Genomic DNA, 144,179 nt, shown 5'->3' on the forward strand with positions numbered 1-144,179 from the left:
ATTGAATCAATTAAATTATTTTATCAATACCATATATATATATATATATATATATATAGATTATTTTTAGTTTTTATCATTTGATCAACTTGACAATTTCTTATTTTATTCATTTATTTCAAAATTTTCTAATCTCAATTTATCATTGTTTTAATTTTCAATTTAATAAAAAATTATTTCTTTTCTTTCTCTAATCGTATAATTTCTATTTCAAAATTAATTTTTATTTTTATTTATTCTATTTTAGTTTTTGTCATTATAAATTATTTTAAATTTTACTCTTTATTTCTATTTGACTACATTATTGATTTTTATTTATTCTATTTTAATTTTTATCATTATAAATTATTTTAAATTTTACTCTTTCTTTCTGTTTGACTACATTATTAGTTATTCTCTTTGAATATTATTAATAATTATTTTTCAGTTAATTCTTAATTTTTAATTCTTATTTTTCACTCATTCTCAATGTTTCAATTCTAAATTAATTTTTTATATTAATTTTCCACCAATTTCTTATTTCATATATTAAATTATTTAATTTTTAATAGATTTGGTCAAATTTTAATTATTATTTCTAAATAATTGTATTTAACTTTGACCTTTATCCCAACGAATAATAGTTCCTTTCTCCTATAAAAAGGTTTTTCAGCCCTGGTTCCTTTCTCCTATAAAAAGGTTTTTTAGCCCTGCTTCCTTTCTCTTATAAAAAGGTTTTTCAACCTTAGTTTAAAGTTTACACAGTTTTCCTCAGGAAATCCTAACCCAGTTCTCCTAACCAAGAGGAGGAGGATTGACCCTATGTCCTCCCATTAACAATGTGCTTTAGCAAAGGAGAACTTAAACAATTGAGCTAACTCTCTAGACTACCTAATATTAAATCGTATTGTTATAAACCCAATATTATAAAATCAATATTAAACCCAATATTATAGATGTTACATATTAAAACATATATGTTAAACATTAATATAAACCATAAAATAAAACCCTATATATTAAATACTATATATTAAACACTCTATATTATAAACTTTAATATAAAATTCAATATTATAGAACCAATAATATAACTCTTATATTTAATATTAGGATTTTTAAATTCCTACCATACACTTAATAATTAATAATGTGATTAACATATACTTAAAATCCCTACATATTAAATATGTTATATTATAAATATTAATATAAAACTTAATATTATAACCATATATTTAAAATTAGGATTTTTAAATAAATCTCTACTATACACCTAATAATTAATTACTAATGTTGTTAATATATAACTACCGTATTCTGATTGATCATGCTAATTATATTATTTTAACACTTTATATACTTACATGATGCTATAACATAAACATAGATGCAAAGGAAGATAGTAAAAGGTAGGAAGTGGATGTTTCCTACTATAACATGAACATAGATGCCAAAGGAAGATAGGAAGTGGATGTTGTAGGCCAGATGAGTCCGCATCTCAGAGGTGCCCAAAACATCGTGTATTCTAATTACTCCACCCAAATTTTAGCGAATATTAGCTAATTCATGGTAGACCATTCCCTTCTGAACAGGATTAAATGTGGCATAACGGCTTTTTCCATCCTTATACGTTATGAAAATTCTTAAATGCCATGCACTAAGCCAATCATTCGCTTAGTGCATGCCCATGTTGATGTATATGATGGTGAGTCTGTATATTTTCTCAGTGTTTTCTGGTGATGTGAATAGCCTACTCCCGTATGTTATAGCATGATACATATCACAAAGGAGTTGTCTAACAAGGCTGAGGAATTGCCCGGACGACCAAAAGTAGCCAGAATCCAAGCAAAAAAAAATTCAAAAAATCTTGCAGAGACAGTTTTTGAATCATGTTTTTGATGGTGGAAATGGATTCAGCACCATCAAAAATGTTTAGGACACCTAAAATTTTGAAATTTAGCAACTATAACTTGGATTTACAAAAATCCTTGCAGGATTTTTTCTAAATATGACAGGAATTTCCATAACTTTTTGAGCAACTCCTCTGCCTTGTTAGACTACGCGTATCACAAATATCCATGGGAATCATTCTAATAGGTAGACGTCAACCTTTATGCATTCAATGTCTCTTATCCCCCAACATTTCAAATTACGAGTCCTGCCCAAAATTTTCGAAAATTTTAAAATTAAATGCCCGCCCTTTGCTATTGGTTCATGGTAGTGGCTAAGCTACCGGTTCATCAAACGCAAGAAGTAGAGCAGTGATGAAGGTCACAAGGTCTAACGGTCACAAGAAGCGTATTGAGAGAGAAAGCCTGGGCTTCCTGACACTTCCAACCTTGAGTTACTGCCTAAGATTTCTTAGCAAGACATGGAAATTATAAAGAGGATCTGGCCGTGGAATTCTAGGAAAAGGAAAGGGTAACAGGTCGGGCGGTGTGTTTGGAAGGATGTCGTGGCCGGGAATTACAGGCGACAGTGGAGGTGGAAGTTTCAGCCATTACATCGTCATTAAGTTCTGAGAAGTTGGACCCATCTCATTGGGCATGAACTCTTATTTAAGTCATATTCTAGAAAGTCACATATAAATGGCCGATTCTAACCCTTATTAACTCTTGTAGAAAAGATAAAACTTAGTAGACTTTGTAACATTAAAGAATGATGGATTTCTGTGGTCGATTAATATCCATGCTTGACATCTTGTAAATCCATGTCAAGCGTGTTGTTTGCATTGGAAATAGGATCTCCGCCCATAAAAGTTGTCATGTAGCTGTAATGTATTCGTTTTGAACGTTTCTTAGCATTTTTTGAGGTTTTTGTGCCATATTTTTCAAGGGATTTAAATTCTAGAGAATGTGCATTTTACATAAGAATTTATAGTAAAGTCATAATCTTGGGACAAGTTTATTGCAAAAACCAAAAGCGAGTAAGCCCAATGATGTGTTTGTTGGATAGGCATAGAGACAAAACATAATTTCACACACAAAACATGCAAGCTGCAGCTCCTCTATTGATCACACAAAACTTGATTCTTACAATGAACCTGGTGAAGGTTATTTAACCTTTTCCAACTAGCTACTTGCCTAAAATATCTTGACATCCACCCACATGCAACCACACACTACAAGTCATCTATCACTTAACTCAACACTCAAACACTCAACCCTCAATCACTCAATTACTCAGTTAACTGACTCTCTAAGTTTAGATAACTCCACATGTGGGAGTAATTACAATTTCTAACACTCCCCCTTATTTATGACCGTATGACTCAACATAACTCAACATGACTCAACTATCACTCAAACATGCCTACTAGTTTATGTCTCAGCTAGGGTTATAATGACTCAAGAAATTTTCTTTTTATTTTTCTCTGCTTCCAGATTCTATATCCTCGAAATTGCTTCATTATTTGTTGAACTTTCTTGCTGTAGGCTTTATTCACTTGGTGCTACTGCAATTTTTCTTTGACTTGTCTTGAACTTGTTCTGAAAAACAATTGGATCATGTCTTCTACAACTTCCTCTTCAAATATTCATTCAACCACAGACTGCTGCCAAAACATTGCATCTTCAAACTGTCTTCTTTGCTTTGCTTCTTGTGCTTTATATTCATGAGTTTGACTCGCTTCAATTTGTCCTATTGGTTTCTGAATCCATTCTTCAATGAGCTGCATGAAACTGATTAACAACCCTAATTTCAACTTCTTTGCCCATGCTATTCTGAACACCTACATATTACAAACAATGTTAAAAACATATTTAATATGACTCTCTTCAATGAGAGCTTCCTTCTCTACATCTGCCTTCTTTTCAACTGCATGGAGGTTGTCTTCCATTGTTACGCTGTTAGTGGATATTTTCATCAAAAAATCTTCAATCACTTTATCCTCTTCTTGATCATCAACTGCTGCTAGATGACATACTGCTTCATATCTTGCTGCTACAGTGGCAACTTCACCCTTCAATGTTTCATCAAACATTGTGCTTACCATATTGTCACAATCAATCCCTGTTTCAAAAAAGAAACCACACATATCATTAACATAATGTTCATCCACACTATGGTGGGATATCCGAGCATGCATGTGCTCATTGTCAATTTCATTGACAATTTCAACTTCACCAAATCCATCAGCTGCGGCTGGATTCACCAATTTACATATCACTTTGTAGTCATCATCCACATATGTCTAATCACAATGGGATTCACAATCATCTGCATCATCCACCTTACAGTAGAGTCCTTGAGCATTTATTTGCTTCTGCTTCGTTTCACACACAGAGGCTTCAACTTCTCTCTATGTAATCTTTGGCGCATCTTCTTCATCTATATGCATGCTTGCATAATGGGTTTCAATTTTATGGTCTTGACAACCATCATCCACTTTTGAGTGGGATTCTCCAAGCTCTATTTTCCTCTCAGACCCTTGCTCATATACTCTCAGATTTGTGGCTGACTTCTTTGCTTGTGACATAACCTGATGTTTCATGTCACTCCCCCTTGCACCAAACTCTGCTTCCAAAAACTTCCATGCTTCCTTGGAAGTTGTAGCTTTTGCTACCTTGCACAAACACTTCTCATCCAATGCTTGTTTTATAAAATTCAATGCTAAAACATCACACACTGCATCATATGGGTTATTAGATTTGTACTAAATTAACTCTCTATCTTGAAGAAAATTTAACATCTTGATAACCCAATGATCAAAATATTCACTTGTAAACATAGGAGGTGGTAGCAAATCAAAGCTACACCAATCACCCTTGATTTCTTCTTTGTCTTCTGCTAGACTTCTTAGTTCCTCGGTTATGGCCTGAACCTCTCTAACCATGGCAATGATCTTTGCCTCTTCTTTTTTATTTCTTTTCTTAATATGCTTCAGTTGCGCTTTGCGACCCATGACTGCAGTCTTTCCTCTGTCTTATAGTTTCTTTCATGATTTCATGTGACTATCTTCCATATCGCCCCTGAAAAAAAATATGATTTTGAATATACGCCCCCGTAAGGCACAATCTTCATCGAAAAGAAATTGTCATGCTAAACAAAATATTTTTGTAAACAAGACTTGCAAAATCCTAAACACACTTCCAATAAAAAAATACCTTTTATTAAATGAAAAACCCAACTTCATAGAAATCTCAAAAATATATTTGAAATTACTCTTTATTCAACCTTTAAAGCACCCTTTGTAACCTTTTCACAAATCCTTTTATTTAAGAAAAAATCATTTTAATAAGTTTAATAAGCCCTTTTATCTAATCTCTTTTTTTGCTAATGCAAGAGTCGGACCTTCTATTTCATTAATAAAATACAAAATTTACATCAATCCACAAGGAGTTATGGACTAAGGAAGAGACCCAAAAACCAAACAGAGCACAGGCCCGAGGCAGAAGCTTCTACCCCTATAAACCTAACCTCTAAATTCGTATAAGCCAAAATAAAGTTGAAGTTTGCATCAGAACTTAAGCAATGGTATAATCGTATATCATATTCGTAAGACCCACCATAACATTAAGTATCCCGCCTGGAACCATTTTCATCCCGCCAAGAAAAGAGCGCATTAACGCTTCCTGCCATCTAGACCACCAACCTGCTCGATCAATCCCAGCCGTCGATCTGCTTCGTTTGATCCGACGGTTGAGGATCAAATTGCACCAGCCAATATCACCGAACATTAGCGTGCGATGAGGGTGGTATTCTAGCCGACCCCACTGCCACGTGTAGCCCGCTGTATGGAATCGCTTCAAAATCAAAAATACCATTTCTCGCTTGCTAGGCCCACGATCGTCAGAAAACCGCCCCCATCCCTGTAAAACAGTCACAGATGGGAAATCCCTGGTATTGAGGCCGTCGAGAGTGCTCGGGTACCAACCTTTCGAAGCTTCTTCCCTATTAGAATCAAGGAGAGATGAAACTCCCGCCAACCTGCCTTTCTTCAAAGAACTAGAGCCACCTGATTAGATATCACCTAGATTCGCTAAAACATTGGTAACCCGGGTTACGATAGTCGAAAATGGCCCGCAGCCCACTGAATACCTGAAAGTGGAAAAAATGAGAAACATAAAGCCCCTGAATCAACTGGACTCCGACTCCATAGCCCTACTCCAAAGCACGACCCTGTCTTCATCTACCTGGTCATGACAGTTCACATTTAACCTACTTTGAGGCAACTTTTTCTAGCTCAACACAACATTGTTCTCTGTGTTGATCACACCTTGATTGGCCAGAAGATTCGCCAATTTATTGGCCGATCTTCGTACATGTTTAAAGCTAACTATACGAAGGCTCTGGAGGTGATGCTGAATCCATTGCAAGCCCTGGATCAGCCACCAGTTCCTAGAGACTTTTTCTGGTCTTGTTCCCCAGCTGATCCTCTTAACTGATTTGATGATTAACTTAGAATCAGCTTCAACAATCACATTTTGTCGGTTATCCTGTTCCAGGAAATCTAAACACTGCTCCATAGCCATCAATTCCACCATGTTATTGGTGGCTCTTCCTAAATGACAGTAGAAGATGAAAAGGACGCTTCCATTCTCATCCCTTAACACACCTCCATAACCCGCGGTGCCCGGGTTGCCTTTTGAAGCCCCATCAATGTTGAATTTCAAAAAGCCCTTGGGGGGAGGATGCCAGAAATCTTGCTCAGAATCCAGGGAGATTACTTTCCTATCCAGTCCCTGAGGAATAAGTCCCTGCAAACCCAACTCACTGAGAATTCTCAAATCAGCTACTGAAGGTGGGTTCTTAGGGAGATTTCACACAATAGTGCCGACCGTTTCCTTGAGTTGTTTTAAGATCTACTCAAAAAGGCATTGGGATGGCCTCTTTTCATTCTTGAAGATTCTATTGTTCCTTTCTTTCCAGACATTCCAAATAATGAAGCTTGGCATGATGTCCCATGCTGAGCTAAGAACTTCATTATCTGAAAAGTTTCTTCTCCATTTGTTTAGGGTATTGATGATACTCCCTTTGTCCCTATCAGTCTGTTGGAAAATGGTGGCAAAAGAATCCCACAAACTGGCGGTGAAAATGCAATTCTTGAGAAGGTGCTTCATAGTTTCCTCTTGGGCTTCACAGAGCTGACATTTGGAAGGCCCCAGGATACCCTTCTTCCTAATATTATCTCAAGTTAGGATTTTCTTATGCTGAACCAGCCACATGAAGAGTTTAATTTTCATCCAGCCTTGATGTCTCCATAGGTCTTGCCAAATCTTATCCAGAGCTTGCGAGTTAAGGTCAAGGAGAATGAGTTTTTCTTCCTTAAGATTAAAGGCACCCTCATTATTGTTGCCCCATCTTAGCTGGTCTTGCCCCTTGTTGTGGCCAGCAACACCCCCCCCCCTTTTTCAATTTAGTATCAACCATGATACTGAATGAATGGGGACCCTTAGTTAATTTTTAGGAAAAGCGAGACTTTCTTTTTGAAGTTACAATCATGCACTTGGAAAAAGCCTCTTGGATATTTTAAGCCCAAGTCTATGATAGAGAGCAAATCTTTAAGGTCGCATTACAAAAGGATAGGAAACACCTTCATTTCCCTTCTAAAAATCGATATGCGCACCACCCTCGTGTTAATAATGACATTGCATCGCAGCATAGTAGTGTACATAAGGAAAAACTTGAAAATTCGCCGATCTGCGATAACGCCGATCGCTAGATCGCATATCGCAGAAATGAGCCAGGCAAGGTTTGGCAAGCATCAAATTTCTGCGATCTGCGATATTGCGATCGTTGCGATGCCACATCCATGCGATTTGCGATCATGCGATTTGCGATGGTGCGATTTGCGATTGCGCGACATGCGAGGTTACGTCAGCAAATCATAAATCACCTCAGTACGAATCCTTCGGGCGCGCCATTCAAAGAAAAGCCACTTACTATAACCTGACCTGAAATCATGCGCTTTTAATGATAGTAAATGAATTAGTTGTCAGTTATTAAATGGATTAAAGACGCGTGCCTTGGTAGAGATTTGCTTCACGTAAGGTGGCATATTTGATTTATCTCTTGCATTTAAAACTCTCCCATCACCTTTCTGGATCAGTCATTTCCATTTCACTCATAATCTGCAGAAACAAAGTGCTAAGGCGACTGTAACAGAAACGCAAAGCGAAATGGGAAAGAAGAATAAAGCTCAAAGCTCCGAAGCGAGAGAGAAGACCAAGGAGATGGCGCCCCTGTACACAGATACAGCCTATAACAGAGACGTAGGGATCTCAACATAGGAAGGCATGTACAGGCTGCTAGAAGAGGAGAAGCCTAGAATAATGAAGGTGACTGCTGTCGCAGGTGCACCACGCTCTTCTGAGGCGTCCCTAGAGGACCTAGCATGTTCATTCCTTCACAGAATAGCGGCAAGGCCTAAAATTCTACCATACACAGATATGATAAAGTGGATTCTGGATGATGCAGAATTAAGAAACAGACAATTCAAAGTTCATGGACATGAGCTCGTGGGATCGTTTGCTGCGTAAGACCTGAAGCTTATGTATCATCTTCCTGAACCGCAAGCGACCTATAACGCTCAATTTGTTAAGAAGTTCGTGGTAGAGAATCCAGATCTATCAGACACCACTAAAGAATGGTCTAGAAGAGACGAGCCGCTAAAAAAGGATAAAAACGGTATGTACAGCACTGGTTCCCTCACCTCTCCATATTGTTTTGCTGCGGCCATGCTTTGTAGGTTATTTGGTATGCCTGATATCAACAATTTTTCATCTGAGTGGCTGCCATTAATTGATGCTGCCACAAACGCCGATATAGTAGATTGGGCCAAAATCCTTTCTGATACTCTATACACGGTTGTTATCAATTACCGGTCCAAAAGATCCTTTTCTGAAAGGGTCTACTCTCCTTTCTATTTGGCTGCCTATGTTATGGATTCTGCTTGTCTTGTATCTAATTTTCCCACCGTGGGTTGGAAATGGACTACCCAAGACCCATTGCCCATCCATGTTTATCATAAAGTCTTATGGGATTCCCAGTTTGCCCCCCATTTTTACCAGATTTTCCATGGCCTTATCTTGCCCATATATAGAATGATATATGATAAGGACCCCCCAAGGTGCTCTCCCGAGGCCCAAATTGACATCATCCCCATCGCGAGATGGTTTGGGGAAGAATGGTTTACTTACATTCGAGTTTTTGGAAGCACTGTACCTCCACATGTCCTACCCTTATATGTCCCTGATAAACTTTTGGCCCGGGAAATCGCTTATCAAACCTGTTCTGAAGGTGGCCTAACCAAGGACCTAAAGGACAAGAAGAAGGCCATTTGGCCTCAATTTCCCGTCACTTGTGGGGCCTTCTCTTTGTTCGATGTAGGACACGCTTTTGGCGAGGTGGAGAATGTGACGTGTCTTCAATTATTTAAGTTCCCAGCGAGGCCATTCGACCCAAATGACGTGGCCCAAGAATTCACAACGAACGTCAAGATAAGAGTGTTCTCTGGAAAGAAAGATCTGTTTGATGATCTCTTTCAGAGTAAGAGCTCGCTCAAAGAAATTTTGCGGGAAGCTCAGTCAAGGTTGTCTCCAGGTGACCTCCAGAAATTCATGTTATACAGAGAAAGAAGGTTGGCCAGTATTCCACTAGAGAGGCTGTGAATACCTACTAGAGAACCGACTCCGAGCATCAGCCTCAGTGAAAACTCCTTCACTTCCAGATCTAAGTCCAACGCCACGCAAGAAGTATCTGAACATCCTGAAGAGTCTGTTCACGACAAAGGTAAAAACGAAGAAACAACCAAAGATACAGCTCAGTCAAGTGCAATGTCTCAGCAGCAAGTTATCGCCTCACCACCAAGAGATGCCCCCCCTCCTGTCATCGAAGCACCTCTTGTCACAACAGAGCTAGATAAAGAGTGGGAAACCTTTAATGAATTGATTAATCTTGAAGGGCAAGTCTCGAAGACACCTATGAATAATACACAGGTGGTGCAAGAAGTCGTTTCGACCATAGTCAGTAGTACCGCAGAAGCAGAACACCTTCCTATCGCTCCATCCTCAGAGCTTCTACTTAACGTGGAAGAAATTCCCCCACTGGATGTATTCTACAGTCCCCAACACAAAGCAGTTGTAAGGAGACAGAGAAAGCTTGAGAATACATTGTCTCAAGATGTTGAGCATTTGGACGTCTTATGGAAAGACCCCAATAATAATCCTACTGAAAACCTCACGAAGCTGTCTCAGATTGCAGGAGCATATGCTTCTGCAACTATCGACAAGGCCTCTGAAGTTCAGCAACTTTTAAAGGAACAAGAAAATCATATACAATTGCTACAACAACAGTTGCAACAAGCCAACGCGAACACTGAAGCTTCCAGGCAGCTCGAGAAGCTACAGGAAGACTTTCAACAGATGCAGATAGGCTATCAAATGAGTCTTGAAGAAAAGGAAAAACAACTGTAGACGGTGCGAGAAATGCATAAAGATGAGCATAAGCTGGCAGAGTTTATTTCAGAGTCCATCGGCTTGAACGAGCAACTACTGCAGCAACAGGAAGAGTTGGGACGTAAAATATCACAGTGGAGGCACTTTTGTGAGCTGAGCGACAAAATCACCAGTCAAGTGGTGGACTTACGGAGCGACTATGATCAGAACGACAAGAGGGTGACAGAATATTTCACTTGGCAAGATGATGATGAAGGGAAAGGAGCAGGCGCACCCAGGATTAATGAAAATCATAAGGAGTTGCTCTTTAATAAATGGGACGAACAAATCACGGAGGCGGAGCAAGCAGCAGAGACAGCGGCGACACAGGCAAGCATTCTTATCGACTGTGTAAATGAGAATTTACACAGGGCAAATTTAATTGCAGAGACCACCCCGGGGTACCTACCAAACAAGTTGCAACTGGAAACAGAATGGAGGCAGAAAGCGCAGGAAAAAGGGAAAGCAATCCAAGCATTGGCTAGGCTGAATTGGGAATGTTACTGGACGTATTTGGTTAAACTGCACAGCCAATGGATGACGGTGAAGTGCATTACGAACGCAGCCGAGAAGGTAGCGCCAGCTCTCATAGATTCCGTTTTCGCAGCCCAGCTCAGCGTAGAAATCAGCCAACCGACTCTTCTCAAGCCTATGCTGGACACTTGCAACTTTAAAGACCAAGTTCATTAGTGATTTCATTTGGAATGTTGTTTTTCTTCTTTTAACTAGATTAGAAAAAGGACGGTCATTTGAAAACCGTATCCTAAATTTTTTTAATAATACTATTATTAGAATTAGGAAGTAGTATTTTAACCCTTCTCGTTGCATTGGAGAAGGGTCCAGAAATTTGTCAAAAACTTGTCCTCGGAACATGCACTTCTGCACCCTCAGAGGAGGTTTTGATGAATGGAAGGATCGAGATTTATTTATGTTTTCATTTTAATGTCTGCTACTGATGTTGCACTTCTGTGCTCTTAGTAGACGTTAGAAGTAAGTAGAGATAAATCGTTATTGCTTGAAGTTTGTGAGTAAAAATCAGTCATAAATGGTACTTTTATCTCTTGACGAATTTCTGCTTATATTCTTAGAGTAATATACAACTGATGTTGTTTATATGTTAATGTATGAATGTGTGGGTTACCATTTGGCACTTTTGTACGGTGGAGTCATTTATTTGTGCTTGACATGCAAATAACTTATTATGCGATATGCTGTTCACAACTGTTTCGCTTAACTTCTTATGCAGAATGGTTTATCTTAATTGGTCTATATTCTTATGATAGCTGAATGATCTTTATTACCAGTTATTATATGAAATCTTTTTAGATCGCATAATGGAAAAGATATATCCCGGGTTAGCGTAGATTAGATATGTTGTTTTCATTAAATTACAGTAGCTTAGAATCTGTTTACAAGTTAGATTTAAATTAGCTTTAAAATGCTTCTAGAATCAGCATAATCAAACTCTACACACACACACACCCCCTTGCATTGGGAAACTGGTCCCATTATCCCCAGTCGGACCTGCTACACCAAACGGGCAAGGAGCCGCCAACCAGGTTCCGGACCGGGTGGGTATCCCCCTTGTTGTTGACCCGATTTCAGGGCCCTCAACATATTTGGCGCTAGAAGGAGGGCCTGAGCATAGTGTCTGTTGGAATGATTTCCAAATTGTAAAATTTGAATCAGGATGGCTGCTCATAGAATTCCTATTTGGAGTTGCATCCATGTTCCTACCTCTTCCAACACTCCACCAGATGTGGTAAGGCTCTTGTCTCAGGTAAAATTCAACGGTAAGAACAATTCTTCTGCATTTAATCATGCCCTTCAGTTCATTCAAAAAGTTTCAAGTTCTGATATTCAGAGAATTGATGAAGGCGTTTTGTGTAGGATTTTTACTCTTACATTCACAGCGGAAGCTAGAAAATGGTGCAGAACCCTCCCAGTTGCATCAATCCACAGCTAGGACCAATTCGTCAAGACTTTCATCTTGGAATTTGATCGTTATGATTACGACCAGGTATATGATGAAATTGACTATCTACAGAAACAAGATGAACCCGTAAGGGATTTCAATATGCGATTTCATCTTAAATGTCTACAGTATGATCTCGAGAGTGAGCTCACGGATGGAGAATCTTCAGATTGTGATGAGTATTTCCTACCTCCTATGCATGAACAAGCAGAAATTAGTTCAACCTTTGTTTCATTTTCTTCTAATATGAATGAGCATTTCAAGTCAAATACACAAATCATCCATAATGAAGAAAATCTGCAAAGCCTAGGAGTCATGCATGCTCTAATACCAGAAAATAAAGACGAAAATGCTGAAAGGGAAACTACCTTGGAACCAGAAGATGACTCTGACACAAAGTCAGACAATATCATTTCAAATCAACGAATGCAGATGCCAAGGTTAGATCAACGAACTGTTTCTCTTTCAAAAAGTATCAGCGCACAAAGGTATGATCTAAAGCCCGATGTTTATGATGAATCTGATGAACAAAGTTTTTTTCATGATGTTTTTAAATGCATTATTCCAGATTCACATTTTTCTCTTTATCCCGATGTTTTTAGTGATGACAATTTTTCCCCTCTCAATATTAAAGATATCTCAAAAAACACAGAGGGTTATTCAAACGACTCATCATTAGGTTTTCAAGATAAAGAGACCGCTTTAGCACAGCCTTTGATCAATGTCAAACAAGAGCTGCTTGACCTCCCTTGTCTGAAAATATATAATGAAAAAGAGGAACCTAGGGAAATCTGTAGAGTCTTTTGTGATAGTTACTTTGACAATGATAATGTTGTTGAGTTATCCCAAGTAACTCAACTAGGGTCAGATAATAAGGAGCATCTTAAATCAGAAATCATATCAGTCGACCCTTATCTCAAAGTAAAAGATCATTTGAATAATTTTACTATCCAAGACAATACCCCGATCTATGATTCATATCATGAGGAAAGCTCCATCCCTGTTCGCAATCATAACTTAGTTCCTGATTCACAAAACCTGGCCAGTTCTTGTGAGGAGCAAGATGTTACAAGTAAATCCCAGTTGTGCTGTAACACTATTTGTATAAATACCCAATCATTTCTTTCTCACTTGCACTCATTTTGTACAAAATCGGATTTCTTTTTAATTTTTCAAACTGACGATAGATTATGTTTTAGCGATTTATATATGAGAACTTTCATTTCAAACGAAATCGCTAAAAGCTCAGTGTTAACAAACAACAGGTTACAAGCCATTGAAACTAAAAAATCATTTTCACAATTTGACTTGTTATCCTTCCTATTGCGAGATCATCAATTCATAACAGAAATTCATCCTAATTTTTATGATCCAATAGGTACCCAGTTGGAAAGAACTTCTCATGAGAAAGGAAAATCAGACAGAATTCCAATTGAGGTTATATGTTCTTATTCCATAGCCAACAATTACGATCCAAGGGAAATTCGGTTCTTTTTACTGATGCTTGGAAGATTCATACGGCTAGGAATAATAATGAATAGATGGTTCCATTGGAAATATCATTTCACATAGTTATTTCCTGTATATAGTTAGAATAGGAGTAGGAGTAATTTAGCTAGGTTATTAGGTTTGCTTTTAATAATTAGGCAAGGTTATTTATACTCTGTACGTAACCCTAGGAAAATGTTTGCCTATCATTGCGTGAAATATTTTTCTCCATAATAATGTTTGTTTTGGTTAAACGGCATTTGACATTTACTAAAGACACCTTGTCTCTGTTAAAGATTTTGAACTTCTGCTTCTATGAACAGCAAATCTTTTAGGAATTTGATCTTTATTATCAATAGAACTTTAACCCAGATATGATGATAGTTTCAACTCCAAAAAATTAAAAGAAAGCTATCTCAGTGAAGGATTTGTTTTAGGTCAGCACAATGAAAGGTATCAATATTAAAATAAAGATTCTCTGTGAAAGCAGCCATTACCAAAAACAGCCCTATCATTGTCGTCCAGAACTTTCTTAAGGAAAGAAAATTTGACTTCCTCCCTGCTAAAGGAAAACGCAGCATTCAGAGGAATAATCTAAAAAGACGCTATATCTCAAAGAATAAGAGGTCTCATCACGAGCCGACTTATCATGATCACAGATATTATAACTTGCTGACTTTGCCAAAACTGTCTACCAAAACAGGGCAATGACTCAAGATTGTTGCAATCAAAAGACAAGGGGTCTCATCACGAGCCAGCTTGTTTAGCAAAAGTGTAAATCAAGTGAATGACTGTGTCATAATTTGGCCACCAAACCAAGACATTGTTCTTTAGAGAATAAAAAAGGAAAAAGTGTCAAAAAAGGGATTTTCTCTGAAAAAGTTGTAAATAACCTTAAGCAGGATAAAGGATCATCGCTGGATAATAGGTAACCCTGTCGAGGCTATGGACGCCTGCTGGCAGCAGAGGCTCTACCTGTGACAAAGGAGCATATTTAAAAAGGGCTGATACATAGGGAAGACTTTATTTTATGTTTTACAAGACCAAGTAATGACTGATTTAAATGCAAAGACGAACTGGGGATGCAAGTAATTGAAATAGAAAGAGGTTGAAACGAAACATCATTGACAGTTTGAAGTATCATTTGCTTTATCTTTTTATAATAAAGTTCAAGTTTTTTTTTAGAAAATTTTTGTCAGGAGTTTTGAAAGCGTCAATAGAAAAACAGAGATAACTGGTTCTCCCAAGTGAATCGCCAATTGTTGTGGCCAGCAACACCCCCCCCTTTATCAATTTAGTATCAACCATGATACTGAATGAATGGGGACCCTTAGTTAATTTTTAGAAAAAGCGAGACTTTCTTTTTGAAGTTACAATAATGCGCTTGGAAAAAGCCTCTTGGATATTTTAAGCCCAAGTCTATGATAGAGAGCAAATCTTTAAGGTCGCATTACAAAAGGATAGGAAACATCTTCATTTCCCTTCTAAAAAAATCGATATGCGCACCACCCTCATGTTAATAATGACATCGCATCGCAGCATAGTAGTGTACATAAGGAAAAACTTGAAAATTCGCCGATCTGCGATAACGCCAATCGCTAGATCGCATATCGCAGAAATGAACCAGGCAAGGTTTGGCAAGCATCAAATTTCTGCGATCTGCGATATTGCGATCGTTGCGATGCCACATCCATACGATTTGCGATCACTGCGATTTGCGATGGTGCGATTTGCGATTGCGCGACATGCGAGGTTACGTCATCAAATCATAAATCACCTCAGTACGAATCCTTCGGGCGCGCCATTCAAAGAAAAGCCACTTACTATAACCTGACCTGAAATCATGCGCTTTTAATTATAGTAAATGAATTAGTTGTCAGTTATTAAATGGATTAAAGACGCGTGCCTTGGTAGAGATTTGCTTCACGTAAGGTGGCATATTTGATTTATCTCTTGCATTTAAAACTCTCCCATCACCTTTCTGGATCAGTCATTTCCATTTCACTCGTAATCTGCAAAAACAAAGTGCTAAGGCGACTGTAACAGAAACGCAAAGCGAAATGGGAAAGAAGAATAAAGCTCAAAGCTCCGAAGCGAGAGAGAAGACCAAGGAGATGGCGCCCCTGTACACAGATACAGCCTGTAACAGAGACGCAGGGATCTCAACATGGGAAGGCATGTACAGGCTGCTAGAAGAGGAGAAGCCTAGAATAATGAAGGTGACTGCTGTCGCGGGTGCACCACGCTCTTCTGAGGCGTCCCTAGAGGACCTAGCATGTTCATTCCTTCACAGAATAGCGGCAAGGCCTAAAATTCTACCATACACAGATATGATAAAGTGGATTCTGGATGATGCAGAATTAAGAAACAGACAATTCAAAGTTCATGGACATGGGCTCGTGGGATCGTTTGCTGCGCAAGACCTGAAGCTTATGTATCATCTTCCTGAACCGCAAGCGACCTATAACGCTCAATTTGTTAAGAAGTTCGCGGTAGAGAATCCAGATCTATCAGACACCACTAAAGAATGGTCTAGAAGAGACGAGCCGCTAAAAAAGGATAAAAATGGTATGTACAGCACTGGTTCCCTCACATCTCCATATTGTTTTGTTGCGGCCATGCTCTGTAGGTTATTTGGTATGCCCGATATCAACAAGTTTTCATCTGAATGGCTGCCATTAATTGATGCTGCCACAAACGCCGATATAGTAGATTGGGCCAAAATCCTTTCTGATACTCTATACACGGCTGTTATCAATTACCGGTCCAAAAGATCCTTTTCTGAAAGGGTCTACCCTCCTTTTTATTTGGCTGCCTATGTTATGGATTCTGTTTGTCTTGTATCTAATTTTCCTACCATGGGTTGGAAATGGACTACCCAAGACCCATTGCCCATCCATGTTTATCATAAACTCTTATGGGATTCCTAGTTGCCCCCCATTTTTACCAGATTTGCCATGGGCTTATCTTGCCCATATATAGAATGATATATGATAAGGACCCCCCAAGGTGCTCTCCCGAGGCCCAAATTGACATCATCCCCATCGCGAGATGGTTTGGGGAAGAATGGTTTACTTACATTCGAGTTTTTGGAAGCACTATACCTCCACATGTCCTACCCTTATATGTCCCTGATAAACTTTTGGCCCGGGAAATCGCTTATCAAACCTGTTCTGAAGGCGGCCTGACCAAGGACCTAAAGGACAAGAAGAAGGCCATTTGGCCTCAATTTCCCGTCACTTGTGGGGCCTTCTCTTTGTTCGATGTAGGACACGCTTTTGGCGAGGTGGAGAATGTGACGTGTCTTCAATTATTTAAGTTCCCAGCGAGGCCATTCGACCCAAATGATGTGGCCCAAGAATTCACAACGAACGTCAAGATAAGAGTGTTCTCTGGAAAGAAAGATCTGTTTGATGATCTCTTTCAGAGTAAGAGCTCGCTCAAAGAAATTTTGCGGGAAGCTCAGTCGAGGTTGTCTCCAGGTGACCTCCAGAAATTCACGTTATACAGAGAAAGAAGGCTGGCCAGTATTCCACTAGAGAGGCTGCGAATACCTACTAGAGAACCGACTCCGAGCATCAGCCTCAGTGAAAACTCCAGCACTTCCAGATCTAAGTCCAACGCCGCGCAAGAAGTATCTGAACATCCTGAAGAGTCTGTTCACGACAAAGGAAAAAACGAAGAAACAACCAAAGATACAGCTCAGTCAAGTGCAATGTCTCAGCAGCAAGTTATCGCCTCACCACCAAGAGATGTCCCCCCTCTTGTCATCGAAGCACCTATTGTCACAACAGAGCTAGATAAAGAGTGGGAAACCTTCAATGAATTGATTAATCTTGAAGGGCAAGTCCCGAAGACACCTGTGAATAATACACAGGTGGTGCAAGAAGTCGTTTCGACCATAGTCAGTAGTACAGCAGAAGCAGAACACCTTCCTATCGCTCCATCCTCAGAGCTTCTACTTAACGTGGAAGAAATTCCCCCACTGGATGTATTCTACAGTACCCAACACAAAGCAGTTGTAAGGAGACAGAGAAAGAAGAGAAAGCTTGAGAATACACTGTCTCAAGATGCTGAGCATTTGGACATCTTATGGAAAGACCCCAATAATAATCCTACTGAAAACCTCACGAAGCTGTCTCAGATTGCAGGAGCATATGCTTCTGCAACTATCGACAAGGCCTCTGAAGTTCAACAACTTTTAAAGGAACAAGAAAATCATATACAATTGCTACAACAACAGTTGCAACAGGCCAACGCGAACATTGAAGCTTCCAGGCAGCTCGAGAAGCTACAGGAAGACTTTCAACAGATGCAGATAGGCTATCAAAGGAGTTTTGAAGAAAAGGAAAAACAACTACAGACGGTGCGAGAAATGCATAAAGATGAGCCTAAGCTGGCAGAGTTTATTTCAGAGTCCATCGGCTTGAACGAGCAACTACTGCAGCAACAGGAAGAGTTGGGACGTAAAATATCACAGTGGAGGCACTTTTGTGAGCTGAGCGACAAAATCACCAGTCAAGTGGTGGACTTACGGAGCGACTATGATCAGAACGACAAGAGGGTGACAGAATATTTGACTTGGCAAGATGATGATGAAGGGAAAGGAGCAGACGCACCCAGGATTAATGAAAATCATAAGGAGTTGCTCTTTAATAAATGGGACGAACAAATCACGCAGGCGGAGCAAGCAGCAGACACAACGGCGACACAGGCAAGCATTCTTATCGATTGTGTAAATGAGAATTTACACAGGGCAAATTTAATTGCAGAGACCACCCCGGGGTACCTACCAAACAAGTTGCAACTGGAAACAGAATGGAGGCAGAAAGCGCAGGCAAAAGGGAAAGCAATCCAAGCATTGGCTAGGCTGAATTGGGAATGTTACTGGACGTATTTGGTTAAACCGCACAACCAATGGATGACGGTGAAGTGCATTATGAACGCAGCCGAGAAGGTAGCGCCAGCTCTCATAGATGTCGTTTTCGCAGCCCAGCTCAGCGCAGAAATCAGCCAACCGACTCTTCTCAAGCCTATGCTGGACACTTGCAACTTTAAAGACCAAGTTCATTAGTGATTTCATTTGGAATGTTGTTTTTTTTCTTTTAACTAGATTAGAAAAAGGACGGTCATTTGAAAACCGTATCCTAAAATTTTTTAATGATACTATTATTAGAATTAGGAAGTAGTATTTTAACCCTTCTCGTTGCATTGGAGAAGGGTCCAGAAATTTGTCAAAAACTTGTCCTCAGAACATGCACTTCTGCACCCTCAGAGGAGTTTTTGATGAATGGAAGGATCGAGATTTATTTATGTTTTCATTTTAATGTCTGCTACTGATGTTGCACTTCTGTGCTCTTAGTAGACGTTAGAAGTAAGTAGAGATAAATCGTTATTGCTTGAAGTTTGTGAGTAAAAATCAGTCATAAATGGTACTTTTATCTCTTGACGAATTTCTACTTATATTCTTAGAGTAATATACAGCTGATGTTGTTTATATGTTAATGTATGAATGTGTGGGTTACCATTTGGCACTTTTGTACGGTGGAGTCATTTATTTGTGCTTGACATGCAAATAACTTATTATGCGATACGCTGTTCACAACTGTTTTGCTTAACTTCTTATGCAGAATGGTTTATCTTAATTGGTCTATATTCTTATGATAGCTGAATGATCTTTATTACCAGTTATTGTATGAAATCTTTTTAGATCGCATAATGGAAAAGATATATCCCGGGTTAGCGTAGATTAGATATGTTGTTTTCGTTAAATTACAGTAGCTTAGAATCTGTTTACAAGTTAGCTTTAAATTAGCTTTAAAATGCTTCTAGAATCAGCATAATCAAACTCTACACACACACACACCCCCTTGCATTGGGAAACTGGTCCCATTATCCCCAGTCGGACCCGCTACACCAAACGGGCAAGGAGCCACCAATCAGGTTCCGGACCGGGTGGGTATCCCCCTTGTTGTTGACCCCATTTCAGGGCCATCAACACCCCTCTAACATCAAAATCTTCCTTCGTTCCAACCTTTTTTTTAGAGTCTCTACTTTAGCCTTCAGGGGGCTATCATCCCTAAAATCAAAGTTCCTCCAGGTTCTCCATTTTCCAATACTGTTGGTTTGATCCCAAAAGTATTTTACTTTAGATAACCCTCTGGTGTCTGTATCTTTCTTGAGATCCCTCAAGTCTTCTTTTAACAATATAGGTTCTTGTTGTCATCTATCCTTCCAGAATAGGGCAAGGTTTCTTTCTCTGATTTCCCAGAAGCTGTTTCCTTGGACTAAGCCCCGGTTATCCCGGGACTTATTCCAAACATGAGAGCCCTTTCTATATCCTGACAATATTATTAGATCATTGTTTTTCCAAGTGCTGGCATATTTTTCTTTCCATATCCTTGCCCACTAAGCCTCTGGGTCTTTTACCCATCACCACCATAATTTAGCTCCTAAAACCTTGCTTAGAATCTCAGGATCATCCAAACCAAGCCCTCCATAGTTTTTACGTTTGCATATTTTTTCCCATGCTACCAAGGCCCATTTCTTTCTTTCCTCCCTCTTGCCCCAAATAAAGTCTCTTTGCATGTTTCTGAATTGTTGTTGGACTCCTTTAGGAGCTGGGAGAGCTGATAGCATGAAGATTGGGATCGATTGTAGGACAGCCTTGGTTAGCACCAACCTATTACCTAAATTTAAAGATCTAATAGTCCATTTCTTTATTTTATCTTGCAATTTGTTACAGGAACTCCCAAATATTTTGAAGGGAGGATCTCCCTTTGAAAGCCCAAAATCCTGGAAATATTTCTCTGAATAGCAATGTGAGTATTAAAGAAAAAAATCTTAGATTTGGAGAGATTAACTTCCATACCTAAAGCCATGGCAAAGTCTCTCAGGATTTGCTTATAAGCTAGCGCTTCTTTGACCGTGGGGATACCTTGTAGCATGGTATCATCAACAAATTGTTGATGTGTTAAGGCCTGACCATTTTTAGAAAGTTGGAGACCTTTGACTTTACCAACTACTTTTGCATGCTTGATAGATCGACCTAGCCCTTCCATCATGAGAATAAAGAGAAAAGGAGAGAGTGGATCTCCCTGCCTGAGGCCTCTAGAAGGAATAAAAGTCTCCGAGGGAGATCCATTAACAAGGATTGGAAAACTAGGAGATGTAACTAGGGTCATTACCCATCTGATCCAATTGTGATCAAACCCAAAAGCCATGATAACTTTTTTGATATAGGTCCAATTCAACTTATCATAAGCTTTGGCTATATCCAATTGCATGATCATTCCAGCTTTCCTATTGTTTGTTAGTGAGTGTACCACCTCATGAGCTTGAATGATGTTGTCGAGGATTTTCCTACCTTCCACATATCCAGATTGTTCAACCGACACCAGGGTAGGAAGAAGAGGCTTGAGTCTATTGGCCACAACTTTGGATATTATCTTGTAGACAACATTGCACAAGGCAATGGGTCTAAACCTATCAGGAGTTTGAGCCAATTCCTGTTTAGGGATTAGGGAGATAAAGGTGGTATTAAGTGCCTTCAGAATGGTTTTGTCCCTCCTGGAGTCTTCCACTACATTCAGAACATCCTGTTTTACTATATTCCAACAAGCTTTAAAGAAATCAACATTGAATCCATCCGGACCTGGTGCCTTACCATTTTGCATTTCTTTTAGGACCTCACTAACCTCCTCTTCTGACACTGGTCTATTAAGGTTGAAATTGTCCTCTCTGGTAACCAGCTTGGGAATATGTTTTGATATAACTCTAATGGATTGTTCTCTATCTGAATAGGTTTCCTGTGCAATATCACAAAAGTGCTGAACCAGCACTGCTTCTATTTCTTCATGAGAATTGAGAAGATTACCTCCCTCGTCCTTGATAGAAGAAATCCTGTTGTGAGCTCTGTTCGCCATAGTGGATCTATGGAAAAATCTAGTATTATGTTCTCCTTCTTTTAGCCATTGCACTCTAGATTTTTGCCTCCAAAAAATCTCCTCTTGTTTACATAAGCTCTCCCATTCTTGATGGTATTTGGTTGCCATATCACTTCTGTCTTTATCAAAACCCTCCATGATAAGGGTTTGGTTGAGTTCCTATATTTTTCCCTCAACATATTTTTTGCTTCAAAAATATTTCCATACTCCTTCTTGTTCCACTCCTTGAGCCTAAGTTTGATATGTTTTAGTCTTTTTTGAAGTAGGAACATTCTTGTGCCCTGAATATTCAACTCTTCTACCCACCAGATGGCTATGTTGTTGATGAAATCTGGGTGGGAGAGCCAGATGTTTTCAAATCTGAAAGGTCTATTCCTGGGGGTACCAATGCCCTGAATTTCCAGTTGCACTAGCCAGTGATCTGAGCCTCCAAAGGGGAGCACTCTTACAACTATGTCCTTTTCCTTGAGCCTAAGATCCTTTGAGATTATGAATCTATCTAATCTGGAGGCCACCTGAGACTCTTCTCTTCTTTTATTGTTCCAAGTAAAGGAACCATTACTCATAAATTGTCCACTAGCTTCATATTGTCTATGAAGGTTTGGAAAGCACAAGAGTCTTTATTTAGAGTTCTAGTACCCTTTTTTCTCCAACAATGATTTGATCATATTGAAATCACCCCCCAAGATCCAACGGAGTCTTGCATGTCTTTCCCTGAGATCCTGCAGGGAATCTAGAAGCTTGAGTTTACCATCCATCCTTTGGGGACCATACACATTCATGACCAGGTAGACTTCCTTATCTCCCACTAGTTGTATGACCACTGAAAGATAATCCCTAGCTGCCTCTGCATCTATAATGTCAATTTTTTGGGGGTTCCAAAGTGTGAGAATGCCTCCTGCTGTATTCTCTGCTTTGACTTCTAGAAACTCAAATCTATTGAGCCATTTGTTGTGAATCTCTTTTATTTTTTGAATGGAACATTTAGTTTCCTAGATGAAGATCACATCCGGTGCTACTTGTTTCATCCTATTACTAAGTAATCTTTGTTTTCTTTTACTACCTAGACCTCTGATATTCCAAGATGTAAACTTCATTATTAAAGATTTGTAAAGGAGTAGCTAGTTAGATCTTTCATCTTACCCGAATCTATCATTAGCTTTCCACACTCCATCAAGAGCTCATTCTGCTTTTTTATGCCCCTCTTCTTTCCTAGATTTTTAGTAGCTAAACCTGGAGTTGATTTCATTGTTTTCACACCTTTGTGTTCCTGCTTGTCAATGGTTTTTCCTTTATCCAACCCCCTCTCCTGAGTTTTCCATAAAAACAACTGTTGTATTCTGTTGCATTCTTCTTGAGGCAATGAATCTATCCCTCCCGTGGTTCCCTGCATCAAGAACCCTTCCAGATCTAAGTTTTCCTTTTCAAGGATCTCTTGTAGCTCATGGTCCTCCAGATCTATTTCACTCTGGATCATTTCCTGATCCATCTCCATGTCTACTTCACTCATCATAGTCTCTTTCTGATTGCCAATATCTTGTGTTTGTTTGTTGTCTTCTTCTTTCTCCTTTTCATTAGGACCTTCATAGATTGGTCTTCTTTTATGATTTCTTCATTCTCTTCCAGTACTTGAAACTTGTTCTGACTGCTCTTTTGCCCCTCATTATGTTGTTGCTTTGGCCCTTTTTTACCGCCTTTTCCTCTACTTACCACTTTTTGAAAGCTTTCTGTGTCCTTCATCATATTAGCCTTGCTCTTGTTGTCTGCTTTACTGAGAGGGCAGTCTCTGAATAAGTGTCCATGTTTGTGGAATCTACGACATCTGAATGGGATATGCTCGTAGTCTATTGTTTGCACCCATTCCTCATCAAAAACTTCCAAGATAACTTCATCTGGGAGAGCTCCTGATAGATCCATTTCCACACATATTCTTGCAAAGGAAGTATATTTCCCCCTTCTTGTGGCTTCAGAAGCTTTGACAAAACGACCTAGTTTATTTCCTATGGCAGCTAGTGATTCAGTTTGCCAGTAATCAAGAGGTAGGGAGTAGAGTCTTACCCAGACTGGTACCGAAGTGAAAGTTTCCCACTCTGGAACAAAGTTCATCTTCGAAGGCCACATATAGAGGTCGGCTGCTGCATAAAAGTAGGGTCCTGCTTCGAATATTTTGTCTTTGTCTTTGATGTTTGTGAACACCACGGTAAAGAATCCCTTTGACCCAAGATGTAGGTCGATGCTTCCTTTGGGTTTCTGGTGATATTTGATCCACATCTGTAAAGCTTTTTCAGTGGGCCATAGTCCCATGAATTTACAGATGATAGTGTAAGTCCCCATATGTTCCTTGTGTGCCAGCAGAGCAGGATCATTTAAAACTACTCTAGGAGTGATCTCTACTTTGGGTTTGCAAGGTCCCTTTTGTTTTTTGTCTCCCTGACTTTTGTCTTCTTCCTCCTTGTCTTTTTGCTACCGTTTTTCTTGGTCTTGGTCCCATCTGTTTCTTTTTCAGTATTCCCATTCCCTTCCTCCACAAATCCTCTGACATTTTTTTCCGGAGATGACTTACCTCTGCTGGCTATGGCGTCCTTATAGGAGGGAGTGGAGCTCCCTCCTCTGCGACCCTCCTCTCTAAATAAGTGTCCATGTTTGTGGAATCTACGACATCTGAATGGGATATGCTCGTAGTCTATTGTTTGCACCCATTCCTCATCAAAAACTTCCAAGATAACTTCATCCGGGAGAGCTCCTGATAGATCCATTTCCACACATATTCTTACAAAGGAAGTATATTTCCCCCTTCTTGTGGCTTCAGAAGCTTTGAAAAAATGACCTAGTTTATTGCCTATGGCAGCTAGTGATTCATTTTGCCAGTAATCAAGAGGTAGGGAGTAGAGTCTTACCCAGACTGGTACCGAAGTGAAAATTTCCCACTCTGGAACAAAGTTCATCTTCGAAGGCCACATATAGAGGTCGGCTGCTGCATAAAAGTAGGGTCCTGCTTCGAATATTTTGTCTTTGTCTTTGATATTTTTGAACACCACGGTAAAGAATCCCTTTGACCCAAGATGTAGGTCGATGCTTCCTTTGGGTTTCTAGTGATATTTGATCCACATCTGTAAATCTTTTTCAGTGGGCCATAGTCCCATGAATTTACAGATGATAGTGTAAGTCCCCATATGTTCCTTGTGTGCCAGCAGAGCAAGATCATTTAAAACTACTATAGGAGTGATCTCTACTTTGGGTTTGCAAGGTCCCTTTTGTTTTTTGTCTCCCTGACTTTTGTCTTCTTCCTCCTTGTCTTTTCTGCTATCGTTTTTCTTGGTCTTGGTCCCATCTGTTTCTTTTTCAGTATTCCCGTTCCCTTCCTCCACAAATCCTCTGACATTTTTTTTCCGGAGATGACTTATCTCTACTGGCTACGGCGTCCTTATAGGAGGGAGTGGAGCTCCCTCCTCTGCGACCCTCCATTAAGATCAACCTCTGTAACTTGTTGAAACCCTTGCTGTTCTGCAACTTGGAAGATATCCAATTCTTACAATTTTAACCAATTGGTCAAATATGTTCTAAATTCACTCCTAAGCCCTTTTATCTAATCATTCATGGCTAACAATAAAAAAAACTTTTAATAAAAAATATTTTCCATAAAAATACCCACCTGACTCCTTCACTTTGGATTATGTAAATAGATTTTGACTTAACATGGCCCAGGTTACCATCAAATAGCATGACCACCAATAAAAACAGAGACTTTCAAACACGTTGACTCCGTATTGAGTTGCGGCAAACATTAACATCTCGACTAAGGTGGCTTGCTTGTTGACTACTCAATTTCTCCGGCGATGGGTGTTCATGGCAGCTACGGTTGCTTCTTCAAGAAACTCTATCTATGTTGTTTACAAACCAAACGAGCTCGGCTATAACGCCGGAGAAACTTCTGACTATCTTATTACTCGCACATGCATGATGCATCTGTAGAATTTCTCCGTCTCAAACTTTTTATGATACCAATTTGTTGGATAGGCAGAGAGGAAAAACATAATTTCACACACAAAACATATGAGCCGTGACTCTTATATTGATCACACAAAACTTGATTCTTACAATGAACCCGGTGAAGGGTATTTAACCTTTTCCAACTAGCTACTTGCCTAAAATATCTTGAAATGAACCCACATGCAACCACACACTAGAAGTCATATATCACTTAACTCAATACTCAAACACTCAACCCTCAATCACTTAATTACTCAGTTAAGTGACTCTCTAAGTTTAGGTAACTCCACATGTGGGAGTAATTACAATTTCTAACAGTGTTTACATCAAATGAGAACATCCCTCTATTTGCGTTCTTCATGGAGTTTACAGTAGAGGAAAACCTCTCTTTGTTTATAATCTTCATCCACTGATAAATGCCACATAGAAATAAGGCGCATCAGTTATATGTTTTTTCAGCATAGCATGTCACAAGGAATAATGTTAATTCTAAGATTGAAATAATAATGATTGTCTCAGGGAAGAATGTTAATTCCAAGATTGAAATAGCAATGATTGTTTCAAGGAGTTGATGTTTACAAATAAAGTGGAATCATTCCATGAACTAAAAGAGAAAGTGACCTGCCACCACTTTCTTCTTCAATTTGGTGACCTGTTGAGCACGAGAATAAAGGAATTGAACTCTTGGAACACATTGTAATATCATCAAAGAATAAATAAGGTTATTACCACACTCATAATTTGTACCATCTTAACTTAGGTTCTTCTAATTACCATTGTATTCACCTTTTCTTTGAATTTAACCATAAATTACATTTGTGGTTTCTTTCTTAATATTGTTTTCACCTTTAACGCGTTGGGAAATGCATTGATATAAATTGTTAGAGTTTTGACCGTAATGTTTAATTTATATTATCCTAATTTCAATTCTTGAATTACCTATATATGTGCATTTTATTTGAAATTTAGTTTTAAGTTTCATGTCAATATCCCACTGGCAAATTAAAGTATTAATAATGTTGGGAAAACGACAGTTTTCATAATATTACTTTAAAATATTTGAATTTCTCATAATATTACTTTAGAATATTTGAATTTTAGTTTTTCAAGTTACTCTTGATATTTGTTTCTATAGACTTAAACTATGTTTTTCTTTTCTACTCTGGTACAAAATGGCTAATTAATTACTAAAAAAATGACTAAAATTTGCATATAAACGACTATTTTTCAGTCAGTGACTAATAGTAGCTAATTTACAGTATCTTATAACACTACCAATTTTTAGTCATTTTTAGCTTAGTCATTAATTAGTTGTCTCAATTTTATTTTCTAGTAGTATATTTAGTTATTAATTTAGACATTGATTTAGTCAATGAATTGGTCATTGATTTGGTCATTGATTTAGTTATTGATTTAATCATTGATTTGGTCATTAATTGTCACAATTAATGACCAAATATACAACAAAATATATTACTAAAAGATCACCGAGAAAACCAATTAATAACCAAAGAAATATGACCAAAATGTTGGTCATGTTATAAGATACTGTAAACTAGCTACTAATAGTCATATATATGTATATTTTTATCTTTGTCGCAAGAGTTATAAGGGTTTGAATCGACCTTTATATGTGACTTTCTAGAACATGACTTAAATAAGAGTCCATGCCAAGTGAGATGGTTCCAACTTCAAACATTAATGACGGCGTAAGGCCTTAAACTTCCACCTCCACTGTTGTCGATAATTCCACTAAACAACACCCTTCCAAACACACCACCCCACCCGTTACCCATCCGTGTTCCTAGAATTCCAGAGCCAATTCCTCTTTATAATTTCCATGTCTCACTGAGAAATCTTCGGTCGTAACTTGGGGGCTAGAAACATCAGGAAACCAAATCTTTCTCTCTCGATACCCTTCTGCTTCTGGACAAAATAGACAACTTTCAGATTGATCTTGCGACCTTCATCACTGCTTTTCTTCCTATGTTTGATGAACCTATAGCTTAGACACTACCCTCACCTGAACCAATAGAAAGTGCAAGAATTTAATTTCAAAATTTCTGAAACTTTTGGGCGAGACTAGTGAATTTGAAATGTGAGGTGATGAGAGACATTGAATGCATAAAGGATGACATCTACTTGTCATAATGATGGCCATGCCTAAGTGTGATATGTATCATGCTATATCATGCAGATGTAGGAAATTCGCGTTACTGGAAAACACTGAGAAAATGTAGTGGCTCATTATCGTATACATCAACATGGACATGCACTAAGCCAATGATTAGCTTAGTGCATGGTCATTAAGAATTTCCTATACATTATACCCCACCTCGAAGAAGCACGGTATGAGATCATGTTAAAATAAAAAACCAACCTAGATCTCTACACCCAAATAACGTCAAAAGACTGCAAGAGACAAAAACAACACAAAATAAAAATTAATAAAGGCTAGTACCGATCAACAAAAATGTTAAATAATAGATAGAAAAACCTCGAAGATCTACTGTAACTAATGGTGTTGTCTAACATTTGAAGTTTTTAGTTAGAGAGAGAAAATGGTTAAAGAAATATAAATTCAAAGTTTAGTTAGAGAGAGAAAAAGGTTAAAGAAACATGTTAGAGGAAAGAAAAATTCAAAATCATGTTTTTTCAATGTTTTTTTTTTCCCTTCCGACTAGGAATAATCGTAAAAAATAGTACAAAATACATACTTACACTCATTTTAATTTTGGTTTTTTATATATTAATGAGAAGGATTTTTATTAAAATTTGTGTTGGATGCAACAGTTATTTAGGAAATTAGTTACAATATCTATATATATATATATATATATATATATACTTCTAATGACATTTTTACAGAGAAAATTTTAAAAACCCGCTTCCTTCCAATAAGAACTAGCCTAGATCCATATTAACTCTGGATCTATCAAACACTGAGAGGGATTAAATTTCTCGAGGTGCAAACCTATTTTTTGAGTGCAAAACTTGACGAAAGGTTTTCACCTCCAGAGATTTGATCCCTCTTGGTGCTTGATACATCTGGAGTTAAGATGGATCTAGGTTAGTTTCAGTCATGTGCGACCAAAGAAAATTTAACGAACATATAATTCATTTTATCAATAATATGTAAATTCATCTAATATTAATATAATCATTTTAAATATGCTAAATATGTCTCATATTAATCTGGTCATTTTAATTTTAAATTTTCTTAGTTACCTCAGCTTGTTGAGATGATAAATATTGTTAACTTTAATGATGAAAATTAATGAAATAATTTTTTTTTAATGTAAAGTGACAATGTTATATTGTTGAATGATATAAAACGTGAATAATAAGAATATAGTCAATTACACATAGTCTTCATTGTGATAATCTCAAACTATTTTATTCTATTATTCTTATTTTCACCCTTGTTACTTTGTCATCTTTTTATATCGATTATATGAAAATGATAGGTTAAATCGTAAACCATTTAAATCTTTAGCTCGAGCTATTGTACTAAACATCATACCTTGTCTCTCTTTCTCTACAATATTAATAGTTGAATTCTGTCACACAAAAATCAATGTACATTGTTAATATTTTTTTGTGCTTACATTTAAATCAATACACAATTTAATCCAATCACTTTAAAATTAATGTACCATCATAAATCCAATTATCTCAATTCAAAAATCAACATCTCCACTGAAATTAATGCATCTAATGCAAATAATCAAATAAGATTAGAAAAAAATATTTACACTGAAATCAATGCATATAATGCAGGCAATCAAATAGGATTAGAAATCAACATTTACACTCAAATCAATGCATTTGGTGTAGGTAAGAAAATGGGATTATAAACCAACATCTACATTGAAATCAATGCATCTAGTGCAAGTAAGCAAATAGGATTATAAAGCAACAAGTACACTAAAATCAATGCATTTGTGGGAACAATCAAATAGGATTAGAAATCACCATCTACACTAAAATCAATGTATTTAGTGCAAGAAATCAAATAGGATTAGAATTCATCTACATTGAAATCAATGGATCTAGTGCAAGAAATCAAATATTATTAGAAATCAACATCTACATTGAAATCAATGCATCTAGAGCAAGCAATTAAATAGAATTAAAAATCACCATCTACACTAAAATCAATGTAATTAGTGCAAGCAATCAAATAGGATTAGAAATCATCTACATTGAAATGAATGCATCTAGTGAAAGCAATCAAATATCATTAGAAGTCCCTCCCTCTCTCCTTCTCTCTCTCTTCTCTCCATCTCTCCTTCTTTGCATCTTTATCTCACCCCTAAACATACACTCTCTCTCTCCATCTCTCCCTTGTCACTCCCTCTCTCTCTCTCTCCACTTCTCACTCTCTATGTCTTTCTTCTTCCCTCCCTCTCTTCCCCTCCAACTCCATCTCTCTACCCCTCCCTCTCTCCTCCTCTCTCCTCCTCTCTCTCTCTTTCTCTCTGACCTTCCTCTCTATTCCCCCATCTCTCTCTTTGCCCTCCAATCCTCTCACTATCTCCCTCTCTCTCCCCTTCCATCTCTCCCCCCTCCATCTTTGTGTCTCCCTCTCCCTATCTTACCCTTCTCTACCTCTCTCACTCCTCTCGCTCTTTCTCTCTTCATTCCTCCTCTCCCCTCTCCTTCAGTTTATCTCCATCTCTCCCTCGTCACTCCACATATCTCTCCACCTCTATCGCTCTATGTCTTTGTTCTTCCCTCCCATATATATATCTAGAGTTAATATATATCATGATATATTAATATATATTATAATATAATAAATTTAATATTGTATTAATCCAAAGTTATTAAATGTAATAATATTAATATTATAATATACTAATATGAATATTAGATTTACTCATAATAATAATGATAATAATCCTTTAATATTAATATTAGAGTTATTAATATTTTTTTGCATGATATTAATAATTATTTGGCCCATAGGCTTGGTATATAATTAGATGTTGATTTCTAATCCTATTTGATATATTTTTATTTATTTACCATACCTCTTTTATAAATATGGTATTTGGCCCATAGACCTAAATAAAACCTCTTTTTTTATCTTCTTTAAATATAAATAGGTTTATGAAGTAAATATAAAAAGAGGTTTTATTTATTTAACATACCTCTAGTTTATTTAAATTTTTGTTTATTTACCATACCTCTCCAGTAAATATAAAAAAATGTTTTCTTTATTTACCATACCTATAGTTTATTTATATTTTTATTTATTTACCATACCTCTTTTGAGTGTTTGTAAACCTTTTTATATTTTAAATTTATATTGTGTTTATACATAATTATTGATTTTTAAATAGGGCCTACATTAAATTAAAAAATTTAAATGTTAAATGTTAAACATTGCATTTTCGATTACATGATTACGGATTTACTTTTTTATGTGAGAGCATTTACATTTTTACGTGAGATCTACCCCCTGTAGAGGGCCTCCCTACGCAATAAAGAAGCAAAGTTCTAAAACCAAGCCATCTGATTTTATTCTTAATCGTAATGCAGAAGAGCAAAAGTATATTTTAACAAATTATGTGGATAAAAAAATACATAAACATAATATTTTATAAATGGCTACAAGATGGTACACTACTTAGAGTAAGGATCAAAGTTCCTTTTACTATGATCTTTCGACTTACTAACACTTTATTACATTATACATGTCACATTATTGAAATTTTAAAACTCATAAAAACTCTTTTAATTATAATTTATTTTAAATTATTATTATTAATAAAAGACAATAAAAATAATTCATATAAAAGTTGATTATTTATACATTTAAAAAAATATGAAAGAAAATCATTTATATTTAATCTTACTTTATAATAAAGATTTTTAATTTTTAAATAAGCCTTGTTATAATACTATGAACCAATATCATAGCTTATGGATACCACTTACCAAAACCAACCATAACTCACTTTATATAAAATTTCTTTTAATTATTCAATTTTATTAAAATGACCAAAAAATAATAATAACTATTTTGAGAAGAAATCTCTTCAACCATCAATGCAAATTATTAATGCTTAAATTAAATTTATGAAAACCTTATTTCAAAATAAACCCACCCATCAACATAAAACATTAACCTATTATATAAATAAAACTTGACCCATATGCATATTAAAAAAACATTTGTGAAAACATTAGTATAAAATAAACATACCATCAACATAAAAATATTAACCTATTATATAAATAAAAACCTCACACGGCAAAAAAACATTTGTGACCATCCTTGACGGATACCTGCAATCGACTTAAGCTGCTCACCGAGGGATAAATAGGGTTGAGAAGCCCCAAAAAACACTAATAAATAGGGGTGAGGGGCAAAACGGGTTGGCCGAAATTTGGCTGGATACGCAAAAGCTGCTCACCGAGGGATAAAATTTGGCTGGATGCGCAAAAGCTGCTCCTGCTCAAAGCAGAAATTTGGCTGGGTACGGAAAAGCTGCTCCTGCTCAAAGCGGAAATTTGGCTGGGTACGGAAAAGCTGCTCCTGCTCAAAGCGGAAATTTGACATGCAAAAGCTGCTGACCGAGCGATAAATAGGGGTGAGAAGCCCAAAAAACACTAATAAATAGGGGTGAGGATAACTGACAATAGCGACAATAATGATGGTGCGCAGGATAAGGGAGCGATTGATACAGCAATCATTCGAGGTGAGTCGGATCCTGGTTTCATTCATTCTTGTCCCTTAAAATAGTTGCAATACGCTCAAGGTTTTCATAGTACACAACATTATGAACAAACGGCATCATTTCTTGCCCGCCCTTCCACACAACAACAATCTAATCCCGGTTTCATTCATTCTTCTCCCTTAAAATAGTTGCAATCCGCTCAAGGTTTTCGTATTGCACAACTTTATGAACAAACGGCATCATTTCTTGCCCGCCCTTCCACACAACAACAATCTGAACAAACGGCATCATTTGTAACCCGCCTTTCCGAGCCTTCCTCCAAACCCATAATCAGGATTTTCAGTTCTCATACATCCTAACCAAATTAAATATATCTTTTATAATTTTACACTGAACATAATACAGTGATATGAGCTTCAACGATAAGTTTTTGGGGGTGTAATCCTCGAGATCAGGGTTCAAATCTCATTGAGTATATATATGACCTGTTGTGTCTTGGCTAGAAGAGTAGGCGACCCTATAGTGGACGTCTCGGCTCTTGTTGAGGCATAAGTGGCGACCCATAGCGGACGGCTCTTGTTGAGGCATAAGTTCCCTGCTATTGTGCGGCTTGCAGGCGGTTGCACGTAGCCTAGGTTTATAGTGGCAACCAGTTAAATTTGATCCTGAGTCACGTAGCCTAGGTTTATAGTGGCACCCAGTTAGATTTGATCTTGAGTCTGTTTAAGATAACTCTCACGAGTTACCAATTATCCTAGAACATACAATTTCAATCTATAGAGAATCAAGATCAGGTTACCAAGTTATATTTTGGTGCATCTTAGGGATGTTTTTGTGGGTTGGGTTAATGTTCTACTGTTTGCAGCCAAAGCTTGTGTTAGACTTTATACTATCAAAGGAATGATAGCCAAGGATAAAAGTTATATTTTGGTGCATCTTAGGGATGTTTTTGTGGGTTGGGTTAATGTTCTACTGTTTGCAGCCAAAGCTTGTGTTAGACTTTATACTATCAAAGGAATCATAGCCAAGGATAATTGGTAGCCATGGTCTTGATTCAAACATAGCTATTTCTATTTATTTATACATTCTTCAATGTATTTATGTAGATTTATTTATTTATACCTGCTTCAAAGTATTTAGTAGCCGACACAATTCTGAAACATATTAGATATATGAGTTTTGTTTGTATTTGATTGAAGGTCTAATTATATTAGACATTGTAATTGATTGAATTCTTATATTCTAATAGCTGCACCTCTCTGTTTACTCCTGCTAGTTGAGGAGCATGTCCACTATTATAATAACTACGAATATTATGCTTGATGCATCAGATGTTGAAATATAATTTCAACGCAGCCGTACGCTCCCCAAAACCGCCAGCAAAAACCACAAACCGGTTTAAAGATTTCTCGGACCGCCTACCTGCAGAGAATGGTTTTCGTACACAAGGGCCCGAGAAAATATGGAGCTGACGCGTGGTTGACCCCTGACGTAACGCAACGTAAGAATCTCGGAGGTTAACTTTCAGCACTTGTTGGTCTTCTGATATTGTTCTCCACCGTTGGATTTGCTCCCGTGTTCTCCGCCGTTGATCACCTGGAGCTGCATACGAACCCACATCAATTCAATGTTTTGCGTGGAGTAAAAGGTTTATGGTTGACCGCCGTAGGTAAAAGAATTTAATGATTGGTACAAGATTTTGGTGAGGCTCTTTTAATATGAGCATGGGCATGTTATAATATATGTTTTTATATATATTTATATACGGCATGTATTAAATAGGAAATCGTATGTAATAAGTTTAATGTTTTTTGTTTTGACTTTTAAAAAAAATGTTATGTATTGCACACGGGAGGAACAAAAAAATTTATTCTTCACAGCAGTGAAAAAGAATGATGGAGCAGTAAAAGAAAATCACACAGCAGTGTGTAAAATGAGAAGAACCAGGTGATGTAATTTTTGGAATAGCAAAAACCATGTGTGGTTTTGCACAGCAGTGCATAAGGAAAATGGTGGAGCGAATTTTGTAAGCCTGTGTAAGTTTTGCTTTTACAGCAGTATGTAAAATTGTTTTACACCAGTAAATGTGAATGGAGGTTTTACAGCAGTAAATGTTAATGGGAATTTTTCCAGCAGTGTAAATTCTCATATGGAGACACAGTGAATGTTTTTTTTGTTTTAATGAATAGAAATATTTTATGGTGAAATCCTCTGTTCCTCAGTGAATTTTTTTTAAGTCTTCTGTGTGCACAAAAGATCCTGGAGCAAAAGAAACAGAGCATTGCCTCTGTGTGTTTGAATATTTGGTTTTTGGTATTTTCCCCATTAAAAATACCCAACAGTGGTATCAGAGCAGGCTTAGGCTCTTTAAAAAAAAGTTAAAGAAGCTGAAGGGAGAAGGTTGTTGCTGCAGCAAAACTTCTCAGGCAGACAGAAGACTCAGACAACAAAAGATTCAGGTATTCTTCATAGCTATCTTGTTTGTTATTGGAGAGACAGTCAGTGTTTTAAATACACAGTCAAGGAATGGCCAGCACAAGCACTGGTATGGGTTTGTTTAACACCCAGCTCCCACAGTTTAATGGGAAGAACTATGACTACTGGTCAATAACTATGACAGCTCTGCTTGCTTCCCAAGATTTATGGGAAATAGTTGAAGAAGGCTTTGAAGAACCAGCAGATGAAACTGAGTTCAATGCATTAACTCAAGGAGAGAAGGATCTGCTGAAGAACAATAGGAAGAAAGATTCAAAAGCCCGTGTGTTGTTGTATCTAGCAGTAGACCAGAGTATGTTTCCAAGGTTAGCAGCAGCTAAGACAGCCAATGAAGCATGGCAAACCCTCAAGACAGCCTATCAAGGCATGGAGAGAGTGAAGACAGCAAAACTACAATTGCTGAGAAAGGACTTTGAGAATCTGTGCATGAAGGAGTCAGATAACATTGACTCATTCTTCACTCATGTGATTGGTGTAATCACACAAATGAGAACTCATGGAGAAACCATTGAAGATAGAAGAATTGTGGAGAAAATATTGAGGGTCTTGCCCTCAAGGTTTGATGCCATAGTCACCACCATTGAAGAGACAAAGGATCTCTCAAGCTATTCAGTTGATGAGCTGCATGCATCACTGATAACACATGAGCAGAGGTTGAGTAGGAATGAAAACTCATCTCTTGAGCAAGCCTTCAAGACCCAGATGTCCTTTGGAAGAGGCAGAGGTCAAGGCAGAGGAAACCGAAGAGGAAGAGGCAGAAGCCAGAACAGAGGTGGAAGGAACAGCTCATCAAATGCACAAGGAAGAGGCAACAATCCAAATCAGAACCAAGGCCAAGGCAGCAGCCAACAAGGAGGACAACATCATGCTCAAGGACAAAGGTATGATAAATCTAATGTTCAATGCTATTATTGCAAAAAGTATGGACATTATGCAAGTGATTGTAGAAAGAAACAACATGATATGAACAGTAGACAAAATGCAAATGTTACAAGAGAAAACAGCAGTCAAGACAATGTCCTGCTAGCTTGTAACATGGCTGAAACACATAGTGAGGACATATGGTTTTTAGACTCAGGTTGCAGCAACCATATGACCGGAAACATAGCCTTCTTTTCTGCCCTAGATAAAAATGTGAAATCAGAAGTCACACTAGGAACTGATAGTAAAGTGTCTGTTATGGGAAAAGGAGAAATAAAAATACTTTCAAAGCAAGGAGAAAGGAAAACCATAGCAGATGTATACTATGTCCCCGGAATGAGATGTAATCTCTTGAGTATTGGACAGCTTGTCCATAAGGGCTACAATGTTTTCTTTAAAAATGATGTGTGCACCATCATGGACATACCACCCAGCAAAAGATGCATTGCTGAAGTAAAGATGACAAGGAACAGGATGTTCCCTCTCAGGATCAGGGCAGATTTGAAAAACAAAGGTGAAATTGCAGCAGTCACCCAAGAGGCTTTCCAAAGCGTGCCAAAGGATGAAAATTGGTTGTGGCACTTGAGATTTGGGCATCTCAATTTTGGAGGTCTAAATTTGTTGAGTAGGAAAGGAATGGTAAGAGGATTACCATTGATAGAGAAACCGGACAGCCTATGTGAAGGCTGCATTTTGGGAAAACAACATAGAGAAAGTTTTCCATCAGGGAAGAGTATAAGGGCAAAGACACCCTTAGAGATTATCCACTCAGATTTGTGTGGACCAATGCAAGCTCCATCATTAGCAGGCAGCCTATATTTCTTGACATTCATTGATGATTTTACAAGAAAGACTTGGATATATTTCCTCAAGAACAAAAGTGAAGTCTTTGAGAAATTCCAAAACTTCAAAGCATTTGTTGAAAACCAAAGCGGGATGCACATTAAAGTTTTGAGAACTGATAGAGGAGGTGAATATATCTCCAAGGAATTCCTAAGATTTTGTAGAGAAAATGGAATACATAAACAATTTACAGCAAGGTACACTCCACAGCAAAATGGAGTTGCTGAAAGGAAGAACAGAACCATCATGGAGATGGCAAGGAGCATGTTGAAGGCAAAGCATTTGCCAAATGAGTATTGGGCTGAAGCTGTACATTGTGCAGTTTATATATTGAACAGGTGTCCTACAAAAGCAGTCATGAACAAAGTGCCAGAAGAGGCATGGAGTGGGAGAAAGCAAGGAGTCACCCACATGAGAGTTTTTGGGTGTGTGGGCTATGCACACATACCAGATCAGCTAAGGAGGAAGTTGGACAGCAAAGGGGAGAAATGCATCTTCATTGGATACAGTGATGAATCCAAAGCCTACAGGCTGTACATTCCATCTACCAAGAAGTTCTTTGTCAGCAGGGATGTTCAATTCATTGAAGAGGAAGCTTGGGATGGAAGCATAGAGAAGACAGTTAATGTTAAACACTGTTTGTCTCATGATGAAGATGAAGAGGAGGTGGCTGAAATGAATCCCCAAACAGCAGCACCAGCACAAGGACAGCAAGGGACACCATTGAGGATCAATGAGAGTGCTTCTCCAAGCACACCACAAGGAGGAAATTCAAGTGCATCTTCAAGCACTTGCACACCAAGTGAACGAGGTAAGAAGTTTAGAAATCTAAGTGAAATTTATGAAGAAGGAATGAATTCCTTATTTGCCTTGTATTGTCATGTTGATGATCCTATTCATTTTGAAGAAGCTATTAAAGATAAGAAATGGATAGAAGCTATGGATGAGGAGATGAATGCCATAGAGAGAAACAAAACATGGGATTTGGTTGAGTTACCAAAAGGCAAAGAAGTCATTGGTGTGAAATGGGTCTACAAGACCAAGAGCAATGCTGAAGGCAAGATTGAAAGGCACAAGGCAAGGCTGGTTGTCAAAGGCTACAAGCAGCAGTATGGGAGAGATTATGAGGAGACTTTCGCCCCGGTTGCAAGAATGGAAACCGTGAGAGCAGTGCTGTCCATAGCAGCTCAAAACAAATGGAAAGTCTACCAAATGGACGTGAAGTCAGCATTCCTAAATGGAGTGTTAATGGAAGAGGTCTATGTGGAACAGCCTCTTGGATATGAGAAGAAAGGTGAAGAGCACAAAGTGTGCAAATTGAAGAAAGCTCTTTATGGGCTGAAGCAAGCGCCAAGAGCATGGTACAGCAGGATAGATTCATATCTATTGGATAATGAATTTGACAAGTGTGAAGGAGAACCCACAGTCTACATCAAAGAAAAGGATGGTAAGATTTTGATTGTGGTCTTATATGTTGATGATGTTATTTTCACAGGTAATGATGATCAGCTCATTAAGAATTTTAAATCAGTCATGAAGGATGAATTTGAAATGACTGACATGGGTTTCTTGAGATACTTCTTAGGCATAGAAGTAGATCAAAATGAAAAAGGAATTTTTATATCTCAAGCAAGATATGTAAATCAAATTTTGAGCAGATTTAAGATGGAAGAATGCAAGGCAGCCATCACTCCCACAGTAATGGGATTAAAGCTCAGCAGAGAGGACAGCAGCAAGGATTTTGATCCTAGTTTGTATAAAAGTATTGTGGGTAGCCTTATGTATTTAACAGCTACTAGGCCTGATTTAATGTATGCTGTTAGTTTAATTTCCAGGTTCATGGAGAGGCCAAAGGAGGCACATTGGCAGGCAGCAAAGAGAATTTTGAGGTATGTCAAAGGCACCAAAATGTTTGGAATTTTATATCATGCCTCAGAACATTCAGATTTGGTTGGATACACAGACAGCGATTGGGCTGGAAGTGTAGATGATCGGAAGAGCACTTCCGGTTATGTTTTTAATATGGGTTCAGGAGCCATTTCATGGGCTTCTAAGAAGCAGTCCATTGTAGCATTGTCTACAGCAGAGGCTGAATATGTGGCAGCTACAGCAGCAGCATGTCAAGCAGTGTGGATGAGAAGAATGTTGAGAAGCTTAGGCCAAGAGCAGGCAAAAGCGACAGTGATTTTTTGTGACAATAGCTCAGCTATTTCTTTGTCAAAGAATTCTGTGTTTCATAAGAGAACGAAACACATTGATACAAGGTTTCACTACATCAGAGAATTAGTGAACAATGGAGAAATTGTCCTAGAACATTGCAGGACTCAAGAACAGGTAGCAGACATCTTGACAAAGCCACTTGATCAGAAGAGCTTTGAATTTTTGAGAAAGTGTCTCGGTATGACCGAATGCCCAGCTGTTGAAATTAAAGGGGAGTGTTGAAATATAATTTCAACGCAGCCGTACGCTCCCCAAAACCGCCAGCAAAAACCACAAACCGGTTTAAAGATTTCTCGGACCGCCTACCTGCAGAGAATGGTTTTCGTACACAAGGGCCCGAGAAAATATGGAGCTGACGCGTGGTTGACCCCTGACGTAACGCAACGTAAGAATCTCGGAGGTTAACTTTCAGCACTTGTTGGTCTTCTGATATTGTTCTCCACCGTTGGATTTGCTCCCGTGTTCTCCGCCGTTGATCACCTGGAGCTGCATACGAACCCACATCAATTCAATGTTTTGCGTGGAGTAAAAGGTTTATGGTTGACCGCCGTAGGTAAAAGAATTTAATGATTGGTACAAGATTTTGGTGAGGCTCTTTTAATATGAGCATGGGCATGTCATAATATATGTTTTTTATATATATTTATATACGGCATGTATTAAATAGGAAATCGTATGTAATAAGTTTAATGTTTTTTGTTTTGACTTTTAAAAAAAATGTTATGTATTGCACACGGGAGGAACAAAAAAATTTATTATTCACAGCAGTGAAAAAGAATGATGGAGCAGTAAAAGAAAATCACACAGCAGTGTGTAAAATGAGAAGAACCAGGTGATGTAATTTTTGGAATAGCAAAAACCATGTGTGGTTTTGCACAGCAGTGCATAAGGAAAATGGTGGATCGAATTTTGTAAGCCTGTGTAAGTTTTGCTTTTACAGCAGTATGTAAAATTGTTTTACACCAGTAAATGTGAATGGAGGTTTTACAGTAGTAAATGTTAATGAGAATTTTTCCAGCAGTGTAAATTCTCATATGGAGACACAGTGAATGTTTTTTTTGTTTTAATGAATAGAAATATTTTATGGTGAAATCCTCTGTTCCTCAGTGAATTTTTTTTAAGTCTTCTGTGTGCACAAAAGATCCTGGAGCAAAAGAAACAGAGCATTGCCTCTGTGTGTTTGAATATTTGGTTTTTGGTATTTTCCCCATTAAAAATACCCAACATCAGAAAAGCTTCGCTTAGTGAGACAATAAGGGATCAGAAAAGCTTCTCTTATTGGGAAGATAAGGGATCGCGTACATCAGGCATTCGAGGCGAGTCGAATCCTGGTTTCATTCCTTCTTCTCCGTTAAAATAGTTGCAATCCACCCATGCTTTTTTTTTCCTTTTATAATCTGTCATGATTTCACACAACAACAATCTGAGCGTATATTTTATCTATAAATTACACTACTCCTTAAACTTATTTTATTTATTAATTATTAAATATATTTAATTTATTTATATAACATTAAATTATTAAAATAAAATCAATTCGATTTATAAAAATATTATATAATTATAAATTATAAATATATAAAATAATAAATTCATTCATTTTTTTATTTTTATATAATAATAAATTATAAATATATAAAATAATAAATTAATTGCTCTACTTTTCCTCTCCATAGTTCAGATGACCCTTTTCTTTTTCTTTCCATAGTCTATACCAAACCAAAAAAAAATTCTTTCTCTACAAATAAAATAACCATAAAATATCTCCACCCATCCATACTAGTTAGCTCCACAAAATACTTCATTTTCAGCAATAAAGGTTGGTAAAAAGGCAGAAAATGAAGATTATGATGCAATGACAAAACAAAAGAATGCATAGAAAGAAGATGAAGAAAATGAAGCTCTCAATGTAGAGCATAAATAAGATATTTCTAACATTGATCTTGAGTGTGCAAAGTACAAGAAAAAAAGTACCATATGATAAAAGTGAAGTGAAAGAGATGGATTTTTTCGAAGACAAAGATGAAAGCATTGAAACAATTTTTAAGTGATGGAGTCTAGAAGAGATAAGATTCCAATATCAAGAAATATGGCAGAAAGAAAGTTAGGAATATGAAGCACAAAAAATAGTGGAAACAAGACAATTTGAAGATGAAGAGTTGTGACAACAGTCCATGATTCAACGAATATTTGAAGAGGAAGGTGTAGAAGACATGATTAGATTGTTTTTCAGAACAAATTCAAGACAAGTCAAAGACAAATTTTAGCAACATCAAGTGAAGAAATCCTACAACAAGAAAGTGCAACAAAGAATGAAGCAATTTCCAGGATATAGAATTTAGAAGAAACAAAAAAAAATTGTTAAAGTTTTAAGACTTTGTAAGCATGGTTGAGACTTAGATTAGCATGCATGTTTGACTGATGATTGAGGTAATTTATATTGTAAGCCTATTGTTGAGTCATGTTGAGTTATGTTGAGTCATACGGTCATAATTAAGGGGGAGTGTTGGAAATAGTAATTACTTCCCCATGAAGATTTAGTAAGATCCAATTTGAGTGATGCATGAAGAGATAAGTTGAGTTAAGTGCAGTCCAAATTTAGAGTGTGAGTTAACTGAGTCAAGTTGAGTGATTTTGAGTTCAGCCTTATTTTGGGAAAAGAAAAATATAGTGTGTGTTTGCATGTTGAAGTTATTTTGAGTGAGTCACTAGCTGAAAAGCATAAATACCCTATGTGGGTTCATTGTAATCAAGTCAAGTCAAGTCGAATCAAGTGTATGTAAAAGGAAAGAGCTGAAACTCTATGGATAGTTGTATGTGAAAAGCTAAATTTGTGTGATCAATTGAAGAGTCGCAACTAGTGTTATTGTTTTGAGTGCAAATTTTAAGTTTCCCCTCCTCTACCTTTCCATCAAATTTTGGTTCAATAAATCCACTCTGCATTGCTAGTTGCATTGGGATTTCTGAAAGTCTATGATCTTCAACACCACAATAATTTTTTATCGTTGTGTGCTCATTCAGCACCATTCCTACATGAACCTTCGTTATCACATCGTATTGATCCTTGGACTCCACAAGGAACAATCGAGATCTTAGTCTGGAGCCTATTACTAGCGCCAATGGTTGAGGATATTATTGTTTGTGTAGCTTTTCTTCCGGATCCATCGCATTCAAATTCTTTTTGTATCGACGTTTTGAACCTGCAACGGTGGTTCATCTTCAGGATGTGAAAGAATTCATTGCAAGAGTGATCTTATTTGTTAAATATATATAGAGATGCAAGAGATGCTTAGCCGACAGATCTTTGAATTATTATTATTATTATTATTATTATTATTATTAGTATTAATTATTTCATGTTTTAATTCTATCTATTTTAATTATATTTGCTTTAATTAATTTAATTATTTTTATTTTTAAATTAATTGTTTCTTTTAATTATTTTAATTTTAATTAATTTACTAATTAAAATTAAAATACATATTCATGTTTTAGGTATATGTATTTTAATTAATTTATTAATTAAAATTAAAATACATATATGGGTTATACTATATTTATTTCATTAAATTTATTTATTTTATTATTTTAATTAATCACATTTTAATTATTTTAATTTTAATTAATTTATAAATTTAAATTTAAATGCATATCCCTATTCTAATTAATTAATTCTTTAGTTAATTCAAATTATTTTAATTCTAATCAATTTACTGATTAAAATTAAAACATGTCCCTGTTTAATTTTTATGTTTGATGAATTACTATTTCAATTAATTTAATCCTAATTAAATTAATGATATTATTGTTGTCTTACTATAACATCATAGGCTTGTTCGAAACTCAACGTTTTAGGCTATGGACACCGTGTTGGAAAATAGTTAGGCTGGAGTACTATTTGCAAATTAATAATGTATTCCCTCATTAGTTTTTGGCTTGGCTGAAGAATTTCAAATTTCTGTTGACGCAATTATTCAGGCTCTATGGTAGGTTAGTCCCTCCCATGGAAAATTAGGCTACACTCTTAGTGGTTCCTTACCGTACAGACATAGCTCCAAGAACTGGCTAATTTGGTATGCCCTCTACTAGTCATACTTCGATTTGGCTCAACAATTTCCATGGAGAACTGTAGCAAAATTTTCACTGTGAATGCCAAAGGATAGGTTAGTGTCAACCCTTCACGATTATGAACACGTTGAGATATTGGGTCAGCTTTGTTGTTTCGAGGGAACTTTCAAGCCTCTTCACTACATACTGAAAAGAGATGACATTTTGGGGGAGACCTGTTCGGTGGGTACACGTAGCAATGCTCCTTGACATATAAAGGTATGCCCTCTCATTGTGGGCATCTCCATTGTTTTGTTAGAACAACACTTTGCTATCATTTATATAAGTGGTGGCTCATTTTTTTTTTTTTTGGGAGCATCATGGTATACGTTTTAATTATTTATTAGAGTTGACATTGGAGGTTTATGTGGATGCGGTATTCGCATTTCCCAAAAATTCAGGATGAAAAGTTATTTTAATTAAAATGTTTTTTTTTCAATAATAATAATAATTCTTAAAATGTTAAGGTTTTAAGGATTTAAAAAAATAAAATTCTATTAAAATGATTGAAGAGTGACCACATGTTTATTTGGTTCAAAGTGTAATGTATTTAGTGTCTTTATAGTTGGCGGCTATGAAAAGATTGCTTGTTGGTTGGGAATTCAAACTCACAAGTATTGGTCTCCTTTGTATAGTCGCTGGATATGTAATGTTGTTTTTGTTATCATTAGCCTTGTTTTATAGCAATTTGTTTTTGTGGCCAGTACAAATACATTTGCCAACTTGGTGTTATCAATATTTGTAGAAGGTTGTAGGAACTTTGTGATAAGAAAGAAGCCAAAGAACTTTGCAATGAGATCATTCATTTGCAGTAAATTGTTTTTGTTGTTGAAACACACATAAAATTAATAGGAAGAATTAGGATAAATCTTGTGATTTAATATGTCTCTTGGACTTTTGTGACTGATGGAATTCCTTCACACAAACCCTAACATATAACATGCCCAACATTCCCCCCTTAATCCAAAGGGGCATATGTGAGTCCAATAAAAGAGCTGAAATACAAAAATGCATGGTAGCTAATGACTAAATGTGATCTCTGAAATGGTGGTTTAAGGAAAAATACAAAATAAATGAGGTAGAAGAACTCAAGGTTTCCGTCGGTGTTGGTTTAAGGATGGCCACCAACTTTGGAGCTAAAACTTGAAGCAATTTCTAGAATAGTTTTGAATCTAATTAGAAATCGAAGTCTTATGTGAAGTGGAAGTGTTGTTTGGTGATGATTGAAAGATGACCCCAAACTGATGTAGCAGAAACATAAGTCTTCTGCCAGTGGTGTTTTAGGGATGACCACCAACCAAAAACACACTCATGGAGCATGGATTTATTTTTGGTTATAACTTTAAATATGATTATGACTAATTTTGGCTCTAGGCTTTGGCAATTGGCTCTGGTTAAGTCTGTGGCTCGGGCTTGCTTGACGTATATTCAAATCTAGTAGTTCATCATAAATTCCCCCCTTGTCAGATACAATGTTAGAAGATGAAGATATATCCACTATAAGACGTGTCAATACTTGAGATTGAACTCTAAGGTATGACCGATATTTCTTCTTGGTGGCTGAATACCATTGCCAAGAAGAAATTGATCCAAGGTGAATTATTTTCTTGCAGGAGTCTTATTTCTAGAGAATATATCTGAATGATCAATGTGTTTCCACAATTCTTATTAGGGTGAAGATTAAAATAGCGTTCTTTCACATGGCCAACTTGATCAAAATGTTGGAAACATTTAAATGTCTAAACCCATAAAGTTTCAAAGTGTTGGATTTCTTTCATCGTATTAAATGAAGGGAGAAAAAGAGAGTGATATATCTCACTCAAAAGAAGGCTTCAATCTCATATCCATAGATTGAAGATGAAAAATCAAAGAGGGCCTCTCTCACCCCACCATTGAAATTACAATTTGAACTTGTTCTAAACAAAATTATATAGAACAATCATATAAAATAAGATGCGTGAATATTCTCCAACAAACACCCTCTTAGCAACCTTCTTTATCTAGACATCACGTCTAGTAATATTCACTAATTGATCCTTGCACTCCAATTTTTCACAATTAATATTGATATTCATACACATCAACATGTGTCATGTTCCTATACTCCACCAAAGAATAGAATACAATAGTTGTGCTTTGATATCAATTTATGGATGCAAAAATGATGTAGCAATGTGTAGTATACTAGAGGGTTCACATATAAAACTTGAATATCAATTTCCTTCACATCATTTCCAGCATTTTCTACAATAAACAAAAGAATACATTACATAAACTATGACTATACTTCGTCCTTCATTTCTTCCTTCAACAAGGGGATACAAATGTCTTTTTATCTTACTATACTTTGACCTTCTTATCTTGCTTGGGTACTTCATGCATTTTAGAGATGGATAATTCATTTGTTGCATACACGAGTTCTTCTTGAGAGAAGATAAATGTCTTATTTATAAAGTCATATTTATACAGAACCTTACTTCATAAACAAGGAACTTAAGGAACACTACTATATTCCTTTTATGGTTCTTTTACAAACTTAGATATATTTCTAGTTTTCACAGAGACCTATTTAGATTTGTAGATTTCACAAAACATCACACCATAGAGTTGTAATGTTGGCCCTTCAAAACTATTCAAAACTTCAAGCTTCTACTCAGACCATAGATTCAATATTCAGATCGTTTCACTAGCTCTCATACCATGTTGAAATTATAATATAAGAGAAAATTTCTAAACATGGTAATTAATTGTGAATATATTTAGTGTTCTTCTTAGTTTTTATTTAAAACTCATCAAGAAATTATCATTCAAATATAAGACACAAGAAACACAAGAGTTTATCCTAGAGGCTAAGGAAAAAACCACAAGGCTAAAACCCGTTAATCCTTTCCTTATATATTCTTCATCGACAAGAGAATTCCATGTCACATCTAACTTACTAGAAAATCCAATTTCCAAGTCAACCCTCCAAATAAGTGTCCACATGAGGTATATCAAGATTCCATATGTTTGCCCATAATTTTTGTCTCTTTGGAAGCTTGTATAATCACAAAAAATGCTACCACAAATAACTTGGATACTTCCGAAGTATGGTTCCTTAGAAAGCTCAGATATTTGTGCCTTAGAATTTTGTTCATATGCTACAAAATGCTCAATTAGGTGCCTCATGAATATTGGATATATGTGCTTCAGAAAATTGAATATATGTGCCTCATAATCTTCCATAGGTAGCTCGCATATGTACCTCGAGATCTATGAAAAACCTGAATTACCTTCCTCATGGGAAAACCTGGCAACTAGGAAGGACAAATAACACTTACAAGAATTCAATTTTTCTTCTTTTCACAAGGGTCATAAAAAGCACACCCTTTAAAACTTTTTTTTTTTTTTACCAAAACAAAGCATGAAGAACATGCTTGATAATAAAAAAATTAATAAAAAATATCGTCTTTTTGCTTTTACATGAAAATACATATTTATACAAGTACAATAATTATGAATACAAAACCTAGTTATAGTTTCAACAGAAAGCCCAATTATGATGAGAAGGAAAGTGAGTATGGAAAAGCCATCATAAAGACCATAAAAAAAAGGAATAAAAAAAATTAAAGTAACAATGAGAGTTGTTGACGCTATTACAACAATAGAAAAGAAGATGAAAGAAAATGAGGTTTTCTTTTATCTTAGAAAGGTTTATTAAACAATTCAATCAGTAGTAGTTGAAGTAAAAGTAGATGTATAAGAATAACCAGGTGGAAATAACATTGAAGAAGAAGACTAAAATAAGACTGAAAAGAAAAAAAGGAATAAAAAAGTTTCAATAGAATACAAAGTTGGAGAAAACATTTATACAACATAGATATGAAAAAAATGTGCACTAGCATGTAAAAGTATAAAATAATTAATAAATAAAAAACAAAATTTGATTACGTGTAATCCTAGTGAAGACTTAGACCAACATGTAGTAGTGTTCATAATTAAGGGGGAGTCTTGGAGTGTGTTAAATACTCCTAGTTGGTAGTGTTTGTAATTAACGGGGAGTCTTGGAGTGTGGCAAATACTCCTAGTTGGCTGATAGTTTCTAGAAGTTTCCCATAGAGTCTAAATTTAGTAAAATTATTGGTGCACATGTGTAAGCTAAAATTAGCATAACCATAATTATCATTCTCAAAGGTCCTTCTAAAAAATTATATGTGATCATATTAGATAATTATCCATGATCTTTCTAGAGCATACTCCATAATTGTTTTCGGTCCATTTATTCTTGTACCCTCAAGGCATTCAAGGAATGAAAATTTGAGTTACAAATCTGCAACTCTATTATATACTATTGTGTATATTATTGTCCTTTATTGTGAATTATTTTTGAGTGTTTAAATACTAAAAAAATCATTTTTTCTCCTCTGTTGATCATATTGTTCACATGGTTATACCAATTTTATATTGTTCACATGGTTATACCAATTTTATAAATTTTATTTGAATCCAAATACTAATGTAATCTAAATTTAGTAGAACAAATACTTCCATTTCCAGAGTAGAAATGGTCTACAATGTCTGACCTACTTACACTTATATTGGAGTCAACACATCACATGAAATAGTTGACAACAGATCACATGAAATAGTTGTTGTCCATTCTCATGTTTAGAGCAAGCATTTAAATTTTTTCATTTTTTTAATAAAATTTAAATGATTTCAATTCTCTTATTTATTTGGTCCACGTCACTTTATTGAATAATCACACTTTTTCCAAAGGTACTAGTGTATAATTGGCCACTTAGTTTTTGCATCATGAACTCAAGGCATGATAAAAATTCATATTTAGCATCTTCATATACTTCAAGTTTTTATTTGTATTGGTATAATGTATTTATATAATACTAATTCTAGCGAGAGCAATGCATAGAAATATTAATAGCTGCAATGTAGCATTGTCCATACCTCTACCGCTAAGTAATTGATTAAGACAATGTGAAGTTTGAATTTTATCTTTATTCAAGGATGCTTTGTTTCCATAATCTTTCATTATTCCCGCTTCCACACCAACTTCACACTCTGCGTAATAAAATCCATCTATAGAGGTATCGCTAAACACACTTCTCCACACCTATGCACTCTGCATTTTTGTAAACAAAATGTGTGCCTTCCACCTATTCATGGTAATAACCTCAATATTCCCAAAATCATAGATAAGAACTAACAATCAAGAACCTCAATTTATGTGTTACAATAATTGTGTGGAAGAGAGTTAGCTTCTCTAGTTGTGCAAAGCTTCACACTTCTAAACTCATGAAGTTAACCTATGCACCTCTGTACTATGCTGATTCATGAATTTTTACATAGAAATCCAATGACCTGCACTCCCTTTCTCCTCATCGTAAGAGTTACAAGTTATTTCCACTCATAAATAACATATTCCCTTTATCCACATCGTAAGAGTTACACATTATTTCCACTACTATATAATGCCAAGCATATGGAGAAAATTGGTTCCATACTTTTATACAAGAACAAAAGAATTTTGTTAAAGAATGAGCTAAAAAAGACAAAGTAAAAGCTACCTAAGAAATATGCAGCCACCCATTTGGTATGGGCCATAACAATATTTATGTAGATGTCAAAAAATATATATATGATCAAAATGAAAGTTGGTCACTCCTTGGATAGACCTCTTGTAGTGTATCATTTTCAAATTTTCATCAAGAAAACATAAGAAATCACTTCCATACTCATTGTTTTGAACTAGTTCACATTTTCAAATATATCAACATTATTTTTGATCTTTTGGAATGTGGAGGATAGATCTCCTCCTGATTTCACTCCTCTTCATTGCTCAAACTTTGCATTGCCATTTTGGAGGAAGTTAATTGTGCAGAGTGTGGAGTATGTGGAAGATAACATTCCTTCACATTACACTCCTCTACATTGCTCAAACTTTTCATTTCCATTTTGAAGGAAGTTCATTGTGTGGAGTGTAGATGACCTCCATGCTCCGCACAATGAACTTCCTTCATAATGACAACACAGATCTACATGATAAGAGTTACATGTTATTTCCACTACTAAATAATGCCAAAGGCTTATATAGAAAACTGGTTCCATACCTTTATATATGCACAAAATGCATACCTTCATATATGCACAAATGCATTTTTTTAAAGAATGAGCTCAACGAGACAAAGTAAAAGTTACATAACAAATATGAAGCCGCACATTTTCTATGGGCCATAAAACTATTTATGTAGGTGTCAAAAGATACAATATGAAGTCGCACATTTTCTATGGGCCATAAAACTATTTATGTAGGTGTCAAAAGATACAATATGCTCAAATTGCTATTTGGTCATTTCTTGGATAAACCTCTTGTAGTGTGTTGGTTTCAATTTTGCTTCAATAACACACAAACAAAAAAAATCACTTTCGCACTAATCGTTTTCAACCCTATCACATTTTCAACTATATCAACATTGTTTATAATCTTTTGGAATCAGGATAGCTCTCTCTCCTCAACATTGTTCAAGCTCCACGTTCTACACAATGAATTTCCTCCAAAATGGCAATATAGATGTGAAGAAAACTAGTGACACTAACTAGTTTTCTACGTGACACCAAAGGCGTAGGAGAAAACTAGTTCCATAACTTTATATAAGCACAGATGCATTTGGTTAAAGAATTAGCTCAAAGAGACTAAGTAAAAGTTACATAACAAATATGCAGCTGCCCATTTGGTATGGTCCATAAAACTATTTATCTAGGTGTAAAAAGAGTACAATATGAACCAATTGCCAGTTGGTTGCTGCTTGGATATACCTCATTTAGTGTACCATTTTCAACTTTTCTTAGCACACAATAAATCACTTTCATATCATCATTTTCAACCACATCACATTTTCAACTATATTAATATTGTTTCTATTTTTTTTCAAAGGAATTTGTTTATGATGAGAATGAGAAGAACCTACCTGTAAAGAATGGATTCCGGATTTGAGCTCTCTGTTATGGCATTCCATTATTTGTGCTTCTTTATCTCTACATGCTTTATCATCTTTTTCCTTGGTTATCATTTTTGCAGTGAGAGGCAACAATGGCGGGCGCTCGTTCAATATCAAATCAGGGTGAGATGGAGTCCTTACAAGTCCTGTGCCATCGGATTTTTCTGAAAGCTTCATTGTTGGTATGGTTTCAGGTTTCCCTGTTGAATTGGGGGTTTGTTATAGATATTGGCTTCGTTGTTTCGTTCGAGCTATTAGCTTTGGAATAGAAGAAAACATCTCAAATGCCCATAAATATAGACGCGAAAAGATGAAAAATATTTAAACATTGCTCTAATAAAATACTGTCACATATTTTTCTAATACACGTAAGAGTGTGGGGGTCGAGATCCATTTAAAACCATTTTGTTCACATTTCTCTCTGTACTTCTTGAAGTGCCATTTCAGAGGAAATTCATTCACTGTGGTGAGTGCGAAGTACCTCGTGTTGAACTTCCTCCGAAATGGCAATGTGGATGCAGAGGATAGTAATGTGAAGGAGATATATCCACTGCATTCCACCCTTACCACGTGCATCTAATTGAAAAGGAAAACTTAGATGAATATTTTAAACTACCCAAAAAATTGAAATGAAAGTTATTACTTAGATGAATATTTTAAACTACCCAAAAACTTGAAATGAAAGTTATTACGTGATTCCAAGTGAACAAGATTGATGAACGGTGGATAAATTTTTGCATTATGTACCATATTATTGGGGTATTTATTCTCTTGGGGGAATATTTGAACACATGGGGCACTTTGGGGGAGGATGATATTATTCCAAAATAGCAGAAATGATCAAGTTGCATGCCTTCTGCAATCCCCCAAAAAAAATTGTCCATCGACCTTAACAACCTTCATGTACTAGAAAGAAAGGAAGACTAAGAGATGAATGAAATTGGTAAACCTTAAGAGACGAGACCTGAGGTTGCCCACCACTGTGAATACATTCATTGAATTAACATAATCAATTACATCTTTATAAAGATGCATAGGACTAGGATAGTTAGAACTAATTCCTAGAAATCAAGAACTAATCCTTAATTGAAGCAAACATCTAAACAAAAATCTGTTTCTCCATTATTTTCAAGTTCCCCCCTTAATGGAGAAAGGATTGATTTCCAAACCTAGCATCTCTCTAAACAATTCAAATTTGATATTCTCAAGGGGTTTTGTGAAAATGTCAGTAACATTTTCACAAGTATTACAATATTCAATAAAAATTTCCTTAGACTATATCTTTTCTCTAATAAAATGAATTTGGGCATCAACATGCTTTGTCCTTGCATGAAAAATCAAATTATTTTCCAACTTGATTGAGCTCTAGTTTTCACACTTGATCACTATAGTATGCTTTTGTTCTTCTCCAACATCTTGAAGAACTCGCCTCAACCAAACAACTTCACAAGTTGTTGCACAAAAAGCTTTATATTCTGTCTCTGTAGATGAAAAAGATAAAGTTGGGTTATTCTTGCTGCTCCATGAAATAATCTCATATCTAACACTGAATGCATAACCTGTAGTAGATCTTCTATCATCCGAGTTACTGGCCCAATCTAAATATAAGTAACCTATCCTCTTAACACCAAATGAATGGGTATATTTAAGACCAAAGCCAATTGTACCTTTAAGATACCTAAGTACTTCTTTCGTTGCATCCAATGGATTTTTAAAGGTCTGGTCATAAATTGACTCAACACATTAACTGAATATGCAATATCAGGTCTAGTGGTAGTAAGATAATTTAGACTTCCAACTAGCTGTCTGTACAATGTACCATCAACCTCTTTTGAACCATCATCAAGATGAAGCTTCACATTCTATTGCATAGGAACAAAAGTATCTTTGCACTGATCCATATTAAACATTTTAAACACTTCTCTAGCATACTTACCCTGTGAAACAAAAGTCTGACCAACATCTCGCCAAACTTCAAAACCTAAACAATAATGCAACTCATCGAGATCTTTCATCTCGAATACTTGTGACATCTGCATCTTAATTTCATTAATTAACTTCACTGAATTTCCTGTAATGATTAAGTCATCAACATATAAAGAAATCAGCACCACATACCCCTTTGCATCAAATTTGGTATACAAATTTGGATCACTTTGACTTCTCATAAAACCCTACTGGAAAAAGAAAGAATCTATCTTTTGATACCATGACCTAGGTGCATGTTTCAGCCCATACAAAGCTTTCCTTAATCTACAAACTAAATGATCCTACCCTTTTTTCACAAACCCTTCAGGTTGTGTCAAATACACCTCCTTCTTTAAGTCACCATTCAAAAAAGAAGATTTTACATCTAGTTGGTGCAAATTCCAATGATACTTTGTAGCTAACGTAATTAACAAACTAATAGTGTTCAATTTAGATACAGGTTCAAGTGTTTATGCATAATCAATCCTCTTTCTAAGAGTACCCTTTTGCGACCAATTTAGCTTTATATTTATCTATACTTCCATCTTCTTTAAAATTGGGTTTGTATAGCCATTTGCATCCTATATATGGGCTCTTTTCCTTTAGGAATTTCAATAATTCTCAGGTTTTATTTTAAATTATAGATTCATATTCTTCATCTCCACTCTTCATATTCAATAGCTTCATTAAAATGCATGGCTTCTATGACATTCAAAGCATTGGTCATGAGAGCATGGCCCTTGTACCTTTCAGGTAGTCGAATCCACCGAATAGATTTCCTGCGTGCTTCACTACTTTCACTTGTATTCTCTGAAAGTACTTCTCCATTTATGATTGGGATCTGACTGGTGATGATGTCCACATCACTAGATTCCTCCCCAAGATTTTGTTGCTCACTGTCTTCTGCTTTTTCTTTTGCTTTATTGTCTTCAACTTCAGGAAGAATGTGTCATATTTCATAGTTGTTATCCTTATTGCCTTCATCTACCTGTTCATGGAAAATTACATCTCTACTCACAAATACTTTGTGAGTAGATGGATCAAACATTTTATATGCTTTAAATTCTAAACAGTATCCTACAAAAATACATTTGATACCTTTAGCATCAAGTTTCTTTCTGTTCTCCTTTGGAATATGTGCAAAGGCATTACACCCAAATATCCTCAAATGATCAATCGTTGGTTTAAAACCATACAGGGCTTCGAATGGAGCCTTGAAATCAAGATACCTTGTCGGACTTCTATTATTTCGATAAACAACAATACTAATGGATTTTGCCCAAAAATAATTTGAGAGGTTCTTACCTTTGATCATACTCCATGTACACTCCACCAATGTCTTGTTTTTCCTTTCTGCAACATCGTTCTACTTTGGACTGTAGGGTATTGTGAATTTCCGCACTAGTCCATGATCCTTTCAGTAATTGACGAAGTTCCCTAATATGTATTCTCCCCCTTGATCTGAGCAGAGAATCTTTATAAATTCCTTGTATGCTTCTCTCGTTTTTTTTAATTCTTTGAAGTATTAAAAAACATCACTCTTTTTCCTGAGGAAGTACACCTATGTGTGCCTTGTGCAATCATCAATAAACAACAGAAAATAATAGGCTCCTCCTAAATATCTGGTCTGCATTGGTCCACAAACATCATAATGCACAAGTTCTAATACATCTCTTATTCTCCTATCAAAATTAGAAGAGAATTCATCTTTGTGAATTTTACCTAATGCACCGCCTTCACAAGCAACATATTATTTTTAACATAGGGAGACCTTCAACCATATTTTGTTTCTGCAGCAACAATAAATCATGATAATTGATGTGACCATACTTGTGATGCCAAATAATTTCTATTGACATAGTTGTAGAAGTCACTGCATGATGACTTTTGCTGTTAACATCAAACTTGTACAAGCCTCTAACTCTGACTCCTGAAGCAACGGGTTTGTAGTGATCCAACAAATCTTTCACTATGTAATGTGTTTTAAAACATTCAACCTTTAGGTTCTGATGTGTTATTGTAGACATAGAGATCATTTTTTCTTGATCCCAGGTACATACATAACATTATAGATGCATCTAATGCTACCATTTGGTAAAGCCATGGGTATATCCCCATATCCCATAGTCTTATATGCAAGATCATCTCCAAGGTAGATGTTTCCACCATTGCTAATTTCCTTGAAGTTTTTGTACGTGTCCTTATTGCATGTCATATGAATCGACACTTCAAAGTCCACAAACCATGTATTAGCATCATCCATTTCAACAGACAATGCAACAATAGACACAAATAACTTGATATTTTTGAGATCAAAATTCAGGGCTTCTCCTGCAAAATGTCCTAACTATCTTCTATGTTTATGTCTAAATTCATCACTTTTGTTCTTATAACAGTCTCTTGCCAAATGCCCACTTCTACCACAGTAAAATAATTTCATTTCAGATGACATACCTTGATTTGATTTTAGAAATGGCCTTTTCTGGGATGAGCTTCTTCCTTTGTTTGCTCTTCCTTGTTTCCCTTTGAAGAATTTCTTCTTCGCCACAAGTGCCAAATCTGGATTCTGAGGCTTCCAGTTCTTGCGTTTCTCTTCTTCCTACAATAATATAACTCTCAATTCCTCAAATTTTGGCACTTCTCCCTTGCTGCGAGACCTGTAATAAACATTTGGTAATCTTCTGACATTCCATTTAACATGATTGTTACCAGATCAGTACTAGGTATTAACTCCCTTATGTCTCCCAACTTGTCTTTCAATTCTTTAATTCTGGAAATAAAGGCATTAACAGATTCGTTCTCTTCCATTTTAATGTACATGAGCTTACTTTTCAAGAAGAGAACTCAATTTTTGTTTTTAGTCTCATATAATTCCTTTAGTGTATTCCAAGTTTCAGCAGAAGTCTTACAATCACAGATATGAGGAATTATACTATCTTTGACAGACATTCTAAGAAGTACCTTTTCTTTATTTTCTTGCTTCTCCTAGTCTTGAATTGTTGCAGTTGTCATGCCTGCAACAGGTTTTGTTTCATCCCCTTTTGTAATAGTCTGGGCACCATAGCCTTCTAGTAGGGTCTGCTCCTTGAATTTCTAGTTGACGTAATTTGTGCCATCTAGATTATTGGCTTCGTTCAGGTATGTCTCTGCAAGAGGATTTTCCATCATCTTCCAATATATTCAGGAGGACTTCCAATAGCTCAAATAACTCAAATTTTGAATTTCAAAAATGGTGCTGCACTACAACGTGAATTTCTAGTTGATGTAATTTGTGCCATCCAGATTATTGGCTTCGTTCAAGTATGTCTTTGCAAGAAGATTTTCCATTCTCTCCCAATATCTTTAGAAGGACTTCCAATAGCTCAAATAACTTAAATTTTGAATTTCAAAAAAGGTATTGCACTATAACTTGAATTTCTAGTTGACCTAATTTTTGCTATCTATATTATTGCTTTCCTTCACACCTATCTCTGCAAAAAGGTTTTCTATCCTCTCCCCTATCTTCCGCAGGACTTCCAATAGCTCAAATAACTCAAATTTTGAATTTCAAAAAAGATGCTCAACTTTTTGAAAAACAATATAAAAACCTTTTTAAAAAAAATATAGCCCCTGGTCGCTCAATCAAAACCCTCTTTTAAATATATTGAAACCTCCCTTTTTTTGTTTTTGTTTTTCTTTTTTTTAATAGAGAGCCTTACCATCGCCAAGCATCCTGAATAATAATTCTATGCACCCACTATTACATGGTCGGTTAATACAAACACACAGTTGCAGAATAGGAAAGGACTGTCCTGGCCCGTATACGATTATGCTGACGAATTGCGGCAGAACCTTTCAGTGTTGCCAGCAAATTCTTCGACAGGACTAGGCAATGTTGCACCTCCAATATTTTTAATTTCGTAACTGTGCCTCCACCAATGCTCCTCCTCCTAGGGGTCACAAGCGGTGATCCACAGGAAAAAAAATAACACGTCACTAGATTCAGCAACGGGAACAAACACGTCGCGACTTTGCTTCAGCTGCGCCAACAAATATGATCTCGGCTCTTCGCTTGAATCCGGATATGGTGATCCGATTGGAGAGCCGTTGTTGTCAAGAGTACATCATTGAGGGCTGCTCGAGCTTCACGAGTACGTCATTTCACAAACTTCCCTCCACGCTTCAGCTCACTGTCTTCTGCTTTAGGTTCAACTCACAACAGATCGCTCCACGCTTCCACTGCGCATAGAGATGAATGCTGCCATCAGATAGCTAATCGGTGTCCCTCTTCGTCACAGTGCTCGACCACACACATCTCCTGGGCTTCTCTCAAATTCTTCAATTGAACAATTCCAGAACAAATAGTCACGCCATCTTGCTCTGATACCAACTAGAAAGAAAGGAAGACAAAAATTGGCAAACTTCAGGATTGGAGACCCAGAGGCTTCCCACAGCTAAGAATACATTCATTAGATTAACATAATTAATTAAATCTTTATAAATATGAATAAGACTAAGATAATTAGAACTAATTCCCAGAAATAAAAAACTAATCTCTAATTACATCAAACATCTAAATAACAATCCGTTTCTCCATTCTTTAATCAAACATCTAAATAACAATCTGTTTCTCCATTGTTTAATGGAACATCTAAATAACAATCCGTTTCTCCATTATTTTCAAGTCACGTGACTTTAGTTTCCGTTTGTCCATTATTTTCAAGTCATGTGACTTTAGTTTATGAGGATGGTCTCACAATAACGCCAAATGTGAACTTGGAAGCACGAAGTCAAACTTAAAAGGAAATTAACAAAATCTACACAAAATTAATCAGGTCTAACATGATTCTATGCTGCTCCATGACGGGGTTCACCAACTTGGTTTAACATAAAATTAAACGTGGCTATGACGCTGCCTCAATATCCATCGAAGTCCTGCAAAATTCAATATTCTTGCTTAGTTAAATAGGCCAAGAACTACCCAAGAATAATGAATACATGACTATCACAAAAATAATAATCAAAGAGTAATAAATTCATGGCTACCACAAACAAAAACCAATGCAAACATTTTAATATGCCATAAAAATGTTTAGTACACAAGATCATAAAAGGGAGAAAATGAGAATTCCAATGTCGGTGAGAAGCAAATGGTTAATGGTTTATTTGTGAAGTCAAAACACCGACCGAATGATGCTCAAGACCTAAACCTTTAGGACTTGTGACGAGATGCCATACATGGGCTGGCTATGTCTTAGAATGAGGCAATATAGCATTTATGTGCATGAAGGCTCACTTATAAAAAAAAGCGTTCCATCCTATTGATGAACTTGTGCACTTGTGCGTGAATGACCCACCAGGTTTCGGTAAGATACTTTATAATAATAACAAGGAACAATAATAATTCTTTTCATTTCAAAAAGGGGTTTGATTTGTGTAAAGTGGAGTGTGGAGGTGTGGATACTACGATAAGGGGTTTTAAGACAATATTTGAGACAATTTTGGGGTAAATTGTTTTAACTTGAGACAAAAAGAAACTTGTATATTGTCTTAAATATTGCTTTTAAGCGAGTGTCTCAAATTAATGTCTTAAAAAATTGTTTTTAAAAAGACAATATATAGCACAAGTGTTATTGTCTCTTAGGAGACAATTCATTTTTCTGTCCTCAGAGACAAAAATATCTCACCATTGATATAAATCAATATAAAATGTTTTTAATTAAAAATAAACAACAATATCATTGATTAATTCATATTAGGGCATAATGGAATCAAACCACCAACCTCCTGCATATAAATTAGGTGCTCTTCCATTGAGCTAGCACCCTTTAAAGAATTATGTGATCAGGTTGGGAAGTTAGAGGATGTGGCAGAGATACATGAGGTGATGATGGAGCTTCAGGAGAGTTGCCAAGATGAAATGGATAGGATGGCGGTGGTTGAAATTTCACATCAACTATATATTGAACATTTTAAACTCAGGAGAATTAGACACGTATTGAGGCGTTTTTCCATGAAAGTCATCTGCACAATGTCCAAAAGAAGAGTTAATTGAAATATGAATTGTAGCAATATCTTAAATAGGAAAAAAATTAGTTATTCTATCATTATTGTTGAATTGGAAGAATGTGCAAGATTCAAAACAATTAACTTTCTTGGGAATAAGCATCATATCACTAAATATTTGATTTATTTGAAGTGTTAATTTTTGTCCCCAAAAATTATAGGAACACATTTACAAGTCAATTGATATAGTAATAAAGGGTGGGAGTAAAGGAGGATTCCCGGTACAAGAAGAAGAATAAATTGTTGCAAATGTAAAGGTCATATAGTTTTCTAGCAGCACCATAGATGTATCTATGAAATGGAAATAACTAGACTTCATCACTCTCCAACAAAATATGACATAATATCTCACAGATTAAGCCTCAGATAGAGATTTTGCTTTCATCTTTTAAGTATTAGCCTCAAAGATGAACAATATCGACAACAACTTGAGCCCAAAATTTCAATTGTTCCTTCACTTGTTACGGATCATCTCTTGTGATGGAGATTTTCCACTTGGCAATAGGAGATTATGAATATCCCTCATTGTTTGGATATTTCCTTTTATCAAGAGTAGACACAAGATAAAATTTCTGATGGTGGTCATCTTGAAACTGTTGGCCGATTGCATAACATAACTCCAAGGCTAGCAAGGTATTGAGAGCTCAGACATTTCTTCATAATTGAAACTGAATCCCAGATAAAGACACCCATTCAACTCATCTAATTCAATGTTTGTAAGCATCTTAACTCTAGGAGTGCTAGAAGTATGTGTCAAAGTTGAATAAGGACAATCAACTTTGGCCTCTTTGTTGGTTGAGTCAGAAGTTGTCTTAGAGAGCTGGAAATCACTGAAATAATTAGAATCGCAAGAAAATTCCTTTAATATAGCTTGATATCTTTTCGTTTCCCATGCCTTCTCACTCCAGTATTCTATACTAGACCTATATAGGCTTCTTCTGCTTCTACTTTTCTTAGATTGACTGAAATCTCTACACTGATCTGCATCTCCATAAACTACGGTGGTTGGCTTGTTGAGAGGATTACTTAAATCAGAGAGTGGGGACTTCTTGTTGTACCCTGAGATAACAGATGCCAAAATCCCTCATTATACAATCAATATTTCTTTTTCCTTCACCTTATGAGACTATTGCACAATATTGCAATCCAATCACCTCCATACATATAGGCTTTCACACAATTAGGGTGGTTTCAACCACTCCCTAGATAGTAGGATCTGAGATCTAATATTAGAGTCTCAATCCTATCATCATCATAACAATAATCTAAGTTTAGCTTTCTCCATTCATTCCAACACTCCCGCTTAATGGAGAAAGGGTATTGAACAATAACATATGTTTGTTGGTCTAGTCTCAGCTATGCTCACAATTAAAAAATGAAACAACTTGGTAATAGAGGTTTTCATTTTTGTCTTCTTGCAGCAGAGTCCATACTTGTTCATCTTGAGTCGAGGCTTCATCTTTGCTTTCCTCGCCATGAGGTAGTGATATCTCTTCACCTCATTTCTTCCCTAGTGATGGAAAGCTTGAATTCTTATTCTCGCCCTTCTCAAGATTGTGACAAGCTCGATAGGAGAATTTTCCCTCTCACTATTTTCGGTGTCAATCATCTGAAAGTTAGTTATGATGTCTTCATCATTCATTGATGTAACGTCTGCACACACAGAAATATTGATGAGATCATCATAATCTAAATTCTCTCCAGCTTTGTCTTCTTCTGTCACGTCTTTGTAATCGGCTTCATGTGGCTCGTCCCATTGATCTTCAACACTTTGTTCCACTTTACACCCTTCCTGAAGGTCAGCTCATGTGTCTTCAAGCTCAATATCTTGCACAACATATTGTGCCTCTTGATTCTCGTGGTCATCAACAGAACCACATTGTTTTTCTGAAATTTCTTCTAACTCAAACATACTGCCCATCCTAATGCCTCCGAATGCCCACATGAAAAAATCATCATCATCAGAATAAAAAATATCTAAAAATATAGACATGTTGTTAAAGTCCAGCTTATCTCGCTTTGAGATTCTTTTTTCGGCTCCACACGATCCTCTAACGAGCACCAACAACCCCCACGCAGGCAGGAAAATTCTCCCTTTGGAAGCTCTTCAACTGTAGAACCTTGTAGATTGTGGCTTCTATGCCACATAGGTCTTAGTGCCCTCGGCTTTGGCGACGAGCAACTAAATGGCCTCTCACAAGCTTTCTCAATATCTAATTCTGATGCACATATTTCTGATGATGGGTTCAAATCAGCAAAAAAAAATTGTATTTTCTGTGGCATATAATAATTTACAAGAAAATTTACTGAATTACTTTTGGGATCTCCACAAGAGAAACATTGCCACATGGATGAGCAAGCTACCACTGAGAACATAAACCAACGTTCTGCAATCCACTGCCCTCCTCCGATCCTACAATGATTTTCACTCTTTTACGCTACACCCAGAGGTAGATCTACCAATCCATGACACCACGAATCTACAACAATCAAAGGCACCAACAATTGAATCCACGCGGCACCACCAATCCATGATCAAGGTAGTGTTGGCCTCAAACTGTTCGGCCTCAATCAAGACAAAACCTTCTTGGTAGACCGCAACAACCTCAGCCTCAGGAGCAGATCATATGTTTCTCCCTTTGACAACGCCACAGCTGCTACATAGTGATTTTTCCATTTCCTACGCAAGAACGCTCTCATGAATTTGGCGTAGCTGCTAGCTATACGTAGGTTTTTCATCACATTCTTTGTGCGTTCTCCACTCAGACATCGAAGATGGGAAGCTTGCAATTTTACCAGATAGCTTTGAAGAACAAATCAAAGATCGGGCATTACTTGTAAGTTGGGTGCCTCAGGTTAAAGTTCTTGCCCACATGGTCATGCACGCATGTTTAAGAAACACCGAACTGTTTTTAACTTCACCTGCTTCGAGATGAAAGATGAAGAGTAGCCACAGCACGCACGGTGCAGTCCGGAGGGGCTTCTGAGACAGGTTATGGAGGCTACCAAGAAAAACAGGTGTGGGCCTTGCTGGGGAGAATGCATTGTAGAGGTTCGATGGAAGATGCAAATCTTCTTGAAAAAAACTTATCGCGCAGCTAAGAAATCGGGCTGCTGCTTAATCCAAAACACTTCAGAAGTAAACGACGGATCAGAAGCTCCGTGCAGCTTTTTTTCTCCATGCACTCCCCGCAGATCTGGTCTTCAATCATCGGCAATAGCACAGTCACCGCCTTCCTTGAACACAGCCTTGTTTTCTGTTTGCACAGTCGATGCTCTTATACACCATGGTCTCGCGAAGATCTTCGCAACTGTACACTTCACATCTGCGACGACTGACAAAATAAAAAAGTGCATAGTTCCACAGTGGGATCAGCACGTTTAGCCTTCCAATACAAGCGATGATTTTGCCTCAGTCGCGCTGTCCACTTGGCTTACAAGATTGACAACCCTGAAGCTCTGATACTACTTCATGTAACCGATTCTACCATCGCTCTATCTCCTCATCAGAATTCAAAGTACAGGAGCTCTCACGCTCCCATGAAATCCACCCACCCATGGTGGGATTTACCCAGCCTTGCTCTCGCACTATTATCTTGTAGATGCAGTCCAAACATCATCACTTTCATAGTCATGCACCGGCTCCGTATAGTGTGATCCTTTGGCAGGGTCCAGGGGTACAATTACGGGCAGTGATTTCTTCTCAAAAATCATCTTGCACTTCTTCAGATTAATCACCCCGTTCATGTTAGTGGCCCAGTCAATTCCTAAGAGCGTGGGGTAGGGAATGATATCATCCAAAATCTCTATCACTTCAAAGTCTGTCAACATGCTCACTCCCTCAATATCCACAGTTATTCCTTGCAATTGCCCCATGGGTATTATTTTTTGCTGGTTTGCCATTCTTAGCTAAATTGGAGACCACTACAGCGCAGGTCTCCCCATTTGCTCCCATGTTTGTTTCGGAAAAGCATTCGCATCCAGTCCTAAATCCATGATGAATTGATCCATCTCATATTCTTTGATCTGCGTGATTAGCCTCATTTCTCTTCTCGTCATTGTCTTATGCTTTCCAATCTTTCAGACTATGCGCAGTTCTCCTGGCGCAGTCCCAGCGCATCTGTTAATGAGTTCCCGTAATCCTTTTACAGCCTTACTGTCGCGTAGTAACTTCATACATGTTTTTAGGAATGTTGTGAGAATATATGGGTCCATCTCTGGCTCTGGTTTGTCTTTGCTTCCTGAAGTGGAGGCATTAGCGAAGCTCTCCTTAGCTTCCATGAAGGTTTCCCAAGTGCGCTCCATATCAGACTCCACTTCTTTCACCGGAGCTTTGTGAACCCAAGTAATATCTTCTGTTTGTTTTCCTTTGTCATCTCTCGTCACAATTCCATTTCAGAGCACAATGTTCATTCGGATCTTCCTCACACGGCTCAAACCTCATCATCTACAGGTTCTAAGTCAGGGGAGGCGGTAGCGCTCCTTTGTTGTGTATCCTAGCTATCAGCGTAGGACAATATTATGTCTCATGATCAAACAAGGTGCAATACAAACACGACGTGCATGTTGGATTCGTGCAATCGTGGGCATAATGTCCTAGCCCTTCGCAATTGTAGCATATCAACTGTCCGCGACTTCTTCCAGGTCCTCCTCCGCCTTGGCCTTGTTCATGCCCTTGAAATCCTATTCGCGTCATTCCTGCATTCTGGTCAAGGGGCCGCTTTTTGGCTTGAACCCTATAGGTGGGAGTTCTATCCATCATCAACCCATAGCTTCTACAAGTGCGCTCATCGTGTCCCACTGACCTACAAAAGTTGCAGAACAACTGTTGTGAATTTTGTGTATAATTCTGTAACAAGTGGCAGTTTTCTGTGGCATGTTTTCCAGCTATTTAACAAATCACGGACCACAAAGCAGGCGTCGTGCTAAGTACTACTTGTGCTTCCAGCCTTGAAGGCATCAGTCCTCCTCCTGCGAGGTAATTTGTGAAAACTAGGTAGTGGTCCTTGTCATGACCCTGACCCTTGCATTTTACGCACCATACCTCTTCGCACACTTTTGGTCGAGTTGTCCTATCTGGTTTTAAACTCTAGATCTCAAGGCATAAATTCTTCAGCTGCGTGTGGATCTACTGAACTCCCAAGTTGGGATCCTGCATCGAGGTCTCATGTAGCCTCATCGCGATCTCTAAGGCCTCTGCTTGAGTTGTTATCTTTTGCTGCAATAGCGCACTCCTTAAATGTCACGTTAGCGAAGCTACAAACCACTCACGATGTTGTCCATCCATTAGATTCATATTAGCTTTGTGATTGTGCATTTTAGCCTCTGATCCAGCTCCCAAGGAGTCTCACCTGGTAGCATCGTGATCTCATTGAATCCAATGATTGATCGTGATTCAAACTTTGGCCTGCTAAATTCTTTATTTAGCACCTTTTGGATATCCGCTATTTCCGTATTTGGATTATCATTGGAGTGCTTAATATACCAGGTCAGTGCATGATCATGCAGAGTGCTAACTAGTGTCGCTTTCTTTATATTGTCATCTATAACTCCTTGTGCTTCCCATATAACGAACCAGAATTGGTCTAGATCCTCATTTCCCAATCCTTTGAACACATGCAACTTCAATATTCTTGCCATATTAAATTGCAGTGGTGGTGGAGGTGGTACAGGAGAAGATGGAGGTGACGGTGGTGAAGTTGGTGGCCATGTGGGTGGAGGTGGTATTCGTGGAATTCTTTGCCTTATCAGATGAATCGCACTTCGCGGAGAGACCTTTGCGCATTCTTCCTCGTCCCCTCGTGGAGGTGAAATCAAGGGGCTATTTTTTGGTCCCTTATTTCCTTCATTCCTGCAAGCTTTTCCACTCCACGTAGCCTTGAACATCAAGGTAACTGCATAACCCTCTTTTCACACAATAGCATTTTAATCCAAGTATTAAAAGACTTTACGTATTTACCTCGCGGTCCTTTGAGAAAGCGTCACTCTGCCTCGCTATAGCTGACTGAGGTGTCGACCATGAACTCAGTAATGAATCCTCCTATAATCTGATCAAGCCAGTGATCAACGACATGCGTGATCTTATCCTCCGATGCTTCCAACCTTCACACTAACTCTGGGGTCCACACAATATGACCGTCAAGTTTCCACCTTCATTGGCTATCTGCTAGCTTCGGGATCCACTCGTATAGCTTAGTAGGGAAGGACGCGCAGAAGATTTTGTGGATCTCCATGTATAGGTAGTAATCTAGCCACTCTTCTTTTGACCGTCGCATGTTCCTGTTCTCTTGTGCTGTGAACTCGTGAATTCTTCTATCCAACCAGCCTTCAATTTCCTTCTTAATTGGATTCCAATGATACGACATCAAACATCTCTATGCAGATTCTAGTCCTGGCAACAGAACCATTTGTTGGCTTGAGGGGGCTTGACCCAGGTTTGGAGTTATTTAGACAAACAAATCCCTACACTATTGGCCCTTTTGGCATCAGCCCGCGGAGCGCGGACTGAAGTCTCACCTGAAGCAGTATGGGGGGATGCTGGAACCAAGTTTCTGCACCCTTGAGAACTCTGTGATGTCGGTTTAGTCCAACTAGACCTACCTTCGCATAAGTCACTTCACGTACTATTCTAATCTTCAATACCTTCGCGATTTGTTATAATTGTCTTTCACGCAGCCCTAATCAAGGGATGAGATGCTTTCGCGTTGCTATGGCAGCGACCTACACTGTTTCCCCAAACTACACCACGTATCTTATTTTCTTAACAGATCTTAGTTAACTTCGCGTAAACATATATTCTATCTTGCATTCACTTAATCAACACAGTTATATACATTCGTGCATCATATAAACAGTGGAAGTACAATTCATACCCAATATATTCAATGCATAATACAGGAAATAAATACGCAAAAATGATATGAAACTTCTCTTAATTATTACTTCCAACTCTTACAGCCTCGACTCGCCCTGCGCACTCAGTTGTAGGGGTCCATGCACTCAACTGCGGACTACTAGGCCTCCATGCACTCCGTTGAAGAGCCTTCTCCTACCCTATGACTCAAAACTAGACTTTACACTTCAAATCTATCTCGCATACATCATATGTCCATCTTCCACTATGCTATCAAACTACTTAGAGCCTAGCTCTATTTATACAATCCCATGGTTTGCGGACCATGGGTAGATCTCTATAACTGACTTTACAATAACAAAATTAAGGGTGGACAACCCTATGACTCTTTTACAAGCTACATGCTCCACACCCACAAAATGCAGAGTCTTTACATCGAAATTACAATTTTTGACCAAAATCTGCTCTCTAAGCCCCAAAACTTCCATTGGGTGATCCCGCGCCCAACATGGACCATAAACCATCACCAGGGCTATAGGGGACAATGCCTTCGAGCTTAACATTCCACCATTCCTTGGTCTACACCCAGTGTTCAATGTAGACGGCTTTCGGCCATACTTTCCACCATTGTTGGACACATCCGACGTTGCAGAACAACTAACACCAATAGAGCTAAACCCAGACTCCATGGAATAGGCCACAACTGATCGAATCATGGACACACAGATCAAGAACACTCGCCAATAGAAGATCCATCTATATCGAGTTTTCAAAGCTGGCCAAATCCTTCACCAAGGCAAGTGGCTCAACAAGGACCAAGTTCAGCAAAAGTTTCCCCATCTCATGGAGGCACTCAACGCAATGGGGACCATTGCTTCCTAAAGGGGGAGGAATGATCCAGATAGATATTCGTGGCCACCTACCTATTCCAATTGGACCCCAAACACTCTTTTAGTTTTTTGGTTTCCTTAATTGTAGCACAATTTACTATTTTTGGTAGTTTTTAGGGTCTTGAACTTCCAGAGCTATTTTGAGGCCCTAAACGACATTTTTATGGAAAACGGAGAGACCAAAACTGTCCCAAGTTGGCTTGGTATTTAGATTTTGACTTATTCTTTAGAACCTTCGAAACGAGGAATTGTGATAACCAAACGAAGATCATATGCCAAAGTTACGACCCTAGGAAGTTGATGTACCAATTTACCCAAACGGGGCCCACAATTTTGGCACTTCATCTCCTTGGATTAAGTTTTTGGGTTTTCAGGGTTTTGCATTATTTCTCAATAATAAATATGCCTTTGAGCCTCATTGTAACACAGTTCATAGGCATGTAGCTACCACATCTCTTCTCAGAGATAAGCTACCATCACCCAAGCTAGTTTATTTCCATTCTATTTGTAAGCATATTTTAGTATTTTGATATTAATGAAATGAAGTGTTATTACTGCCGCATTTTGTATTTATGGTTATATGTGTAATTTGTTGTGTTCTTGTTTATGTTCGGATTAGTGATATCAGAGCGGTATGCTCTTTCTCTATTTTTCTTTGCATGTCCCCAATGAGGCCAGGGTATAAGGAGTTAGGGCTCGATCTGGTTGAACCTTTTCAAGACCAGCCTCGCAAACCCCGACAGCCTACCATGGCGGAAGAAAAGAAAGATGAGGGGGCAATAGATCCTTTCAAAATATTTCTCGAGGAAGCCCTCGAGCGACAGAGGAATGTCATGATGGATAACTTTGCCCAGATCATTCGACGACTACCCACAAGCGATGCATCTTCATCCAAAAACTACTCTGGAGGCACCACTCTTTTTAAGGTACATGTTCAATTCGTTATTCTTGTATTTGAGGGACAGATGGATGCAGACGTCGTAGATAAATTGTTGAATCTATTGGAAGGATATTTTTCAATTCATGACTTTTCGAATCGGGAAAAGATTACTTTTTCACTTCTCAAAGATGCCCCACATGTCAAGAACTGGTGGAAATCCTACTGTGAACAAAAGGACGAGTTGGAATCCTCACTGTTTTCAAACGCACCCACTTCAGATTCTTTCCAAGATGCCATCAAGGAACAATAGTACCCTGCATGGAGCTATGAAGATAAATACATAAAGTGGACCACTCTTCGACAAGGAAGGGACCAAGAGATTAGGGAAATTTTGAGGTCTAAAATGGGCCTCCTAAGGAAATTATAAAATAATAGTGGAAATAATAAAATAAGATTATATTACATCATCCAATTTTATAGGGAAAAAAGAAAAACCTATTTTTTCAACTCGTATTTTCAACCTATCTCCCTATGGGTTTACTAAAATTTTGAGCAGCAACACTCATTGTATGAAAAATTTGATTCCTCATTCAAGGAGTACCCATGTTGCATACTTTCGATGGGCTCTACTAAATGAAAAATGTGATTGCAATAAGGTTTTTTTCATGTATTTCTCATTTTTCATGTAGCAGGGTTCATCGAAAGTATGCAACATAGGTACTCCTTAGATGAGGAATTAAATTTTGCATCTAATGAGTACTCCCGCTTGAAATTTGAGTAAAACCTTAGGGAGATAAGTTGAAAATACGAGTCGAAAAAGTAATTTTGTTATTTTATTATTTTTTAATCTTTTTACTTTTTTACTCCAAAAATGGTGAATCATCCCCCATGGTTGACATCATCATCTTGAATCCTATTAGTTCTTATAAAGTTTATTTTGGTTGTACATTTTTCTTAGGAGACCCATTTTAGACCTCAAAATTCCCCTAATGTGTGTTAGAGTTAACATATATTTTCCATACTCTCCGCAGGAAGTTGGGTATCGAGTATTCTGAGTTGCATTTGGTACTCATGTATTGTGGTTGTTTACACAAGTACATCTAGGACGAGATGGAGTTCCTGCACATCTCCTCGCTCGACACGATATATTGATATGCTGTCAATATTGAGCAGAAGTTTAAATAGAAGAAGTGGGACTTTGGATTTGGGAATCTGAAGCAAGGAAAAGGTGTCACCAAACCATAGAGAAAAGACCAAAGCTAAGGCGGAGTGACCCAAGACAACCCGTCGAAGTCGAAAGAAAATAACAACACCACGAAGATAAAGAAGGACACAGGAAAATGGTGTGAGTTCCATAAGAGCTCCACTCACAACATAAGTGAGTGTCGGGCCAAGCTGTCACTGGTGGCTAAGCTAAAGGCTTCCGAATTAGACACATGTTCCGACTCTGAGTCAGAACTTGACAAGGGGAATGACAAAGGGAAGCAAATCATTGATTTGGAACCCAGTGGCACCGTGGCCACCACCAAGATCCAAAAGAATGAGCCTGAAGATCCAGAGGAGGGGGAATGCCTCTTCCACTCACAGATGTTGGTGAAATTTTCTCCACTGCAGCTCATTGTCGACAGCGAGAGTCAAAAGAACCTCATTTCAATAGAGGTTGTGAGGCGGTTAGGCCTATTGACGACAACGCATCCACAGTCATACACCATCGGTTGGCTTCACCAAGGACGAGATCTGTGCGTCAGCCAATAGTGTCGCCTTCCCTACAACATCAAGCCTTTCACGGATGAGGTACTGTGTGATGTTGCTCCTCTTGAAGTTTGTGATATATTATAAGGACAACCATACTTGTGGAAGTGACATGATGCATATGAGTCTAGACCTCGCTTTGTGATTATTACTTTAGGCAATAAGTTGTATAGGATACTGGAGGTAGCCCCACCTACTGCCATCTCTTTGATCACTGCAAAGAAATGCAATAAAATCATTTCCTATACCAGAAAATTTATTTTTCCTTATGATTTCCCTCAGGGCAAGAAGAAGGTTGTGGCTACGACTTCCAGACAGGGCTCCTCCTCATAGTAGCAGTAGATGGACAAGGTCGTGGAGGAGTACAGGGACAATTTCACCTCAGCTACAGGGGCACCTCTACACTTTCAGATCAAGCACTCCATCGATATGACCCTGGACTCGCCGCTACACAATGGATCGATATATTAACGCTCTATTCGGAAGAATGATGAGTCAAGAGGCATATTGAGGAGTTGTTGTAGAAAGGGCACATCAGGCCAAGCTCATCACCATGTGGGAGCCCGATTATATTGGTATAGAAGAATGACGAGACATGGAGACTCTCTATTGACTATCGAGTGCTAAACAAGATCACTGTCTAGAATAGGTACCCAATCCCATGGATTGATGACCTTCTAGACCAACTCAAGGGGGGCAAATATTTCAGCAAGATTGACTTGAAGTTTAGTTATCACCAGGTGCCTATCAAACCCATCTGTTCTGTGGAAGACTACCTTCAAATCCAAGGAGGGACTTTTCGAATGGTTGGTTATGCCTTTCAACTTTATGAATGCCCCTGCAAGCTTCATGATATTGATAGATGACATCTTGTGACCCTTCACCAATGAATTCGTGGTGGTGTATTTAGATGACATCTTGATCTTCAGCTAGAGTTGGGAAGATAACCTCTGCCATATTCGACATGTCCTTCAAACCCTGCAACGACACAAGTTGTGTGCCAATTTGGAGAAATGCACTTTTGGCATGACCCAGGTTAAATATCTTGGCTACATAATTGATGAGTAGGGCGTGCATGTGGACCCAACCAAGGTACAAGTCATTTGGGATTTTCCAGTCCCAACCACTCTTACAGAGCTTCGCAGCTTTTTGGGCCTTGCCAATGTCTACCACAGGTTCATGTTGGGGTTCTCTCATATCACTTGGCCTTTAAGTCAAATCACCAAGGGAGGAGTGAAAGAAAAGTTTTTTTGGTCTGAAACCCAATAGAAGGTGTTTTCCGAGTTGAAGCATCGCGTCTACTCTGCACCAGTGCTCACATTACAATACTTGCAACAACCATTTGAGATTGAGATAAACACCTCCGACTATGTTATTGGTGCAGTTCTTGCTCAACACGAGAATCCAATGGCTTACCACAGTGAGACAATTTTAGACATAGGTCGAAATTATCCCACTTACGACAAATAAATTTATTCCATTATGCAAGTATGTCATCAATGGAACCATTACATTATGGGGAAGGAAACGATCATCCACATAGACCACCGACCTTTGCAGTTCATACAGACAAAAGGGAAATTGCAAGATGATCGCCATTAGAAATGGTCCACATACTTCCAACAGTTCCTTTTGAATATTAAGTACAAGAAGGGAAGCACCAATAATGTTTCAAACTACATCAGCAGACCACCAGTCATGACATTGATCATTGTGCTCGACTCCTATGGGCACAAGACTTCAGGGTGGCCATACCTTACAGAGTTAATTTTGATGACAAAAAAAATTTGGTTATAGGCCAATTTCACTAGCATATTCTTGTATTTTCATCCAAATTTTTATTTGCCTGGTTAAGAAAAAATAATTTACAATATGTAGTATAAGTGAAGTAATGTAAATAATATGAATAGGTAATACACAATTTTTATCTAAAACCCATTTTTAAAAATTATAATCTCTAATAATATGTTTAATCAAACTTACTCCAATCTAGAAAAAAAACATTTACATTGCAATAGAATCTATAATTTGAACTGAACTTTTCAAATATCTAATACCGCATTTATATATATATTTGATATACTGTCTTATAAAATTTGAATCAAGAGCATGGCTACTAATTGTCCTTGGCTATCATTCCTTTGATAGAATAAAGTCTAACACAAGCTTTGGCTGCAAACAGTATAACATTAACCCAACACACAAAAACATCCCCAAATGCACCAAAATATCAACTCGGTAACCTGTTCTTGATTCTCTGTAGATTGAAATTGTTTGTTGTAATCACTGTTTTATGATGTATGAAAAGCCCTCTTCTCAGATCCCCTGTTCACAACACCAAATCTACTCAGATTGCAAATATTTTAATTGGAAAATCAAAAGGCAGTATACGGCCTGGTTTCAGAAGTACAGATACGATAGCTTACGTTTAGTATAAAATTATAAAATATATATTTAATTTGGTTTAGGATGTATGAGAACTGAAAATCCCGATATTCAGATTATGGGTTTGGAGGAAGGCTCGGAAGGGCGGGTTACAAATGATGCCGTTTCTTCAGATTGTTGTGGTGTGGAAGGCGCGGGTTAGAAATGATGCCGTTTGTTCAGATTATGGGTTTGGACTCTGGAGGAAGGCTCCGAAGGGCGGGCTACAAATGACTGTTCTATATAATTTGGTTTAGGATGTATGAGAACTGAAAATCCCGATATTCAAATTATGGGTTTGGAGGAAGGATCGGAAGGGCGTGCTACAAATAAATAGAAATAGCTATGTTTGAATCAAGATCATGTCTACCAGTTATCCTTGGCTATCATTCCTTTGATAGTATAAAGTCTAACACAAGCTTTGGCTGCAAACAGTACAACATTAACCCAACGCACATAAACATCCCTAAGATGCACCAAAATATAACTCGCTAACCTCATCTTGATTCTCTGTAGATTGCAATTGTTTGTTGTAATTACTGTTTTATGATGTATGAAAGGCCCTCTTCTCAGATCTTCAAATTATGGGTTTGGAGGAAGGCTCGGAAGGGCGGGTTACAAATGATGCCGTTTGTTGTTGTGTGGATGGGCGGGCTACAAATGATGCCGTTTGTTCAGATTGTTGTGTGAAATCATAACAAACTAGGAAAACCTTGAGCGGATTGCAACTATTTTAAGGGAGAAGAATGAATGAAACCGGGATTCGACTCACCTTGAATGAGTGATGTATCCTCGCTCCCTTATCCTCTGTATCCTCGAATGCGTGCTGTGTATGATCCCTTATCCTCCCTCTGCACTACCACCAAACTGAACCTTAGAATATTTATGCTCTAAACGCGGGAGTAAACTGGGAAGATTTGATTCGACTGGTTAAATAAAAAGTCAATGAGGCTATTTCAATGGATTCGGAAGGTTACATAAAACGTTATTTTATGGATATTAGAATGAATGAAATCAGCAGGTGACATTGAAGGCTATTTTATGGATATTAGAATGAATGAAATCGGCAGGTTACATAAAAGGCTATTTCAATGGATTCGGCTGCTCCTAGTGTTCTGCTCCGGAGGCCATCTCACTATTGGTCGAGACACTCTGTTTGCAAGATCATTTTGCTTTTCATGCGAAGGCTCCGCATGTACAAATTATTGACCTGCAGAAAGCGAAATTGCCTTTGTTTGGTCGTAACACTCATTCAATTACAAAACTTAGATTCGATGGAAGAATGAACTAAAAAGGACAAAGTAAAAGTTATGGCCCATTTGGTATGGGCCATAACCGGGAAGATTCGATGGATTCGGCTGCTCCTACTGTTCTGCTCGGGAGGGACCATCTCACTATTTCATAGCCATATCGGGATTTTCAGTTCTCATGCATCCCTAATCAAATTAAATACATCTTTTATAATTTTGTACTGAACGTAAGCTATCGTATCTGTACTTCTGAAATCACGCCGTATGCTGCCTTTTGATTTTCCTTTTAAAATATTTGCAATCTGAACAGGGGATCTGAGAAGAGGACTTTTTATACATCTTAAAACAGTAATTACAACAAACAATTTCAATCTACAGAGAATCAAGATCAGGTTAGCGAGTTATATTTTGGTCCATCTTAGGGATGTTTGATTTATTTATTTATACCTGCTTCAAAGTATTTATGTAGCCGACACAATTCTGAAACATATTAGATATATGAGTCTTGTTTGTATTTGATTGAATGTCTAATTATATTAGACACTGTAATTGACTGAATTCTTATATTCTAATAGCTGCACTTCTCTGTTTACTCCCGCTAGTTGAGGAGCGTGTCCACTATTATAATAACTACGAATATTATGCTTGATGAATCAGAAAAGCTTTGCTTATTGAGACAATAAGGGATCAGAATGTTGGAAAAATCACCACACGTCTATAGAATCCGTAATTTCTACCTTGGGGATCCTAGTTACTAGTTTGTAACCTTTACCAACACCTGTGGGTTTTGGTGTAACGATAAACCTACACATGGTATCAGAGCTTGGACCCAGGTTCGATTCCCCCGAGTTGTGTTTGAGGGGGGGTGTTGGAAAAATCACCGCACCTCTATAGAATCTATAATTTCCATCCTAGGGATCCTAGTTACTAGTTTGTAATGTTTACCAACACCTGCGGGTTTTGGTATAACGGCAAACCTCCACATGGTATCAGAGCCCACAGGTTGCCAGATAAAAGGCGCAGGTAAACACCTGCGGGTTTTGGTATAACAGCAAACCTCCACATGGTATCAGAGCCCACATGTTACTAGATAAAAGGCGCACCAGTATGCGGGTTTTGGTATAACAGCAAACCTCCACATGGTATCAGAGCCCACATGTTACTAGATAAAAGGCGCACCAGTACTTTATTTTACAGGTATTACAGCTTGGATATCGAAGATCGACAGAAAAATGGAGTTTCCCAAAGCATCAATCTTAACACCGTACAACTATCACGAATAGAAGGACCAAATGGATCGAAGTTTCCCAAAGCATCAATCTTAACACCGTACAACTATCATGAATAGAAGGGCCAAATGGATCTATCGTTGCAACTCAAGGGTTGTGGAATTGACAAATCCAAGGAGGAGAGTCGCCAAGTTCTCTCTATTATGTCAAAGCTCGGACTTCCACACAGAAAAGCTTCTCTTATTGGGAAGAAAAGGGATAACATACATCAGGGATTCGAGGCAAGTCGAATCCTGGTTTCTTTCGTTCTTCTCCGTTAAAATAGTTGCAATCCACTCATGTTTTTTTTTATAATTTGTCATGAATCCACTCATGTTTTTTTTTAATAATTTGTCATGATCTCACACAACAACACTCTAAACGTATATTTCATCTATAAATTACACTAATCCTTAAACTTATTTTATATATTAATTATTAAATATATTTAATTTATTTATATAACATGAAATTATTAAAATAAAATCAACTCAATCTATAAAAATATTATATAATTATAAATTATAAATATATAAAATAATAAACTAATTGCTCTTCTTTTCCTCTCCATACTCAGATGACCCTTTTCCTTTCCTTTCCATACTCTATATCAAATAATCCCAAAAAATACTTCATTTTCCAAAAATAAAATAACCATAAAATATCTCCACCCACCCATCCATACTAGATAGCTCCACAAAATACTTCATTTTCTAAAACTAAAATAACCATACAATAGCTACCCTTATTAATAAATTGTAGATTCAACTTTTTCATTATAATTTATTTTTTCATAATTTAAATTATATAAATCATTATAATTTGATGATATTTTTTTTCCTTTAGTAAACGCAACTCTTATGTTTTAATAAAAAATATTTAAGTTTATCAAAATTAATAAAAATAAATATTCAACTTTTGTATTTTTAAATAATACTTTTACACACACTCTAATATAATAATAAAATGTTTATTTTTCAAACAAATTTGTTTCTAATTTAATGGTTTAAATTTTATCAATAATTTTTACTTTAAAATTCTCCTCACATTTATACAAATATAAATATAAATATTATATATTTATATAAATATTATATATTTATAAATATAAATTTTAACATAAATTTGTAGCATTAAAATTTTTAATAATCAATATATTATATGATTTTAAATAATTTTAAATTATTTTTGAAGAAGCTTTTTTACTTTCCTATCAATAATTTATTAATAAATTATCGATGGGGAAGTAAGACATCTTATTAATTTATCTTTTCAAATTAGGTTATCCTAAGTTGCATGAGGGGAATACTTACATTTCCAAATTATCTTTCAAATATTGGGCTCTCCTTTGAGCAACCACCACCAAATGGAATCTATAGGAGGAGCTCCTATCAAAGTTTCAGAACAAGTTGGACATTTAGATCCCTTAACATAGCTGGAAGATTAGTGCTCTTGAAATCGGTCCTACAAGCTTTAACTATCTACATGTGCTCTATAATGATGGCACCATCCTCTATAATACAAGAGTTTTGTAGAATTCAATGATCTTTTCTTTGGGGTGGAACTTGTCTAGAAAATAAGTGGTCCTTGATGGCTTGAGATACTTAATGCCGGCCTATGCTCAAGGGAAAGTTGGGGCTCCATGATCTAGCTACTATGACTACAGCTCTCAGAGCAAAGATTTGGTGGTGGTTGCTCAAAGGAGGGCCGAATATTTGGAAGATAATTTGGAAATATAATTATTCCCCTCATACAACTTAGCATGACCTAATTTGGGAAAATAACTCAATCCCAAAATCATCTATTTGGGCATTAGCAAAAAAGGGAGTGGATTTGATTCAAAAACACTGCTTCTAGGAGGTCAAAAATGGTAGCAAAATAGAATACGTGTATTTTTCTTTGAACATTTCAAAAGATTTATGAAGTGATAATAAAAAAAAAAATTAAGTTTTTTGAAATTTTTTTATAAAGGAAGTGTCTACCAAGGTGGAGGAATTGCTCGGCTAGCCAAAAGTCGCTGGAATCCGGGCAAAATAATTTCCAAAAATCTTGCACTTGCAATGTTTGAATCATGTTTTTGATGGTGGAAATGGGTTCAACATCATCAAAAACCTCTGGGACACCCAAAACTTTGAAGTTTGAGAGCTAAAGTGGATTTACAAAAATCCCTGTTGGATTTTATCAAAATCTTGCCAGAATTTCCATGATTTTCAGGGCAAAAAAAATTGTAGTTACACTACGATTATTATAAAAGCGTTTTGTTAAAAGGGAGTTTATAAAGCTTTTAAAAGAAGGGTTTTTCGAAAAATAAAAATTTTATCAAGGGTTTTTTGAGAAAATTTTAAAGGTTTGGCATCGATCTGATTAAAGAGTTTAGTAGTATTTTCTGGAAAGTGGTTATTTTTGGAGAATTAAAAATCAATGTGGTTTTATTGAAAAGAGAGTTTATGGATTTGAAAAGTCTGTTCATTTGCAAATTTTGTCCATTTGCAATTTTTCTTGTTTTGCCAAGTATGACATAGGTTTTTAGGTGAATATTATGTTTAATGGGGGCACATATTAAAAATCATATTTCTTTGGGGGGGAATATGGAAGATAACCTCATGCAATCAGGAAAGTAGCTATAAGACAAAGGAAATACAACAATCACATGTCTCAAGGCGTAACTGAAGCAGATTAAAAAAAAAGAAGAGACAAAGATCCTTGTCATAATTAGAAAATTTTAGGCCGAGCCGAGGAACTGAAAAGTGTAGTAGAAGACAAAAGAGAGATCAAGGGTGATTGGTGTAGCGTGGATCTGCTACCACTTCTTATGTTTACTAATAAATATTTTGATTTTTGGGTTATCAAAACGCTAACTTTTCTTCAAACTAAAGAGTTAATTGAGTACTAGTCTAATAGCCTATGTGATGAAGTATGTGATGCTTTAGCATTGGATTTTATAAAACAGAGATTGGGTGAGAAGTTTTTTTGTAAGGTAACAAAATCTACAACTTCCGAGGAAGCATGGAAGATCGTGGAAGAAGAATTTGGTGCAAGGGTGAGTAACATGTCGCAGTGAGATGTGTCACAATTTGTTGAGTCAGTGGTAGATCTCAGAGTAGATGAGAAAGGATCTAAGAAGACAACAAAGCTTGAAGAATCTCACTCAAAAGTGGATGACGGTCATGAAGACTATAAAACTAAAAACCATTATCCAGGCATGAATATTGCAGAAGAATATCTAACAAAGATTGTAGAGAGGGAAGTTGAAGCCTCTATGTCTGAAGCAGAGCAAGAGCATATCAATTCTCAAGGACTCCATTGTAATGTGAAAGGTGCAGATCATGGTGAATCCTACAGTGATTAAAAACATGTGGATGATGACTGCAAAGTGAGATGTGAATTGGTGAATCTAGCGACCACTGATGAATATAGTTAAGTTGAAATTGTTAATGAGAAAATGCATGCTCGGATATCCCACAATAGAGTGAATGAAAATTAGGTTGATGTTAAATTTGATGAAGAACCATTAACTAGTGATGAGTGGTTGCATATGGTACAACAAAAAACGCTTATTGATATGTTGTTATGTGGTAAGAAGCCCACTTGTGTTTAGAAACCAAGTGGAAGACAACATGTTTGCAGCAACAAAGGTTGGTAAAAAGGAAGAAAATGAAGATTATGATGCAATGACAAAACAAAAGAATGCAGAGAAAGAAGATGAAGAAAAGAAGCTCTTAATGTAGAGCATAAAGAAGATATTTCTAACATTGATCTTGAGTGTGCAGAGTACAAGAAAAAAAAGTACCATATGATAAAAGTGAAGTTAAAGAGACGGATGTTTTCGAAGACAAAGGTGAAAGAATTGAAACAATTTTTGAGTGATGGATTCCAAAAGAGATAAGATTCCAATATCAAGAAATATGGCAGAAAGAAAGTTAGGAATATGAAGCACAAAAAACAGTGGAAACAAGACAATTTGAAGATGAAGAGTTGTGACAACAATCCATGAAACAAATATTTGAAGAGGAAGGTGTAGAAGACATGATTATATTGTTTTTTAGAACAAATTCAAGACAAGTCAAAGACAAATTTTAGCAACATCAAGTGAAGAAATCCTATAGCAAGAAAGTGCAACAAAGAATGAAGCAATTTCTAGGATATAGAATTTAAAAGAAACAAAAAAAATTGTTACAGTTTTAAGACTTTGTAAGCATTGTTGAGACTTAGATTAGCATGCATGTTTGACTGATGATTGAGGTAATTTATATTGTAAGCCTATTGTTGAGTTATGTTGAGTCATAAGGTCGTAATTAAGGGGAAGTGTTGGAAATAGTAATTACTTCTACATGAAGATTTAGTAAGATCTAATTTGAGTGATGCATGAAGAGATAAGTTGAGTTAAATGCAGTCCAAATTTAGAGTGTGAGTTAACTGAGTCGAGTTGAGTGATTTTGAGTTCAGTCTTATTTTGGGAAAAGAAAAATATAGTGTGTGTTTGCATGTTGAAGTTATTTTGAGTGAGTCGCTAGTTGAAAAGCATAAATACCCTATGTGGGTTCATTGTAATCATGTCAAGTCAAGTCGAATCAAGTGTATGTAAAAGGAAAGAGCCGAAACTCTATGGATAGTTGTATGTGAAAAGCTAAATTTGTGTGATCAATTGAAGAGTCGCAACTAGTGCTATTGTTTTAAGTGCAAATTTTAAGTTTCCTCCCCTTTACCTTTCCATCAAATTTTGGTTCAATAAATCCACTCAGCATTGCTAGTTGCATTGGGATTTCTGAACGTTTATGATCTTCAACACCACGATAATTTTTTATCGTTATGTGCTCATTAAGCACCATTCCTGCATGAACCTTCGTTATCACATTGTATTGATCCTTAGACTCCACAAGGAACAATCGAGATCTTAGTCTCGAGCCTATTACTAGCGCCAATGGTTGAGGATATTATTGTTGTCTTAATGATAACATCATAGGCTTGTTTGAAACCCAACGTTGTAGGCTATGGACACCGTGTTGGAAAATAGTTAGGCTGGAGTACTGTTTGCAAATTAATAATGTGTTCCCTCATTAGTTTTTGGCTTGGCTGAAGAATTTCAAATCTCTGGGAAGTCTCTGTTAAGAAATATCAACATTCTTTCGACGCAATTATTCAGGCTCTATGATAGGTTAGTCCCTCCCGTTGAAAACTAGGTTACACTCTTAGTGGTTCCTTACCGTACAGATATAGCTCCAAAAACTGGCTCATTTGGTACGCCCTCGACTAGTCATACATCGATTTGGCTCAACGATTTCCATGGAGAACTGTAGCAAAATTTTCACTGTGAATGCCAAAGGATAGGTTAGCATCAACCCTTCACGATTATGAACACATTGAGATATTGGGTCAATTTTGTTGTTTCGAGGGAACTTACGAGCCTCTTGACTACATACTAAAAAGAGATGACATTTTGGGGGACCTGTTTGGTGGGTACAAGTAGCAATGCTCCTTGACATATAAAGATATGCCCTCTCATTGTGGGCATCTCCATTGTTTTGTTAGAACAACACTTTGCTATCATTTATATAAGTGGTCGCTCAATTTTTTTTTGGAACATCATGGTATACGTTTTAATTGTTTATTAGAGTTGACATTGGAGGTTTATGTGGACGCGGTATTCGCATTTCCCAAAAATTCAGGATGAAAAGTTATTTTAATTAAAATGTTTTTTTTTTTAATAATAATAATAATAATTCTTAAAATTTTAAGGTTTTAAGGATTTAAAAATATAAAATTCTATTAAAATGACTGAAGAATGATCACATGTTTATTTGGTTCAAAGTGTAATGTATTTAGTGTCTTTATAGTTGGCGGCTATGAAAAGATTGCTTATTGGTTGGGCATTCAAACTCACGAGTATTAGTCTCCTTTGTATAGTAGCTAGATATGTGATGTTGTTTTTGTTATCATTAGCCTTGTTTTATAGCAATTTGTTTTTGTGGCCAGTACAAATACATTTGCCAACTTGGTGTTATCAATATTTGTAGAAGGTTGTAGGAACTTTGTGATAAGAAAGAAGCCAAAGAACTTTGCAATGAGATCATTCATTTGCAGTAAATTGTTTTTGTTGTTGAAACACACATAAAATTAATAGGAAGAATTAGGATAAATCTTGTGATTTAATATGCCTCTTGGACTTTTGTGACTGTTGGAATTCCTCCACACAAACCCTAACATATAACATGCCCAACATTCCCCCCTTAATCCAAAGAGGCATATGTAAGTCCAATAAGAGAGCTAAAATACAAAAATGCATGGTAGCTAATGACTAAATGTGATCTCTGAAATGGTGGTTTAAGGAAGAATACAAAACAAATGAGGTAGAAGAACTCAAGGTTTCCATCGGTGGTGGTTTAAGGATGACCACCAACTTTGGAGCTAAAACTTGAAGCAATTTCTAGAATAGTTCTGAATCTAATTAGTTTGGTGATGATTGAAAGATGACCCCAAACTGATGTAGCAGAAACATAAGTCTTCTGCCAGTGATGTTTTAGGGATGACCACCAACCAAAATCACACTCATGGAGCATGATTTATTTTTGGTTATAACTTTAAATATGACTATGACTAATTTTGGCTTTAGGCTTTGGCAATTGGCTCTGGTTAAGTCTATGGCTTGAGCTTGCTTGACGTATATTTAGATCTAGTAGTTCATCATAAATTCCCCCCTTGTCAGATACAATGTTAGAAGATGAAGATATATCCACTACAAGACGTGTCAATACTTGAGATTGAATTCTAAGGTATGACCGATATTTCTTCTTGGTGGTTGAATACCATTGCCAAGAAGAAATTGATCCAAGGTGAATTATTTTCTTGTAGGAGTCTTATTTCTAGAGAATTTATCTGAATGATCAATGTGTTTTCCACAATTCTTATGAGGGTGAAGATTAAAATAGCGATCTTTCACATGGCCAAATTGGTCACAATGTTGGAAACATTTATATGTCTAAACCCATAAAGTTTCAAAGTGTTGGATTTCTTTCATCGTATTAAATTAAGGGAGAAAAAGAGAGTGAGATATCTCACTCAAAAGAAGGCTTCAATCTCATATCCATAGATTGAAGATGAAAAATCAAGAGGACCTCTCTCACCCCACCATCGAAATTACAATTTGAACTTGTTCTAAACAAAATTATATATAATAGTGATATAGAATAAGATGCGTGAATATTCTCCAATAAACACCCTCTTAGCAACCTTCTCTATCCAGACATCATGTCTAGTAATAGTCATTGATTGATCCTTGCACTCCAATTTTTCACAATCAATATTGATATTCATACACATCAACATGTGTCATGTTCCTATACTCCACCAAATAATAGAGTACAATAGTTGTGCTTTGATATCAATTTATGGATGCAAAAATTATGTAGCAATGTGTAGTATACTAGAGGGTTCACATATAAAAATTGAATATCAATTTCCTTCACATCATTTCTAGCATTTTCTATAATAAACAAAAGAATACATTACAGAAACTATGACTATACTTTGCCCTTCATTTCTTCCTTCAACAAGGGGATACAAATGTCTTTTTATCTTACTATACTTCGACCTTCTTATCTTGCTTGGGTACTTCATGCATTTTAGAGATGGATAATTCATATGTTGCATACACAAGTTCTTCTTGAGAGAAGATGAATGTCTTATTTATAAAGTCATATTTATACAGAACCTTACTTCATAAACAAGGAACTTAAGTAAGGAACACTACTATATTCCTTTTATGGTTCTTTTACAAACTTAGATATATTTCTAGTTTTCACAGAGAAATACTATTTAGATTTGTAGATTTCACAAAACATCACACCATAGAGCTATAATATTGGCCCTTCAAAACTATTCAAAACTTCAAGCTTCTACTCAGACCATAGATTCAATATTTAGATCGTTTCACTAGCTCTCATAACATGTTGAAATTATAATATAAGAGAAAATTTCTAAACATGGTAATTGATTGTGAATATGTTTAGTGTTCTTCTTAGTTTTTATTTAATACTCATCAAGAAATTATCATTCAAATATAAGACACAAGAAACACAAGAGTTTATCCTAGAGGCTAAGGAAAAAACCACAAGGCTAAAACCCATTAATCCTTTCCTTATATATTCTTCATCGAAAAGAGAATTCCATGGGTACACTCGATGATATAGATCACCTCAGAAATCGACGGATTCGTTCTGTAGCAGATTTATTACAGAATCAATTTAGATTAGCTCTAGGTCGTTTAGAAGATGCAGTTAAAAGAACTATTACTAGAAAATCCAATTTCCAATTCAACCCTCCAAATAAGTGTCCACATGAGGTATATCAAGATTCCATATGTTTTCCCATAAGTTTTGTCTCTTTGGAAGCTTGTATAATCACAGAAAAATGCTACCACAAATAACTTGGATACTTCAGAAGTATGGTTCCTTAGAAAGCTCAGATATTTGTGCCTTAGAATTTTGTTCATATGCTACAAAATTCTCAATCAAGTGCCTCATGAATATTGGATATATGTGCCTCAGAAAATTGAATATATGTGCCTCATAATCTTCCATAGGTAGCTTGCATATGTACCTCGATATCTACGACAAGCCTGAATTACTTTTCCACAAAAGATCACTGAATTGGTTGCCAATTGTTGGAGGATAGGTTCCAATATATAGTTGTTCTTGCATCTGAAAGGACATGTATTTTGTGTAGGCGGACTTACCTTCCTCATGGGAAAACCTGGCAACTAGGAAGGACAAATAACAATTACAAAAATTCAATTTTTCTTTTTTTCACAAGGGTCACATTAAGCACACCCTTTAAAACTTTTTTTTTACCAAAACAAAGCATGAAGAACATGCTTGATAATAAAAATAATAGTAAAAAATATCATCTTTTTGCTTTTACATGAAAATACATATTTATACAAGTACAATAATTATGAATACCAAACCTAGTTATAGTTTCAACAGAAAGCCCAATTATGATGAGAAGGAAAGTGAGTATGGAAAAGCCATCATAAAGACCATAAAAAAAAAGGAATAAAAAAATTAAAGTAACAATGAGAGTTGTTGAAGCTATTACAACAATAGAAGAGAAGATGAAAGAAAATGATGTTTTATTTTATCTTAGAAAGGTTTATTAAACAATTCAATCAGTAGTAGTTGAAGTAAAAGTAGATATATAAGAATAACCAGATGGAAATAACATTGAAGAAGAATAAATATTGAAGAAGAAGACTAGAATAAGACTGAAAAGAAAGAAGAGAATAAAAAAGTTTCTATAGAATACAAAGTTTGGAGAAAACATTTATACAACATAGATATGAAAAAAATGTGCACTAGCATGTAAAAGTATAAAATAATTAATAAATAAAAAACAAAATTTGATTACGTGTAATCCTAGCGAAGACTTAGACCAACATGTAGTAGTGTTTGTAATTAAGGGGGAGTCTTGGAGTGTGTTAAATACTCCTAGTTGGTAGTGTTTGTAATTAAGGGGGAGCCTTGGAGTGTGGTAAATACTCCTAGTTGGCTGATAGTTTCTAGAATTTTCCAATAGAGTCTAAATTTAGTAAAATTATTGGTGCACATGTGTAAGCTAAAACTAGCATAACCATAATTATCATTCTCAAAGGTCCTTCTAGAAAATTATATGTGATCATATTAGATAATTATCCATGATATTTCTAGAGGATACTCCATGATTGTTTTGGGTCCATTTATTCTTGTACCCTCAAGGTATTCAAGGAATGAGAATTTGAGTTACAATTCCGCAACTCTAATATATACTATTGTGTATATTATTGTCCTTTATTGTGAATTATTTTTTAGTGTTTAAATACTAAAAAAATAATTTTTTCTCCTCTGTTGATCATATTGTTCACATGGTTATACCAATTTTATAAATTTTATTTGAATCCAGATACTAATGTAATCTAAATTTAGTAGAACAAATACCTCCATTTCCAGAGTAGAAATGGCCTACAATGTCTGACCTACTTACACTTATATTGGAGTCAACACATCACATGAAATAGTTGACAACAGATCACATGAAATAGTTGTTGTCCCTTCTCATGTTTAGAGCAAGCATTTAAATTTTTTCAGTTTTTTAATAAAATTTAAATGATTTCAAATTTCTTATTTATTTGGTCCACGTCATCACACTTTTTCCAAAGGTACTAGTGTATAATTGGCCACTTAGTTTTTGCATCATGAACTCAAGGCATGATAAAAATTCATATTTAGCCTCTTCATATACTTCAAGTTTTTATTTGTAATGGTATAATGTGTTTATATAATACTAATTCTAGCAAGAGAAATAGATAGAAATATTAATAGCTACAATGCAGCATAGTCCATACCTCTACCACTAAGTAATTGATTAAGACAATGTGAGGTTTTCATTTTATCTTTATTCAAGGATGTTTTGTTTCCATAATCTTTCATTATTCCCGCTTCCACACCAACTTCGCACTCTGCATGATAAAATTCATCTATAGAGGTATCGCTAAACACACTTCTCCACACCTATGCACTTTGCATTTTCGTAAACAAAATGTGTGCCTTCCACCTATTCATGGTAATAACCTCAATATTCCCAAAATCATAGATAAGAAATAACAATCAAGAACCTCAATTTATGTGTTACAATAATTGTGTGGAAGAGAGTTAGCTTCTCTAGTTGTGCAAAGCTTCGCACTTCTAAACTCATGAAGTTAACCTATGCACCTCTGTACTATGTTGGATTCATGAATTTTTACATAAAAATCCAATGACCTTGACTTTCCCCGCACTCCCTTTCTCCTCATCGTAAGAGTTACAAGTTATTTCGACTCATAAATAACATATTCCCTTTATCCACATCGTAAGAGTTACACATTATTTCCACTACTATATAATGCCAAGGCATATGGAGAAAATTGGTTCCATACTTTTATACAAGAACAAAAGAATTTTGTTAAAGAATGAGCTAAAAAAGACAAAGTAAAAGTTACCTAAGAAATATGCAGCCACCCATTGGTATGGTCCATAACAATATTTATGTAGATGTAAAAAAAAAAATATATATGATCAAAATGAAAGTTGGTCACTCCTTGGATAGACCTCTTGTAGTGTATCGTTTTCAAATTTTCATCAAGAACACACAAGAAATCACTTCCATACTCATTGTTTTGAACTAGTTCACATTTTCAAATATTTCAACATTATTTTTTATCTTTTGGAATGTGGAGGATAGATCTCCTCCTGATTTCACTCCTCTTCAATGCTCAAACTAGGAAGTTAATTGTGCAGAGTGTGGAGTATGTGGAGGATAGCATTCCTTCACATTACACTCCTCTGCATTGCTCAAACTTTTTATTTCCATTTTGAAGGAAGTTCATTGTGTGGAGTGTGGAGGACCTCCATGCTCTGCACAATGAACTTTGCTCATAATGACAATGCAGATCTAGACAATAAGAGTTACATGTTATTTCCACTACTAAATAATGCCAAAGGCTTATGGAGAAAACTGGTTCCATACCTTTAATATATGCACAAATGCATTTTTTTAAAGAATGTGCTCAACAAGACAAAGTAAAAGTTACCTAACAAATATGCAGCCGCACATTTTCTATGGGCCATAAAACTATTTATGTAGGTGTCAAAAGATACAATATGATCAAATTGCTATTTGGTCATTTCTTGGATAAACCTCTTGTAGTGTGTTGGTTTCAATGTTGCTTCAATAACACACAAAAAAATCACTTTCACAATAATCGTTTTCAACCCTATCACATTTTCAACTATATCAACGTTGTTCAAGCTCCACATTCTACACAATGAATTTCCTCCAAAATGGCAATATAGATGCGAAGGAAAAGAGTTACATGTTATTTCCACTACTATGTAACACTAAAGGCTTATGGAGAAAACTAGTTCCATAACTTTATATAAGCACAGATGCATTTGGTTAAAGAATAAGCTCACAGAGACTAAGTAAAAGTTACATAACAAATATGCAGCTGCCCATTCGGTATGGGCCATAAAACTATTTATCTAGGTGTAAAAAAAGTACAATATGAACCAATTGCGAGTTGGTGGCTGCTTGGATATACCTCATTTAGTGTACCATTTTCAACTTTTCTTTAAGAGCACACAGTAAATCACTTTCATATCATCATTTTCAACCACATCGCATTTTCAACTATATTAATATTGTTTCTGTTTTTTTTCAAGGAATTTGTTTATGATGAGAATGAGAAGAACCTACCTGTAAAGAATGGATTCCGGATTTGAGCTCTCTGTTACGGCATTCCATTTTTGCTTCTTTATCTCTACATGCTTTATCATATTTTTCCTTGGTTATCATTTTTGCAGTGAGAGGCAACAATGGCGGGCGCTCGTTCAATATCAAATCAGGGTGAGATGGATTCCTTACAAGTCCTGTGCCATCGGATTTTTCTGAAAGCTTCATTGCGGGTATGGTTTCAGGTTTCCCTGTTGAATTGGGGGTTTGTTATAGCGATTGGCTTCGTTGTTTCGCTCGAACTATTAGCTTTGAAATAGAAGAAAACATCTCAAATGCTCTAATATTTAAACATTGCTCTAATAAAATACTGTCACATATTTTTCTAATACACGTAAGGGTGTGGTGCTTGAATTGCCATTTCAGAGGAAATTCATTCATTGTGTTGAGTGCGAAGTACCTCCGCGTGTTGAACTTCCTCCGAAATGGCAATATGGATGCACTGGATAGTAATGCGAAGGAGATATATCCACTGCATTCCACCCTTACCACATGCATATAATTGAAAAGGAAAACTTAGATGAATATTTTAAACTACCCAAAAACTTGAAATGAAAGTTATTACGTGATTCTCAAACCGAGCCATGCCTTATAAACTTAGATGAATATTTTAAACTACCCAAAAACTTGAAATGAAAGTTATTACGTGATTCCAAGTGAACAAGATTGATGAACGGTTGATAAATTTTTGCATTATGTACCATATTATTGGGGTATTCATTCTCTTGGGGGAATATTTGAACACATGGAGCACTTTGGGGGAGGATTATATTATTCCAAAATAGCATAAATGATCAAGTTGCATGCCTTCTGCAATCCCCCACAAAATTGTCCATCGACCTTAACAACCTTCATGTACTAGAAAGAAAGGAAGACTAAGAGATTAATGAAGTTGGTAAACCTTAAGAGACGAGACCTGAGGTTGCCCACAACTGTGAATACATTCATTGAATTAACATAATCAATTACATCTTTATAAAGATGCATAGGACTAGGATAGTTAGAACTAATTCCTAGAAATCAGGAACTAATTCGTAATTGAAGAAAACATGTAAACAAAAATCTGTTTCTCCATTATTTTCAAGTTCCCCCCTTAATGGAGAAAGGATTGATTTCCAAACCTAGCATCTCTCTAAACAATTCAAATTTTATCTTCCCAAGGGGTTTTGTGAAAATGTCAGCAACATTTTCACAAGTATTACAATATTCAATAAAAAAATTCCTTAGACTATATCTTTTCTCTAATAAAATGAAATTGGGCATCAACATGCTTTGTCCTTGCATGATAAATCAAATTATTTTCCAACTTGATTGAGCTCTGGTTTTCACACTTGATCACTATAGTATGCTTTTGTTCATCTCCAACATCTTGAAGAACTCGCCTCAACCAAACAACTTCACAAGTTGTTGCACAAAAAGCTTTATATTCTGTCTCTGTAGATGAAAAAGATACAGTGGAGTTATTCTTGCTGCTCCATGAAATAATCTTATATCCAACACTGAATGCATAACCTGTAGTAGATCTTCTATCATCTGGATTACTGGCCCAATCTAAATATAAGTAACCTATCCTCTTAACACCAAATGAACGGGTATATTTAAGACCAAAACCAATTGTACCTTTAAGATACCTGAGTACTTCTTTCGTTGCTATCCAATGGATTTTTAAAGGTCTGGTCATAAATTGACTCAGCACATTAACTGAATATGCAATATCAGGTCTAGTGGTAGTAAGATAATTCAGACTTCCAACTACATGTTTGTCAAATGTACCATCAACCTCTTTTGAACCATCATCAAGATGAAGCTTCACATTCTATTGCATAGGAACAAAAGTATCTTTGCACTGATCCATATTAAACATTTTAAACACTTCTCTAGCAAACTTACCATGTGAAACAAAAGCCTGACCAACATCTTGCCAAACTTCAAGGCCTAAACAGTAATGCAACTCACCGAGATCTTTCATCTCGAATACTTTTGACATTTTCGTCTTAATTTCATTAATTAACTTCACTGAATTTCCTATAATGATTAAGTCATCAACATATAAAGAAATTAGCACCACATACCCCTTTGCATCAAATTTGGTATACGAATTTGGATCACTTTGACTTCTCATAAAACCCTACTGGAAAAAGAAAGAATCTATCTTTTGATACCATGACCTAGGTGCATGTTTCAGCCCATACAGAGCTTTCCTTAATCTACAAACTAAATGATCCTGCCCTTTTTCACAAACTCTTCAGGTTATGTCAAATACACCTCCTTTTTTAAGTCAACATTCAAAAAAGAAGATTTTACATCTAGTTGGTGCAAATTCCAATGATACTTTGTAGCTAACGTAATTAACAAACTGATAGTGTTCAATTTAGATACAAGTTCAATTGTTTCTTCATAATCAATACCCTCTTTCTAAGAGTACCCTTTTGCGACCAATCTAGCTTTATATTTATCTATACTTCCATCTTCTTTAAACTTGGGTTTGTATAGCCATTTGCATCCTATATATGGGATCTTTTCCTTTAGGAATTTAAGTCAATTTCGAGGTTTTATTTTTAATTATAGATTCATATTCTTCATCCATAACTTTTCTCCACTCTTCATATTCAATAGCTTCATTAAAATGCATGGGTTCTATGACATTCAAAGCATTGGTCATGAGAGCATAGTCCTTCTACCTTTTAGGTAGTCGAATCTACCGAATAGATTTCCTGCATGCTTCACTACTTTCACCTGTATTCTCTGAAAGTACTTCTCCATTTATGATTGGGATCTGACTGGTGATGATGTCCACATCGCTAGATTCCTCCCCAAGATTTTGTTGCTCACTGTCTTCTTCTTTTTCTTTTGCTTTATTGTCTTCAACTTCAGGAAGAATGTGTCATATTTCATAGTCGTTATCCTTATTGCCTTCATCTACTTGTTCATGGAAAATTACATCTCTATTCGCAAATACTTTGTGAGTAGATGGATCAAACATTTTATATGCTTTAAATTCTAAACAGTATCCTACAAAAATACATTTGATACCTTTAGCATAAAGTTTCTTTCTGTTCTCCTTTGGAATATGTGCAAAGGCATTACACCCAAATATACTCAAATGATAAATCGTTGGTTTAAAACCATACAGGGCTTCGAATGGAGCCTTGAAATCAAGATACCTCGTCGGACTTCTCGATAAACAACAATACTAATGGCTTCTGCCCAAAAATAATTTGAGAGGTTCTTACCTTTGATCATACTCCATGTACACTCCACCAATGTCTTGTTTTTCCTTTCTGCAACATCATTCTACTTTGGACTGTAGGGAATTGTGAATTTCCGCACTAGTCCATGATCCTTTCAGTAATTGACGGAGTTCCCTAATATGTATTCTCCCCCTTGATCTGAGGAGCGAATCTTTATAAAACTCCCTATATGCTTCTCTCCTTTTTTTTAATTCTTTGAAGTACTAAAAAACATCACTCTTTTTCCTAAGGAAGTACACCTATGTGTACCTTGTGCAATCATCAATAAACAACAGAAAATAATAGGTTCCTCCTAAATATCTGGTCTGCATTTGTCCACAAACATCATAATGCACAAGTTCTAATACATCTCTTATTCTCCTATCAGAATTAGAAGGGAATTCATCTTTGTGAATTTTACCTAATGCATCGCCTTCACAAGCAACATATTATTTTTAACATAGGGAGACCTTCAACCATATTTTGTTTCTGTAGCAACAATAAATCATGATAATTGATGTGACCATACCTGTTGTTAGCCTCCTGTTGCAACAGGGTATCATCTTTCATGATTGACATTTTTACATGCCAAATATGTCATACTTTGCAGGCTGCAGTATTCCATATTTCCACAAGAAGCCATGAAGTGTGCTAGTCCAAATGCCACTGCTGCATTCCATTTTGATGAGTTGTTCCAGTTTTGAAGAATTTCATTTAAGGGATGGTCCAAACAGTCTAATCTTGGTCTCCCTAGGTTTCAATTTCCTGTTATAGAATATAGAGAATGCATCTGTCCAAACAGTTTAATCTTGGCAGATTTGTAGATAGGTAGAGAATCAAAGGGACCCAACTGCTTAATCTGGGCCCTGGTAGAAATAGGTGTAGATTTAGATAGAAAAAATTCAAAAAAGAAAAATTGTAAATCTGGGTCTGCAAGTCTAAGTGCACCCAAATCAAAAAAGAAGAAAAAATGTTAGGAAAGTAGGCCGGGTAGGTAGCTGTGGTTGCAGAATGATAGTTGATGATCAATTTTGTGTTACAAACTGTTTTCATCTTTACAGATCACAGTTGCAGGCAGTTTTTCATTCAGAAGAGCTCAGAGCTGGACATCACTAACTCCCCCTTCTTCTAATTCCCCAAGTCACTTACTAATTTCCCCCAAAGAGGTCAAGATCTGCTTGATTCCTCTTAAAGTTTCATCATCATCCATATCAGTTGCCTTGGTGAAGATCTGCTTCACTCAAGGATTTCATCTCTTTGCAAATTCTTTTCCCCAAAAATTAGCCTAAGGTCCCTGACCTTAGCGCCTGCTTATCACCTTCATATTAACTACTAACAGTATTATATAACTCCCTATCAGTCTTCCCTTTCCCCTATTAAAACTATGTATATAAAACCCCCTATGTAAATATCCCCACCCGGGTAATATAGCCATATTTTTATAAGTCCGGGAAGAAATGACCCATCTGGGGCTGTTTTTAGCCCATTCGAGTCATAGCAGGGGTTAGATGACGCCTGGTCATGCTAACAACCTCTCCCCTAGCCCTAAAACCCTCAAAAACCCATGTTTTACCCCTCATCCCTAAGTCCCAGTCGTAAATATTTCGACTGCGCTCATTTTACATCCATAAACCCCCTTTCCCCGCCCTTAACCCAAAGTTTTTTGTATAAAATATTAACCCCACCCGTATTAACCCTCATAATCCACCGTTCCGTAAGTTATAACCCACCGCGCGCATATAATTAAAAGTGGAATATTCCACGCATATTCCCCACCCTAACTACCCGCCACCTCGCCATCGCCGCCAGCCGTTGGATTGCCCACCCCGCAGATCAACAGTGGGCGGGCCGCCCCATCCTCGAACCGCCCGAAGGTTAGCGTCCGGGAGATGGGCGGTATTACCGCCGTATCTCCCGCCACGCGTCACCTCCTGGGCTGTGGCGGAGGCCCCCATCACGAAACCACCATCCCCAAAAAGCGGTGCGCCACAATACCGCTTACTGCCCTCCCCTGTGATGTAAGCCCCACGTCACATGCCATGTCACCTCCCATGTCACCCCCCTTGCCCAGTCACCTGCCACGTGTCCTGCCACCGAGACCCTGCCGCCGTACATGCCACGTCACCAGCCGTACATGATGACGTCATGCTGACGTCATCCCGCCATGTCATCATGCTGACGTCACCCGCCGTACAACGTCACGTCATGCTGACGTCATCAGCACTTTTTTGGCGCGAAGGAGCAAAAATTGCACTTCGGAGCCCCAGAATCTGATTCTGAGGCAGTTTTTGATGAGCGATTTGCGCCTAGGATTTTTTAGGCCAAAATGGAGAATCTTCAGGGAATCTTTTCATCATACGGCCCCAGGAAGCCCGAAAGGCACAAAAATGACCCGTTTTCTTCGCAGAGCATACCGAAAGGAGCAGAAGACAGTTCCAGAGGATACAGAGGCCGAACAGCGGCCATCAATGCGTGATTAGACCCGCAGCACATCAGAACAACAGTCCAGATTTTGTCAAAGAGTATCAGAAGGAAGAAAAGACGCCAAAGAGTATCAGCAAAGATTTTTTAGGGGCTCGAAGCACCTGTACATTAATGAAGCCCCCAGAAAGTCAAATCAGGCATCATCAGCCCATCCTTGCCTTCAAATCACAATTAAGACATTCAAAGCCACCAGATAGCAAGGAAGCAGAAACCCATGCATATTTATTTCAAAAGACATTGAACCGAGGCACCTAAACTACATCATTTATTCATTTTTATACGGCCACCCCAGCGCAGCCTGAGATATTTTCATGCATTTATTTCAGATAAGAGTAGGTAAATTAATTATTCTTTATGACCTGATTAGGTCAAGATGTAATAAAGAACTCTGTGGATAGAAAGTTTTGCCCTATATATACCACCCTCTGTATAGTTTTAAGGGTTGGTCAATTGAGAATTTTCACTAGAGACTCGCACTGTATACCTGACTGTTTCTATAATCAAAGATTGCAGAAAGCTTGGAGAGCAAACTGTTTGTTGTAAATGAATGTTTTGGAGACTGAAGATGGAATTCTTGTGCTGCAGCCTGAAGCAATAAGTGCATCTTACCTCTGTTTTATTGTTATCACTATCTAAATAGCAGAAAGGAAGAATAGCTTAGAATTAGTTTAAATACTCTCTATGCTCGATTTCTGATGTTTCTTTATGTTTTCCTCTGAATGAATTGGTTATGAATATGAATTCCTTCTGGCTCATATTTAGCCCGATTCACCTGCGTATGCAAATTATCTAGGGATTCTTTACTGCCCTTGGGTAGCGCTCTGTTATTTCCCTCTGCTGAGTTGATTAAGAGATTCTCAACTGCCTCTCATCGTTTAGCATTTCTTTCCATCACTTAGACCTGAAACATTGTTTCCTGCGTAGCTATCTTGCTCCATTTTCCCTCTGTTGTGACCAAGTGAAAGCACCAACAGTCATACTCCTCGACTCCACGCCCAATGGTTTGAAACCCTTAGACTATGCACTGCCTCTCTACCTGAAATATCAATTTTCCCACCAAAACAAAACAAAACCCTTCGAACTCAATACCTAGCCTAAAATCCCTTTTTAACAAAGCTAAATCTGAAAGAGAGAGCCCTCTCTGACTGCAGGTGGGACAACCTGAGTGATAACATAATGGCGACTCTGCTGGGAACCTTCCTCAGTTAATTTCACAAAGTTTCACAAAGAAGGTTGGAAATCCCTGGAAAAATTGATTTTCTAATTGCTGTATATTTCTTAAAACTACAGATGAAGCCTGAATGTCAGCCAGGAAGCCTTTGAAACTGTTTTTGTTTTACATTAACAGGATTAGATAAAAGCTGCTTCAGTTAATCTTCATGCTAGTTTTAAGATATACAGATCCATTCCAAAATCTGATCTGTCCCTTGTTTAATACAAAAATATCCCAGAAAAATACCCAAAAAACACATTCGGAAGCTGGCTCCCAAGAAGAATTCACGATATACAAGGTCAAATCCCGACCCGGATCCACCAGCTATTTTTGAAAACCCTAACATAATCCAAAAAATCCTTAGGAAGCAAGAAAGACAGGAAAATTTTGCTGATTTGAGTCCTGAAACAGCTTGCCCTAGCTCTGTTCCAACTCCTGTCAAGGTTTTATTCCGGTCTACCCCTGCTTCCCCTTGTTCATCATCCACATCTCATAGCACTCCTTCCACACCTTCATTCACTGCACATACTCCCATTACTACTACTGTTGTACCCGTTACTCCTGTTATCCCTATTGTTCCATTCATCCCCGTTGTTCCACTTGTACCGGCCAATATGGCTAATAGATATGCACCCCTGCAATTACCTGCTAATGCTGGGGCTTTACCTCAAGATTACCAATCGAAGATCACATATTTTGATTCCACTGGTCACTTCACAGCCATTCAACATACCAAAAAGATGCAAGATTATTTTGAAAACTACGAAATAGATGATGATAGTGTGAGAATGAGAATTTTTGTTCAGAGTCTGACAGGTGATGTAAGAACCTGGTTCAGATCACTTGCTGTGAATTCCATAACAACCCCTGATGAGCTTTACCTATCTTTTACAAATAGATGGGAGAAAAAGAAAGATCCCTTGCACATACTAGCAGAGTATGATACAATCAAACGAGGTCATCAAGAGACTGTTTTGGAGTACTGTGCAAGATTCAACAACGTCTACAATGCAATACCACAGAATTTAAGGCCTCCACCAGACCTTGCCTTGTACAAATTTCCCGATGGTTTTGACCCTGATATGGCATATCAGTTAAAAGAAAGAGCTCATGAAACCCTTGAAGACATGCAAAAGGTTGCTGTCACTGTAGAAGCCAACTTAATTGCCAAAAGAAATAGAGCCCGAATGGAAAAGAGAACCACCTTTAAGGAAGAACCCTCAGCCTTTGACCAGAAGCTTGATGCTATCATCAATGGCCTGCAAAGACTAGGAGAGAGGGTAGAAAATGTTGAGAGAAAAGCATCATGGGAAGGACAACAGTCTAACCCCATAAGAAACCCAAATTTCAGAAAGACGCAGAACACAAATGCGGGTAGGCCTAACCAAGACCATGATATAAGACCCCCTTTCCAAGATAATTATGTTGAAGGATCTACCTCTAGTGAACCCATAGAGGACACTCACATGAACTTAATGGATCTAAAGGGTGAGCACCAAACTGTCCTGTCCCAAGAAGACCAAAATGAACCTGATTACAATCAGTTTCAGACTAGGTCTGGCGAGTCTTTTGATTTTAAACAAGGTTATGATACCGCTGTGTATGAAGTACACAAACAATATAAGCTGAGAACTAGGACCATTGACATTCCCGAACCTAGTAAAACAAAGGATAGCAAACAGCCCAACAAGATCAAAGGCAAGGCTGTCATAACAGAACCAGCTGATATACCTGTTCCAAACCCGCATCAAGTGACTGTAGAAGACATAACAGAAATGCAGCCTTCCAAAGATCAACCTTTGTCACCTTCTTCCTCGAAAGAAAGCTCAAATAGGATTCCAAAAAACTTTTCTGAAGTTGAAAAACCGCAAGCAAAAACTTCCCATAACGCTGATAAACAAGAGCAAAATGCAGACAATTCAAATGAAACAGAAAAAACTGCCATTATCAACACCAAAACTCCACTGGAAAAGCCATTTAACTTAGAGGCAGAAATAGCTAAGTTGAAGATATCCATTCCCCTCTCAGAGCTCGCCAAACACGATGTATATAGGCAGCAAATTCAAAGATCACTTCAAATGCCAGAAAACAAAGATGACGTAAATGTTTTGGACGACACCCCAGAACTGCTATTTGGCCCAGAAGTTAATGGAAAGTCAACACATGGACCTGTCCCACCTTTTTATGTCAGTTTGCATATACATGACAAAATCTTACACAACGCTATGTTTGATTCAGGGGCATCGCACAATCTTATGCCCAAAGCAGTGATGGAAAAACTGAATCTTGATGTTACAAGACCTTACAAAGATCTGTACTCATTTGACTCAAGTCAAGTGAAATGTATAGGCCTCATCAAAGACTTGTGTGTCTCCTTAGTCCAATATCCTAACAAAACAATCCTCATGGATGTAGTGGTGGCTGACATTCCACCAAAATATGGTATGCTCCTATCAAGATCATGGGGAGCGAAGCTCCAAGGATCCCTTCAATTAGATCTTTCCTACGCTACTATTTCAGTCTTTGGGCAACCAAAGAGACTGTACAGAGAAACGCTGATGAAGTATGTAGTGAGTAGTGAAAGTAAGCCTGAAAATTTTCCCATTTATTCAATTCATTCCGATATGGATTCTTTCATTTTATTTAATGATGAAATAAATTTACCCAATGAGGGTAAACCGCTAGCTCTAGAACAACAAGCACATATCAATGAAGAATCGGCTGCACACAATAAAGAGATTGTCAAAACAGTAAATGCAACCAGCCTGCTAGAAGAGCCTCCCCAAACAGAAATTTTAAATCTGCCCAATCCTCACTTAGCTGAAACTCTTAGTACAAACCACAAGCAAGAAGTCACATGGTTCCTAGAATTTGATGGTTCTGTCAACAAGTTAGGAACAGGGGCAGGTGTTTGGATTCATAATACACAGGATAATCATGCAGAAGGACATGCCTACAGACTGAATTTCAAATGCACAAACAACATGGCAGAGTATGAGGCCCTGCTTTTAGGCCTTAAACTGCTGAAAACTCTAGGAGCTGTCAAAGTGTCTATCTTAGGTGACTCTGATCTAGTTATACAACAGATGAAAGGTAATTTTGTTACCAATGACAACAGAATGAGAGCCTATAGGACTACTGCTACAAACATACTCCAGGCATTCACTGAATTCAAGCTTGACAAGATTTCCAGAAATCACAACATTCATGCGCACAGCCTAGCCACCTTTGCAAGTACGTGTAAGCTTCCTTTCGACCCAAACCATCACTTCACGGCTGAAATAAAACATAGGCCCACTGTCCCAAATAACGTTAGAGATTGGCAAGTGTTCGAAAATGATGCCCAGATTAACAATTTCCTCACTCTTGAGCATGAGTTTTCAGGTATCAACATTGACATGGATGCTATGACAAATCCACAACAACAAACTAACGAAAATCAACAAGAAAATCAGCAAACTCTAAACGCTGCAACAGCCAAGCAAATCATGAGACCGACTGTTTTTGACAAAGAAAACATAGAACATCTGAAACAAACACAGGTAGAAGAGATAGATAAAACAGAGGAAGAGGTCATTGACTTGAAAGATAATTTTTTTTTCTGCTGGCCTCACCCCTTTGGAAGACATGTTTGATGCTAATGACGTACCCAGAAAGCCGAAATTGCAGCCCATAAACACTGATATAGAAGAACACAACATTGGGACAGCAGAAAATCCGAAAATGATCAAACTGTCCAAAAATTTGCCACCTGATCAAAAGCCCAAGTACATTGATTTATTCAAAGAATTCCAAGATTTATTTGCTTGGAGTTATGAAGATTTGAAATCTTATGACACCTCGGTGATCCAGCACACAATTCCTTTGAAGCCCAATCAGAAGCCCTTCAAACAAAAATTGAGAAGAATCAACCCTGTGCTTCTTCCCCCGATTGAAAAAGAAGTAAAGAGGATGTGGGAAGTAGGCATCATAGCACCTATCAGATTCTCTGAGTGGGTGTCCAACCTAGTTCCTACAAGAAAAAAGACAGGTGAAATCAGACTTTGTGTAGATCTCAGAAATTTAAACCAAGTCTCCTTAAAAGACCACTATCCTCTGCCCAAAATGGACCACATATTGCAGAGAGTAGTGGGTTCATCTAGAATCTCTTTGCTAGATGGATTTTCAGGTTTCAACCAAATACTTGTTCACCTAGACGACCAAGACAAAACTGCTTTTACCACACCGTGGGGAACATTTAAGTATGTAAAGATGCCATTTGGACTTAAAAACGCTGGTGCAACCTTTCAAAGAGCAATGGATATTGCTTTCGCCAAAGAAATACATGACTTCCTAGTTGTCTACCTGGATGACTTAACCCCATTTTCCAAAACTGATGAAGAACACCTCAAACATCTCAGGAAAATTTTCATAACATGCAGGAAATATGGCATTTCCTTGAATCCAAAGAAATCTCTATTTGGCCTTGAAGAAGGAAAATTACTTGGCCACATCATATCAAAAGATGGGATCAGAATTGATCCCGAAAGAATACAAGCTATCCTTCAAATTCCATACCCCAGAAACATAAAAGAGTTGCAAGCATTCCTTGGGAAAATCAACTTTTTGGGAAGGTTTATCCCAAATCTAGCTGAATTAATAAGACTGTTAAGCAACATGTTAAAGAAAGATGCCAAGGTAAGATGGTCCCTGGAAGCCAGGCAAGCATTTGAAAGTATCAAAACAGCCTTAACCCAAACCCCTGTTCTAACCAGTCCACAGTTTGACAAAGATTTTATCATATTTTCATTTGCATCTGATCACACTATAGCCGCTGTCCTTTTGCAAAAAGATGAACAGGGAGCTGAAAAACTAATTGCTTTTTTCAGCCGAGCCTTAAGAGACGCCCCGTTGAAGTACCCAATCATGGAAAAGCAGGCCTATGCACTTTTTAAGGCCATCAAGGATTTTAGAGTGTACATACTGTATTCACACGTGACTGCCTACGTCCCACACGCTGCTGTAAAAGACATATTGACCCAAGAAGGACTAGAAGGCAAAAGAGGCAAATGGATCGCAAGCATCATCAAATATGACATTGAAATAAAACCAACCAAGCTGATAAAGGGACAAGGTTTAGCTAAACTCATGTCCGAAACAAACTTTCAGGCCTTAGACATTAACCAGCTGGACAATGAACCGGAGCTGGCGACTCCACAGATCAGTGAAATATTTCTGCAATGCCCTTGGTACACTGATATATGTTATGTATTGTTAAACCTGTGTGCTCCCCCAGGATTGTCCAGGACAAAGAAAAGATTTTTAAAAATGAAGGCTTTGAAATTTTGTGTTATAGATGGTGCATTATTTTGGAGAAATCATGAAGGTATATTGCTAAATTGTTTAACCATGAATGAAACTAACAATGTCATGAAAGAATTCCATGCAGGTGATTGTGGAGGACATCTCTACTGGAAGTCCACAGCAAACAAAATTCTAAGGGCTGGTTTCTACTGGCCCACTCTTTTTGCAGATGTAAAAAAGTTTTCCATATCATGTCACAAATGCCAAATTTTTGAGGGCAAGAGAAAGTTGTTACCCCTGCCCCTGAAACCCATCTCAACAGAAAAACCTTTTCAACAATGGGGTCTTGACTTCATTGGAGAAATTCATCCCTCTTCCTCAGGCCAGCACAAATGGATCCTAACAGCCACTGATTATTTCACTAAGTGGGTTGAAGCCATTCCCTGTAGACAAGCCAATGATACCATCATTATCCAATTCCTTGAGTGTAATATCCTTTCTAGATTTGGCTGCCCTGAGAAAATCATAACTGACAATGCCGCTGCCTTTAAGTCCAAAAAGATGATCAGTTTCTGCCACAAGTTTCACATCACCCTGGGCCATTCTACAGCTTATTACCCTCAAGGTAATGGATTGGCCGAATCTTCAAACAAGAACCTCATTAACATCATAAAGAAGGTGCTAGAAGAAAACAAGAAGAACTGGCACAAAAAGCTGGTTAACGCCCTATGGGAAGATAGACTTTCAAGCAAAAGATCTATTGGGATGAGCCCTTATGAGCTGGTATACGGCATGGAGGCTAGATTTCCTTCATCCCTGGGCATTCCTACTATCAAGCTGTTACAAGAAATTCAGGCTGAATCAAATGACATTCAAAGAAGAATTAATCAAACAATTCACCTTCAGCAAACCAGAGAACAAGTTTATGACAGAGCTCAAATTTTGCAAGAAAAGCTCAAAAAGATGTTTGATAAGAGGGCTAAAGCCGAAGATTTCAGTATTGGTGACAAAGTTTTAAGGTGGGACTCAAGAAGAGAAGACAAGGGAAAACATGCAAAATTTGATTTTTTATGGAAAGGTCCATTTGTAATTTCTACTGTTCAGGGAAACAACACTTATTTTCTTAGATCTATGGAGGACAGCACTGTTGAAGAAGGCCCTGTGAATGGCAGGATGTTGAAACATTATCATGATCCTTGTTGTTGAAACTATGCAAATTCTGTAAATATCTTTGTACAATATCATTTGTAAATATCAGCACTCTGTTTTTATTTTGTATAAAAAGGCCGATTGTCTAAGGAATAGCAGTAAATTTGGTGAGGACGCAGCCGATGCAAATTTTCCAGTCTCAAAAGTAGCAAAACAGAGTAAGAACTTTCAGCTTATATCAGCATAGTTGCTCAAGCATTGTACATAATTATCAAGCACGCAGAAGAAAGTAGGCGGTGTTGTACAGTTCACAGAAAGCTCAGTTGAGGAGGAATTGTTCATAGTTCAAAGTTTCATGTTTTTAACAGCCAGAACAAAGAATTTTTTTTAGTCTACAGCAACAAACAGAAGATCAAGGCAGTCTGACCTACTGTTCTTGACTTTTCACAAGGAAAAGCCATCCCCAAGAAGAGCCACTGTTAGCCTCCTGTTGCAACAGGGTATCATCTTTCATGATTGACATTTTTACATGCCAAATATGTCATACTTTGCAGGCTGCAGTATTCCATATTTCCACAAGAAGCCATGAAGTGTGCTAGTCCAAATGCCACTGCTGCATTCCATTTTGATGAGTTGTTCTAGTTTTGAAGAATTTCATTTAAGGGATGGTCCAAACAGTCTAATATTGGTCTCCCTAGGTTTCAATTTCCTGTTATAGAATATAGAGAATGCATCTGTCCAAACAGTTTAATCTTGGCAGATTTGTAGATAAGTAGAGAATCAAAGGGACCCAACTGCTTAATCTGGGCCCTGGCAGAAATAGGTGTAGATTTAGATAGGAAAAATTCAAAAAAGAAAAATTGTAAATCTGGGTCTGCAAGTCTAAGTGCACCCAAATCAAAAAAGAAGAAAAAATGTTAGGAAAGTAGGCCGGGTAGGTAGCTGTGGTTGCAGAATGATAGTTGATGATCAATTTTGTGTTACAAACTGTTTTCATCTTTACAGATCACAGTTGTAGGCAGTTTTTCATTCAGAAGAGCTCAGAGCTGGACATCACTAACTCCCCCTTCTTCTAATTCCCCAAGTCACTTACTAAATTCCCCCAAAGAGGTCAAAATCTCCTTGATTCCTCTTAAAGTTTCATCATCATCCATATCAGTTGCCTTGGTGAAGATCTGCTTCACTCAAGGATTTCATCTCTTTGCAAATTCTTTTCCCCAAAAATTAGCCTAAGGTCCCTGACCTTAGCGCCTGCTTATCACCTTCATATTAACTGCTAACAGTATTATATAACTCCCTATCAGTCTTCCCTTTCCCCTATTAAAACTATGTATATAAAACCCCCTATGTAAATATCCCCACCTGGGCAATATAGCCATATTTTTATAAGTCCGAGAAGAAATGGCCCATCTGGGGCTGTTTTTAGCCCATCCGAGTCATAACAGGGGTTAGATGACACCTGGTCATGCTAACAACCTCTCCCCTAGCCCTAAAACCCTCAAAAACCCATGTTTTACCCCTCATCCCTAAGTCCCAGCCGTAAATATTTCGACCGCGCTCATTTTACATCCATAAACCCCCTTTCCCCGCCCTTAACCCAAAGTTTTTTGTATAAAATATTAACCCCGCCCGTATTAACCCTCATAATCCACCGTTCCCTAAGTTATAACCCACTGTGCGCATATAATTAAAAGTGGAATATTCCACGCATATTCCCCGCCCTAACTACCCGCCACCTCCCCATCGCCGCCAGCCGTTGGATTGCCCGCCCCGCAGATCAACGGTGGGTGGGCCGCCCCATCCCCGAACCGCCCGAAGGTTAGCGTCCGGGAGATGGGCAGTATTACCGCTGTACCTCCCGCCACGCGTCACCTCCTGGGCTGTGGCGGAGGCCCGCCTCACGAAACCACCATCCCCAAAAAGCGGTGTGCCACAATACTGCTTACCACCCTCCCCTGTGACGTAAGCCCCACGTCACATGCCATGTCACCTCCCACGTCACCCCCCTTGCCCAGTCACCTGCCACGTGTCCTGCCACCGAGACCCTGCCGCCGTACATGCCACATCACCGGCCGTACATGATGACGTCATCCTGCCATGTCATCATGCTGACGTCACCCGCCGTACAACGTCACGTCATGCTGACGTCATTGGCACTTTTTTGGCGCGAAGGAGAAAAAATCGCACTTCGGAGCCCCGGAATCCGATTCTGAGGCAGTTTTTGATGAGCGATTTGCAGGCAGGATTTTTTAGGCCAAAATGGAGAATCTTCAGGGAATCTTTTCATCATACTGTCCCAGGAAGCCCGAAAGGCACAAAAATGACCCGTTTTCTTCGCAGAGCATAACGAAAGGAGCAGAAGACAGTTCCAGAGGATACAGAGGCCGAACAACGGCCATCAATGCGTGATTAGACCCGCAGCACATCAGAACAGCAGTCCAGATTTTGTCAAAGAGTATCAGAAGGAAGAAAAGATGCCAAAGAGTATCAGCAAATATTTTTTAGGGGCTCGAAGCACCTGTACATTAATGAAGCCCCCAGAAAGTCAAATCAGGCATCATCAGCCCATCCTTGCCTTCAAATCACAATTAAGACATTCAAAGCCACCAGACAGCAAGGAAGCAGAAACCCATGTGTATTTATTTCAAAAGACATTGCACCGAGACACCCAGGACTACATCATTTATTCATTTTTATACGGCCGCCCCAGCGCAGCCTGAGATATTTTCATGCATTTATTTCAGATAGGAGTAGGTAAATTAATTATTCTTTATGACCTGATTAGGTCAAGATGTAATAAAGAACTCTGTGGATAGAAAGTTTTGCCCTATATATACCACCCTTTGTATAGTTTTAAGGGTTGGTCAATTGAGAATTTTCACTAGAGACTCGCACTGTATACCTGACTGTTTCTATAATCAAAGATTGCAGAAAGCTTGGAGAGCAAACTGTTTGTTGTAAATGAATGTTTTGGAGACTGAAGATGGAATTCTTGTGCTGCAGCCTGAAGCAATAAGTGCATCTTACCTCTGTTTTATTGTTATCACTATCTAAATAGCAGAAAGGAAGAATAGCTTAGAATTAGTTTAAATACTCTCTATGCTCGATTTCTGCTGTTTCTTTATGTTTTCCTCTGAATGAATTGGTTATGAATATGAATTCCTTCTGGCTCATATTTATCCCGATTCACCTGCGTATGCCAATTATCTAGGGATTCTTTACTGCCCCTCGGTAGCGCTCTGTTATTTCCCTCTGCTGAGTTGATTGAGAGATTCTTAACTGCCTCTCATCGTTTAGCATTTCTTTCCATCACTTAGACCTAAAACATTGTTTCTTGCGCAGCTATCTTGCTCCATTTTCCCTCTGTTGTGACCAAGTGAAAGCACCAGCAGTCATACTCCTCGACTCCACGCCCAATGGTTTGAAACCCTTAGACTATGCACTGCCTCTCTACCTGAAATATCAATTTTCCCACCAAAACAAAACAAAACCCTTCGAACTCAATACCGAGCCTAAAATCCCTTTTCAACAAAGCTAAATCTGAAAGAGAAAGCCCTCTCTGACTGCAGGTGGGCTAGACCCTGCAGTCCAAAGTTGGTTTGTGGTTACCTCGACCGTATCCCTTCCTCCAACTTGGGGACAACCTGAGTGATAACACCTGTGATGCCAAAGAATTTCTATTGACATAGTTGTAGAAGTCACTGCATGATGACTTTTGCTGTTAACATCAAACTTGTACAAGCCTCCGACTCTGACTCCTAAAGCAACTGGTTTGCAGTGATTCGACAAATCTTTCACTATGCAATGTGTTTTAAAGAATTCAACCTTCAAGTTCTGATATGTAATTGTAGACATAGAGATCATTTTTTTCTTGATCCCAGGTACATACATAACATTATAGATGCATCTAATGCTACCATTGGGGAAAGTCATGGGTATATCTCCATATCCCATAGTCTTATATGCACGATCATCTCCAAGGTAGATGTTTACACCATTGCTAATTTCCTTGCAGTTTTTGTATGTGTCCTTATTACATGTCATATGAATCGACACTTCAAAGTCCACAAACCATGTATTAGCATCATCCATTTCAGCAGACAATGCAACAATAGACACAAATAATTTGAGATTTTTGAGATCAAAATTCAGAGCTTCTCCTGCAAAATGTCCTGACTATCTTCTATGTTTATGTCTAAATTCATCATTTTTGTTCTTATAACAGTCTCTTTCCAGATGCCCACTTCTTCCATGGTAAAATAATTTCATTTCAGATGACATACCTTGATTTGATTTCAGAAACGACCTTTTTAGGGATGAGATTCTTCCTTTGTTTGCTCCTCCTTGTTTCCCTTTGAAGAATTTCTTCTTCGCCACAAGTGCCAAATCTGGATTCTGAGGCTTCAAGTTCTTGCGCCTCTCTTCTTCCTACAATAATATACCTGTCAATTCCTCAAATTTTGGCACTTTCTCCCTTGCTACAAGACCTGTAATAAACATCTGGTAATCTTCTGACATTCCATTTAACGTGATCGTTATCAGATCAGTACTAGGTATTGACTCCCTTATGTCTCCCAACATCGAAGTCCAGCAAGCTTGGGAAGAGTACGCCAACTCCCATGGCCATTCTTTTGAATGTAATTGACCAAAATCTTGTCGTCCTCACGAGTCCAGGGAACTTTCTTTAATACTTTTAAAGTTTTATGTCTCTCGCTGAGTTGCATGGCAGTCGAGTTTTATGTATACAAACTATGTGTGTGTTTGCATGACACGTCACCAATTTCGTTCCGTAGATTGAATGAACCAGTAGAAAACATTAATCCTTTAAAGAGACGAGGAATTATAATTAATGTTTTTTCTGGTAAATGGTAAAAATCAAGGCACAGAGTTAAGATTTTAGCTTTATGCGTAAATCTTTATTAAAAGATTGAGTTGTTCAGACATGAGATCAACGCGTAAGTGTTTGATGGGAAAATTAAGATTTTAGATTCCCGTGTAAATCTTTGATTAAGCAAAAAGATTATTCCATATAACACTCAATTTATATGTATATATATTTTGATATTTTATAGAAAATCAATTTACACATTAAGAAGGGTGTGTATATATTTTGATCAATAATCAGAGTTTTTAGGGTCTTTTCGTGCATCATTTACTGTTTTGGCTTTGCACGATTAAAGTTTACTGGTACAAAATAATTGTTTGAAATTTGGGCATAAAAGTAATTGCTCTATGACTAAATGAGATTTATGATTTTGTTAATCACCAAAGTGGTCAAAATCAGAATGATGTTTTGCATAAGGTATGTGTTATAAATTATTTATGCACATGAAATTTATGATTTTGTTAATCACCAAAGTGGTCAAAATCAGAATAATCATTTAGTGCATAAGTGACATAATGATTATTGATAGAAATTGCCAGTTATAATAATACCAATTAAAAACTGGCGTCACTAATGATAGAACCTGAGAACTTACCCAAAGGAAAGTCTTGTTCTATAACTAGTTGACATGATGAGGGTTGATAGATATTTTGATTAAATAAATATTGATCATCCAAAGATGTCAGTTCTATTTAATTTAATATATTTATTACCTACTTATGTTTTGGTATTTAATTATGTTAAGTATAAGATAGTATCTACCCAAAGGAGTGCTATATTATACTATTATGTCTACATCTGAATCGTGTTAGTTATGAGCTTATAGTTATTTCATTTTTTGATTTGCAAGGATATCTATCTTTCGTATGTTTTGAATCAAATTTAGTTGAAGTTCCTATTAATACATGGTGGCTTGATACTGGTGCTACAACTCATGTTTCCAACAATATGCAGGGATTTCTTACGATCCGAACCATAAATCCAAATGAAGATCGTTTTCTCTTTATGGGAAACGGAATGAAATCTTCAATTGAAGGCATTGGGACTTATCGTCTAATTCTAGAAAGTGGATATGTATTAGACTTATACAGTACCCTTTATGTACCTTCATTATCTAGAAACCTTATTTCCGCAAGTAAATTGGATATTTCTGGTTTTAGATGTATGATTGGATCTGGTTGTTTTGATTTATATAAGAATACTGATAATGTTGGTTCTGGTATTCTAATTGATGGTTTATATAAATTGAAACTGAATGACACTTATGCGAATTCCTTGTTGAGTGTAGTAAATAATGTTGGATGTAAACGTAGCAGGTTGAATGAAAATTCTGCTTTCTTGTGGCATAAACGACTAGGTCATATATCCAAAGAAAGAATGATGAGATTAGTAAGTAATGAAATTTTGTCAAATTTGGACTTTAGTGATCTAGAATTATGTGTGGATTGTATTAAAGGTAAACAAACCAAACATAATAAGAAAGGAGCCACTAGAAGCAGCCAGCTTCTTGAAATAATACACACTGATATTTGCGGACCTATGGACACTCCAGCCTTTAATGGAGAAAAGTATTTCATCACTTTCATTGACGATTTTTCCCGTTATGGTTATGTCTATTTGCTTCATGAAAAATCTCAATCTGTGAATGTCCTTGAGACGTTTGTAAAGGAAGTTGAGAGGCAATTAGATAAAAGGTGAAAATCATAAGGTCTGATAGAGGTGGTGAATATTATGGTAAATTAATGAGTCAGGCCAGTGTCCAGGTCCATTTGCAAAATTCCTCGAAAGTCATGGCATATGTGCGCAATACACAATGCCAGGTACACCACAGCAAAATGGTGTAGCAGAAAGGCGCAATAGGACGTTAATGGATATGATTAGGAGTATGATGTCAGATTCTACACTACCTAAGAATTTGTGGTCGTATGCTCTCAAAACCGCTAACTATTTGTTGAATAGGGTTCCTAGTAAAGCTGTTCAAAAGACTCCTTTTGAGTTATGGACTAACAAGAAACCTAGCTTAAGACACCTGCATGTTTGGGGTTGTCCAGCGGAAGCGAGAATTTATAATCCACATGAAAAGAAATTAGATTCTCGAACGATCAGTGGGTAATTTTTAGGTTACCCTGAGAAATCTAAGGGGTATGTGTTTTACTGTCCTAATCATAGTCCAAGAATTGTAGAAACTGGTAATGCAAGATTCATTAAGAATGGTGAAGTCAGTGGGAGTACTAGAAGAGAAATAGTAGAAATAAAGGAAACAAGGGTAAATGTTACATTGCCTAGAATAGTTCCTCCATCTACTATTACTCCAAATGTTGTTCCAGCTGTTGTAGAACAACATGATGATAATGAACAACATACAAATGAAGAAGTACTTCCTGAAGGAAATGACTTACATAATACTGATATGCATGAACCACAACAAGTAGCATTAAGAAGACCTCAAAGAAATCATAGGTCAGCTATTTCTGATGATTATGTGGTTTATATGCAAGAATCAGATTATGATATTGGAATCAATAAGGATCCAGTTTCGTTTTCACATGCTACAGAAAGTAAAGAGTCAAAGGAATGGATTAATGCCATGAAAGAAGAAATGAAATCCATGCAACATAATGAAGTTTGGGATCTCGTTGAGTTACCACATGGCTGTAAAAGAGTCGGATGCGAATGGGTTTTTAAAACCAAACACGACTCTAGTGGTAATATCGAACGGTATAAAGCTAGACTTGTTGCTAAGGGTTACACTCAGAAAGATGGTGTTGATTACAAGGAGACATTTTCTCCTGTTTCGAAAAAGGACTCACTAAGAATAATAATGGCATTAGTAGCTCATTATGATTTGGAGTTGCATCAAATGGATGTGAAAACAGCCTTTCTGAATGGAGATCTTGATGAGGATGTTTATATGGATCAACCTCTTTCTGAATGGAGATCTTGATGAGGATGTTTATATGGATCAACCTGAGGGTTTTTCTGTAGAAGGTAAAGAACAATTGGTGTGTAAACTTAAGAAGTCAATATATGGGCTTAAACAAGCATCCCGGCAATGGTATATTAAGTTCAATACCATTATTACATCTTTTGGTTTTAAGGAAAATACGGTTGATCACTGTATATACCAAAGGATCAGTGGGAGCAAGTTTATTTTTCTGGTCCTTTATGTTGATGGGAACATTGGCAAGCTGCAAAGAAAGTTTTGAGGTACTTACAAGGCACGAAAGATTACATGCTCATGTATAGAAGATCCAATGAATCAGAGGTGATTGGATATAGCGATTCAGATTTTGCTGGATGCATCGATACTAGGAAATCGACTTTTGGTTACCTGTTTATGTTTGCTCAAGGTGCCATATCATGGAAAAGTGCGAAACAGACTATCGTTGCTTCATCCACTATGGAGGCAGAATTTGTGGCATGTTTTGAAGCCACAATTCATGAATTATGGTTGCGGAACTTTATTTCAGGACTTGCGGTTGTCGACACCATTAGCAAGCCGCTGAAAATTTATTGTGATAACTCTGCAGCAGCATTTTTCTCAAAGAACGACAAGTACTCTAAAGGTGCCAAATGCATAGATCTGAAGTATCTTGTTGTGAAAGATGAGGTTCAGAAACAAAGAGTGTCAATCATGCACATCAGGACAGAACTTATGATTGCAGACCCTTTGACGAAAGGGTTACAACCAAGACAATTTAAGGAACATGTTCAAAGAATGGGTCTTGGTTGTATTAATAATAATTGATGTATGACATTCTGAGCTCTTTTATGTGTTTCTGATATACAATTATGTGTCTCTTGTTTTAATATAGTAGTACGTATTTTATGTAATTTTAAACAAGAAAGAGTCTTATAAAGATATTATGTTTAATCATTATGATATAAGACATTATGTGGACCATTATGCTGTTTTATATAAATTATGAGTATGAATTGATGGATTACTGGTATTGTAGTATATGGAAGGGAATGCACTGAATTAATAGTGCACAACCGCCATAACTCTCAGCAATTTATCATAGTATGATGTTCAACGCTTAATATTATGAATAGTCGGGTCAAGTGGGAGAATGTTAGAAATCTGCAGTTTCTAAATCTTAATGTGACCCGATTAATTAAGTCATAAATAAATCATTCTATAATTGAAGCATTAAAGCGTTAAAAGCATTAAAGCATTAAAGCATGCATTAAAGCATTAAAGCGTTGAATTGGTATATGATGGACGTACCAGATTAAGAGTTAAATGATATATATAAAGGATTGGGTCCTCTCTCTCCCCACAAGAGTTGTATTCTTCTCCATCAAGAAACACATAAGGAAGTGAGGGCAAGAGGAGAGAAACCGAATTCTGAGAAGAAGACAGAAGACAGAAGACAGAACAGAAGACAGAAGACAGAAGATGGCAGCCATTACATCTTCCGCTGTTAGTCAAGGTATGTCATCTTAAACAACATATTAAGTTCTGAATGTGAAATATTTGGTATTGATGATCTTTGGGCTGTTAGTAGCTATATTTTACATTTGGTATCAGAGCCACAATCAATAACTGAATATTTCCTATGATTGCAATTGATCTGTTCTGTGCTTTACTCATATGATTGAGCCTTCGGGAAATTGTGGGGGTTTCATGAAATGAAACAAATCCATCGCAAGCAATATCGAAATCCACAATCGAACCATGCAATGGATTCGATCCTCTGACCTCTGATTCTTAAACCCAAATCCTTCCCGCCGAGTACACAAGATCATAAAAGGGAGAAAATGAGAATTCCAATGTCGGTGAGAAGCAAATGGTTAATGGTTTATTTGTGAAGTCAAAACACCGAACCGAATGTTGCTCAAGACCTAAACCTTTAGGACTTGTGACGAGATGGCATACATGGGCTGCTATGTCTTAGAATGAAGCAATATAGCATTTATGTGCACGAAGGCTCACTTATAAAAAAAAGCATTCCATCCTATTGATGAACTTGTGCACTTGTGCGTGAATGACCCACCAGGTTTCGGTAAGACACTTAATAATAATAAGGGGCAATAATAATTCTTTTCATTTCAAAAAGGGTTCGATTGGTCTAAAGTAGAGTGTGAGGTGTGGATACTACAACAAAGGGGTTTTAAGACAATATTTGAGACAATTTTTCGCTAAATTGTTTGAACTTGAGACAAAAAGAAACTTGTATATTGTCTTAAATATTGTTTTTAAGTGAGTGTCTCAAATTAATGTCTTAAAAAATTGTTTTTAAAAAGACAATATATAGCACAAGCGTTATTGTCTCTTAGGAGACAATTTCATTTTTCTGTCTTCAGAGACAATAATTTGGATTAAAGACATATTGTCTCTATATATGTCATTCGTCTCTTTAAAGACAATATAAAACAATGAATCCAGAAAAATATCTCACCATTGATATAAATCAATATAAAATGTTTTTAATTAAAAATAAACAACAATATCATTGATTAATTCATATTAGGGCACAATGGAATCAAACCACCAACCTCCTGCATATAAATTAGGTGCTCTTCCATTGAGCTAGCACCCTTTAAAGAATTATGTGATCAGGTTGGGAAGTTAGAAGATGTGGTAGAGATACATGAGGTGATGATGGAGCTTCAGGAGAGTTTCCAAGATGAAATGGATAGGATGGCGATGGTTGAAATTTCACATCAACTATATATTGAACATCTTAAACTCAAGAGAATTAGATAGGTATTGAGGTGTTTTTCCATGAAAGTCATCTGCACAGTGTCCAAAAGAAGAGTTAATTGAAATATGAATTGTAGAAATATCTTAAATAGGAAAGAAATTAGCTATTCTATCATTATTGTTGAATTGGAAGAACGTGCAAGATTCAAAACAATCAACTTTCTTGGCAATAAGCATCATATCACTAAATATTTGATTTTTGAAATGTTAATTTTTTTGTCACAAAAAATTATAGAAACACATTTACAAGTCAATTGATATATTAATAAAGGGCGGGAGTAAAGGAGGATTCTCGATACAAGAAGAAGAATAAATTGTTGCAAATGTAAAGGTCATATAGTTTTCTAATAGCACCATAGATATATCTATGAAATGGAAATCACTAGACTTCATCACTCTCCAACAAAATATGACATAATATCTCACAGATTGAGCCTCAGATAGAGATTTTGCTTTATCGGCCACAACTTGAGCCCAAAATTTCAATTGTTCCTTCACTTGTTAGGGATCATCTCTTGTGATGGAGATTTTCCACTTGGCAATAGGAGATTATGAATATGCCTCATTGTTTGGATATTTCCTTTTATCAAGAGTAGACACAAGACAAAATTTCTGATGGTGGTCATCTTGAAACTGTTGGCCGATTGCATAACATAACTCCAAGGCTAGCAAGGTATTAAGAGCTCAGACATTTCTTCATAATTGAAACTGAATCCTAGATAAAGACACCCATTCAACTCATCTAATTCAATGTTTGTAAGCATCTTAACTCTGGGAGTGCTAGAAGTATGTGTCAAAGTTGAATAAGGACAATCAACTTTGGCCTCTTTGTTGGTTGAGTCAGAAGTTGTCTTAGAGGACTGGAAATCACTGAAATAATTAGAATCGCAAGAAAATTCCTTTAATATAGGTTGATATCTTTTCGTTTCCCATGCCTTCTCACTCCAGTATTCTATAGTAGACCTATATAGGCTTCTTCTGCTTCTACTTTTCTTAGATTGAATGAAATCTCTACACTGATCTACATCTCCATAAACTACGGTGATTGGCTTGTTGAGAGGATTACTTAAATCAGAGAGTGGGGACTTCTTGTCATACCCTGAGATAATAAATGCCAAAATCCCTCATTATATAATCAATTTTTCTTTTTCCTTCACCTTATGAGACTATTGCACAATATTGCAATCAAATCACCTCTGTACATATAGGCTTTCACATAATCAGGGTGGTTTCAACCACTCCCTAGATAGTAGGATCTAAGATCTAATATTAGAGTCTCAATCTTATCATCATCATAACAGTAAATTAAGTTTATCTTTATCCGTTCATTCCAACACTCCCACTTAATGGAGAAAGGGTAATGAACATTAACATATGTCTGTTGGTCTAGTCTCAGCTATGCTCAAAATTAAAAAATGAAACAACTTGGTAATAGAGGTTTTCATTTTTGTCTTCTTGCAGCAGAGCCCATACTTGTTCATCTTAAGTCGAGGCTTCATATTTTCTTTCCTCACCATGATGTAGTGATATCTCTTCACCTCATTTCTTCCCCAGTGATGGAAAGCTTGAATTCTTATTCTCACCCTTCTCAAGATTGTGACAGGCTGGATAGGAGAATTTTCCCTCTCACTATTTCCGGTGTCAACCATCTGAAAGTCAACTATGATGTCTTCATCATTCATTGATGTAACACCTGTACACACAGAAATATTAATGAAATCATCATAATCTAAATTCTCTCCAGCTTTGTCTTCTTCTGCCACGTCTTTGTAATCAGCGTCATGTGGCTTGTCCCATTGATCTTCAACACTTTGTTCCTTTTTACACCCTTCCTAAAGGTTAGATCGTGTGTCTTAAAGCTCAGGATCTTGCACAACAGATTGTGCCTCTTGATTCTCGTGGTCATCAATAGAACCATATTGTTTTTCTGAAATTTCTTCTGACACTAACATACTGCCCATGCTAATGCCTCCGAATGCCCACATGAAAAAATCATCATCATCAGAATCAAAAATACCTAAAAATATAGACATGTTGTTAAACTCCATCTTATCTCGCTTCGAGATTATTTTTTCGGCTCCACACAGTCCTCTAACGAGCTCCAACAACCTGGTTACCACGCAGGGGGGAAATTATCCCTTTGTAAGCTCTTCAACTATGGAACCTTGTAGACTGTGGCTTCTGTGCCACATAGGTCTTAGTGCCCTCAGCTCTAGCGACGAGCAACTAAATGACATCTCACAAGCTTTCTCAATATCTAATTCTGATGCACATATTTCTGAAGATGGGTTCAAATCAACAAAAAAAAAAAAAATTCGCATTTTCTGTGGCATATAATAATTTACAAGAAAATTTACCGAATTAGTTTTGGGATCTCCACAACTTGCAACTTAAGTTTCTCAAACAATTAAATTTTGAGGACAAATCTGCTACAAGAGAAACATTGCCACATGAATGAGCAAGCTACCATTGAAAACATAAACCAACATTCTACAATCGACCGCCCTCCTCTGATCCTGCAACGATTTTCACTCTTTTACGCTACTCCCAGAGGCAGATCTACCAATCCATGACACCACGAATCTACAATGATCGAAGGCACTAGCAACTGAATCCACGCGGCACCACCAATCCATGATCAACACAGTGCTAGCCTCAAACTGTTTGGCCTCAATCAAGACAAAACCTTCTTGGTAGATCGCAGCAACCTCAGCCTCAAGAGAAGATCAAATGTTTCTCCCTTTGACCACGCCACAGCTGCCACACAGTGATTTTGCCATTTCCTACGCAAGGTCATGTTAACGCTCTCATGAATTTGGCGTAGCTGCTGGCTATACGTGGATTTTTCATCACATTCTTTGTGGGTTCTCCACTCAGACATCAAAGATGGGAAGCCTGCAGTTTTATCGGATAGCTTTGAAGAACGAATCAAAGATCGAGCATTGCTTGTAAGTTGGGTGCCTCAGGTTAAAGTGCTTTCCCACACGGTCATGCACGCATGTTTAAGAAACATCGAACAGTTGTGAACTTCACCTACTCCGAGATGAAAGATGAAGAGCAGCCATAGCACGCACGGTGCAGTCCGGAGGGGATCCTGAGACAGGTTATGGAGGCTACCAAGAAAAACAGGTGTGGGCCTTGTTGGGGAGAATGTGTTGTAGAAGTTCGATGGAAGATGCAAATCTTCTTGAAAAAACTTATCGCACAGCTAAGAAATCGAGCTGCTGCTTAATCCAAAACACTTCAGAAGTAAACGATGGATTAGAAGCTCCGTGCAACTTTGTTTCTCCATGCGCTCCCCACAGATCTGATCTTCAATCATCGGCGATAGCACAGTCACTGCCTTCCTTGAACACGCAGCCTTGTTTTCTGTTTGCACAGTCGGCGCTCTTATACACCACGGTCTCGAGAAGATCTTCGCAACTGTACACTTGACATCTGCAACGACTGACAAAATAAAAAAGTGCGTAGTTCCACAGTGGGATCAACGCGTTTAGCCCTCCAATCCAAGCGATGATTTTGCCTCAGTCGCGCTCTCCACTCGGTTTACAAGATTGACAACCGTGAAGCTCTGATACCATGATAAAAATCAAATATTCTATTAATTAAATGGCTCTCTAGGTGAGATACATGGAGAGTGCCCAAGCACTATACACAATACACAATCTATCTTCAACAACCTAGTACATATAGGCTTTCACACAATCAGGGAGATCTAAGATTAGAGTCTCAATGCTATCATCATCATGACAGTAATCTAAATTTAGCTTTTTCCATTAATTCCAACACCACCTTCCATTTAATGGGCCTTCTTTTGTACTAATTCTAACACATTTGTTTGTATCATCGTAGAAAGAGTAATAGCTATTTTAAAATTTTGGTTCACATTGAATGTGCACTTAGGTTTCTTGACAAATAGGGTATAGGGTAAAGGTGAAGGTTTTAAGTGTAGAATATAATGATCTTAAGCGTATACAATCAATATTTATGAATTTTACATAAATGATACATTTGACAACGAGATATGAGAGTTTGCGGTGTGCAAATCTAAACACGTAAGGTTTGAATTCCTTAAACTTGTATGACATATTTCACATTTTACATCGAATTATGAGAGTTATTATGGTTGGGACACGTTATTGAGAAAAACTTATGTTCGAGGTAATTCTTAAAGTGAAAAATTATATTTGAAAGATCATATTTAAAATAGGTAACAAATATCTCATTGAAGGGACATCTGCTCTCTTAGCATTCAATATTCGCGACATCTACTTACTCGGCATCCAATGTTAGGGATTGTTGAGCACAACAATGCCAATTTCAACATAAAATTTGCTTAATCCTAATTACATGAGGAACGGAGTTTAGGAAAGACATGATAAGTAACTAACAAAATACATCTTTGAAGGAATGCCAATTTCGATATAAAAACTAGCACAAACGGTTAGGAAAATCACGATAACTTATTTGAGGTGACGTTAATTTGAATATAAAAATTAAATGGTTAGTAAATTAGGATTTATAATAACAACTATAAAATTCACTGTATTAATAAATAAAAAGAATTAATATAAGTTAAATATATATATTTTTAAAAATAGAGAACAAAAATTTTAATCACAAAAATTTATTAGTATTTTATTTTTTATATAAATTTTTTAATTTATAAATAGACTTTGTTATAATATTATATGTTGATATCATATATCGATATAAAAATCTACAATTCATTTTATGACATGTGTTTATATAACATTTTTTTAATTAAATTATAATAAGCTTTGTTATAATATTATAGGTTGATATCATAGTATATCTATGTAAAAATCTATAATTCATTTCATGACATGTGTTCATGTGACATTTTTTAATTAATTAGTTTAATTAAAAGGGTGAAAATAGTAAAACTAATTTGAATATAAATCTCAACTTTTGATTGTGTATATTACTATGAATATTCTAGAATATTATGTGGAGATTAAATCTTTATTATCCATTTAAGTATAGGGGTTTTCGCAGTGCATTATATTAGATATCATTTTCTTGGGATTCACCCCTGAGCACCCCTGAGCATCACTTGATGCAATGAGTGCTAAGTGAACTATTCAAAAAATCATGAGAAATTAGTCAGTTACGACTACCTCTCATGGGAACGATCATAGATGAATGACTTACTTAACGCAACTGAATCCCAAAAAAATGATATCTAATATAATGCACTGCGAAAACCCCTATACTTAAATTCAAAAAGAGTGAAGGGAACTCTACTTGAATGGTTCATGAGGCACAATACTTGCTAAGGTTTTGCAAATGGGGTAGCATGCCGAGTGGGCTTGATTGTGGGGAAAACTCCATAGTTAAACGCGTGCTTGAGCCAGAGGTGATCTGGGATGGTTGACCTCCCGGGAAGTCCTAGTTACCGAGTGCAAGCCCCGAAAGTGATGATTGACGCGATGTGATTCATTTCACTAGTTTCAATCCCACTTCTTCACCCCTGTGAGCATCACCCGATGCAATGAGTGTTGAGTCAACTATTCAAAAAATCATGAGAAATTAGTTAGTTACGACTACCTCTCATGGAAATGGTCATAAATGACGTGATGCAATGAGTGCTGAATGAACTATTCAAAAAATCATGAGAAATTAGTCAATTACGACTACCTCTCATGGAAATGATCATAGATGAATGACTTACTTAACTTAGTTAAATCCCAAAAAAAAATATCTTTTTATCCATTTAATAATTATTAACAATTAAACTAAAATTATGAAAATTTCTAAAATAATCACATCTATCAATATAATTACATAATCATAATTTAGCTAAATAAAATTTAAGAGATATCATAATAACAAACGAAATTCGGTAAGAAAATGATTTCATGTTAAAAAGTGTGAGGCACAAAAACGGTATTTTTTTTTAACTTTTATGGGGATAAACATTAATAAAAACAAATCTCTATCTCACACTATATATATCAAATCTCAACTCTTAATTATTAATATATCGTAGGGAGGATAATTATCTTAAACGTGTAAAAACTTTAGTCCAAAACGTACCTCTAAACTTTTCTGACTTTTATACTACGCTGAATACAATGACTTTCGCCACCACTACGACCAAGAAAGCTAGAAAGTCCAGGCAATACATCATTCTCTTGGTGGGTGCACGAGGCCGGATCCGTGGAATTTGATTTCCTCGGTTGAAGCAACGGTTCCGTTCTTCAAGACGCTGTAAAGGCCGAAAAATGAATGAGGGCAGCACAATAAGTTCAATGATCAAAGACAGCAGCAGGAATATAACTTTCAGGCCTTTATTGGCCGGTGACAGTGATAAAGGTATGTCCACTCCAATGATTGCAAACAAGGCCACCATCCCTGTTAATATGTCACTCCAATCTTTTGAATTATCTTCAGCCATCGTCTCTGTAACAGTTTAAGAAACGTGTCAGCACTACAAATTGAACGACATTCGTCATGGTAATCAAAAGTGGCCATGAGACAATGTGCGAACATGAAAAATGTTACCGACCACCTTCCATATCACATAAAAATGGAGGAAAGTATTTTAGCATCTATATTATTTATTTTACAGGAAAAATCTTCTTAAAAGCACTATTATGTTAACAATCACACATAGATCCGAGACATAAGTTCAACTAAGATCTGGGATCGAACTTATCAAATATACGACCTTCTAGCTCTCGTACCAAGTGAAAAACATAGTTGCAAATTAAACACAAATCTAGGATCAATGATTATATATGAGAATAGATCACAGACTAAACTAGATCGGATAGAACGGGATTTGATCAACTAAAAATAACTAACCTAAAAATTCATCACAATTAACAACATGTAAAGCATTAATTCTAACTAAAATGAATTGGATACATGTTACATTCAACAAAAATTAATGAGATTCCAGTGATCAAACTGGTGAACATAGATATTAAAATGTAAATGAGATTGATTAAGGTGATTCCAAATATAAAACAGGTTGAACACAATGTTGGAAATATGATTATGCTAAGAGAGGGAAGGGGTGAATTAGTATAATGGAAAATTTTAACCAATCAAAACACTTGCATGCACATACAATATCAATCACGTTAACAACATGAAAATATATATCAAAACTTATTTTATTATGAATGGTCTTGTAGGCATTAATCTATTGTTACATTGATTTTTTAACACCAACTAGAAGAATACACCAACGCCTTCAAATGTTATGCTTGCACTAACTAGAAGGAGGTACCAACCCCTTGAAATGTTTCATTGCCATTGACTAGAAAGAGGCACCAACCCCTTGAAATTTTTTACTCGAACCAACTAAAAGGGCTTAACTAAATTCTTCATTTACGTCATTAGCTTTATTTTGTGCTACTCCTTTGTGTTGCACATCACTCCATGTTATATATCCTCAAATTAGTTTCATCCACAATCCTGATATGTTGCTCCTAGATTACATAGCATTTAGTTGCACTTGGATTGAATTGCTCCACATGTATTGCTTGACTTTATCTTTTAACCTCTTCTATGATCACATGTCTTCCATAAAATTTATGTCTTAGACTTATTTCCACCTTCCATACCATGGAATCACAACAAACAATTTCACAAAACAAAAATACTTCTATCTCAGTTGACCGAGTTCACATTCAACTTCCAATTTTTTTTGGCTTATTTATGCTAAACTATATCAACAAATTCATAGGAGGGATGAAATTCCATATAGGATCATCCATAAAACCTTGAGTATTACTTCAATGTCTTCTATTAGAGATCCAATCTAGATAGCCCGAATAGGATTAAAATTAATAGCTCCTTGGAACCTCAGGGGATTAACTTTATATCCACGAAACCACACGGTGTGACCACCTTTATGAATGCTTCAGTGAATTTGGGTCCAGGTCCACTTGAGTGTCTTCCTAGATATTCAGATACTTGGATTGCTTTTAAGATTATCCCTAATTCTAGGGGCTTCACCATCATTCTATAAGATTGGGTGTTGAGATCACATTCTTATTATGTTGCCTCTCTAGTGTAGTAGTCGACGCTATTTTATGGGCTAATCCATGGATGCCTAAGTATCTTTTCATTTGACTTTGGCACCGAATACTTTGACACTATGCACTTCACAACTTAGGGTTGGGATTGAGTGCTAAAGCTCCAAAAGTGCTTAGGTTCTGAGGTTAAACAACCACCAATTTCTAAAGTGCACTAAATGATCTGATTAACATCAACAAAAATGAAGACACTTCACGGTACACCTGACTATCCAAACTTTAATAAAAGCGCGAGGGGGATGGGGATTATAATTTATTGTATATGTAATTAAATAACTCACACCTTGTTAATGCACACTAATAGATATCATGATCTAGCTAAAATTGATGACGATAAAACAACATTAGTCCCCACTGACTATCTGAACTATAATAAAGACGAGGGGGTCCACTTTCTATCATTTGATGAATAAAAATTGATGTTCTCAAATCTTTTTCTATCAGTTTCCACTAGATCGAGAATTCAAAATGCAATGTTCCCTTGTTGATGGGATTATGAAATCTATTATTGTTCACTGCTCATTAGTTACAACTTCCCTCAACGATGATCCAAGGGATGGAACCACTACCTGTTGTCAAATTTTTCTATTGCATATGATGAGGAAATCTACATTTACTTCTCACCACTCACTACCTGATCATAAGCCTTGTCTGACCTTAACTAGAAGTATGATAGACAAAATAATAAAAAAACAAGAACTCTTTCGTTTATCATCCATATTTGCTAAAACTACAGAGCCTTGAAAATTTGCTCCCTAGCACGAGTCTCAAAACATTTCCACCTTATTTTCATTGCAGTTCCTCTACACCTGTCATGCTACATCAATTCCACATAATTTCCATGTCTCACTCAAAAAGGGCCACTTGACCACCCAAAAATCTCAAATCCACTTATCACGTGTCCTCACCTTAGGGTGACACATCATCACTTCCACCATGTGTACCTACCAACTATCTCCATGCTATCCTCACCTACTAGGTGGTGGTATCATCTGTACTAGGGACCTCAAAGCCAAAATAAATCTAGCTAATTCAACATCCCTTTGATCCAACTATATGAATAGTGAGCACATCCCTAGAGGCCCAAATGCCTGGATGACCTCAAAGCCTGGATAAATACAACTAATCTGACATTCACCTCATTCACTCAATAAATATTCTGATTCATTTGGGATTACCAAATGCATAGATTCCTCAATGAATCCTTTGATGAATCTGTATGCCTAATTGCCTTGAAGCCGTTACTAAACTGTTTTCACTTCAAAGCTACTTTCTACTTCATTCCTTGGGAGTTTTTGTAATAGACATGCAAGCAATTTGAAAGGCATATCTATCCAACCATTTCCATGCTTATCTTATCACAATAATTGAAGATAAACTCATGCAAATATAGGTTGACCAATATACTACATTTACTTCAATCATGAATGTTCAACAAGATCTCCCTGAACTTGACATCAATATCCCATGCTATTGGACTATGACATCAATGAAATTGCAACTAACATCAATGAAAAATCAAACAATCTGCCCTTTTGGCATTGATTCAATTACCACCAGATATCTATTAGTGATTAATGATCTTGGGGTAGAGACCTTCTATCTATTTGGAGAATGTAATCCCCCTCATTAAAAGAAATGTTGAGGTATAAAATGGGTCTCATAAAGAATATAATAAAATAATAGTGGAAATAATAAAATAAGATTAGATTACATCATAAAATTTTAGAGGGAACACCCAAATTGGATGCATAATTTAATTCCTCATTCAAGGAGTACCTATGTTTTATACTTTTGATAGACCCCGCTACATGAAAAATTAGAAATACATGAAAAACGTAATTGCAATCACATTTTTCATGTATTTCTCATTTTTTGTTTAGTAGGGTCCATTGGAAGTATGCAACATGGGTACTCATTGGACAAGGAAATAAATTATGCATCCAACAAGTGCTCTTTTTTGAAATTTCATTAAAATCGTAGGGGACATAAGCTGAAAATACAAGTTGAAAATATAGTTTTTTTATTTTTTTATTTTTTAATCTTTTTAATACTTTTAATTTATTACTCCAAAAATGGAGAATAATCCCTCATGGTTGACATCATCATCTTGAATCCTATTATTTCTTATAAAGTTTATTTTGGTTGTACATTTTTGTTTTGAGGCCCATTTTTGACCTCAAAATTTCTGTATTTATTTTCTCTTTGGATGTTGAGTGATCTTCTCCTTATATCTTCTTATTATCACCCTTTAACATCAATGGTGAAGGGAATATACTCTCCCTATGCTAATGTGGAGCCTTTCCATGAACTTTATTTTTTATCAACATTCTTCTTAACTGAAATTAGCGAATTGTTCCCCTTTGTGAGGAAGAAATTATGGCCTTTTATGTCTAAGATATTCAAAACTTTCTCTAGCTAGACATTTGGTAAATATTTCTGCAAATTTTAATTTTGTTGGAATGTATTCCAATTGAACAATTTGATCAACTTTTTCTTGAAGAAAATGGTATGTGATAGGAATGTGCTTTGTTTTATAATGCTAACATGATTTTTTTGAGATATTGATAACACTATTATTGTCACGCATGATGGGAATAGCCTAATTACCATTTTATTGAAGATACTTGAGATTTCGGTCCATCCATAAGACTTGGGTAACACATGATACTGTTGCAATATAGTGTGCCTTAGTTGTGGATAGAGAAATGAATGTTTGTTTCTCTCTAAGCTAGGAGACTAGACAACTAACTAATTAGGCCCACCCGATTGGTGCTCTTCTTAACGTCAACACTTCCAACCAAATTTGTATATGCATAAGCTATGACAATAGGATTTTTTCCTTTGGATGCCATAAGACATAATCTATGGTTCCTTGTAGATATCTAAGTATCATTTGGACTGCATTCACATGAGTTTCTTTTGGGCTTGATTTAAATATTCATAGCAAACCTACTGCATGCATGATATTTTGTCTTCATGTGGGTAATTAAAGAAAGCTTCCAATCATTGATTTTTATACAAACTTAAAAAAGAATGCAAAAAATACACATATAACCATAAATAAAAAATAATGCAGCAGAAATAACACTTCTTTTCATTAATATCAGAACACTGAAATATGCATACAAATAGAATGGAAATAAACTAGCTCGAGCAATGGTAGCTTATCTCTGAGAAGAGATATGGTGACTACATGCCACTAAACTATGTTACAATGAGGCTCAAAGTCCTATTTATTATTGAGAAACAATGGAAAACCCTAAACATCCAAAAACCTAACCCTAGGAGATGAAGCACCAAAACTGTGGGCCCCGTAGATCATTCCTCCCCCCTTAGGAAGAAATGGTCCGCATTACGTTGAGTGCCTCCATGAGTTGGGGAAATTTCTGCTGAACTTCGTCACTGGTGAGCCACTTACCTTGGTGAAGGAGTTGGCCAGCTTTGACAACCTGATATAGTTGGATCTTCTGTTGGCGAGTGTTCTTGATCTGCATGTCCATGATTCGTTCAATTGTGGCATATTCCATGCAGTATGGGTTTGGCTCTATTGGTGTGAGTTGTTCTGCAACATCGGATGTCTCCAACAATGGTGGAAAGTATGGCCGAAGGAAGTCAACATTGAACATTGGGTGTAGACCAGGGAATGGTGGAATTGTAAGCTCAAAGGCATTGTCCCTTACAGCCTTGGTAATGTTGTATGGCCCATATCAGAGCAGGAAAAGTTTGCGGTGGGGTCCAATGTGGCGCTCCTTCTGCAAATGTAGCCAAACTTTGTCACCCACCTGGAACTTGTGTGGCACCTGATGCTAATCATGGCACTTCTTGTACTTAGCATTGGCTCTATCCAATATATCATGGAGCTACAAGAGGATGTGTTGAATTCGCTCAATGAAGTTGTTAACCTTGTCCGCTTCAGCCAAATCTGCCTTGAGTAGCTGCAAATGGTATGGCCACATCAATGAGACATAATGGCTGAAATCCCAACCCTACCTGAAAGAGGATGTGGCTCGTTGAGCTGTGGAGAGCTCTGTTTTAGATGTGCTAGACATAGGAGAGGCTTTCATCCCATGTGCGTGGATTCTTCTAGTTGTACATGTGCAAAATTTGTACGATCATCCTATTGATGAATTATGTTTGGCCATCAGTTTTTAGATGGAAAGTTGTGGACTTAATGAGTTTGGTATCTAGCATCGCCCAGAGACCTGACCAAAATTCACTTAGGAATATGCTATCCTGATCAGAGACAATGGCTTTGGGATCCCAAAGTGTACCCACACTTGCTAAAAGAAGAGCTTAATAGTGGCCTTTGCTATGATACTCTTCTTGCAGGCCACCATAAAGGCCATCTTAGAGAATCTATTGAAGACCACGAAAAGGAAACCATTGCCATGCTTAGTAGAAGGAAGGCTCGACATGTAATCCATGTTGAAAATAGCAATAAGAAATAATAAAAATTGAATCTAGATATTCCAATTTTAATTTTTCCTTGAATTAAAATTGTGAATTAAAAATCGAATTTAGTCTTACCTGGTTTTTGGAAATAATTAATTAAGTTATTTTGACTTAATTAGTTGGAGAAATTCAAGTTCGAAGTCTTTCTGAAGTCATGCAAGAGTTATCCCTTAAATTAAGGAGATAAGATTGAGTTGTAATTAGTTAACTCTGTTTACTGAGTTAAGTTTAGTTAAATTAGTTCCAAACTGTTTGAGGAACTAATAGAGAGTTAACAGTCAGTTGATGCATCCATGCACTCAACTAGTGTACTCCAGATAACTAAAGATTCCCTCATCAGAAACTCATGCATGTCTATTCAGAGAAAGACCCAGTTGAGATTAATGTCAAGGATAATGTACTATCAGTTGCATGTGTTTTCTCATGGATAAAACACAAGCATGCAGAAGGAATAATCATTGGAGATTGTGTAGTTCTGACAGTGTGAGAGCAGTGTTCCACTTGGTGAGGTGAGAATCATCCACTAGGAACAACGCAAGGAAATAGGAGCTTGGAGGGCAGAAAGGAAGGCCAGTGAGAAGCCAGGATTTCCTGTGAGCATCTGTGAGGATTGTACTGAGAGTTGGCTAGTTGTGAGAGCTAAGGCTTTGTATAATTCTTATGTATTTCCAGCTTGTATGATAATACAGATAGTGGTGTTTTTAGCTGAGGCTTTCCCCAAAGTATTTTCATGTGTTCATGTGCATTGATTCTTCTTCTTATGGTTATATGTGTTTAGATCGATCTTTAAGCTTCTGAAAAGAAAACGTTGATAGTAGAAGTAGGATATAGTATTTTTCTTTGATTTATATCGCATTATCGGGTTAACCTATAGATAGAATTTCTACATGGTATAAGAGTTGGATTTGTAGGAAATTTGCAGAATTTCTATATGGTATTAGAGCACTAATCTGTAGAGAGAATTTCTACATGGTATCAGAGCCAAGTTTATCGGAGCTGTGAATAGTATACTGAGAAGAGAATTCAAAGTTTGAAGTTCGGGATTGTAGGTGCAAATCGAATTCATATCATACTTCAATTGAGATGGTACATTATGCTACTAATTGCCCATCGAAGAAGTCCAAGAAGGGATCCTCGGTAGGATCGGAAGGTGAGGCATTAGCCTCTCAGTTCAAAAGGGACTTTACCCTCATCGCATGCATGGTGTCATCGATGATGGGTTGTGTTTGGTATCCTGACAATGGAACCTCATTCCACATGACCGGTGATAAAAGTTTATTCAGTACCTTGGAGGAGAAAGACCTCAAGATGTGCATAGAGATGGGTGACGACAAAAGGTATAGTGTTTCAGGAGTGTGAACGATTGCTTTTCGAAGGGAGCATGGAGCTCCTATCACCTTGATAGATGTGAAGTATGTGCCTGGACTGAAGAAGAACTTGGTATCAATCACGATGTTGTAGGACAAAGGCTACGATGTTGTCTTTAGTAAGGGAAAGGTTTTCTTTAGACATATCACCATGTGACAGGTGAAACAGATCGGTTCATGAGTTAAGAATCTGTATGCTCTTGAGGTTCAAGATGCATGCAAAGCCTTGAGGAGCAAGGCAAATGTTAGAGACTTGGTGGTTGAGAGGGAGAGTAAATTACCTCAACATGCAATCCCAGAAGAAGTCTCACACAATTGTAGAGGAGCCACAATTGGAGAAGCAGAGAGGAGACCGAGTGAAGAGATCCACTCATGTAGATACCTCCATTAGGGGGGAATTTCAATCCAAGTGGGTAGAGTGATCAAATGAAGCCTACCTCTAGGTGTGAGGTGGAGCGATGTGAAGTGATAGTCCCAAGAAGGTTGAAATTATGCACGGTCCATTGAGAGGTTTTATCTCATGGATTTTACCTTGCTACGGGAGCCCAAAGTACATAGTAGCAGGAGGAATTAGTGGGATTGATGCAGTCAGAGATCAAAGTGACAGAGGCTAGAGCAGTGAGATACTGAAGAGTGCAAAGAAGGATTGACAATGGTGTAGAAAGGCAGAGTCAACAGAAGCGCAAAGTTTTTAGTTGACAAAGGCAATAGCAGTCAGAGACTTTGATGATAGATGCATCATACTGATTCAGGTTGGATGTTTTTTTGTTTCTGGAGTTGCATAACATTCCAAAGGTTCACGATCAGGATCGAGTTGAATTCCTTTCTTGTTGAGAGGGGGTGTTGAAAATAGCAACAAGAAATGATAAAAATAGAATCTAGATATTCCAATTTTAATTTGTCCTGGAATTAAAATTGTGAATTAAAAATTGAATTTAGTCTTACCAACTACTTGGAAATAATTAATTAAGTTATTTTGACTTAATTAGTTGGAGAAATTCAAGTTAGAAGTCTTTCTGAAGTGAAGAGTTATCCCTTAAATTGAGGAGATAAGCCTTAAATTAAGGAGATAAGATTGATATGTAATTAATTAACTCAGTTTACCAAGTTAAGTCCAATTAAATTAGTTCCAAAGTATTTGAGGAACTAATAGAGAGTTAACAGTCAGTTGATGCATGCATGCACTCAACTAGTGTACTCTAGATAACTGAATATTCCCTCATCAGAAACTCATGCATGTCTATTCAGAGAAAGACCCAGTTGAGATTAATGTCAAGGACAGTGTACTATTAGTTGCATGTGTTTTCTCATTGATAAAACACAAGCATGCAGAAGGAATAATCACTAGAGGATTGCACAGTTCTGATAGTGTGTGAGAGCAGTGTTCCACTTGGTGAGGTGAGAATCCTCCACTAGGAACAGTGCAAGGAAATAGGAGCTTGGAGGGCAGAGAGGAAGGCTTGTGAGAATCCAGGATTTCCTGTGAGCATCTGTGAGGATTGTACTGAGAGTTGGCTAGTTGTGAGAGCTAAGGCTTTGAATAATTCTTATATTTCCACCTTGTATGATAATACATATAGTGGGGTTTTTAGCTGAGGCTTTCCCCAAAGTATTTTCATGTGTTCATGTGTATTGATTCTTCTTCTTATGGTTATATGTGTTCAACTCGATCTTTAAGCTTTTGCAAAGCAAACTTTGATAGTAGAAGTAGGTTATAGTATTTTTCTTTGATTTATATTGCATTATTGGGTTAACCTACAAATAGAATTTCTACATGGTATTGGAGCTGGATTTGTATGAAATTTGCAGAATTTCTACATGGTATCAGAGCACTGATCTATAGAGGGAATTTCTACAATCCATGGAGATGGATTACCAAGGTCAACTAGGAGTAGGCAGAGGAGTATATAACCCTTTCTTCTTGATGGTTGGTTTGGAAATGGGACAAGAAATGCAGGATCAAATGTACTTCGCAACATCCCGACGAAGGTTCGACCAATAAAAATACTTCTACAATATTGCCATTGCTTTTGCTACTCCGAAATGTCCAGTGACTCGATTGTATTGCACTTCCAAAATCATCTTGGCACGCTTGCTTGCAAAAACACAGATGTGTCCCAAGTGGCATAAAAATGCATCATGGAGGTGAAAATTTGGAACTTTCTTACCTTCCAGGAGTGTCTCATATGTGCTGGTGAATTCTGGATCACTCTTATAAAGATATGGCCACCCTGAAGTCTTGTGCCCATAGGAGTCAAGCACAATGATCAATGCCATGACTGGTGGTCGGCTGAGGTAGTTTGCAACATTATTGTTGCTACCCTTCTTGTACTTAATATTCAAAAGGAACTGTTGGAAGTATGCAAACCATTTCTAATGGCGATCATCTAGCAATTTCCCTTGTGTATGTATGAACTGCAAAGGTCGGTGGTCTATGTGGATGACTGTTTCCTTCCCCATAATGTAATTGTTCCATTGACGACATATCTACATAATGGAATAGATTTATTTGTCGTAAGTGGGATAATTTCAGCCTGTGTATAAAAGTGTCTCACTGTGGTAAGCCATTGGATGCCTGAGCTGAGTAAGAACTGCACCAATAACATAGTCGAAGGCGTTTATCTCAATCTCAAATGGTTGCTGCAAGTATGGTAATGTGAGCACTGGTGTAGAGTAGACGCGATGCTTCAACTCGGAAAACACCGTCTATTGGGTTTCAGACCAAAAAAACTTTTCATTCGCTCCTCCCTTGGTGATTTGACTTAAAGGCCAAGTGATATGAGAGAACCCCTACATGAACCTGTGGTAGAAATTAGTAAGACCTAAAAAGCTGCGAAGCTCTGTAAGAGTGGTTGGGACTGGAAAATCCCAAATGACTTGTATCTTGGTTGGGTCCACATGCACACCCTACTCATCAATTATGTAGCCAAGATATTGAACCTAAGTCATGCCAAAATTGCATTTCTCCAAATTGGCACACAACTTGTGTCATTGCAGGGTTTAAAGGACATGTCGAGTATGGCAGAGGTTCTCTTCCCAACTCTGGCTGAAGATCAAGATGTCATATAAATACACCACCACGAATTCATTTGTGAAGGGTCACAAGATGTCATCCATCAATATCATGAAGGTTGTGGGGGCATTCATCAACCTGAAAGGCATGACCAACCATTCGAAAAGTCCCTTCTTGGATTTGAAGGCAGTCTTCCACACATCGGAGGGTTCGATAGGCACCTGGTGATAACCAGACTTCAAGTCAATCTTGCTGAAATATTTGGCCCCCTTGAGTTGGTCTAGAAGGTCATCAATCCATGGGATTGGGTACCTATTCTAGACAGTGATCTTGTTTAGCACTCGATAGTCAATACAGAGTCTCTAGGTCTCGTCCTTCTTCTGTACCAATATAATCAGGCTCCCACATGGTGATGAGCTTGGCCTGATGTGCCCTTTCTACAACAACTCCTCAATATGCCTCTTGATCTCATCGTTCTCCCGAATAAAGCGTCAATAGATCGATCCATTGTGTAGCGGCGAGTCCGGGGTCATATTGATGGAGTGCTTGATCTGAAAGTGTAGAGGTACCCCTGTAGTTGAGGTGAAATTGTCCTTGTACTCCTCCATGACCTTGTCCATCTACTACTACTGTCAGGAGGAGCCTTGTCTAGAAGTCGTGGCCACAACCTTCTTCTTTCCCTGAGGGCAATCATAAGGAAAACAAATTTTCTGGTCTGGGAAATGATCTTACTACATTTCTTTGCAGTAGGCGGGGCTACCTCTAGTATCCTATACAACTTATTGCCTAAAGTAATAATCACAAAGTGACGTCTAGACTCATATACATCATGTCACTTCCACAAGTATGGTTTTCCTTACAATATATCACAAACTTCAAGAGGAGCAACATCACACAGTACCTCATCTGTGAAGGGCTTGATGTTGTAGGGAAGGCGACACTATTGGTTGACACGTAGATCTCGTCCTTGGTGAAGCCACCTGATGGTGTATGACTGTGGATGCATTATCGTCAATAGGCCTAACCGTTTCACAACCTCTGTTGAAATGAGGTTCTTTTGGCTCTCGCTATCGACAATGAACTGCAGTGGAGAACCTTCCACCCACATCTATGAGTGGAAGAGGCATTCCCCCTCCTCTGGATCTTCAGGCTCATTCTTCTGGATCTTGGTGGTGGCGACGGTGCCACTGGGTTCCAAATCAATGATTTGCTTCCCTTTGTCATTCCCTTTGTCAGGTTCTGACTCAGATTCAGAACATGTGTCTGATTCGGAAGCCTGCAGCTTAGCCACCAGTGACAGCTTGGCCCGACACTCACTAGTGTTGTGAGTGGAGCTCTTATGGAAATCACACCATTTTCTTGTGTCCTTCTTTATCTTCGTGGTGTTGTTATTTTCTTTCGACTTCGACGGGTTGTCTTGGGTCACTCCGCCTTAGCTTTGGCCTTTTCTCTATGGTTTGGTGACACCTTTTCCTTGCTTCAAATTCCCAAATCCAAAGTCCCACTTCTTCTATTTAAACTTCTGCTCAATCTTGATAGCATATCAGTATGTCATGTCGAGCGAGGAGATGTCCAGGAACTCCATCTCGCCCTAGATGTACTTGTGTAGACAACCACAATACTTGAGTACCAAATGCAACTCAGAATCCTTGATACCCAACTTCGTGCGGAGAGTATGGAAATTATATGTTAACTCTAACACACATTAGGGGAATTTTGAGGTCTAAAATGGGTCTCCTAAGAAAAATGTACAACCAAAATAAACTTTATAAGAAATAATAGGATTCAAGATGATGATGTCAACCATGGGGGATGATTCACCATTTTTGGAGTCAAAAAGTAAAAAGATTAAAAAATAATAAAATAATAAAATTACTTTTTCAACTCGTATTTTCAACTTATCTCCCTAAGGTTTTACTCACATTTCAAGTGGGAATACTCGTTAGATGCAAAATTTAACTCCTCATCCAAGGAGTACCAATGTTGCATACTTTCGATGAACCCTGCTACATGAAAAATGAGAAATACATTAAAAAACTTGATTGCAATCACATTTTTCATCTAGTAGAGCCCATCGAAAGTATGCATCATGGGTACTCCTTGGATGAGGAATCAATTTTTTCATACAATGAGTGTTGCCGCTCAAAATTTTAGTAAACCCATAGGCAGATAAGTTGAAAATACGAGTTGAAAAAATAGGCTTTTCTTTTTTCGCTATAAAATTGGATGATGTAATCTAATCTTATTTTATTATTTCCACTATTATTTTATAATTTCCTTAGGAGGCATATTTTAGACCTCAAAATTCCCCTAATCTCTTGGTCCCTTCCTTGTCAGAAAGTGGTTCACTTTATGTATTTATCTTCATAGCTCCATGCAGGGTACTGTTGTTCCTTGATGGCATCTTGGAAAGAATCTGAAGTGGGTGCAGTTGAAAACGGTGAGGATTCCCGCTCATCCTTTTATTCACAGTAGGCTTCCCACCAGTTCTTGACATGTGGGGCATCTTTGAGAAGTGCAAAAGTAATCTTTTCCTGATTCGAAAAGTCATGAATTGAAAAATATCCTTCCAATAGATTCAACAATTTATCTACGACGTCTGCATCTATCTGTCCCTCAAATACAGGAATATCAAAGTTAACATGTACCTTAAAAAGAGTGGTGCCTCCAGAGCGGTTTTTGGATGAAGATGCATCGCCTATGGGTAGTCATCAAATGATCTGGGCAAAGTTATCCATCATCGCATTCCTCTCTCGCTTGAGCGCTTCCTCGAGAAATATTTTGAAAGGATCTATTGCCCCCTCCTCTTTCTTTTCTTTTGCCATGGTAAGCCATCGGGGTTTGCGAGGCTGGTCTTGCAAAGGTTCAACCAGATCGAGCCCTAACTCCTTATACCCTGACCTCGTTGGGGACATGCAAAGAAAAATAGAGAAAGAGCATACCGCTCTGATACCGCTGATCTTAACTTAAACAAGAACACAACAAATTACACATATAACCATAATTACAAAAATGCAGCAGAAATAACACTTCATTTCATTAATATCAAAATACTAAAATATGCTTACAAACAGAATGGAAATAAACTAGCTCAGGCGATGGTAGCTTATCTTTGAGAAGAGATGTGGCAGCTACATGCCTCTGAACTGTGTTACAATGAGGCTCAAAGGCATATTTATTATTGAGAAACAATGGGAAACCCTAAAAAACAAAAAACCTACCCCAAGGAGATGAAGTGCTTAAACTATGGGCCTCGTTTGGGTAAATTGGTACATCAACTTCCTAGGGTCATAACTTTGGCATACGATCTTCTTTTGGCTATCATAATACCTCATTTCGAATATTTCGAAGAATAAGTCAAAACCCGGATGCTAGGCCAATTTGGGATAGTTTTGGTCTCTCCGTTTTCCCTAAAAATATCGTTTAGGGCCTCAAAATAGCTCTAGAAGTTCAGGACCCTAAAAACTACCAAAAATAGTAAATTGTGCTACAATTAAGGAAACCAAAAAACTAAAAGAGAGTGTTTGGGGTCCAATTGGAATAGGTAGGTGGCCACGAATATCTATCTAGATCATTCCTCCCCCCTTAGGAAGCAATGGTCCCCATTGCGTTGAGTGCCCCATGAGGTGGGGAAACTTTTGTTGAACTTGGTCCTTGTTGAGCCACTTGCCTTGGTGAAGGATTTAACCAGCTTTGGAAATTCGATATAGCTGGATCTTCTGTTGGCGAGTGTTCTTGATCTGTGTGTCCATGATTCGATTAGTTGTGGCCTATTCCATGGAGTCTGGGTTTAGCTGTATTGGTTTTAGTTGTTTTGCAACGTCGAATGTGTCCAACAATGGTGGAAAGTATGGCCAAAAGCGGTCTACATTGAACACTGGGTGTAGACCAAGGAATGGTGAAATGTTAAGCTTGAAGGCATTGTCCCCTATAGCCCCGGTGATGGTTTATGGCCCATGTTGGGCACGGGATCGTCCAATGGAAGTTTTGGGGCTTAGAGAGCAGATTTTGGTCAAAAATTGTAATTCCGATGTAAAGAATCCACATTTTGTGGGCACAGAGCATGTAGCTTGTAAAAGAGTCATAGGGTTGTCTGCCCTTATTTTGTTATTGTAAAGTCGGCTGTAGATATCTACCCATGGTCCACAGACCATGGGATTGCATAAATAGAGTGAAGATCTATGTAGTTTGATAGCATAGTGGAAGATGGACATATGATGTATGCAAGATAGATCTAAAGTTTAAAGTCTAGTTTTGAGTCATAGAGTAGGAGAAGGCTCTACAGTGGAGTGCACGGAGGCCTAGTAGTCTGCAGCTGAGTGTGTGGACCCCTGCAACTGAGTGCGCAGGGCGAGTCGAGGCTGTAACATTTGGAAGTAATAATAAAGAGAAGTTTCATATCATTTTTGCGTATTTATTTCCTGTATTATGCATTGAATATATTGGGTATGAATTGCACTTCTACTATTTATATGATGCACGAATGTATATAACTATGTTGTTTAAGTGAATGCAATATAGAATATTTGTTTATGCAAAGTAGCATCCATAGCAACGCGAAAGCATCTCAGCCCCTGGTTAGGGATACCCAAAAGACGATTATAATAGATTGCGAAGGTATTGAAGATTAGAACAGTACGTGAAGTGACCTACGTGAAGGTAGGTCTAGTTGGACTAAACCGACATCACAGAGATCTCAAGGGTGTGGAAACTTGGTTCCAGCATCCCCCCATATTGCTTCAAGTGAGACTTCAGTCTGCGCTCCATGGGCTGATGCCAAAAGGGCTACTAGTGTAGGGATTTGTTTGGCTAAATAACTCCAAACCTGGGTCAGGCCCCCTCAAGCCAACAAATGGTTCCGTGCTAGGATTGGAATCTGCATAGAGATGTCTGATGTCGTATCATTGGAATCCAATTAAGAAGGAAATTGAACGCTGGTCGGATAGAAGAATTCACGAGTTCACATCACAGGAGAACAAGAACTCGCAACGGTCAAAAGAAGAGTGGTTATATTACTACCTATACACGAAGATCCACAAAATATTCTTCTCGTCCTTCCCTACTGAGCTATACAAGTGGATCACGAAGCTAGCAGATAGCTGAGGAAGGTGGAAACTTGACGGTCCTATTACGTGGATGTTGTTGGGAAAAGTATCCAATACGGAATGACCCTATCCCACTCTAAGGGTGATAGTTCCTTAGCAACAATCGAAGCAAAGCTATCTAAGATTTCTTCTTTATGAAAGTAAAAGGAGGGAGAAAGAGATCCACTAACCGATGTCTTCCGCTAATGGTTGATCCAATCTTCTCTCCTTGCTGCTTGCTCCCAGCTCCTTGCTCTTTCACGGGCCCAACTACACCAAGATCCTGCAAAATGACAAGAGAGGGAAACTACAAGAAGCATACATTCATAATTGATTCAAGGATTAGAATAAATCAAATACACAAGTACATCAATACATCATTGAAACACATGCATATAGAAGAACCTCAAATGCTTTATTAATGGAAGAAAGTAAGGTTCAGGATGTGATACAACCATAAGAGGCCCAATCCAGCATCACCTTCCCGACGGAAAGAAATCTCCTCTTCACCTCCTTCAAAGCAAATCACCTCAATAATTCTATACTAAAACCAACAGCAATTCTTTGCACAAAATTCCAGCCTCCAGATCTCATAGGGTAGAGATCCTTATATAGAGTTTTGGAGAGAAGATGAGTCAGCCTGAGACTGGTGTGAAGCTGACTTGTGTCCTCTCCCACTTCAGTTCTTCTTCAGTTCTTGAGTCCACTTGGAGATCCTTGCTTCCACTTGGAGTTTTAGAACCTCTTACTCATCACTAGGCGAATTCCTTGATCCAAGTGTCATTTTGGAAGCTTCCTGGGCACTGACACATTGAGGAATGAGACCTCCACATGTCAAAACTCGCTCAGCGCAGGTAGCCTTTGCTGGAGTTGACATTCAGCGCAGATGCTTAGTGGAGCAGTTGACATGATCAAGAATTGACTTGTTTTTGAGTGTTTTTCAGTGGAGAACTGATTTGAATTGCTGTTGTTTGCTGACCTTGTTCCTCTAGGGGTAGGAACAACATGTTTAGGGACTTTGGATCCCTTAGATTATTGACATTTCATGCTTCATGCTGTAAGGCACAAAAATGTCTATAACAGTTGCCCCCTAAAGTATGAGGTCGTTTATCGGGTGAAATGCTTTATCAGGAGGATCCGAAGTTCATTCAATCGTCGGGAGGTGACCTGTAATAAGATACAATACAATACATTATTTTTCATACTGCTTTCATGATCTAGCTGAGGCGGGCATTTCCCATGCTCAGCTTTATAAATACATTTTTCTGTACATAAAATAGACAATCGTCTGATGGTAGACTGATAATTCTCTGCTGAAATTATCATCCTTTGAGTAGGATGATCATCTGCTGCACATGTCAAATGTCTTTATTTCCTGAATATATATCGCAGCCCGGATGGATGAAACTAGATCTGGGGTCTTCAAACTCATCCGATCTTCACTCTAAGTACAAGTCGATCCATGTGAGAATTTCTTGGAGTCGAACATGGAAAGACATTGCTTGATTACCAGTCAATAATGTAAACTGTTAACAAGCGCGAGAGGAATCACCGATAATGATGATGACCCTCAAGGTACTGCAGTACAATTCATGTGGTGTGAATAGAGGACTTGGCGTCGAACACCACGCAAAATCTTTCGGTCGAAGGTCATTGATGTATACCTGTCGCCGGAAGTGAGAAACTTGCCATTGAGGCATGCAAGCTTCAAAGTACTGAGGGGGGTGTTCCTAGATCAACTTCTTGGATAATGAGCTGATGTCGACAAGAAGCGATCCGTCAAAGGAGGGCCTTAATGAATCCCACATCAGTGACACGGAACGGAGCTAATGATTGTGATTAAGGTGAAAACGATCTGTGAAATAAGATTCAGGGTGGCGGTCATGAAAGGATGAAAGATGATGTATGGCAGTGGATGGGACACGGTTGACTCTTTCTGAACGACATCTCTTGAACATATAACGACACTGATGTGATGGATCGGTAGCATTACCCCAAGTGTGGATGGTATGGCGAGACCATGGTGATGAGACCGGTGAATGAAACAACCCAACCCGATGTGGTACGGAGGCAAAAGTGTCATGTTTAAGAGCGACTTGCTACCATTAAAGCTTTGAGGTTCTCCCAATTTTTCCCCAGTCATTTCTGACCAGTACCTCTTTATTTTTGTCAAGCTTGAGGAGGATAACATATGCTTGTTCTATAACCTGCCCTTCGGGCAAGCCCATCGCTATGTTTTAATGAGCCTAGCGATAGGGAAACTCGTTCTCGTCTAAAGACAAGTTTGTCGCTATTTAATGCATTTAACCAGTCTAGCGACAAAGACAACTCGGTCCTTTTCATTTTTAGAGAGTCTGAAAAGGTACGTAAAGTTAACTCCAAAGGTCCTTTTTTGTCATCTAATCCCTTAAGTCCGAAAAAGTATAAAACAATACAGAAGGGATGAACGTTCGATAGTTTTATCGAGCCGAACTAGACAAGCGCTCGATCTTTTTGTGCAATAATCCCTCAGGTCCAAAAAGATTAAAATCTAGAGGAGGGATAGCTCTTCCGGTCGCTTTAACGAGCTGGAAGGCCAAAACTCGGCAAACTTTTCATATTTTACGAGTCAGATGAAAAGAGCTCAAAGAAGACTCGTATTTTGAGGAATGAGTGATAAACAGGGATAGCAGCAGATTCCAGGTACAGGTTGGAATTTTCCAATCACGGCAGTGTCACAAGGATGGCTAGGTGAAATCACTCTTCGCAGCTGTTCCTCAAAATAGGTAAACAATCAAATGGAGGTGAATGATCGGCCAAATGAAAAGTGGAGGTGACGGTGCAAACACGACCAAGGCTTTTATGGCTGATGAATTTACGGTCTCAAATGGTTATTTATCGGTTCATTTTTTCTGGATGAGCTTGAACTCTGGGGGAAGCTTACTCACATGCTTATGTTTATTTTTTAACGAGCATGAATTCCGCGTTAAAACTGCTCGGTTTTGTGTTTATTTTTTAACGAGCATGAACTTTGCCAAAACTGCTCGTTTATACCAGTCATGAGATAAGAATGTCTTCTGGAGATCGCTATTTTTTATGGAGCTTCATCTCACCACGCTTTGCTCCGCATCCTTTCTTTATGCAAGTTTGGTAACGACTAATCCTACGAGTTTAAAGGGTTAGACCTACAGGTTTAAAGGGAGGACCTAAAAATTTAAAAAATCAATAGCCGCCCTTGCTTGCATTCCAAAAGGTTTGCATGCCCCTAGGTATAAAGTACAATTTCAAGGTTATCCCTCCAGTTTCCACATCTGCTTTTCTTTGGGTGTTCACAGCTACTTGTCTCCTTGCTAGTCTAGTTTTACTGGGACTATACGAGATCAGAAGAGAGTAGCTACTTGGTTTTTCTCGTTAGTCTAACTTTAAAGGGTCTTTGCAAGATCGCAAGAGAACAGCTACTTGCGACAAGAGAATAGCTACTTGCGACAAGAGAAGAACACTACTCAAAGACAAAACATTTGTTTTACCAAAGGGATACCTCTTTCAGGTTATCCAAAGATTGTTCCATTAGTAGTTTAAATAGAACATTCTTCGGCGGTGTCTACCGAAGCAGACAAAGGTGAGTGGCGTTGCCTTAAACACATAACTTTGACAAAATAATCTTGTTCCAGAACAACCCCTCTTCCTTCTTTCGGACGGGGTACGGACTAGTCATATTCTCCTGCGGAAATTCTACCTTATACCCAGGGTTTTCTCTGCCCAAAGCAGACCAGGATGCATGCCCCCTGGGTTCCAGTCCTATCTTTCGAATCACTCGCACTCATCGGGAAGAAGGACTGGGGGTGGAGACATTTCTTGATTGAATAGACCATTCAGGGTTGGTATGTGACTATTTGCGATGCGTGATCCCGGAAATGAAAGTTGGTCTACGAGCTTGACCATCCTTCCTTCGTGTGGAAAACACATTACTCTAAAGAGTGAGGAGACTACTGCTCCCATGCAATATATATAGTCTTGTCCAAGGAGTAGGTTATAATCCAAGGGTCCTTGAACGACCATCACGTTCATTTGAACGACCTTCCCTTTCAATGTAATGGGCACATTGGGGAGGATCCCTAATGGTCGACTGGTTCCTTTATCGAAACCCGAGAGATTTCTTATCTCAGGCAAAAGCGCCGGGGAACCCAGTGCTTTCCAAGCAATAGAGGAAAGGATACTCACAGATGCCCCTTTATCAATGATAGTTCCAACCATTACCATTCTGTATATTTGGACTATAATTCTGAATGGTATACTGGCTGGCAACCGGGGTCTGCCTAGTTGGTTCCAATCAAAGGACACAACCAGGTTGCTTGGTGGTGGGACCGAATACACGGCCGGATATGACCCTGACGATGTTCCTTCCTGCGATAAAGGAATGGGTGCATTGCCCTGATGCTCATCAGAGTCGGTGTTGATGAAAAGAATCTGGATGGTGTCATCCTTATTCTCTTCAGTGAGGGTGTCATTTGAAGACGAATCTTCAGTGATGGTGTCATTTGAAGATGAAACTTCTGAAGGGAGAACCGGGTCAACTGCCGTTTCGACCTTTGGACTTTCGTCTGGTCTGGATTCAGTAGGTTCATTTTCAATGACTGACGCTTCAGCTGACCACTTGAGCGGGCCAGCTGTATTTTCAACCAACGAAGGACTTGGCACGAGTTTTTTGTATCCAGGAGGAAGTCATAACGGTGAAACCGGACAATCTTCCAAAACTCTCTTCGCTTCGTCTAAGAAGGGACAACGGTGGATGGCGTGATCGCCTTCACACAGTCTGCAGGGGGATCTTGCTCCTCCTCTCTGTCTTGAACCTTCACTTTCGCTGGTTGACGGTAAGCATTCAACATGGCTATCAGAGGTTGATGCTCCCGAACTGTGCAAACGAGGGGACCAGTCCCTTAGTATCCGGGGAATACAGGGACAATCTCGGTGGAAGTGGTCTCCTCTACATATGACACATGGCGATTTAGGCCCGGTCTGTGATGTGTGTGGATTTTTGTCAGATGTCTTTTGGTTGCCCCCAGTCGCCTTAGGCTCCTTCTTCTTTCTCTCTCTCTTCTTCTTCTCCTTCTTCTCCTTGGGAGCTTGGCTTTTGCCGGCTCTACCTTGCGAAGAGGAAGGATTGGATGAAGAGTTATAGGAAGTAGAAGGCTGGAGGGCAGCTCTAGACTGATCTAACTGTTGACTCAACTGTTCAGGAACCGTGGTGTTCTGAACTACACTGGTTGAGAATAGCCAGACTGGCAGGCCAATTGTCAGCCCTGGAAGCGACAATGTGGCCATGTGGGGCGCACCAATTTCTCCCCAAGAGGAGAAGGGACTAGGATTTCCATCATGGGGAATTCCTTGATTGGTGTGTTCCATGTTCTCAACCTAAAGATCAACGTAGGAATAGGAGGTGATTATGTTCCGTTTAAAATAAATTTTATAACGACGCTTTAGACACAACTTGCTTTTTCACTTTTTAAGAGTCGAGAAAAAGCTAAAGATGACTCTAGTCTCCTTCGATGTTTTAACGAGCCCGAAGTGACAAATGCTCGGCTGGACTTTTTCAGTTATAGAGTTTGAAAAAGGCCAAAAGAAACTACTCTGGAGTTCTAGGCAGAGGGTGTGCCAAACTTTTCGCAAAACCACAGAATACGTTTTACGGTACGGGTGGTCGATCTTCGTGAATGCTGTGTTCACTGCATTGCGATCAGTAGGGCGGCCGACACGGCTTCCTAAGGATAAAGGGTTTATTCCTATAGGGGTCTCCCAATATATACGCGACGGTACGTGGGAGCACAAGTCCGTATTGATACTTATCGCTTCACCGTGGAGGAATCACCCAACCACTCGACGCTAAGATATCACGTTTAACGACGCCGGAACACGTCTCTAGCTTAGACCTCTATGTGTTTGCGTTATGTTTCAAAGCGTTGTTATGTAAATTCAATTCATTTTAGGTTGATCTTGTTTAGCAGTTTGCCTTTATGGTTCACCACGTGATGTATGGTACAACTCCTAAATGCAGTCTAAGAATGAGAAGCAAGCTTTTTCAATTCTTTCAACTTATGAAAATCTTAACTACTGAGGGAAAAGAAAGACATCATCTTTTCACACAGATCATAGAGCACACACTAATGCACTTTTTCCTAAATCAACATGCAAGCTGTCAAAATGCACATGCACAATGCAGGTATTTCTTTTCTCTTTCTTAATGTTGATGTATTACAAAGAGAAAGCTGTTGTATAACTTTGAATTCAATTTCAAGTGAAAGTAAACAAGCTTTTGTCCAAAATCAAAAGACACCTTAAGATTTACTTGTTTCAACACTAGAAATTCATAAATTCAAACCATATGACGAAAGCAAAAGCTCAATCAGCTATGAACAGCAAACAAACTAACTCTTGGGATCAAAACGACGCTTTATCACAGGTCTAGATCTAAGAGGCCACAGCAAGACGAGTTCACTTTCGTTATGGGAAACTGCAAATGATGTAAGAAATAAAAAAAGAACAAATACAGTTTCTTTATACAACCGAGGTGGAATAGTGGCAAAGAAAGTTGGTTTCAGATAGGTACATTGGCTGATAACAGGCTGCAAAAACAAGACTGAAAACTGGGCAACAGAAAGCAGAGAACCCCAGTTGCACAAGGCAAAACTGGTTCAGCGCAACCCTGACACTGTCAGTTTGACATTCAGCGCAGGTAGCCCCTTCGGGACCTGCGTTGAAATGCAGACTGCCTTCACAGTGCCTGCGCTGAAGAGGAAACTTTCGTTTCTCTCAGGTTCCGGGTCACAGATTGCTCAAAAATCAACTGTTTTAGGCCAAATCAAAGGCTATCAATCAAGTACACACTAGAGGATGATTCAAGGGAGGATGAATACTATCACTAAGAGCTATTCAGAGTCCTTGTGGATCAGCTCTTCAAATCATAAACATGCCCAGAAACTGAGCTAGAGTAGCTGCCCTCTACTTTGCATCTGAAAGATTCAAATGCAGTTCGATTCGGTACTCCCTGTGTTTATAAAATGAATAGCAAGAAACACAAACAACCAACAAGATACGATCCCCAGTGGAATCGCCAGTTTGTTGTTGGGAAAAGTATCCAATACGGAATGACCCTATCCCACTCTAAGGGTGATAGTTCCTTAGCAACAATCGAAGCAAAGCTATCTAAGATTTCTTCTTTATGAAAGTAAAAGGAGGGAGAAAGAGATCCACTAACCGATGTCTTCCGCTAATGGTTGATCCAATCTTCTCTCCTTGCTTCTTGCTCCCAGCTCCTTGCTCTTTCACGGGCCCAGCTACACCAAGATCCTGCAAAATGACAAGAGAGGGAAACTACAAGAAGCATACATTCATAATTGATTCAAGGATTAGAATAAATCAAATACACAAGTACATCAATACATCATTGAAACACATGCATATAGAAGAACCTCAAATGCTTTATTGATGGAAGAAAGTAAGGTTCAGGATGTGATACAACCATAAGAGGCCCAATCCAGCATCACCTTCCCGACGGAAAGAAATCTCCTCTTCACCTCCTTCAAAGCAAATCACCTCAATAATTCTATACTAAAACCAACAACAATTCTTTGCACAAAATTCCAGCCTCCAGATCTCATAGGGTAGAGATCCTTATATAGAGTTTTGGAGAGAAGATGAGTCAGCCTGAGACTGATGTGAAGCTGACTTATGTCCTCTCCCACTTCAGTTCTTCTTCAGTTCTTGAGTCCACTTGGAGATCCCTGCTTCCACTTGGAGTTTTAGAACCTCTTACTCATCACTAGGCGAATTCCTTGATCCAAGTGTCATTTTGGAAGCTTCCTGGGCACTAACACATTGAGGAATGAGACCTCCACATGTCAAAACTCGCTCAGCGCAGGTAGCCTTTGCTGGAGTTGACATTCAGCGCAGGTAGACCATGGAGCAGTTGACATTCAGCGCAGATGCTCAGTGGAGCAGTTGACATGATCCAGAATTGACTTGTTTTTGAGTGTTTTTCAGTGGAGAACTGATTTGAATTGCTGTGGTTTGCTGACCTTGTTCCTCTAGGGGTAGGAACAACATGTTTAGGGACTTTGGATCCCTTAGATTATTGACATTTCATGCTTCATGCTGTAAGGCACAAAAATGTCTATAACAGTGGACCCCAGAGTTAGTGCGAAGGTTAGAAGCATTGGAGGATAAGATCATGCGCGTCGTTGATCACTGGATTGATCGGATTATAGGAGGATTCATTACTGAGTTCACGGTCGACACCTCAGTCAGCTATAACGAGGCAGAGCGACGCTTTCTCAAAGGACCGCGAGGTAAGTACGTAAAATATTTTAATACTTGGATTAAAATTGTATTGTGTTAAAAGAGGGTTATGTAGTTACCTTGATGTTCGGGGCTATGCGGAGTGGAAAAGCTTACAGGAATGAAGGAAATAAGGGACCAAAAAATAGCCCCTTGATTTCACCTCCATGAGGGGATGAGGAAGAATGCACGAGGGTCTCTCCACAAAGTGTGATTCATTTGATAAGGAAAATAATTCCATGAATACCACCTCCACCCACACATCCACCAGCTTCACCACCATCACCTCCATCTTCTCTTGTACCACCTCCACAACCAACGCGATTTAATATGGCAAGCATAGTGAAGTTGCATGTGTTCAAAGGATTTGGAAATGAGGATCTGGACCAATTCTGGTTCGTTGTATGGGAAGCAAAATGAGTTATAGATGACAATATAAAGAAAGCAACACTAGTTAGCACCCTATAGGATCACGCACTGACCTAGTATATTAAGCACTACAATGATAATCCAAATGCGGGAATAGTGGATATCCAAACTGTGCTAAATAAAAAATTTAGCAGGCCAAATTCTGAAGCACAGTCAATCATTGGATTCAAAGAGATCACGATGCTACCAGACAAGACTCCTTGGGAGCTAGATCAGAGGCTAAAATGCACGATTCACAAATCTAATATGAATCTGACAGATGGACAACATCGCAAGTGGTTTTTAGCTTCGCTAACGCCACATTTAAGGAGTGCGCTATCTCAGTAGAAGATAACAACTCAAGTAGAGGCCTTAGAGATTGCGATGAGGCTACATGAGACCTAGATGTAGAATCCCAACTTGGGAGTTCAGCAGATACACACGCAGCTGAAGAATTTATGCCTTGCGATGCAGAGTTTAAAATCGGATAGGACAACTCGACCAGAAGTGCACGAAGAGGTATGGTGCATAAAATGCAAGGGTGAGGGTCATGATAAGGACCACTACCTGGTTCTCACAAATTACCTCGCAGGAGGAGGACCGATGCCTTTAAGGCTGGAAGCACAAGAAGGACCTAGCACAGTGCCTAGTTTGTGGTGTGTGATTTGTAAAATAGTTGTAAAACATGCCACGGAAAACTGCCACTTGTTATAGAATTATACACAAAATTCACAACAGTTGTTCTGCAACTTTTGTTGGTTAGTGGGACACGATGAGCACACTTGCAGAAGCTATGAGTTGATGATGGATAGAACTCCCACCTACAAGGTTAAGGCCAAAACGTGGCCCCTTGACCAGAATGCGGGAATGGCGCGAATAGGAATTCAAGGGCGCGGATGAGGCCGAGGTGGAGGAGGACCTGGAAGAGGTTGCAGACAGTTGATATGCTACAATTGTAGAGGACCAGGACATTATGCCCACGATTGGACGAATCCAACACGCCCATCGTGTTTGTATTGCACCTTGTTTGATCATGAGACGTAATATTTTCCTACACTGATAGCTAGGATACGTGACAAAGGAGCACTACCGCCTCCCCCAACTCATAACCTATAGATGATGAGGTCTGCGCCACACGAGGAATATCCAAATGCAAAAATTGTGCTCTAAAATGGAATTGCAATGGGAGATGATGAAAGCAAACAACCCGAAGATAGTACTTGGGTTCACAAAGCTCCGGTGAAAGAAGTGGAGTTTGATATGGAGCGCAGTTGGGAAACCTTCATGGAAGCTAAGGAGAGCTTTGCTAATGCCTCCACTTCAGGAAGAAAAGACGGACTAGAGCCAGAGATGGACCCATATATGCTCACAACATTCCTAAAAACATGTATGAAGTTACTGCGTGACAGTAAGGCTGTAAAAGGATTACAGGAACTCATTAACAGATGTGCTGGGACCACGTCAGGAGAATTGCGCATAGTCCGGAAGATTGGAAAGCATAAGACAAGGAAGAGAAGAGAAATGAGGCTAACTGTGCAGATCAGAGAATATGAGATGGATTAATTCATCCTGGATTTAGGATTGGATGCGAATTTTCTACCGAAATAGACATGGGAGAGAATAGGGAGACCTGCGTTGCAGTGGTCTCCAATTTAGCTAAGAATGGCGAACCAGCAGAAAATAATACCCATGGGGCGATTGCAAGGAATAACTGTGGATATTGAGGGAGCGAGTGCGTTGACAGACTTTGAAGTGATAGAGATTGTGGATGATAGCATTCCCTACCCCGCGATCTTAGGAATTTACTGGGCCACTAACATGAACGGGGTGATTAATCTGAAGAAGTGTAAGATGATTTTTGAGAAGAAATCACTGTGCGTAATTGTACCCCTAGACCCTGCCGAGGATCGCGCTATACAGAGCTAGTGCATGACTATGAAAGTGATGATGATTTGGACTGCATCTACAAGATAACAGCGTGAGAGAAAGACTGGGTAAATCCCATCATGGATGGGTGGATTTCATGGGAGCGCGAGAGCTCCTGTACTTCGAATTCTGATGAGGAGATAGAGTGATGGTAAAATTGGTTACACGAAGTAACTAAGCTGAATTGTAATATGATGACAAGGTCACTGTGATGTGTATCGACAGAAGAAAGAGATCTACTTACTTATGATGGTTTAAGTGAGGTAGATACCTTCTTGGATAAATTTGAAAGGGAGGTGTCAGAAAAGCAATGCTTCCAGGCCTTGGACTAGGTACTGCACGCTACGTCTACGAGATGGAGGGGTACGCAAAAAGGAAGCTTTAACGACTAGCACAAATGCAGGAGAATGATGTGCACATGATTTGGGAAGCATAAGGTGTGACTGACAGACAAGTACAATGGACGGGATGATCCACGCACACATCTGGCCAAGTGGGTGCAGACATATGGAAAGCAACCTACGCGGACGCACATGTACTCTGCGCTGAAATGCATGGTCAATAAGCATGTGTTTGGGGGAAAAATATGCAAATGGCTCTTAATGTTGGGAAGACATTATGTAGGAAGAACAATCACATAGAAGGTTCTACGCGCCGAAGCATTCACCAAGGTATGCAATGCGCTGAACAAGGTATGAAATGCGCAGCGATGTGATTGGGACCTGCGCGTACCTGTAGTGTTATGGGCTTATAGGACGACATGCAAGAAACTGACGGGACATACACCTTTTAGGTTTGTCGATGGAGTGGAAGCCGTAATGCCTACGAAATACATCGTGCCTATTCTGCGCATAACAGCGCTCACAGGTATGACGGATCGCAAAGTCTTGGAGGAGAGGCTCGTGCAGTTAGAGGAGCTTGAAGAAGAATGGTTTTTGGTTGTATTTCACCAGCAGGTACAAAATCAGCACGAAAAGGCATGGCACGATCGCCATATTAAGTTGCACACATTCAAGGTAAATGATTTTGTGTTGTTGTATGATAGTAAGTTTGATAAATTCCTAGGGAAGCTTAGAATGCATTGGCTAGGACCATATGTTATTAAGGAGATCAAAGATGGAGGCGCAGTGCAGTTAGTAACATTAAATGGAGAACCTTTCCTAGGCAAAGTAAATGGTAGTCATTTGAAGCCATACACAGGTGGCCCGGCCATCTAACTAGCCGATGGAAGCACAGTCTTAGCACTTCAGTCAACTGAAAGGAGGTGCAGAACTATAAACAACTCTGTCCAAGAGCTGCACAATGTCAGAACTGCGTGCAATAGCGAAGTGTCACAGGTTCCGCGACAGCGCGAGGGTAGTTGCACTACCATGTAGGTTGGTTGGAAAGTGACTGTTACATTCACTGTTCACGATGTGATGGTTGGTTTGAAAATCTGCTGCCAATCGAGAATTAATGGACCGAATGTGGGGGGAAGAGTTGAATTCAAATTCAAAAGGCGTTATAAATTACAAGGGGTTGTCTAGCAAACAACACTTGTCAATTTAAGAATTGAGTTGTTGCGCGCCCAAACATTCATGAACCCAGACTTGTTCGATTTTATAAATGTGAATTCGTTGCTTGAGAAATTACCCGAGATGTTGAGAGAATTGTGGAATTGCACTATGGCAGCACCTGTTGAATCTATGGATACCAAAGTAATGACCACTGAAGAAGCAACGTAGGCCATTATGGAAGTGGAAGCCCCAGAAAGTGCTGGGATAGTCACAGAAATCCCTAAATCACCACGCATGTCGAGACCCAAGAAAGACAAGCAAGCCATGGTACCAGTGCACATATCCCCTCGGAATCCGTTAAGGACTAAGCTTACCA

General features: G+C 37.7%; 1 long non-coding RNA gene and 2 pseudogenes across 1 annotated transcript; 1 reads left to right on the forward strand and 2 right to left on the reverse strand.

The window, feature by feature from the left end:
* Positions 1-32,208: 32,208 nt before the first annotated feature.
* Positions 32,209-85,891, forward strand: LOC149164529 (uncharacterized). Its single transcript, XR_016260264.1, has 3 exons — positions 32,209-32,527; positions 50,169-50,270; positions 85,790-85,891. It is a non-coding gene; the product is annotated as an uncharacterized LOC149164529 (long non-coding RNA).
* Positions 58,503-78,247, reverse strand: LOC149164530 (uncharacterized; annotated as a pseudogene).
* A 24,024-nt stretch (positions 85,892-109,915) lies between the features above and the next one.
* On the reverse strand, positions 109,916-111,720 carry LOC149164531 (uncharacterized; annotated as a pseudogene).
* Between the last annotated feature and the right edge of the window lie 32,459 nt (positions 111,721-144,179).

Source organism: Pinus tabuliformis, chromosome 5_1, assembly GCF_031772625.1.
Source record: "Pinus tabuliformis cultivar Carrire ecotype Pingquan chromosome 5_1, CPIR1, whole genome shotgun sequence".
In the NCBI taxonomy this organism is placed as follows: Eukaryota; Viridiplantae; Streptophyta; class Pinopsida; order Pinales; family Pinaceae; genus Pinus; species Pinus tabuliformis.